At 33.5% G+C, this 144,179-nt stretch overlaps 2 protein-coding genes across 2 annotated transcripts; one reads left to right on the top strand and one right to left on the bottom strand.

The window, feature by feature from the left end:
* Positions 1-90,565: 90,565 nt before the first annotated feature.
* LOC139866424 (uncharacterized) lies at positions 90,566-132,610 on the top strand. The gene is made up of 11 exons (XM_071854686.1): positions 90,566-90,649; positions 113,445-113,513; positions 122,210-122,296; positions 123,427-123,480; positions 129,556-129,768; positions 129,914-130,012; positions 130,566-130,727; positions 130,810-130,905; positions 130,979-131,032; positions 131,780-131,862; positions 132,568-132,610. The coding sequence occupies exons 1-11, from the start codon at positions 90,566-90,568 to the stop codon at positions 132,608-132,610; spliced, it is 1,044 nt and encodes a 347-aa protein (XP_071710787.1).
* A 4,033-nt stretch (positions 132,611-136,643) lies between these two features.
* LOC139866340 (uncharacterized) lies at positions 136,644-139,276 on the bottom strand. The gene is made up of 2 exons (XM_071854595.1): positions 138,726-139,276; positions 136,644-137,124 (listed from the first exon to the last, which is right to left on the bottom strand). The coding sequence occupies exons 1-2, from the start codon at positions 139,274-139,276 to the stop codon at positions 136,644-136,646; spliced, it is 1,032 nt and encodes a 343-aa protein (XP_071710696.1).
* Positions 139,277-144,179: the final 4,903 nt, after the last annotated feature.

The following is a 144,179-nucleotide window of genomic DNA, read 5'->3' as shown; positions in this document are numbered from 1 at the left end:
CGGCCATTGACAAGTTCTCGAACCTATATGATATAAAAACATCATCACAAAATAACCATTAAATCATCTAATGACAATTAAGACATAGAGAAAAGGTAGAACCTTACTTTGCCAGTTTGGTTTGAAATCCATCAGCATTTTTCTGACTCTTGTTAATCTAGAACTACGAGGTTGTCGACTGGTTTCCGAATCTATAAGTTATAATAATATCATGAATTGGATTATTATTTGGTATGTTGGTAGAAGTGACCCGATTCATATAACTTCCATAGCTTGTAACTGCCAGCCTCGGTGACATGGACGTAGATGCGAAGCACACGTCATCGCCAGCCAAAAACTCACCGGACACACATTCCCTATTGCCATATTTATTTTGCATTTTTCGATCTGTTATTATGTTACTTACTAATAATTTAAAGCTCATTAAGGGGTTTCAAAATCTTTAAAAAAAACGTAGCTTTCAGAAACTGTATCAACTTAGCATTTGAGATACACTACATTAACATAAAAACAACCCAAAAAACTTAAATCATCACCATTTCAGAAAATATATATACAGTCTATCAAATTTTGTTTGAAGTTGTAATAGAAGAGACAATTTCTAATGCGAGTAGAAGTCATAAACTTAAGCTTAAGATCCAGTAACAGGGTATTCACACAATGATATCAATCATATATTATTAATCGGATTATATATATACCTTGAACATCAAATATCAGCATCAAAATCTATTTAACAAAATACTGAGAGCTGAATGTTGATCATTGTGACTAATATTATCACAATCAGGGTCGTCCCATTAAATTTGTGGGCCATGTTCAATTAGTATAAAGTATTCCTTTCTTATATGGAATTTTTATCATATATACAAGAAATAAATTCATACTGAAAGTATAAGTTCACAGTATTTGATCTATGAACACTAGACTCTCAATCTAACAATAAATAAGAATTATAAGTACAAGAATTGAGAGAACACGATATGAAATATATGTTTGATAATATTGATCGTGCAAAAAGAGATACATCGAATGAAAAGCACATGTCCCTATTTATACAGATCAAAACCAAATCTGGAGATTTGGTTTCCAAAACTACTTTGCTACAAATAAGGAAAAGATAAACTTAAAAACTTAACAAATATGCAAAATAATTCTGAAGTTAATCTTCTGGAGATAAAACCGAATCAAAACATATCTTCTTAATATTTAAACATATCTCCAGAATCTTCCTTAGCTTAGCCATCAAGACATCTTCAAATCGTTGACTTCAATAAGCACCAGAGTCTGCAACCTCAGACTCTAAAACTCCAGACTCTAAAACTGCAAAATACTTTGACTCATCAGATTATAATTCCCAACAATCTCCCCCTATCTGATGATGTCAAAACAACCTGTTCACCTACTTCTTCAACTTTGCATACTCCTTTTCAATCAGTTTACACTTGCTCTTCATAAAATGAATTTTCTTCAATATGGACAGTTTGCTATACAAGTGATCCAACAATTTGACTCTAAAAGGATAAGTCTGCTCTGTCACACATCTGGTTAACAAGCTGATCAACAACTCAATACTAGCTCCTTCAAACTGTTCAACCCTAATCAACATCCTTTAATTTCCATTTGTCTTGATCATCAAAGCATCCAAATACTCAACATACTTATCATCAAAAAATTCTAAATGTTCAGGAACAGCATACCTTTCTACATGTCCCTTAGCTCTCCTCTCCTTCATCTCTAGATCAAACATCCCACAAAATACTTCATAATCCTTGAAACTTATAAACCCTTCTTCAAACACCAAATGTACCAGCATATAAACTCTCTTCAATACTTCATCAACAACAGCTTGATCCCCTGCATATTCTCTGATATACACAGCTATGCCCTTCCACTCACAAAAACCCAAACGTACAATTTGATTCAACTTAACTCTTAACCTCCTATCTAGCAAATGAGTCATGGTAAGCAATAGAGTGACACCTTCAAATTCAGATTTATCAACCTCAACCTTGACAACATCACCTTCATATCTTCTGAACCTAAATCTTTTGTTCATATGGACCCTTAGATCACCTTGCCTAGCAGCAACCACAACAGTATTCTCCTGAACATCACCAACACCACCTATTTGAGTATCACCAGCAACAACCACCTGAGTATCAACACCAACCACCATTTGAGTATCACCAACACCTCTATCAGCAATATTCTCCCCCTCAGCCTGATGCTCCCTGTGATGACCCGGGAATTTTTGACTAAATTTAAACTTTAATCTTTATATGTTTCCGACACGATAAGCAAAATCTGTACTGTTGAGTCTCGAAAGTTTTGAAATTTATATTCATGTGATCAATTACCCTTTGACCATGCCTGATGATTCACGAACATTTATGTGTATATAGATATGTATATATAATATATACTCGTTAATTGAAAATGTTAACAATGTGTTAGATATGTAATACTTTACATGAACGTGATTTGCTCAATATAGTTATTGACGAAATTAGAAGATAATATCATATGATTGAATTATCAGATACATTGAATTATGATTACGAGTCTCTGTTACGAGGCCCACTTTGATTTGAGAAATCTTCCATTTTTTAACAATATTCAGAATAATTTATAAAGTGATCTACAAGTAACAACAATAATGTCAACTAACGATAACTGGATAAAAGTTAGTAGAGATTCCTGTTTAATTTTCAATGCATGCTTTACAATGATTGCCTCGTGTCTCTTGATAAATAAATTATTTAGTTTTAATTGTATTGAAAACTTGCTTATGAACATTGTATATATATATATATATATATATATATATATATATATATATATATATATATATATATATATATATATATATATATGATTTCTCTACATAATTAATATTATATGTATATTGTAATATATAACATATATAAATGATAAATATTCAAATATGTTATTATATAAATATAAATAAGTACTACATAATAAATGAAATGTAATGTTGGTATACTATATATAATTATAAGTTAAAGTATAAATGTTATACTAATATTATGGCCATTACTTCCATTATTATTATTAATATTATTTCTAATATAAAATATATACACATATATGAAATTTGATATGTATAAGTTGTTATATTATTATTACTAATATCATTATTATCATTAATAATATTAATATTATTATAACCGATATTATTGTTAATATCATTAATATTATTATAATCATTTCTATTACTATTGTTATTAGTATAAATTATTGTTAAATTTATTAAAATCATTATTCATGTTATTATTAATATCATTATATCATTATTATTACTCTTAATAGTATTATTATTAATTATTAATATTATTATTAACATTATGATTATTAACATTATCAATGTTATTAATATTATTATTATCATTATTATTATATATATAAATAATAAATAATAATACTATTACTAATATGATTATATTTATAAATTATAAATAGAAAATACACTTATAGATATATATAAAAACGCGTACGTTCAACTTCCTATCCCTATAAAATTTTATTTTTCTGTTCTTTTTCTTTCTACCCGTGAGAGTTGGTCGATTTAATCAACACTATAATACAAACTGCAATCAAATCTCGTTATTACTTCAATCATTCAGAATCATCTCTAAAACCACTACAGCATTTCGATTTTAATTATAGATGAAGAACAAAGAGAAACCATACCCTCTGTTATTAAGCTCAAACCGACATGTCTCGAAATCGAAGCAATCCTCACAATCTAATAATACAGAAGTGTTAGGAATCCTTCCCTTAACCTATCTGCAAACTTACAAGGATCAATTTTTCAAAACGAAACCGAATTCGCGAGTCAAAGTTTTGGTTTCTAAAAGTCAAACTTCGTTCAAAAATCAAATTGAAGGTTTTGAGGTAATTTTAGTTACAATTGATATTTTCAGAAGTTTCTATGAATGATTTATGATCGATTTCATGTTGTAACAATTGTTTGAAACGTTCTAAAAATCAAAATCAAATATAGATTTTTTTTTAAACCACGAACAGCAACAAGCTGTTTTATTTTTTTTCGTTTGCAAGAAATTCAAAAACCCCTGTAATTCGACTATACTTAGTATTAAAGTCCTAAAGCCAACATATAAAAAGATGGTTGATAGATTTAAACTCTGGTTATTTTGTTTGCGAAGAAGAAGAAGATGAACACGAATTAATATGGGTTATATATATACAAAGTGATTATAAAACAGAAAAGTGATAGACAGCTTGATGGTTAGCAGTGCATTTGTTGTATGAGAGGTTCTGGGTTCGAGACTATGCCAAGGCGTCTGATTATATTATTATTTTTTTAGCTGGGCTGTTGTGATTTCATGAGCTTGATGGGCCGTGTTTGTCTATTGGGCTGAGTTTAAGTTGGGCCAAGTGTTGTTCTCTATTGGACCGAAATCTTGGAGGAAGAATGAAATTCGATTACATAAATTTAGGTTATAAACAATTCAGGGGGGTTCATATCAGAAAAATAAACATGGAAGGATGGTTAAGGAGTGTTGGTAGGGAACGAGAAGTCCCGGGTTCGAACCCTGCTCGAGACATTTATTTTTAGAAAAGGCTTATATTATGAGGTAGTCATTTTTAATTTATCATTTTATTATTATTATTATATTTTTTTTCTTTTGCAAATACTAATTATTATTATTATTATAATTATTAGTATTAGAATTGTAATTGCTATCATATTTGTACTTGTAAGTATTATAATTATTATTATCACTATTATTAATAAGTATCACTAATATTATTATTATTAATTTTATCATCTTTAGTATTATTATCATTATTACGATTATGATTATTATTATTATAAATATGAAAATAATAAAATTTAATAATTAGTAGCATTTTATAATTATTAGTATTGTTAATATTAAATTTATTATCATTAGTAACATTAGTAATAAAAGTGTTATTTTTAGAATTATTATTATCATTACTATTATTAGTATCAATTTAGGAACATTATTATATTTTATCACTATTATTATTACTACCATTGTTATTATTATCAATATCACTATTAACATTATCATAATTGCTACAACAAATATTATTTAGAAAAGAATACATTATCTAGTATTACATTCTAAAATATTAAATAATACTAATTATATAATATTATGCATATAAATATTTTTATGAGAAACTTATTATATTAATAAACTTAATTATAATAACAAATGTAAGTACTTAAAACGTATGAAACAAATATATATAAACATATAAAGTATTTAAAATTATAACACTAGTAATAATATATATATTTGTTCGATTACGTGCTTTAATATATATACTTAATATAGGTTTGTGAATCCGAGGCCAACCTTACACTTGTTCAATGATGTTATATGTATTTTTACTACGAAATACAGTATGGTGAGTTTCATTTGCTCCCTTTTTACTCATTACATTTTTGGGCTGAGAATACATGCAAATGCTTTATTAACTGTTTTACAATATTTATATGCGTGAGTTTCATTTGCCTTTTTACCCTTTATATTTTTGGGCTGAGAATACATGCGCAACTTTTATAAATGTTTTACGAAATAAACACAAGTACGTGAAACTACATTCTATGGTTGAATTATCGAAATCGAATATGCCCCTTTTTATTAAGTCTGGTAATCTAAGAATTAGGAAACAGACACCCTAATTGACGTGAATCCTAAAGATAGATCTATCGGGCCCAACAAGCCCCATTCAAAGTACCGGATGCTTTAGTACTTCGAAATTTATATCATGTCCGAAGGAGGATCCCGGAATGATGGGGATATTCTTATATGCATATTGTGAAGGTCGGTTACCAGATGTTCAATCCATATGAATGATATTTTTGTCTCTATGCATGGGACGTATGTTTATGAGAAATGGAAATATGAAATCTTGTGGTCTATTAAAATTATGAAATGATATATTTATGTTAAACTAATGAACTCACCAACCTTTTGGTTGACACTTGAAAGCGTGTTTATTCTCAGGTATGAAAGAAATCTTCCGCTGTGCATTTGCTCATTTTAGAAACATTACTTGGAGTCATTCATGACATATTTCAAAAGACGTTGCATTCGAGTCGTCGAGTTCATCAAGATTATTATTAAGTCAATTATAGTTGGATATATTCTGAAATGGTATGCATTCCGTCAATTTTCGTTGTAAAGAAAGATTGTCTTTTAAAATTGAATGCAATGTTTGTAAAATGTATCATATAGAGGTCAAATACTTCGCGATGTAATCAACTGTTGTGAATCGTTTATAATCGATATGGACTTCGTTCGGATGGATTAGGACGGGTTGCTTCACTCCCCCTCAAGTTGAGCTCTCTTAGATTGCTCCCCCTCAATGCCATCACCATCTAATCTTTTCCTTTTCTCCCCCTTTTTGACATCATCCAAAGGGAGAGTAGACAAAAACTTCCAAATTTCAGTTTGTTGTTCTTGAAGAGACTGAACATTAGAATCAAAACCTATAAAACAGTCCTTAATTTCATCAACACCTGCCATCTTCTTTTCCAAAGCAGTCAATCTGTCAGTGATGTTATGCGAGGTGTATATAAAATAGTTATAATTTTTACAAGAAAATACTATTAAATATGATACAATTTTACACAAGATATTTATTTATTTATAGAATGGATATACCTAAACCTTGCTACAACACTTACAGGCAGTGTACCTAATCGTACAGTAGTGTAGTTTTTAGTAAGTCCGGTTCGTTCCACAGGGAAAATTAAACAAGCTTAACGCTATATTAGTTTTAAATTTATAAAAATACAAAAATATATATATATAAGTAATATTATTATTATAAAAGGGAGTTTTTACCGTTTAATGACTGGTTTGTCGATTTTAAAACTTTAGTCGCAGTTAAAACCTAATGTAAAATATTAAAAATAAATACAACTTAATTTAAAACGTAAAGTAAATAACGATAATAAAATTGCGATAAATAAAAGTGCGATAAAATAAAATTGCGATAATTAAAAGTGCAATTAAATATGATGACAGTAAATAAAAGTGCGATAATTAAAAGTGCAATTAAATATGAAATAAAAGAATTATGCTTTTTTAAACTTCCATAATCATGATGTTTGACGTATTGATTTTTAGTTTATTCCCATGGGTTAATTGTCCTTTGTCCTGGATTATTTAATATGTCCGTCTGGTTTTTGTCCATAACAGTCCATCAGTCATAAATATAAAGTGCGAGTGTCCTCGTCAAATTTTCCTTATATCCGAAGTCAAATATTCTAACTAATTGGGGACTTAAACTGTAACAAGGTCTTAATACTTTGTTTAATAATTACACCAGGATATCGACTGCGTGTAACCCAAGGTTTTAATACTTTGTTAACAATTACGCCAAGTGTCGTTGTACATAATTTCACCCCTGTTTTAATAAATCTATTAACTATTAATCCATTCTCGTGTCCGGTTAAATGAACGATTATTCGTACATATAAATATCCCGCCCATCGTGTTCGATCGAGTGTATATGGTTATTTATAGGTACGTCCAATTGTAAATCTTTATATTAAATTAACAAACTATCATTTAGTTAAACAAATATAAAGCCCATTAATAGCCCATAGTCTAATTTCCACAAGTGTCGTTCTTTTGTCCAAACCCCAATTATGGTACAAAGTCCAATTACCCAATCTTAATAATTTAGCCCAACATCATGATTACTTGGTCTTAAATAAGCATAATAATAACTTAGCTACGAGACATTAATTTAAAAATAACATTAACCATAACTTACAGTGATTAAAAATAGCGTAGCGTTACTGATGTCAAAGCTAAGGGGTATAAAATACTATTAAATTTTACAAGGAAATACTATTAAATACGATACAATTTTACACAAGATATTTATTTATTTAGAGAATGGATATACTTACACCTTGCTACAACACTTATAGGCAGTGTACCTAATCGTACAGTAGTGTAGTTTTTAGTAAGTCCGATTCGTTCCACAGGGAAAATCTTTTAATCAAAGCTTAACGCTATATTAGTTTAATTTATAAAAATACAAATATATATATATATATATATATATATATATATATATATATATATATATATATATATATAAGTAATATTATTATTATAAAGGGGGGTTTTTTACCGTTTAATGACCGGTTTGTCGATTTTAAAACTTTAGTCGCAGTTAAAACCAAATGTAAAATATTAAGTAAATAAAAGACTTAATTTAAAGCGTAAAGTAAATAACGATAATGAAATTGCGAATAATAAAAGTGCTATAAAATAAACTTGCGATAATTAAAAAGTACGATAATTAAAAGTTCAATTAAATACAATAACAATAAATAAAAATGCGATAATTAGAAGTGCAATTAAATATAAAATAAAAGAAATTAAATATGAAATAAAAGAATTATGCTTATTTAAACTTCCGTAATCATGATGTTTGACGTGTTGATTTTAGTTTTATGCCCATGGGTTAATTGTCCTTTATCCTGGATTATTTAATATGTCCATCTGGTTTTTGTCCATAACAGTCCATCAGTCATAAATATAAAGTGCGAGTGTCCTCGTCAAATTATCCTTATACCCGAAGTCAAATATTCCAACTAATTGGGGACTTAAACTTTAACAAGATTTTAATACTTTGTTTAATAATTACGCCAGGATGTCGACTGAGTGTAACCCAAGGTTTTAATACTTTGTTAACAATTATGCTAAGTGTCCTTGTACATAATTTCACCCCTGTTTTAATAATTCTAGTGGCTATTAATCCATTCCCGTATCCGGTTAAATGAACGATTATTCGTACATATAAATACCCCGCCCATCGTGTCCGATTGAGTGTATATGGTTATTTATAGGGACGTCCAATTGTAAATCTTTATATTAAAATTAACAAACTATCATTTAGTTAAACAAATATAAAGCCCATTAATAGCCCATAGTCTAATTTCCACAAGTGTCGTTCTTTTGTCCAAACCCCAATTATGGTACAAAAGCCCAATTACCCAATTTTAATATTTTTAGCCCAACAACATGATTACTTCGGATTAAATAAGCATAATAATAACTTAGCTACGAGACATTAATGTAAAAAGGTTGAACATAACTTACAATGATTAAAAATAGCGTAGCGTTACACGGACAGAATTTTGACTTACACCCTTACAACATTCGCTAACATACCCTTATTATTAGAATTAAAATTAAAATTAAAATATAAATATATATTACGTATATATTGAGAGAGAGATAGATTATATGATATTAAAACTCGTCAAACTGCGTTGGCTTTTATAGGAATTTGAGTCCAGGTGAACTCCGCGAGTCGCGTAATTTTTTGCCTTCAAACTCTGCAACTCGCGGAGTTTAAAATTACAGCTCACCCAGCTTTGGCTCTTTGTTTGCCGACGGATTTTTAATATAAATATAATATATAAATAATTTTAAGAATTATTTAAATATTATATTATATTTATGTGCATAGTTGACTTGTAATTTTTAGTCTGTTGCGTCGAGCGTTGAGAGTTTACTCATGTCCCGGTTCCGGATTTTCGAACGTCCTTGCGTACAATTTAATATCTTGTACTTTGCGTTTTGAATCTTGTACTCTTGTAATTTCGAGACGTTTCTTATCAATAATTGGAACCACTTTGATTGTATTTTGTACTTTTGAGCTTTTTGGACCTTTGCGTCTTTAATTCGTTGAATCTGTCTTTTGTCTTCACCTTTTATTATTTAAACGAATATCACTTTTAAATAGAACAATTGCAACTAAAAGCTTGTCTTTCTTGAGGAATAATGCTATGAAATATATGTTCATTTTTAGCATTATCAAATATTCCCACACTTGAGCGTTGCTTGTCCTCAAGCAATATAGTCTTGAAATACTAGAATCACTTCTTTATTCTTCACACTTTGTACATCAGTGATTTCTATACGGCGGTATAAACAATGGTAGTAACGATATGGTTTACAGTCCCACATGACTATAAAATTTAGATCCATTAAGGAAATTGGATCTTTATGAAAACATTTGATCTTTTGAAAATTTTAATCTAGCTTTTACCCTAGATAAGTTTTCCGGAATAACCCTTCACCGGTGTTTGCAAAATATTTTTGTGGGTTTGGTAGGTTTCAGATTTGAAAATTTTAGCTCAAAACTTGCGGTTTTGTGTCACCCACTTGCTAACCTTGTATTAGGAAAGCAACACGTCCAGTATACTTGCTCCGTATATTACCTTTCGGTAAACTACCGTCCGATTGTAAAGGAAAGCGTTGAACAAGCAACTGTTAAGGCAATGTCCCCTGACATGCTTTTAATTATGGTCTATAACATGTCGGACGCAATTACTATCCTTGGTAGGAGCAATAGTAAAGCTCACCCTTATGATTTTTCGGTCTGGCACAAGGTCCTGTCTTTGACCATGCTATGCAACCACCGTTCTTATGGTTGACACCCAATTTGGTTCAGGTGACCTAATGAATTCCAGGTGAATTCCTAGAATTTTACGTTCAATGGTAATGAACGCATTGAAAATGGGTTTTTAGAAAACAAATCGGTTTGTAATTTTGATCAAAATATTTTCTCGTTCAAGCTCGAGTTTAGATATCATTGAATTCCATGAGTTTGTAATTCTCAATCTTTAAGGTCAATCTCTAGGATTGAGTAATATCAGTCTTAAAAGCTGATTTTTAATCTTTAAGGAGATTATCCTTTCTGGGGATCTGATTCATTAGTCTTATCCAGCTAATTTGCACGGTGCTCCCCATTTTACGAGATAAATCCTTCTCATGGTTAGGATAAATCTGACCACTTGGCGACCCTGTTTTATGCTGAGGTCCGTGGATTTCCTGCTGATTTTAGTGATGACTTTTCTAGATTTTTCGTCAACCTACAGCTGGTCTGGACGACAACTTCCTGACCTAAATCAAGAAGCGCGTTTCTTTTTCAGAAGACTTTACTTCCTTTTAATGATGGAATTGATTCATCATGTAGATCCATCTCTTCTTTTCTTTCATCGGGTAAAACAGTTTAGTTTAGTCCAAAGCAAATGTATTTTCAGTTATTTGTTACAGAAATATATGACATATGTTTAAAATATCTTGGTAAATTTTCTCACACTTAGCTTTTATTTTCCTTTTTATTGTCCTCTATTCCATTTTAAATGAATTTTAACATTTTGGTTTGTTTCTCAATTTATGTCCTTTCCGAGGTAACAATAATTTCGGTGTTAAAACCTAGTTTTATCGTTCATAAATACGTATAAACATGATTTTGAGTTTATTTAATTGAAAATTTTGAAAAATTTTACTAGAATTGGGTAGTCAGTATATAAGACTAGGGCTGTTCTTTATTATCAGAGAGCACTAGATTCTAATACAACTACTACTTTACTAGTATTTCTAATGGTAACCAAGTGTATAAAGTAAAAATTTTAAAATCCGAAAGAATTTAACCCCTTCCCACACTTAAGATCTTGCAATGCCCTCATTTGCAAGAAATCAGTAACAATTTAAATTATAGTGATTTGTGTGAAAATGATTAAATTTTACCAAAGTTTCCAAACATATTGGCGTTTGTTTCCTGAATGATAAATGGTGCATATCATTTGTTCATTCTGTCTTGTTGTTATATCACATTTATTTTGCATCTTGTCGTCAAAATTAGTTACTTTTGCTGAACTTAATGCCAGTCTTTGAAAATGCGTTGTTTTACCCTGTTGTGTACATAAGATAAACTGCAAACGTATATACATATTTTTGAAGTTTGGTATATTACCCCACATTCAAACATTATTAAAATCTAAAAATAAAAATTTGTAAATTATAAAAACTAATACAATTCCAACATAAGTATTAAATGTATCAACATTACAAATTATAAAATAAATAAAACTAAATAAAATTAAGTAGACTAGGGATGATACTGATACCAGTAGGGGTTCCATGCATAACCATATGTGTTATAAAATGCTTCGGCTGGGTTATACGTAGGATACGGTGGTTGGATCTCTATAGACCAGGGAGGAAATACGGGCGATGGAGTAGGAATATAGTTTCTACCTACATGTTGGCAATGAGCTATGAAGACCTAGTCTTTAACTCACGACGAATTTTAAAAATCATATTTTTAACTTAGCGAAATAAAGTAAATTTTTGTTTTTAAATTTACACCAAACTTAAATTTAAAATGCATAAAATTAAGAATTCATATAATAAAAATTAAAAATTCACACCAAACTTATATTATATTTTTGTTTTTAAACATACAAACTTATATTAAAAAGATTAATTTTTCAAATATTTACAATTATAAATATATTAATTTTAAAAAGTTTACAGTATTATTTTAATTTTTATATATTAATTTTTTAAAACATGGTAAAATTAAAAATCTTTTTGGCTTTTATCCCACTTTAATCAATCAAATATTATCAAAAATATACGCCCCTCTTTTCGGTAAAGTAATTTCGGTTCCATGACCTAATTTAACTCATGACGAATTTCTGAAATATTTTGGGTTGATTGATTAAAGATATTTATACCTTAAGAATAAACGTTAAATTTCGCAGTGATGTAATAAATTTTTGAATGATATCAATAATTTCGGTCGCCAAACCTAATTTTATTCAATACCAATTTAATACTTTATAGCGAACAAATTAGCGTTTATTATCAAAAGGTTAAAAATAAAAATAAAAAAATAAAAACTGTACAGACTTACCTGTGAGATAGTATTCTTAGTTATATGATCTATCCCATTCATAAGATAGTCGGTTTAATTGGTTTTCCATGGCTACATAGGCGTAACCTCGAGCATTCAGTGTTTTTTCTTCTAAACATATGAGCGGTCCGTCTCTGCATAAAGTAACAAATTCGGTGTTTGAATAGGTTTGATTATTTGAACATTTACCTCCATGTGACCATTTTCCGCATTTGTGACATCTTTCTAGGTGTCGTGCTTTTCTTTTCGCTGCAGATTTTGATTTTCCTTTACCAAATTGTAACTTATTATCTTCGCATCTGGATTCTTTTCTTACTCCGTCCAATCTTTCTCTGATTACTGATACTATTTCACTCGGAAGTGTGTCATTATTACGTTTAGTGATCAAAGCGTGTAGCATTAGACCATGGTTTAGTTCGCAGGAAGTCTTCATTTCGTAAAAACCTAAAAAAATAAAAATTCAGAATGGGGGAAAAGACTAGTTCTTTAGGGTCTGCTAGGGAAAGACCATTCGGGTTCCATTTTCGAGAACTACACGAAAACAGACAATCTAACTCTAACAGAAATACATATTATCCTTTAAAGACTTAATTCTCCCCACACTTAGTTAGCTGTGGTATCGAAATTGTGATTAACTTCATTGTCAACTTCCATTGGACTATCTATGTACTGTTTAACTCTGTGACCATTAACCTTAAATTCAATCCCATTTGAATTTATTAATTCTATCGTTCCGTATGGGAAAACTCTTTTGACTATGAATGGTCCAGACCATCTTGATTTCAATTTTCCAGGAAATAGCTTGAATCGTGAATTGAAAAGAAGAACTCTGTCTCCTTCTTTAAATTCTTTTAAACTTCTGATTCTTTTATCATGCCATTTCTTCGTTCTTTCCTTATAGATTAACGAATTTTCGTATGCTTCATGTCTTAATTCTTCTAATTCATTTAGTTGACTTAATCGTAGACGTCCGGCTTCATGTAAATCAAGATTACATGTCTTCAAAGCCCAAAATGCTTTGTGTTCAATTTCTACTGGAAGATGACATGCTTTTCCGTAGATGAGTTTAAAAGGTGTGGTTCCAATTGGAGTTTTGTAGACTGTTCTAAAAGCCCAGAGTGCATCCTCCAATTTAATGGACCATTCCTTCGGATTTGATCCTACGGTTTTTTCTAGAATACGTTTTAAAGCTCGGTTGGTATTTTCAACTTGTCCACTTGTTTGTGGATGATATGCGGTGGAGATTTTATGAGTTACTCCATATCTTTGGAGAACTTTCTCAGGTTGATTATTACAAAAATGAGTTCCCCGATCACTTATTAAAGCTTTCGGTGTTCCAAACCTTGCAAAAAGACGTTTTAAAAAGTTGACTACAACTCGTGCATCGTTAGTTGGGAGAGCTTGTGCTTCCGCCCATTTAGATACATAATCAATGGCTACGAGAATATAGAGATTATTATGAGATTTTGGAAATGGACCCATAAAGTCAATACCCCAAATGTCAAATACTTCGCATACTTGAATGACATTTTGTGGCATTTCATCACGTTGACTTATTTTTCCGGCCCTTTGACAAGCATCACAGGATTTGCAAAGAAGGTGTGCGTCTTTGTAAATTGTAGGCCAATAGAATCCAGCATCATAAACTTTTCTTGCTGTTAGTTGAGGCCCATAATGCCCTCCTGTTGGTCCTGTGTGACAATGGTTTAAAATTTTACTAGCTTCATCTCCGAATACACATCGGCGTATTATTCCATCTGGACAACTTTTAAATAGATGTGGATCTTCCCAGAAATAGTGTTTTATATCACTGAAGAATTTCTTTCGTTTTTGGTACGATAATCCTTTTTCAAGGAATTCACATACTAAATAGTTTGCATAGTCTGCAAACCATGGAATTTCATTATAATCTATCTTCAATATATATTCATCAGGAAAGTTGTCTTGTATGGCCGATTCATTTAGAACTTCTAATTCGGGATTTTCAAGACGAGAAAGATGATCAGCGGCGAGATTTTCTGCTCCTCTTTTATCTCGGATTTCAATATCAAACTCTTGTAAGAGTAAGATCCAACAGATTAATCTTGGTTTGGCATCTTGTTTCAAAAATAGGTATCTAAGAGTAGAATGGTCGGTATAGACCACCGTTTTTGCTAGAACGAGATATGAACGAAATTTGTCAAAAGCAAAGACAATAACAAGGAGTTCTTTTTCAGTAGTTGTATAGTTCGTTTGTGCTCCTTGTAACGTCTTACTAGCATAATATATAGGTTGAAATAGTTTTTCAATCCTTTGTCCTAAAACGGCTCCCATTGCAAAATCACTTGCATCGCACATTAGTTCAAACGGTAGATTCCAATTTGTTATTATCATGATCTGCGCATTAGTAAGTTTCTCTTTAAGAATATTAAAAGATTTGATACATTCATCTGAAAAGATAAATGGAGCATCCTTTTCTAGGAGTTTATTCATAGGAGTGGCAATTTTAGAAAAATCTTTTATGAAACGTCGGTAAAAACCGGCATGCCCTAGAAAACTCCTAACTCCTCTAACATTGGTGGGATGTGGAAGTTTAGCAATTACATCTACTTTAGCTCTATCCACTTCAATTCATTCTTTTGAAATTTTATGTCCAAGAACGATGCCTTCTTTAACCATGAAATGGCATTTCTCCCAATTAAGTACTAGATTTGATTGTTCGCATCTAATCAGCATTCGTTCAAGATTAGCTAGACATGATTCAAATGTATCACCGAAGACTGAAAAGTCATCCATGAAAACTTCCATGCATTCTTCTATCATGTCGTGAAAAATCGCCATCATACACCTTTGAAAGGTTGCAGGGGCGTTGCAAAGTCCAAATGGCATGCGTTTGTAAGCAAAAGTACCATAAGGGCACGTGAACGTGGTTTTCTCTTGATCTTCGGGTGCTATTGGAATTTGAAAATATCCGGAAAATCCATCAAGAAAACAATAGTAACTATTTCCGGCTAGCCTTTCCAACATTTGATCAATGAAAGGTAAGGGAAAGTGATCTTTTCTGGTGGTGTCATTTAATTTTATATAATCAATACATACACGCCATCCTTTTACAGTCCTAGTAGGAATAAGCTCATTTTTTTCATTTGTAATGACAGTCATGCCACCCTTCTTAGGCACGCATTGAACTGGGCTTACCCATGGGCTATCAGAAATTGGATAAATTAAACCTGCATCTAGCAGTTTAATTATTTCTTTTTTTACAACATCTTGCATATTCGGATTTAGTCTTCGTTGGCGTTGCACATACGTTTTATGACCTTCTTCCATAAGGATTTTATGTGTGCAATACGAAGGACTTATTCCTTTAATATCATGAATCTTCCATGCAATGGCTGGTTTATGAGCTTTCAACACAGAAATGAGTTGTGATTTCTCATTTTCAGTAAGAGAAGACGATATTATTACAGGTAATTCAGATTCACCATGTAAATAAGCGTATTTCAAATGGTTTGGAAGTGGCTTTAACTCTAATTTCGGTGGTTCTTCTATCGATGATTTATATCGATATCTGTCTTCTTCTTTTAGTATTTGAATTTCTTCTGTTGTTGGTTCATATCCATTAGCTATAAGTGTAGCTAACATTTCAACTTCATCAATTGGTTCAGTTCCTTCTCCTAAAGAACATTCTCCCGTTCCTTGTAATTCTGGAAATTCTTCTAACAATTCTGCATGTGAATCTATTGTTTGAATATAATAACATGTATCATCTGCAGATTGCGGTTGTTGCATTGCTCTATCAACTGAAAAGGTAACACTCTCGTCCTCTATACTTAGGGTCAATTTTTTACCAAACACGTCTATCATTGCTTTAGCCGTGTTTAAGAATGGTCTTCCTAATATGAGAGGAACTTGAGAATCTTCTTCCATGTCCAGAACAACAAAATCTACTGGAAATACTAAAGTACCAACTTTAACTAGCAAGTTCTCCATTATCCCTCTAGGATATTTTATTGATCGATCGGCTAGTTGTATGCTTATTCTTATTGGTTTCAATTCTCCAAGGTCTAGTTTAGCGTATAGTGAATACGGCATTAAATTTATACTAGCACCTAAGTCTGCCAATGCTTCTATTGAACTAAGACTACCCAGAAAACATGGAATTGTGAAACTTCCTGGATCAGATAATTTTTCTGGTATCTTATTCAACAGCACTGCTGAACAATTAGCGTTCATAGTAACAGCCGAGAGTTCTTCCATTTTCTTTCTATTCGTGATCAGATCTTTCAAGAATTTAGCATATCTAGGCATTCCTGAAATCACATCAATGAAAGGAAGATTTACATTTATCTGTTTAAACATATCCAAGAATTTGGATTGCTCGGCTTCAAGTTTCTCTTTCTTCATTTTACTCGGGTAAGGAAGTGGTGGTTGGTATGGTTTAACATAAGGTTTAGCCTTAACTGTGTTATCTTCATTAACCTTTTCAACTACCGGTTCTTTTTCCTTATCTTGATCAGGTTGTGGTTCTTGTGGAGTAGGAATAGCTTCATCAGAAGTTACAGGTATTTCAGGTGGTTTAAGTGTTGTACCACTTCTTGTGGTAATGGCTTTAGCTGTTTCATTCTGGGGGTTTGCATTTGTATCACTAGGTAAACTTTTCAGTTTTTTTTCACCTATTAACCTTGCTAGGTTACTTACTTCTTGTTCCAAGTTTTGAATAGAAGCTTGTTGATTTCTAAATGCTTGAGCATTTTGTTCATTAGTTTGTTTTTGAGATGTGAAAAACTGCGTTTGAGTTTCAACTAGCTTCGTCATCATATCTTCTAAATTCGGCTTTTTATCATCGGTTTGTGGTGGTTTGTTTTGAAAATTAGGTCTTTGCTGGTTGTAAGTATTGTTAGATACTTGTTGATTGCTAGGACCTTGTTGGTTGTTGTATGGAATATTTCGATTATAATTCTGGTTTTGATTGTAGATCGGTCTTGGCGGTTGATAATTATTCTGATAATTATTTCCAGGCCTTTGGTTTATGTATGAAATATTCTCTCTTTGTTCCATTGTTAATTCAATACTGAGACAATCTTTTGTCAAATGTGGTCCTCCACACTGCTCACAACTAATTCGTATTGAGTGAATATTCTTAGTCATCTTTTCCATTCGTCTCTCGACAGCATCTATCTTTGCGGAAATGGAATCTAAGTCATGGCTAGAATCGGCTCTTGCTGCTTTAGATGATCTAACGATATCTTTTTCTTGGTGCCACTCATGTGAGTGGGAAGCAGTGTTATCAATAATTTTATAAGCATCAGTTTCGGTTTTCTTCATAATGGAACCACCAGCTGCTATATCGATGTCTTTTCTTGTAGTGATGTCGCATCCTTGGTAGAATATTTATACTATTTGACAGGTGTCTAAACCATGTTGCGGACATCCCCTTAATAACTTTCCAAATCTTGTCCACGCCTCATATAGAGTTTCATTCGGTTTCTGGGTGAACGTAACAATTTCTCCTTGAAGTCTTACGGCTTTAGATGCCGGAAAGAATTGTTTAAGAAATTTTTCAACTAAAACGTCCCATGTATCAATCGCCCCTTCAGGTAACGATTCCAACCAATCTTTGGCTTCTCTCTTTAAAGTCCAGGGAAATAACATGAGATATATCTGTTCATCCTCAACTTCTCTTATTTTAAATAGAGTGCAGATCCTATTAAAGGTACGAAGATGTTCATTTGGATCTTCCTTCGGCGCACCACTAAATTGGCATTGATTAGTCACCATGTGTAGAATTTGTCCTTTGATTTCATAATCTGGCGCATTAATGTCTGGATGAGTAATTGCGTGACCTTGGCCAGTACGTTTAGCTCTCATTCGGTTTTCCATACTTAAAGGTTCTAGATTCTCCATAATTGAATTTGTTGAATCAGAATCACTAGAGGATTCTGATTTAATGGTTCGTACCTCAACAATCTCTGTTTGAATGATTGGTGATTCCGGAGGAAAATTTAATGGTTCAGGATCTATGAATCGTCCCTGAATATTCTCCGGATTCTCAATTGTGAGGTCAGGTTCAAAAAATGGATTATCGGAAATTTGAATTGGAGTACTTGGTCGGCTGGATGACGATTCTAAAGAAAAATCAACGGCGGTAATATTTGCTAAATGTCTTGATCTAGTTACAGGTGGTGAACGTACAAAAGGTGGTGAACGTCTTGCTCGGTGCATTCACTGAATATCCTATTAGTTTTTAAAAAGGAAAGAAAAATTATATAAGTTATCCAATTAATAGACTTTTCTGATTTTGCCCACGTTTCGAATAGCCAAAAGATGCAGCAGAGGGGCAGGATTCGTTTGGTCTCAATATAATTGAGGACTGTTTGGCTCCAATAACCCGGTCCACGTACAAATCCAACTATTACTACGAACCAGAAAATTTTGATGTCTATCAATTTAACCACTTAAAATAAATTTTCGTAATTTTAAGAAATTTAGATAAGAAGTAGAAAAAAAAATCTATGTCCTAAAACTAGAATAGCGAGAAATAAGAAAGAAAAAGAGTGCGTCGAAAAAGAAAAAGAAAAGGGTTGAAAAATAAAAGGCGTCGGAAAATAAGAAATAAAAAGAAATGACTTATAGAACTTAAAAACACTCGACTAACCCAACCTTATTACTATCGCTAACTTAAAATTATAATCGCAAATTGAGATTACTAATTGGAATGATAATTGATACATAGGTAAAAGGTGTCTAAAAATATTAAAACTTACAAGTAAAACTATATCCCAAATGGCAATAACTTAAAAAAAAAGCACAAAATTTTAAAAAGGCGTCGCAAAATTCTAAAGCACCTAGATCTTAGTCTAAAGAAAAAGCACTTAAGGGATTTTACGACAAAGCCTAAAAATCTATAAATAAAAATAACTATGGCAAAAATTAAGTTTAAAACTAAAAACTAGCGAAAAACACAAATATTACGCTAAAACAATTAAAAAGAGACAAAATATAAAAATATACTAAAAGTTGTAAAAAGTACAATTTTTATAAAAATATTATTTTTATATTATTTATTTTATAAAATTATTAATTTTATAATTTAATTAAACTAAATAAAATTAAATAAAACAAAATAAACTAATTAAAACTAAATATTATAATAAAAATACCCTAATTAGGGTTTAGAATTAATAATAATAATAATTATCCCGTAATTAATGCTGTTAGGGTTTCTGTGTACCCGTGTGAGGGCTGCTCCGCGACTTGCGGTGCCCGAGGCTGGAAAACTCCGCGAGTAGCGGGGTTTTAAATTTCAGATCAGGTTGCTTCGTTTGACAGGTTCAACGTAATTTTATTTATATATTTTTTTTATTTTTCTGTTTTTAATTTAATTAAAATATTTATATAATTTAAATAAAACTTATATTTTAAAAACTAGAATAGAAATAAAAATATGTTACAATTTTATAAATAAAAATCTTAAAACTAGATTTATATATAAAAATTTTTTCGGTTTTTGATTTTATGTTTTAAATAAAAACAAAATATTTAAATAAAACTTATATTTTTATAAAATAAAAATAAAGAAACTTTATAAAACTTAAATATTTAACAAACTCTAAAAAATATTATATTTTTGTTTTTCTTTTTATGTTTTCGAATATTTAAAACGTATTTTTACAAAAGCGTCTTTTTATAAAAGTAAACTAAAAATAAATTTTTTTTTTTTAATATTTAGCGTTGCGCTTTCGGTGTTTAAGTTCCCCGGCAGCGGCGCCAAAAATACTTGATGTCAAAACTAAGGGGTATAAAATACTATTAAATTTTATAAGGAAATACTATTAAATACGATACAATTTTACACAAGATATTTATTTATTTAGAGAATGGATATACTTAAACCTTGCTACAACACTTATAGGCAGTGTACCTAATCGTACAGTAGTGTAGTTTTTAGTAAGTCCGGTTCGTTCCACAGGAAAAATCTTTTAATCAAAGCTTAACGCTATATTAGTTTAATTTATAAAAATACAAATATATATATAAGTAATATTATTCATATAAAGGGGGTTTTTACCGTTTAATGACCGGTTTGTCGATTTTAAAACTTTAGTCGCAGTTAAAACCAAATGTAAAATATTAAATAAATAAAAGACTTAATTTAAAGCGTAAAGTAAATAACGATAATGAAATTGCGAATAATAAAAGTGCGATAAAATAAACTTGCGATAATTAAAAAGTACGATAATTAAAAGTGCAATTAAATACAATAACAATAAATAAAAATGCGATAATTAGAAGTGCAATTAAATATAAAATAAAGGAAATTAAATATGAAATAAAAGAATTTTGCTTATTTAAACTTCCGTAATCATGATGTTTGACGTGTTGATTTTAGTTTTATGCTCATGGGTTAATTGTCCTTTGTCCTGGATTATTTAATATGTCCGTCTGGTTTTTGTCCATAACAGTCCATCAGTCATAAATATAAAGTGCGAGTGTCCTCGTCAAATTATCCTTATACCCGAAGTCAAATATTCCAACTAATTGGGAACTTAAACTGTAACAAGATTTTAATACTTTGTTTAATAATTACACCAGGATGTCGACTGAGTGTAACCCAAGGTTTTAATACTTTGTTAACAATTATGCCAAGTGTCCTTGTACATAATTTTACCCCTGTTTTAATAATTCTAGTGGCTATTAATCCATTCCCGTGTCCGGTTAAATGAACGATTATTCGTACATATAAATACCCCGCCCATCGTGTCAGATTGAGTGTATATGGTTATTTATAGGGATGTCCAATTGTAAATCTTTATATTAAAATTAACAAACTATCATTTAGTTAAACAAATATAAAGCCCATTAATAGCCCATAGTCTAATTTCCACAAGTGTCGTTCTTTTGTCCAAACCCCAATTATGGTACAAAAGCCCAATTACCCAATTTTAATATTTTTAGCCCAACATCATGATTACTTGGGATTAAATAAGCATAATAATAACTTAGCTACGAGACATTAATGTAAAAAGGTTGAACATAACTTACAATGATTAAAAATAGCGTAGCGTTACACGGACAGAATTTTGACTTACACCCTTACAACATTCGCTAACATACCCTTATTATTAGAATTAAAATTAAAATTAAAATTAAAATATAAATATATATATATATATATATATATATATATATATATATATATATATATATATATATATATATATTACGTATATATTGAGAGAGAGATAGATTATATGATATTAAAACTCGTCGAACTGCGTTGGCTTTTATAGGAATTTGAGTCCAGGTGAACTCCGCGAGTCGCGTAATTTTTTGCCTTCAAACTCCGCAACTCGCGGAGGTTGAAATTACAGCTCACCCAGCTTTGGCTCTTTGTTTGCCGACGGATTTTTAATATAAATATAATATATAAATAATTTTAAGAATTATTTAAATATTATATTATATTTATGTGCATAGTTGACTCGTAATTTTTAGTCCGTTGCGTCGAGCGTTGAGAGTTTACTCATGTCCCGGTTCCGAATTTTTGAACGTCCTTGCGTACAATTTAATATCTTGTACTTTGCATTTTGAATCTTGTACTCTTGTAATTTCGAGACGTTTCTTATCAATAATTGGAACCACTTTGATTGTATTTTGTACTTTTGAGCTTTTTGGACCTTTGCGTTTTCAATTCGTCGAATCTGTCTTTTGTCTTCACCTTTTATTATTTAAACGAATATCACTTTTAAATAGAACAATTGCAACTAAAAGCTTGTCTTTCTTGAGGAATAATGCTATGAAATATATGTTCGTTTTTAGCATTATCAGTTACACGGACATAATTTCGACTTACACCCTTACAACATTCGCTAACATACCCTTATTATTAGAATTTAAAATTAAAATTAAAATTATAATATATATACGAGTGATAGATAGAAAGGAAAGAAAAAGATGTGTAAAAGATCGCTCAAAACTGCGAAATTTATAGGACCAGACCTGTCATCTACTGCCATGCGATCGCATGGCTTTTTGCCTTCCAGGCCATGCGATCGCATGGCCCCTTTTTCCAGCTCACATGTTGTTGTTTGCATTCTGCCGACGGATTTAATAAATAAATATAATATATAAATAATTATTAGAATTATTTAAATATTATATTATATTTATGTGCATAGTTGACTTGTAATTTTTAGTCCGTTGCGTCGAGCGTTGAGAGTTGACTTTGGTCCCGGTTCCGGTTTTTCGAACGTCCTTACGTACAATTTAATATCTTGTATTTTGCGTTTCGTGTCTTGTACTCTTGTAATTTTAAGACGTTTCTTATCAATAATTGGAACCACTTTGATTGTACTTTGTACTTTTGAGCTTTTTGGTCGTTTGCGTCTTCAATTTGTCGAATCTGTCTTTTGTCTTCACCTTTTATTATTTAAACGAATATCACTTGTAAATAGAACAATTGCAACTAAAAGCTTGTCTTTCTTGAGGGATAATGCTATGAAATATATGTTCATTTTTATCATTATCAAATATTTCCACACTTGAGTGTTGCTTGTCCTCAAGCAATATAGTCTTGAAATACAAATACTAGAGTCACTTCTTTATTTTTCACACTTTGTACATCAGTGATTTCTATACGGCGGTATAAACAATGATAGTAACGATATGGTTTACAGTCCCACATGACTATAAAAATTTGGATCATTAAGGAAATTGGATCTTTATGAAAACATTTGATCTTTTGAAAATTATATCTGGCTTTTATCCTAGATAAATTTTCTGGAATAACCCTTCACTGGTGTTTGCAAATTGTTTTTGTGGGTTTGGTGGGTTTCCAAATTGAAAATTTTAGCTCAAAACTTGCAGTTTTGTGTCACCCACTTGCTAACCTTGTATTGGGAAAGCAACACGTCCAGTATACTTGCTTCGTATATTACCTTTCGGTAAACTACCGTCCGGTTGTAAAGGAAAGCGTTAAACAAGCAACTGTTAAGTCAATGTCCCCTGGCATGCTTTTAATTATGGTCTATAACGTGTCGGATGCAATTACTATCCTTGGTAGGAGCAATAGTAAAGCTCACCCTTATAATTTTCCGGTCTGGCACAAGGTCCTGTTTTTGACCATGCTATGCAACCACCGTTCTTACGATTGACACCCGATTTGGTTCAAGTGACCTAATGAATTCCAGGTGAATTCCTAGGATTTTACGTTCAATGGTAATGAACGCATTGAAAATAGGTTTTCAGAAAACAAATCGGTTTGTAATTTTGATCAAAATAGTTTCTCGTTCAAGCTCGAGTTTAGATATCATCGAATTCCATGAGTTTGTAATTCTCAATCTTTAAAAGTCAATCTCAAGGATTGAGTAATATCAGTCTTAAAAGCTGATTTTTGATCTTTTAAGGAGATTATCCTTTTCTGGGGGTCTGATTCATTAGTCTTATCAAGCTAATTTGCACGGCGTACTCCCCATTTTACAAGACAGATCCTCTCATGGTTAGGATAAGTCTGACCACTTGGCGACCCTGTTTGATGCTGAGGTCTGTGGATTTCTTGTTGATTTTAGAGATGACTTTTCTAAATTTTTCGTCAACCTACAGCTGGTCTGGACGACAACTTCATGACCTAAATCAAGAAGCGCGTTTCTTTTGCATAAGACTTTACTTCATTTTAATGATGGAATTGATTCATCGTGTAGATCCATCTTTCTTTCAAATATATTACAGTAAATTGGGTAGAACTGTTTAGATTAGTCCAAAGCAAAAGTATCTTCAGTTATTTGTACAAAAATATGTAATATATGTTCAAAATAACTTGGTAAATTTTTCCCACACTTGGCTTTTATTTTCCTTTTTATTGTCCTCTATTCCATTTTAAATGAATTCTTAACATTTTAGTTTGTTTCTCAATTTATGTCCTTTCCAAGGTAACAATAATTTCGGTGTTAACACCTAGTTTTATCGTTCATAAATATGTATAAACATTATTTTGAGTTCATTTAATTGAAAATTTTGAAAAATTTTACTAGAATTGGGTAGTCAGTATATAAGACTATGGCTGTTCTTTATTATCAGAGAGCACTAGATTCTAATACAACTACTGCTTTACTAGTATTTTTAATGGTAACCAAGTGTATAAGTCAAAAAATTTTAAAATTCCGAAAGAATTTAACCCTTTCCCACACTTAAGATCTTGCAATGCCCTCATTTGCAAGAAATCAGTAACAATTTAAATTATTGAGGGTAATTAGCGTAGAAAAATGATTAAATTTTACCAAAGTTTCCAAACATATTGGCGTTTGTTTGTTGAATGATAAATGATGCACATCATTTGTTCATTCCGTCTTGTTGTTACATCACATTTGTTTTTCGTTTTGTCGTCAAAAGTATTAGCTTTTGCTGAACTTAATGCCAGTCTTTGAAAATGCGCTGTTTTACCCTGTTTTGTACAATCGACAATATACATACAATACAAATATAAACATGCATGATAATTTGAAATGGGACTTAAAATCCCACTTTCAAATCAAATATGAAACATTAGTACAACATAATAAAAATATTAAATATTACAATAAAAGTATCATAATATAATGTGTTTAAACATAATGAAACAGAAATAATAAAAATTAAAAATCATATAAATTACCAACCGGAACTAAATCAATCTGGATAGGGGTTCCAGTTCATGTCATCGTCCGGGTTCCATGGTTGGTGATAGGTGTACTGGTATGCCTGGTTAGGGTCGTAGAGAGTAAATGGCGGTCTCATCTTGGGCTGGTGTGGAGGATAGTAAGCGGGTCGGGTCGGAACGTAGTGATCCTAAGGTGACAGCCGGCTCATAATCAGACGCTGATGATAGTCCCATCTATTATGCTGTCATTGCCTGGAATGCTCGTAATCATTCCGGGCTTGCCACTGCTCCATCCGACGAAATCTCTCCGCGTTTGTCATATCTACCTCCTCTACACGCTGGTAGACATCAGTCATAGCCTCCCAAATGACATCCCTAATGTCATCCGCTTCCTCCATTTCCTCGTCTGAGCCTCTCTCTACCTGAGGATGACTACCTTCATAGGGTATTGCCTGGTTGCGTCTACTCTTTAATACCTTAGCACCCGCATAAACCCTCAATCCTAAAAGCTCAACCTGTTCCCTACATTCCAAAAGTGGACCCCCTTGGTCCTTATCTACACCTAAATACTCTCCAATGAGAGTAACAAAAATACCTCCTCCAATTATCCCCCCTTCCTGTATTCTTTCAACCATCTTAGATAAATAAAAACCAACACAGTAGGGGATATTAACAAAGCCTCTTGGGTCTCGAATACACTTTAAGTAAAATAAATCATGTAAGGTCAATTTTTCCTTGTTGTGACCTCTCTGTGTAATCGAGTTAGCCAAAAATCTATGAATTATACGAAGCTCAGCTCTGTTAATATGTAAGTAGGTATGTGTTCCTCCCCGCCCAAAAACATTATAATCGGACATACGCCTCCAGACGGCGTTCGCATCAAAATTCCTATCTACCCTTTCACCACGATAAATCAAATTCATACAATCGGGTAGTAGTAATTTAGCGGGCGTATATATCTGCAAAGCCCTGGCCATGTTCAGCATGGACATTCTGTACATCCTACGACCAAGTATAAATCTAAGAAAACTTCTATCATCTAATCTATCTACATCTACATTTAATGCTATAGTACTCATCAGCTCAACACACCATTCCTTATATACAGGTCTACGAATGGTGAATAAGCATTCCCAATCAGTAAAAGAAGAACTGCCATACCTTTGGATCAAATGCTCCCTAATACGGTCAGCAAGTTGGACCCTTTCCAAAGGATTCCAATCAATTACCCTAGGCACCTCTACATCTTTCGTTACTAATTTGAATTTATTACTTTGATATGCCGGGTAATCTCTCCAGCTTCTATCGAATCTCAGATTAGGATGCAATGTATGTTCAGGAATCGTTGGGTATTCTAATGGCTGATGCATCGGAATTACTATGAATTCATTAGCAAACTGTAGCGGATCATAATAAGGTACATGTTGATCAGGCTGATGTTGTTATTCCTGTTGTGGTTCTTGTTCGGGTTCTGGCTCGTATTGCGGTTCATATTCTGGTTCAGGTTCTTGTTGTGGTTGTCTAGATAATGATGAAGCACCAGCAGTATCGGTTTTCTGCAAAACACATTAAACACAAAATTTGTGCATCCAAATATGCATTAATGTTAGCAAAATAACAACTTGAAACAATTACAATAACATGTTAAATCAAAATTAAACTTATACACATTCACAATTTTATTAATTCTACACTTTTTCAAATAAGCCTATATGAAAATGTATACAAAGTTCTTAAGCATTTAACTCAAATAACATGTCAAAATAGTCATAACTAGCAATTAAACAAGTCTCAAATGGCAATTATATCAAATTAATCAAGTTCATGAATTTTGTACCTAAAAAGTCTACTTTAATATCCAAAAATCATGTTTAGGATGAATGTTTGGATCATTTAGCTACCTAAATATGTTACACTACTTAATTTAGCAATAATTCATGACAAAAATCAGCCATAACCTGTTTATATCAAAAAGCCCCAAATTGCTCAAGAACACAAACCCTAGATTTCTAAAAATTTTGAAGTTTTTGGCTTCAAATCATGTTAAATAGCATCAATCTAGGTTATACATGCATAAAATACTAACAATTTAACACTAATTACACTAGAAATTAACAAAATTAAATTAGGTACAATATTGGTAATTATCACAAAAACTACAAAATTTATGAGTTTAGGGGTGTAATTTTTACCTTTTTGTTGAAGAATCCGAACCTAGGCATGATTAGAGCAAGAAATTTGACGAATTACGGTAAAATTTGGCGAATTTTTGAGAGGGTTTTGAGTGAGTTTCGTGTATGTGTGTGTTTGAAGTGAGAAAGACAGACTGCTCGATGCCTTTTGATCCTGGCCAAAATTCCAGGGCCATACGATCGCATGGCTGCAAAGGCCAAACTCCATGCGATCGCATGAAGTCCGGGTACAGTGACTTTTTCCTTTTTTTTTTTTTTTTTTTTTTTTTTTTTTTTTATAAAAACCTTATACTTAATAAAACATAAAATTAATATAATTTTAAAATTTTGTTTCTTTTTAGGATGAGGGCGTTTCGGATCGGTGTCCTAGTCCGTCCCTCGACAAAACTTTAAAATTTGTCATTTTTAAGCGCGGTTTTAAAAGCAAAGATTTTTGGGTTTTTTTTAAATGTTTTTGGCATACTTTAATTCAATAAGATTTAAAATAATGATCATAAAAGTTCTCGTCCCTCCCTTGGGTAAAGCAATTTCGGTTCAATGACCTAGTCTTCAACTTACGATGAATTTTAAAAATCATATTTTTAACTTAACGAAATAAAGTAAATTTTTGTTTTTAAATTCAAACCAAACTAAAATTTAAAATGCATTAAATTAAAAAATTCATATTAAAAATTTAAAAATTCATACCAAACTTTTATTATATTTTTGTTTTTATACATACAAACTTATATTAAAAGTATTAATTTTTCAAATAACAAATATTTACAAACTTAATTATATATTGATTTTAAAAAGTTTATATGAATAATTTAATATTATTTTTAAAAACAAAGTAAAAATAAAATTAAAAATCTTTTTGGTCTTTTATCCCACTTTAATCAATCAAATATTATCAAAAACATACGCCCCTCTTTTCGGTAAAGTAATTTCGGTTTCATAACCTAGTTTAACTCATGACGAATTTTTGAAATATTTTGGGTTGATTGATTAAAGATATTTATACATTAAGAATAAACGGTAAATTTCGCAGTGATGTAATAAATTTTTGTATGATATCAATAATTTCGGTCGCAAAATCTAATTTTATTGAATACCAATTTAATACTTTATAGCGAACAATTTAGCGTTTATTATCAAAAGGTTAAAAATAAAAATAAAAATAAAAACTGAAAACTGTACAAACTTACCTGTGAAATAGAATTCTTAGTGACCTGCTTTAGCCCACTCATAAGATAGTCGGACTAATTGGTTTTCCATAGCTACATAGGCGTAACCTCGAGCATTCAATATTTTTTCTTCGAAACATATGAACGGTCCATCTCTGCATAAAGTAACGAATTTGGTATTGGAATATGTCTGATTCGTCGAACATTTTCCTTCGTGTGACCATTTTTCGCATTTGTGACATCTTTCAAGGTGACGAGCTCTCCTTTTCGCTGCGGATTTTGATTTTCCTTTACCAAACTGTAACTTATTATTTTCGTTCCTAGATTCTTTTCTTACTCCGTCCAATTTACCTCTGATTAATGATACTATTTCACTTGGAAGGGTGTCATTATTACGTTTAGTGATCAAAGCGTGTAGCATTAGATCATGGTTTAGTTCACAGGAAGTCTTCATCTCGTAAAACCTAAAAAAAATAAAAATTCAGAATGGGGGGAGAAGACTAGTTCTTTAGGGTCTGCTAGGGAAAGACCATTCGGGTTCCATTTTCGAGAACTACACGAAAACAGAACATCTAACTCTAACAGAAATACATATTATCCTTTAAAGACTTGATTCTCCCCACACTTAGTTAGCTGTGGTGTCAAAATTGTGATTAACTTCGTTGTCAACTTCCATTGGACTATCTATGTAATGTTTAACTCTGTGACCATTAACCTTAAATTCAATCCCATTTGAATTTATTAATTCTACTGTTCCGTACGGGAAAACTCTTTTAACTATGAATGGTCCAGACCATCTTGATTTCAATTTTCCAGGAAATAGCTTGAATCGTGAATTGAAAAGAAGAACTCTGTCTCCTTCTTTAAATTCTTTTGAACTTCTGATTCTTTTATCATGCTATTTCTTCGTTCTTTCCTTATAGATTAACGAATTTTCGTATGCTTCATGTCTTAATTCTTCTAATTCGTTTAATTGACTTAACCGTAGACGTCCGGCTTCATGTAAATCAAGATTACATGTCTTCAAAGCCCAAAATGCTTTGTGTTCAATTTCTACTGGAAGATGACATGCTTTTCCGTAAACGAGTTTAAAAGGTGTGGTTCCAATTGGAGTTTTGTAGGCTGTTCTAAAAGCCCAGAGTGCATCCTCTAATTTCATGGACCATTCCTTCGGATTTGATCCTACGGTTTTCTCTAGAATACGTTTTAATGCTCGGTTGGTATTTTCAACTTGTCCACTTGTTTGTGGATGATAAGCAGTGGAGATTTTATGAATTACTCCATATATTTTGAGAACTTTTTCAAGTTGATTATTACAAAAATGAGTACCCCGATCACTTATTAAGGCTTTCGGTGTTCCAAACCTAGCAAAAAGACGTTTTAAAAAGTTGACTACAACTCGTGCATCATTAGTTGGGAGAGCTTGTGCTTCCGCCCATTTAGATACATAATCAATGGCAACGAGAATGTAGAGATTATTATGAGATTTTGAAAATGGACCCATAAAGTCAATACCCCAAATGTCAAATACTTCACATACTTGAATGACATTTTGTGGCATTTCATCACGTTGACTTATTTTTCCGGCCCTTTGACAAGCATCACAGGATTTGCAAAGAAGGTGTGCATCTTTGAAAATTGTAGGCCAATAGAATCCAGCATCGTAAACTTTTCTTACTATAAGTTGAGGCCCATAATGCCCTCCTGTTGGTCCTGTGTGGCAATGGTTTAAGATTTGACTAGCTTCATCTCCGAATACACATCGGCGTATTATTCTATCGGGACAACTTTTAAACAAATGTGGATCTTCCCAGAAATAGTGTTTTATATCACTAAAGAATTTCTTTCGTTTTTGGTACGACAATCCTTTTTCAAGGAATCCACATACTAAGTAGTTTGCATAGTCTGCAAACCATGGAATTTCATTATAATCTATCTTCAATAGATATTCATCAGGAAAGTTGTCTTGTATGGCCGATTCATTTAGAACTTCTAATTAAGGATTTTCAAGACGAGAAAGATGATCAGCGGCGAGATTTTCTGCTCCCTTTTTGTCTCGGATTTCAATATCAAACACTTGTAAGAGTAAGATCCAACGGATTAATCTTGGTTTGGCATCTTGTTTCGAAAATAGGTATCTAAGAGCAGAATGGTCGGTATAGACCACCGTTTTAGCTAGAACGAGATATGAACGAAATTTGTCAAAAGCAAAAACAATAGCAAGGAGTTCTTTTTCAGTAGTTTTGTAGTTCGTTTGTGCTCCTTGTAACGTCTTACTAGCATAATATATAGGTTGAAATCGTTTTTCAATCCTTTGTTCTAAAACGGCTCCCATTGCAAAATCACTTGCATCGCACATAAGTTCAAACGGTAAATTCCAATTTGGAGTTATCATGATCGACGCATTAGTGAGTTATTCTTTAAGAATATTAAAAGATTTGATACATTCATCTGAAAAGATGAATGGAGCATCCTTTACTAGGAGTTTATTCATAAGAGTGGCAATTTTAGAAAAATCTTTTATGAAACGTCGGTAAAAACCGGCATGCCCTAGAAAACTCCTAACTCCTCTAACATTGGTGGGATGTGGAAGTTTAGCAATTACATCTACTTTAGCTCTATCCACTTCAATTCCTTCCTTTGAAATTTTATGACCAAGAACGATGCCTTCTTTAACCATGAAATGGCATTTCTCCCAATTAAGAACTAGATTTGATTGTTCGCATCTAATAAGCATTCGTTCAAGATTAACTAGACATGATTCAAAAGTATCACCGAAGACTGAAAAGTCATCCATGAAAACTTCCATGCATTCTTCTATCATGTCGTGAAAGATCGCCATCATGCACCTTTGAGAGGTTGCAGGGGCGTTGCAAAGTCCAAATGGCATGCGTTTGTAAGCAAAAGTACCATAAGGGCACGTGAACGTGGTTTTCTCTTGATCCTCGAGTGCTATTGGAATTTGAAAATATCCGAAAAAATCATCAAGAAAACAATAGTACTATTTCCGGCTAATCTTTCCAACATTTGATCAATGAAAGGTAAGGGAAAGTGATCTTCTCTGGTGGCGTCATTTAATTTTCTATAATCAATACAAACACGCCATCCTGTTACAGTTCTAGTAGGAATAAGCTCATTTTTCTCATTTGTGATGACAGTCATGCCACCCTTCTTAGGCACGCATTGAACTGGGCTTACCCATGGACTATCAGAGATTGGATAAATTAAACCAGCATCAAGCAGTTTAATAATTTCTTTCTTAACAACATCTTGCATATTCGGATTTAGCCTTCGTTGGCGTTGCACATATGTTTTATGACCTTCTTCCATAAGGATTTTATGTGTGCAATACGAAGGACTTATTCCTTTAATGTCATGAATCTTCCATGCAATAGCTGGTTTATGAGCTTTTAACACAGAAATGAGTTGAGATTTTTCATTTTTAGTAAGAGAAGACGATATTATTACAGGTAATTCAGATTCACCATGTAAATAAGCATATTCCAAATGGTTTAGAAGTGGCTTTAACTCTAATGTCGGTGGTTCTTCTATCGATGATTTATATCGATATCTGTCTTCCTCTTTTAGCATTTGAATTTCTTCTATTGTTGATTCATATCCATTAGCCATAAGTGTAGCTATTATTTCAGTTTCATCAATTGGTTCAGTTCCTTCTCCTAAAGAACATTCTCCTGTTCCTTGTAATTCTGGAAATTCTTCTAACAATTCTGCATGTGATTCTATAGTTTGAATATAATAACATGTATCATCTGCATATTGCGGTTGTTGCATGGCTCTATCAACTGAAAAGGTAACACTCTCGTCCTCTATACTTAGGGTCAGTTTCTTACCGAACACGTCTATTATTGCTTTAGCCGTGTTTAAGAATGATCTTCCTAATATGAGAGGAACTCGAGAATCTTCTTCCATGTCCAGAATAACAAAATCTACTGGAAATACTAAAGTACCAACTTTAACTAGCATGTTCTCCATTATCCCTCTAGGATATTTTACTGATCTATCGGCTAGTTGTATGCTTATTCTTGTTGGTTTCAATTCTCCAAGGTCTAGTTTAGCGTATAGTGAATATGGCATTAAATTTATACTAGCACCTAAGTCTGCCAATGCTTCTATTGAACTAAGACTACCCAGAAAACATGGAATTGTGAAACTTCCTGGATCAGATAATTTTTCTGGTATCTTATTCAACAGCACTGCAGAACAATTAGCATTCATTGTAACAGGCGAGAGTTCTTCCATTTTCTTTCTATTCGTGATTAGATCTTTCAGAAATTTAGCATATCTAGGCATTCCTGAAATCACATCAATGAAAGGAAGATTTACATTTATTTGTTTAAACATATCCAAGAATTTGGATTGCTCGGCTTCAAGTCTCTCTTTTCTCATTTTACTCGGGTAAGGAAGTGGTGGTTGGTATGGTTTAACATAAGGTTTAGCCTTAACTGTGTTATCTTCATTAACCTTTTCAACTACCGGTTCTTTTTCCTTATCTTGCTCAGGTTGTGGTTCTTGCGGAGTAGGAATAGCTTCATCAGAAATTACAGGTATTTCAGGTGGTTTAAGTGTAATACCACTTCTTGTGGTAATGGCTTTAGCTGTTTCATTCTGGGGGTAAGCATTTGTATTACTAGGTAGACTTCCCGGTTTTCTTTCACCTATCAACCTTGCTAGGTTGCTCACTTCTTGTTACAAATTTTGAATAGAAGCTTGTTGATTTCTAAATGCTTGAGCATTTTGTTCATTGGTTTGTTTCTGAGATGTGAAAAATTGTGTTTGAGAATCAACTAGCATCGACATCATATCTTCTAAATTTGGCTTTTTATCATCGGTTTGTGGTGGTTTATTTTAAAAAATAGGTCTTTGCTGGTTGTAAGTATTGTTGGATACTTGTTGATTGCTAGGACCTTGTTGGTTGTTGTATGGAACATTTCGGTTATAATTCTGATTTTGATTATAGATCGGTCTTGGCGGTTGATAATTATTCTGATAATTATTTTCAGGCCTTTGGTTTATGTATGAAACATTCTCTCTTTGTTCCATTGTTAGTTCAATACTGAGACAATCTTTTGTTAAATGTGGTCCTCCACACTGCTCACAACTAATTCGTATTGAGTGAATATCTTTAATCATCTTTTCCATTCGTCTCTCGGCAGCATCTATCTTTGAGGAAATGGAATCAAAGTCATGGCTAAAATCGGCTCTAGCTGCTTTAGATGATCTAACGATATCTTTTTCTTGGTGCCACTCATGTGAGTGGGAAGCAGTGTTATCAATAATTTTGTAAGCGTCGGTTGCGGTTTTCTTCATAATTGAACCACCAGCCGCTATATCGATGTCTTTTTGTGTAGTGATGTCGCATCTTTGGTAGAATATTTGTACTATTTGACAGGTGTCTAAACCATGTTGCGGACATCCTCTTAATAACTTTCCAAATCTTGTCCAAGCCTCATATAGAGTTTCATTTGGCTTCTGTGTGAACGTAACAATTTCTCCTTGAAGTCTCACGGCTTTAGATGCCGGAAAGAATTGTTTGAGAAAATTTTCAACTAAAACGTCCCATGTATCAATCGCCCCTTCAGGTAATGATTCTAACCAATCTTTGGCTTCTCCCTTTAAAGTTCAGGGAAATAACATGAGATATATCTGTTCATCCTCCACTTCTCTTATTTTAAATAGAGTACAGATCCTATTAAAGGTACGAAGATGTTCATTTGGATCTTCCTTCTGTGCACCACTAAATTGGCATTGATTAGTTACCATATGTAGGATTTGTCCCTTGATTTCATAATCTGGCGCATTAATGTCAGGTTGAGTAATTGCGTGACCTTTTCCAGTGCGTTTAGCTCGCATTCGGTCTTCCATACTTAGAGGTTCCAGATTCTCCATGATTGAATTTGTTGAATCTGAATCACTAGAGGATTCTGATTTAATGGTTGGTTCCTCTATAATCTCTGTTTGAATGATTGGTGGTTCCGGGGGAAAGATTAATGGTTCAGGATCTATGAATTGTCCCTGAATATTCTCCGAATTCTCAATTGTGAGGTCGGGTTCAAAAAAATGGATTATCGGAAATTTGAATTGGAGTACTTGGTCGACTAGATGACGATTCTAAAGAAAATTCAACGGCGACAATATTTGCTAGATGTCTTGATCGAGTTACAGGTGGTGAACGTACAAAAGGTGGTGAACGTTTTGCTCGGTGCATTCACTGAATATCCTATTAGTTATAAAAATAAGAAAAATTATATAAGTTATCAAATTAATAGACTTTTTTGATTTTGCTCACGTTTCGAATAGCCAAAAGATGCAGCAGAGGGGCAGGATTCGTTTGGTCTCAATATAATTGAGTACTGTTTGGCTCCAATAACCCGGTCCACGTACAAATCCAACTATTACTACGAACCAGAAAATGGATGTCTATCAATTTAACCACTTAAAATAATTTTTCGTTTTGAAATTTTAGAGAAGAAATAGAAAAAAAATTCTATGTCCTATAAACTAGAGCGTCGAGAAATAAGAAAGAAAAAGATTGCGCGTCGAAAAATATCGAAAAATAAAAGGCGTCAAAAAATAATAAACGTTGAAAAATAAAAATAAGAAAGTAGCGCGTCGAAACTTAAAAAGGAACTAAAAACTAAGAATTAAAAGTTGCGTCTAAAAATATTAAAGCTTAAAAGAAAAACTATATCCCAAATGGCAATAACTTAAAAAGGTACTAAAATATAAAAACGGCGTCGCAAAATTCTAAAGCACCTAAATCTTAGTCTAAAGAAAAAGCACTTAAGGGATTTTACGGCAAAGCCTAAAAATCTAGAAGTAAAAATAAATATGGCAAAAACTATATCTTAAAACTAAAAACGAGCGAAAAATACAAATATTACGCTAAAACAAATAAAAAGATACAAAATATAAAAATATACTTAAAGTTGTAAAAAGTACAATTTTTATAAAAATATTATTTTTATATTATTTATTTAATAAAACTATTAATTTCGTAATTTAATTAAACTAATTAAACTTAAAATACAAATTAAATAAAAACTAAATTAACTAATTAATTAATCTAACCCTAATTAGGGTTTAAATTAAATAATAATAATAATTATTAACCCTAAACTGGCGGCTGAGGTTACCAGACCTGTCAACTCACCTCACGCGATCGCATGAGGTGTTAGTTGGTTTTCCATGCGATCGCATGGACTCGGGTACCAGGCCTGGATATGGGCTGCTACAGTGATCGGGCCGAATGTTTTTTTTTATTCTGATTTATATATTTATATAATATATTTATATAAATTAAATAAAACTTATATTTTTACAAAATAAAATTAAAGAAACTTTATAGTTTTATATTTAACAAACTCTTAAAAATATTTATATTTTTGTTTTTCTTTTTATATTTTCGTATATTTAAAACGTATTTTTTACAAAAGCGTATTTTTATAAAAGTAAAAAAAATCCTTTTTTTATATATAGCGTTGCGCTTCCGGCGTTTAAGCAAGAATGTCCCCGGCAGCGGCGCCAAAAATACTTGATTTTATCCGAGGTGTATATAAAATAGTTATAATTTTTATAAGAAAATACTATTAAATATGATAAAATATTACACAAGATATTTATTTATTTATAGAATGGATATGCCTAAACCTTGCTACAACACTTATAGGCAGTGTACCTAATCGTACAGTAGTGTAGTTTTTAGGAAGTCCGGTTCGTTCCACAGGGAAAATTAAACAAGCTTAACGCTATATTTGTTTTAAATTTATAAAAATACAAATATATATATATAAGTAATATTATTATTATAAAAGGGGGTTTTTACCGTTTAATGACCGGTTTGTCGAGGAGAACAAAATGTTAGAATTCATTTAAAATGGAATAGAGGAGAACAAAAAGGAAAAATAAAAGCCAAGTGTGGGAAAATTCACCAAGTTATTTTAAACATATGTCACATATTTCTGTAACAAATAATTAAAGATACTTTTGCTTTGGACTAAACTAAACAGTTTTACCCGATTTACTGTAAGAAAGATGGATCTACACGATGAATCAATTCCATCATTAAAAGGAAGCAAAGTCTTCCGAAAAAGAAACGCGCTTCTTGATTTAGGTCATGAAGTTGTCGTTCAGACCAGCTGTAGGTTGACGAAAAATCTAGAAAAGTCATCACTAAAATCAGCAGGAAATCCACGGACCTTAGCATAAAACAGGGTCGCCAAGTGGTCAGACTTATCCAAACCATGAGAGGATCTGTCTTGTAAAATGGGGAGGACGCCGTGCAAATTAGCTGGATAAGACTAATAAATCAGATCCCCATAAAGGATAATCTCCTTAAAGATCAAAAATCAGCTTTTAAGACTGATATTACTCAATCCTTGAGATTGACCTTAAAGATTGAGAATTCAAACTCATGGAATTCAATGATATCTAAACTCGAGCTTGAACGAGAAAATATTTTGATCAAAATTACAAACCGATTTGTTTTCTGAAAACCCATTTTCAATGCGTTCATTACCATTGAACGTAAAATCCTAGGAATTCACCTGGAATTCATTAGGTCACCTGAACCAAATCGGGTGTCAACCGTAAGAACGGTGGTTGCATAGCATGGTCAAAGACAGGACCTTGTGCCAGACCGAAAAATTATAAGGGTGAGCTTTACTATTGCTCCTACCAAGGGTAGTAATTGCGTCCGACACGTTATAGACCATAATTAAAAGCATGTCAGGGGACATTGCCTTAACAGTTGCTTGTTCAACGCTTCACTTTACAACCGGACGGTAGTTTATCGAAAGGTAATATACAAAGCAAGTATACTGGACGTGTTGCTTTCCTAATACAAGGTTAGCAAGTGGGTGACACAAAACCGCAAGTTATGAGCTAAAATTTTCAAATCTAAAACCCACCAAACCCACAAAAAGAATTTGCAAACACCGGTGAATGGTTATTCCGGAAAACTTATCTAGGGTAAAAGCTAGATTTAATTTTCAAAAAGATCAAATGTTTTCATAAAGATCCAATTTCCTTAATGGATCTAAATTTTTATAGTCATGTGAGACTATAAACCACACCGTTACTACCATTGTTTATACCACCGTAAAGAAATCACTGATGTACAAAGTGTGAAGAATAAAAGTGATTCTAGTATTTCAAGACTATATTGCTTGAGGACAAGCAACGCTCAAGTGTGGGAATATTTGATAATGCTAAAAACGAACATATATTTCATAGCATTATTCCTCAAGAAAGACAAGCTTTTAGTTGCAATTGTTCTATTTACAAGTGATATTCGTTTAAATAATAAAAGGTGAAGACAAAAGACAGATTCGACGAATTGAAGACGCAAACGACCAAAAAGCTCAAAAGTACAAAATACAATCAAAAAGGTTCCAATTATTGATGAGAAACGTCTCAAAATTACAAGAGTACAAGATTCAAAACGCAAAGTACAAGATATTAAATTGTACGCAAGGACGTTCGAAAATCCGGAACTGGGACTAGAGTCAACTCTCAACGCTCGACGCAACGGACTAAAAATTACAAGTTAACTATGTATATAAATATAATATAATATATAATTAATTATATAAATTATATATATTATATTTATATAATAAACCGTCGGCAGACTAAGATCCAAATTGGAGTGAGCTGGAATTTCAAACTCCGCGACTCGCGGAGTTTGAAGATCAAAAATGCCGCGAGTTGCGGAGCAGCCAAATTCGAAAATCCCTATAAAACCCAACGAATTCTGATCGTTTTTAATATCCATAATCTATCTCTCTCTCAATATATACGTAAATATATATATATAATTTATATTTTAATTTTAATTTTAATTTTAATTCTAATAATAAGGGTATGTTAGCAAATGTTGTAAGGGTGTAAGTCGAATTTCTATCCGTGTAATGCTACGCTTTTTTTAATCATTGTAAGTTATGTTCAACCTTTTTAATTTAATGTCTCGTAGCTAAGTTATTATTATGCTTATTTAAAATGAAGTAATCATGATGTTGGGCTAATTACTAAAATTGGGTAATTGGGCTTTGTACCATAATTGGGGTTTGGACAAAAGAACGACACTTGTGGAAATTAGACTATGGGCTATTAATGGGCTTTATATTTGTTTAACTAAATGATAGTTTGTTAATTTTAATATAAAGATTTACAATTGGACGTCCCTATAAATAACCATATACACTCAATCGGACACGATGGGCGGGATATTTATATGTACGAATAATCATTCATTTAACCGGACACGGGAATGGATTAATAGTCACTAGAATTATTAAAACAGGGGTGAAATTATGTACAAGGACACTTGGCATAATTGATAACAAAGTATTAAAACCTTGGGTTACACGCAGTCGATATCCTGGTGTAATTATTAAACAAAGTAATAAAACCTTGTTATAGTTTAAGTCCCCAATTAGTTGGAATATTTAACTTCGGGTATAAGGATAATTTGACGAGGACACTCGCACTTTATATTTATGACTGATGGACTGTTATGGACAAAAACCAGACGGACATATTAAATAATCCAGGACAAAGGACAATTAACCCATGGGCATAAAACTAAAATCAACACGTCAAACATCATGATTACGGAAGTTTAAATAAGCATAATTCTTTTATTTCATATTTAATTTCCTTTATTTTATATTTAATTGCACTTCTAATTATCGTACTTTTATTTATTGTTATTGTATTTAATTACACTTTTAATTATCGTACTTTTTAATTATCGCAATTTTATTTTATCGCACTTTTATTTATCGCAATTTCATTATCATTATTTATTTTGCGCTTTAAATTAAGTTGTATTTATTTTTACATTAGGTTTTAACTGCAACTAAAGTTTTAAAATCGACAAACCAGTCATTAAACGGTAAAAACTCCCCTTTATAATAATAATATTACTTATATATATTTGTATTTTTATAAATTAAAACTAATATAGCGTTAAGCTTTATTTAAAGATTTTCCCTATGGAACGAACTGGACTTACTAAAAACTACACTACTGTACGATTAGGTACACTGCCTATAAGTGTTGTAGCAACGTTTAGTTATATCCGTTCTATAAATAAATAAATATCTTGTGTAAAATTGTATCGTATTTAATAGTATTTCCTTGTAAAATTTAATAGTATTTTATACCCCTTAGCTTTAACTATCAAGTATTTTTGGCGCCGCTGCCGGGGAAAATCTAGCTTAAAAGCCGGAAGCGCAACGCTAAATATAAAAAAAAGGATTTTTATTTTTAGTTTACTTTTATAAAAATACGTTTTTATAAAAATACGTTTTAATTATTCGAAAACATAAAAAGAAAACAAAAATATAAATATTTTTAAGAGTTTGTTAAATATTTAAATTTTATAAAGTTTCTTTATTTTTATTTTATAAAAAATATAAGTTTTATTTAAATATTTTGTGTTTATTTAAAACATATATTAAAAAATATAAAAAATTTTAAAAACCGAAAAAAATATAAATATATATAAATCTATTTTTTTAGATTGTTATAAAGTATTTTATTTCTATCTTAGTTTTTAAAGATAAGTCTTATTTAAATTATATAAATATTTTAATTAAATTAAAAACAGAAAAATAAAAAATATATATATATATAAAATATAAATAAAAAATAGAAACCGAACGATTTTAGCCTGGTACACGTTTGAAAATACAAACCCAGCGACTTGCGGGGTTTTTAACTGGAAACACCGCGACTCGCGGAGCCGTCTGACACGGGCACACAGAAGCCCTAATCAGGCATTAATTACGGTGTAATTATTATTATTATTATTATTATTTAATTAAAAACCCTAAATAGGTTTTATTTATTTATTAATTAGTTTAGTTTATTTATTTAATTTATTTTATTTAGTTTTAATTAGTTTAATTAATTTATAAAATTAATAGTTTTATAAAATAAATAATAAATATTAAAATTGTACTTTTTACAACTTTTAGTTTATTTTTATATTTTGTCCCTTTTTATTTGTTTTTAGCGTAATTTTTATATTTTTTCGTTCGTATTTAGTTTTAAATATAATTTTTGGCATAGTTATTTTTATTTCCAGATTTTTAGGCTTTGCCGTAAAATCCCTTAAGTGCTTTTTCTTTAGACTAAAATTTAGGTGCTTTAGAATTTTGCGACGCCTTTTTAAGTTTTAGTACCTTTTTAAGTAATTTCTATTTGGGATATAGTTTTACTTGTAAGCTTTAACATTTTTATACGCAACTTTTAATTTTTAGTTTTTAGTTCCTTTTTAAGTTTAGACGCGCTACTTTCTTACTTTCATTTTTCGACGCCCTTTTACCTATGTATCAATTATCACTCCAATTAGTAATCTCAATTTGCAATTTTAATTTTAAGTTAGTGATAGTAATAAGGTTGGGTTAGTCGAGTGTTTTAAAGTTTCTTAAGTCATTTTTTTTTATTTCTTATTTTTCGACGCCTTTTATTTTTTTTCCAACCCTTTTCTTTTTCGACCTTTTTCGACGCGCTCTTTTTCTTTCTTATTTCTCGCAATTCTAGTTTTAGGACATAGATTTTTATTCTACTTCTTATCTAAATTTCTTAAAATTGCGAAAATTTATTTTAAGTGGTTAAATTGATAGACATCAAAATTTTCTGGTTCGTAGTAATAGTTGGATTTGTACGTGGACCGGGTTATTGGAGCCAAACAGTACTCAATTATATTGAGACCAAAGGAATCCTGCCCCTCTGCTGCATCTTTTGGCTATTCGAAACGTGGGCAAAATCAGAAAAGTCTATTAATTGGATAACTTATATAATTTTTCTTTCCTTTTAAAAACTAATAGGATATTCAGTGAATGCACCGAGCAAGACGGTCACCACCTTTTGTACGTTCACCACCTGTAACTCGATCAAGACATCTAGCTAATATTATCGCCGTTGATTTTTCTTTAGAATCGTCATCCAGTCGACCAAGTACTCCAATTCAAATTTCCGATAATCCATTTTTGAACCCGACCTCACAATTGAGAATCCGGAGAATATTCAGGGACGATTCATAGATCCTGAACCATTAATTTTTCCTCCGGAACCACCAATTATTTAAACAGAGATTGTTGAGGAACGAACCATTAAATCAGAATCCTCTAGTGATTCAGATTCAACAAATTCAATCATGGAAAATCTGGAACCTTTAAGCATGGAAGACCGAATGAGAGCTAAACGCACTGGCCAAGGTCACGCAATTACTCATCCTGACATTAATGCGCCAGATTATGAAATCAAAGGACAAATTCTACACATGGTGACTAATCAATGCCAATTTAGTGGTGCGCCGAAGGAAGATCCAAATGAACATCTTCGTACCTTTAATAGGATCTGCACACTATTTAAAATAAGAGAAGTGGAGGATGAACAGATATATCTCATGTTATTTCCCTGGACTTTAAAGGGAGAAGCCAAAGATTGGTTGGAATCGTTACCTGAAGGGGCGATCGATACATGGGATGTTTTAGTTGAAAATTTTCTTAAACAATTCTTTCCGGCATCTAAAGCCGTAAGACTTCAAGGAGAAATTGTTACGTTCACACAGAAACCGAATGAAACTCTATATGAGGCGTGGACAAGATTTGGAAAGTTATTGAGAGGATGTTCGCAACATGGTTTAGACACCTGTCAAATAGTACAAATATTCTACCAAGGATGCGACATCACTACAAGAAAAGACATAGATATAGCAGCTGGTGGTTCTATTATGAAGAAAACCGAAACTGATGCTTATAAAATTATTGATAACACTGCTTCCCACTCACATAAGTGGCACCAAGAAAAAGATATCATTAGATCATCTAAAGCAGCTAGAGCCGATTCTAGCCATGACTTAGATTCCATTTCAGCAAAGATAGATGCTGTCGAGAGACGAATGGAAAAGATGACTAAAGATATCCACTCAATACGAATTAGTTGTGAGCAGTGTGGAGGACCACATTTGACAAAAGATTGTCTTAGTATTGAGCTAACAATGGAACAAAGAGAGAATTTTTCATACAAAACCAAAGGCCTGGAAATAATTATCAGAATAATTATCAACCGCCAAGACCAATTTACAATCAAAACCAGAATTATAATCGAAATATTCCATACAACAATCAACAAGGTCCTAGCAATCAACAAGTATCCAATAATACTTACAATCAGCAAAGACCTAATTTTCAAAACAAACCACCACAAACCGATGATAAAAAGCCGAATTTAGAAGATATGATGACGAAGCTAGTTGAAACTCAAACGCAGTTTTTCACATCTCAGAAACAAACTAATGAACAAAATGCTCAAGCATTTAGAAATCAACAAGCTTCTATTCAAAATTTGGAACAAGAAGTAAGTAACCTAGCAAGGTTAATAGGTGAAAGAAAACCGAGAAGTTTACCTAGTGATACAAATGCAAACCCTCGGAATGAAACAGCTAAAGCCATTACCAAGAAGTGGTACAACACTTAAACTACCTGAAATACCTAGAACTTCTGATGAAACTATTCCTACTCCACAAGAACCACAACCTGATCAAGATAAGGAAAAAGAACCGGTAGTTGAAAAGGTTATTGAAGATAACACAGTTAAGGCTAAACCTTATGTTAAACCATACCAACCACCACTTCCTTACCCGAGTAAATTGAAAAAAGAGAGACTTGAAGCCGAGCAATCCAAATTCTTGGATATGTTTAAACAGATAAATGTCAATCTTCCTTTCATTGATGTGATTTCAGGAATGCCTAGATATGCTAAATTTCTGAAAGATCTGATCACAAATAGAAAGAAAATGGAAGAACTCTCGGCCATTACTATGAATGCTAATTGTTCTGCAGTGCTGTTGAATAAGATACCAGAAAAACTATCTAATCCAGGAAGTTTCACAATTCTATGTTTTCTGGGTAGTCTTAGTTCAATAGAAGCATTGGCAGACTTAGGTGCTAGTATAAATCTAATGCCGTATTCACTATACACTAAACTAGACCTTGGAGAATTGAAACCAACAAGAATAAGTATACAACTAGCCGATCGATCAATAAAATATCCTAGAGGGATAATGGAGAACATGCTAGTTAAAGTTGGTACTTTAGTATTTTCAGTAGATTTTGTTGTTCTGGACATGGAAAAAGATTCTCAAGTTCCTCTCATATTAGGAAGACCATTCTTAAACACGTCTAAAGCAATGATAGACGTGTTTGGTAAGAAACTGACCTTAAGTATAGAGGACGAGAGTGTTACCTTTTCAGTTGATAGAGCTATGCAACAACCGCAATCTGCAGATGATACATGCTATTATATTCAAACTATAGATTCACATGCAGAATTGTTAGAAGAATTTCCAGAATTACAAGGAACAGGAGAATGTTCTTTAGGAGAAGGAACTGAACAAATTGATGAAACTGAAATGTTAGCTACACTAATAGCTAATGGATATGAACCAACAACAGAAGAAATTCAAATGCTAAAAGAAGAAGACAGATATCGATATAAATCATCGATAGAAGAACCTCCGAAATTAGAGTTAAAGCCACTTCCAAACCATTTGGAATACGCTTATTTACATGGTGAATCTGAATTACCTGTAATAATATCGTCTTCTCTTACTGAAAATGAGAAATCACAACTCATTTCTGTGTTGAAAGCTCATAAACCAGCCATTGCATGGAAGATTCATGATATTAAAGGAATAAGTCCTTCGTATTGCACACATAAAATCCTTATGGAAGAAGGTCATAAAACGTATGTGCAACGCCAATGAAGACTAAATCCTAATATGTAAGATGTAGTTAAGAAAGAAATTATTAAACTGCTAGATACAGGTTTAATTTATCCAATCTCTGATAGTCCATGGGTAAGCCCAGTTCAATGCGTGCCTAAGAAGGGTGGCATGACTGTCATTACAAATGAGAAAAATGAGCTTATTCCTACTAGGACTGTAACAGGATGGCGTGTATGTATTGATTATAGAAAATTAAATGACGCCACTAGAAAAGATCACTTTCCCTTACCTTTTATTGATCAAATGTTGGAAAGATTAGCCGGAAATAGTTACTATTGTTTTCTTGATGGATTTTCCGGATATTTTCAAATTCCAATAGCACCCGAAGACCAAGAGAAAACCACATTCACGTGCCCTTATGGTACTTTTGCTTACAAACGCATGCCATTTGGACTTTGCAACGCCCCTGCAACCTTTCAAAGGTGCATGATGGCGATTTTTCACGACATGATAGAAGAATGCATGGAAGTTTTCATGGATGACTTTTCAGTCTTCGGTGATACTTTTGAATCATGTCTAGTTAATCTGGAACGAATGCTTATTAGATGTGAACAATCAAATCTAGTACTTAATTGGGAGAAATGCCATTTCATGGTTAAAGAAGGCATCGTTCTTGGTCATAAAATTTCAAAAGAAGGAATTGAAGTGGGTAGAGCTAAAGTAGATGTAATTGCTAAACTTCCACATCCCACCAATGTTAGAGGAGTTAGGAGTTTTCTAGGGCATGCCGGTTTTTACCGACGTTTCATAAAAGATTTTTCTAAAATTGCCACTCCTATGAATAAACTCCTAGAAAAGGATGCTCCATTCATCTTTTCAGATGAATGTATCAAATCTTTTAATATTCTTAAAGAGAAACTCACTAATGCGCCGATCATGATAACACCAAATTGGAATCTACCGTTTGAACTAATGTGCGATGCAAGTGATTTTGCAATGGGAGCTGTTTTAGGACAAAGGATTGAAAAACGATTTCAACCTATATATTATGCTAGTAAGACGTTACAAGGAGCACAAACGAACTACACAACTACTGAAAAAGAACTCCTTACTATTCTTTGCTTTTGACAAATTTCGTTCATATCTCGTTCTAGCAAAAACGGTGGTCTATACCGACCATTCTGCTCTTAGATACCTATTTTTGAAACAAGATGCCAAACCACGATTAATCCGTTGGATCTTACTCTTACAAGAGTTCAATATTGAAATTCGAGATAAAAGAGGAGCAGAAAATCTTGCCGCTGATCATCTTTCTCGTCTTGAAAATCCCGAATTAGAAGTTCTAAATGAATCGGCCATACAAGACAACTTTTCTGATGAATATCTATTGAAGATAGATTATAATGAAATTCCATGGTTTGCAGACTATGCAAACTACTTAGTATGTGGATTCCTTGAAAAAGGATTATCGTACCAAAAACGAAAGAAATTCTTCAGTGATATAAAACACTATTTCTGGGAAGACCCACATTTGTTTAAAAGTTGTCCAGATGGAATAATACGCCGATGTGTATTCGGAGATGAAGCTAGTAAAATTTTAAACCATTGTCACACAGGACCAACAGGAGGGCATTATGGGCCTCAACTAACAGCAAGAAAAGTTTATGATGCTGGATTCTATTGGCCTACAATTTACAAAGATGCACACCTTCTTTGCAAATCCTGTGATGCTTGTCAAAGGGCCAGAAAAATAAGTCAACGTGATGAAATGCCACAAAATGTCATTCAAGTATGTGAAGTATTTGACATTTGGGGTATTGACTTTATGGGTCCATTTCCAAAATCTCATAATAATCTATACATTCTCGTTGCCATTGATTATGTATCTAAATGGGCGGAAGCACAAGCTCTCCCAACTAATGATGCACGAGTTGTAGTCAACTTTTTAAAACGTCTTTTTGCTAGGTTTGGAACACCGAAAGCCTTAATAAGTGATCGGGGTACTCATTTTTGTAATAATCAACTTGAAAAAGTTCTCAAAAGATATGGAGTAACTCATAAAATCTCCACTGCTTATCATCCACAAACAAGTGGACAAGTTGAAAATACCAACCGAGCATTAAAACATATTCTTGAGAAAACCGTAGGATCAAATCCGAAGGAATGGTCCATGAAATTGGAGGATGCACTCTGGGCTTTTAGAACAGCCTACAAAACTCCAATTGAAACCACACCTTTTAAACTCGTTTACGGAAAAGCATGTCATCTTCCAGTAGAAATTGAACACAAAGCATTTTGGGCTTTGAAGACATGTAATCTTGATTTACATGAAGCCGGACGTCTACGATTAAGTCAACTAAATGAATTAGAAGAATTAAGACATGAAGCATACGAAAATTCGTTAATCTATAAGGAAAGAACAAAGAAATGGCATGATAAAAGAATCTGAAGTTCAAAAGAATTTAAAGAAGGAGATAGAGTTTTTCTTTTCAATTCACGATTCAAGCTATTTCCTGAAAAATTGAAATCAAGATGGTCTGGACCATTCATAGTCAAAAGAGTTTTCCCATACGGAACGATAGAATTAATAAATTCAAATGGGATTGAATTTAAGGTTAATTGTCACAGAGTTAAACATTACATAGATAGTCCAATAGAAGTTGACAACGAAGTTAATCACAATTTCGATACCACAACTAACTAAGTGTGGGGAGAATCAAGTCTTTAAAGGATTTTATGTATTTCTGTTAGAGTTAGATTTTCTGTTTTCGTGTAGTTCTCGAAAATGGAACCCGAATGGTCTTTCCCTAGCAGACCCTAAAGAACTAGTCTTCTCCCCCCATTTTGAATTTTTATTTTTTTAGGTTTTACGAAATGAAGACTTCCTATGAACTAAACCATGGTCTAATGCTACACGCTTTGATCACTAAACGTAATAATGACACACTACCGAGTGAACTGGTATCAGTAATCAGAGAAAGATTGGACGGAGTAAGAAAAGAATCCAGATGCGAAGATAAAAAGTTACAATTTGGTAAAGAAAAATCAAAATCAGCAGCGAAAAGAAGAGCACGACACCTTGAAAAATGTCACAAATGCGGAAAATGGTCACATGGAGGTAAATGTTCAAATAATCAAACCTATTCAAACACCGAATTTGTTACTTTATGCAGAGACGGACCGTTCATATGTTTAGAAGAAAAAACATTAAATGCTCGAGGTTACACCTATGTAGCCATGGAAAATCAATTAGTCCGATTATCTTATGAGTGGGCTATAGCATATCACTAAGAAATATATTTCACAGGTAAGTCTGTACAGTTTTTATTTTTATTTTTATTTTTAACCTTTTGATAATAAACGCTAATTTGTTCGCTATAAAGTATTAAATTGGTATTGGATGAAATTAGGTCTTGCGACCGAAATTATTGATATCATACAAAAATTTATTACATCACTGCGAAATTTAACGTTTATTCTTAAGGTATAAATATCTTTAATCAATCAACACAAAATATTTTAAAAATTCGTCATGAGTTAAATTAGGTCATGGAACCGAAATTACTTTACCGAAAAGAGGGGCGCATATTTTTGATAATATTTGATTGATTAAAGTGGGATAAAAGCCAAAAAGATTTTTAATTTTATTTTTACCATGTTTTTAAAATTAATATATAAATATTAAATTGATATTGTAAACTTATTTAAAATTGTAAATATTTGAAAAATTAATATTTTTAATATAAGTTTGTATGTATAAAAACAAAATTTAATTTAAGTTTGTGTGAATTTAAAAACAAAAATTTACTTTATTTCGCTAAGTTAAAAATATGATTTTTAAAATTCGTCGTGAGTTGAAGACTAGGTCGTTGAACCGAAATTGCTTTACCCGAGGGAGGGACGAGAACTTTTATTATCATTATTTTTAATCTTATTGAATTAAAGTATGCCAAAAATATTAAAAACAAAAAAAAATCTAAGCTTTTAAAACAATCGCTTGAAAAATACAAATTTTAAAATTTTGTCGAGGGACGGACTAGGACATCGATCCGAAATGACCTCGTCCTAAATAACAAGGAAAACGAAATTTTAAAATTAATTACTTAATTGTTTTATAAGTTAAAGATTATTTAAAAAGAAAAAAAAACCGCGACTCGCGGAGTTTGAAGTGTAAATATGCCGCGACTCGCGGAGAATGTAAAATCCAAAAAAAAATATAAGGGACGAACTGATCAGTCCCCAACCCAACACCCACAAAATACTGCGAAAATACACGAAAAAACACTCCCAAATTCACAATTTTTCACCGTTTTTCATCAAATTTTTTACTAAAATCATGTTGAGAAGGATGCTATCAAGGAATTACTCAAGAAAAACGGTAAATTTCTACACGTAAACACCATTTAATCCGAAAATTAGTGTTCTTGAGCAATTTTATACCCAATTCAATTTTGATGCTTTTTAGTGTAATTATGCTTAAATTGTTTATGCATTATGCTTGTATAACCTAGATTGATGCTATTTAACATGATTAGAAGCCTTAAACTTCAAATTTTGAGTAATCTAGGGTTTGTGTTCTTGAGCAAATTTGGGGCTTTTTGATATAAACAGGTTATGGCCGATTTTTGTCATGAATTATTGCTAAATTAAGTTGTGTAACATGTTTAGGTACTTAAATGATCCAAACTTTGAGCCTAAACATGATTTTTGAGAATTAAAGTGGACTTTTTCAAGTCTAAAATTCATGAACTTGATTTTTGAGAGATAATGCCATTTGAAACTTGTTTAATTGCTAATAATGATTATTTTGACATGTTATTTGAGTTGAATGCTTATGAACTTGGCAAACATTTTCGTATATGCTTATTTGAAAAAGTATAGATTTGATAAAAATATGAAAATAAGCATAAGTTTGATATAAATTGAACATGTCATTGTAATTATTTTGATTGATGATTTTGCTGACACTAATGCATATTTGGATGCACAAAAATTGTGTTTGATGTGTTTTGCAGACTGAAAGGGGTGAATCTTCATCCCAAGCTCGCAATGCTCCTCCTGAGAATGCGGAACAGCAGGAGGTTGATAACTATTACAAACAAGATATACCTCATCCAGTTATGACATTTTCAGATATGCATGTAGAAAATTTGCACCCGAACTTGAGATTAGACAGACGTTGGATAGATTATCCAAAATACCAAAGGGGCTTGCATACTCTTCATTCTAAAGCTGTTGAAGTACCTAAGGTAATAAGATGGGAACCGTTAGAAGCTGTAGAATTGGCCGAGCCAATTAGAGAATTACTTACACAGAGGTATGGTAATTCTACTTTTAACGACTGGGTACGTTTATTCAACATGCGTAGACATGTATATAAAGTATGGTGTGAAGAATTATTGTGTAGTATAGAAATAAATGATCGGGTAGCTAGTTTAACCGATCGATATTTTATTAGATTTTTGTTAGGAGGTTCGATGCGCCACATGTCTCTACTAGACATGGCTCAGGCCTTACGTATATATACGCCTGAGGAGCTAGCATCTGCCGATTGTCGAGGGTTGATATTAAATGGTAAGAAAATTGATGAAAATTTTGATACGCATGGTGTATGGAGTCAAATGACTAGCCATCACCGATTTAAAGGGGAAAATTACTCTTATTTGGATATAGATAGAGCTGAATTAAGAGTAATTCACAGGTTTTTCTCCAATTCGATTACACAAAGAGGTAAGAATAAGGAAAAGGTAAATGAACGGGATTTGTTTTACCACATGTGTATTCGAGACCCATAAAGCACTGTAAGTATACCTTATTGTGTGGGTTATTATTTATCAGTTATGGTTAAGGGGATGAGACAGCACAGTATAATAGGATGTGGTATATTTATTACACTAATTGCTGAGTATCTCAATGTGGATATAAGTCGGGGGGGATTATTAGTCGAAGAACCAGAACCCCACGATACAATTGGTTTAAATGTATATCATGGTGCTAAAGTTTTGAAGAGGCAAAATAACGCCGCAGTAGTCTATAATGGAAGACATCCACAGGTTGAGAGAAATCAACAGCCAGGTAATGTGGGAGGGGGAAATGAAATGACAGAAATGCAAAGGTTTATAGCTTCACAAGAGTATGAAAATGCTAGACATCGAGCATTTGAAGATTGGCAAGTTCATCAAAACCAAATCATAGCTCATTGCCAACATATAGGTAGAAACTATATTCCTACTCCAACGTCCGTATTCCCTCCCTGGTCTATAGAGATGCAACCACCGTATCCTACTTATAACCCTGCCGAAGCATTCTATAACACATACGGTTATGCATGGAACCCCTACTGGTATCAATAACAACCCTAGTTTATTTAGTTTTATTTTTGTAATGTTACTACATTTAATACTTATGTTGATATTATAATAGTTTTTATAATTTTCTAACTTTTATTATTAGATTTTAATAATTTTTGAATGTGGGGTAATATACCAAACTTCAAAAATATGTATATATGTTTGCAGTTTATCTTATGTACACAACAGGGTAAAACAACGCATTTTCAAAGACTGGCATTAAGTTCAGCAAAAGCTACTAATTTTGACGACAAGATGTAAAATATATGTGAAATAACAACAAGACAGAATGAACAAATGATGTGCACCATTTATCATTCAACACAAACAACAATATGTTTAGAAACTTTGGTAAAATTTAATCATTTTTCTGCGCTAATCATGAAATGTCCCGTTCTTATTGATTAAAAACGTTCCATATTAATTGATTTCGTTGCGAGGTTTTGACCTCTATATGAGACGTTTTTCAAAGACTGCATTCATTTTTAAACAAACCATAACCTTTATTTCATCAATAAAGGTTTAAAAAGCTTTACGTAGATTATCAAATAATGATAATCTAAAATATCCTGTTTACACACGACCATTACATAATGGTTTACAATACAAATATGTTACAACAAAATAAGTTTCTTGAATGCAGTTTTTACACAATATCATACAAGCATGGACTCCAAATCTTGTCCTTATTTAAGTATGCGACAGCGGAAGCTCTTAATAATCACCTGAGAATAAACATGCTTAAAACGTCAACAAAAATGTTGGTGAGTTATAGGTTTAACCTATATATATCAAATCGTAACAATAGACCACAAGATTTCATATTCCAATACACATCCCATACATAGAGATAAAAATCATTCATATGGTGAACACCTGGTAACCGACAATAACAAGATGCATATATAAGAATATCCCCATCATTCCGGGACACCCTTCGGATATGATATAAATTTCGAAGTACTAAAGCATCCGGTACTTTGGATGGGGTTTGTTAGGCCCAATAGATCTATCTTTAGGATTCGCGTCAATTAGGGTGTCTGTTCCCTAATTCTTAGATTACCAGACTTAATAAAAAGGGGCATATTCGATTTCGATAATTCAACCATAGAATGTAGTTTCACGTACTTGTGTCTATTTTGTAAATCATTTATAAAACCTGCATGTATTCTCATCCCAAAAATATTAGATTTTAAAAGTGGGACTATAACTCACTTTCACAGATTTTTACTTCGTCGGGAAGTAAGACTTGGCCACTGGTTGATTCACGAACCTATAATAATATATACATATATATCAAAGTATGTTCAAAATATATTTACAACACTTTTAATATATTTTGATGTTTTAAGTTTATTAAGTCAGCTGTCCTCGTTAGTAACCTACAACTAGTTGTCCACAGTTAGATGTACAGAAATAAATCGATAAATATTATCTTGAATCAATCCACGACCCAGTGTATACGTATCTCAGTATTGATCACAACTCAAACTATATATATTTTGGAATCAACCTCAACCCTGTATAGCTAACTCCAACATTCACATATAGAGTGTCTATGGTTGTTCCGAAATATATATAGATGTGTCGACATGATAGGTCGAAACATTGTATACGTGTCTATGGTATCTCAAGATTACATAATATATAATACAAGTTGATTAAGTTATGGTTGGAATAGATTTGTTACCAATTTTCACGTAGCTAAAATGAGAAAAATTATCCAATCTTGTTTTACCCATAACTTCTTCATTTTAAATCCGTTTTGAGTGAATCAAATTGCTATGGTTTCATATTGAACTCTATTTTATGAATCTAAACAAAAAAAGTATAGGTTTCTAGTCGGAAAAATAAGTTACAAGTCGTTTTTGTAAAGGTAGTCATTTCAGTCGAAAGAACGACGTCTAGATGACCATTTTAGAAAACATACTTCCACTTTGAGTTTAACCATAATTTTTGGATATAGTTTCATGTTCATAATAAAAATCATTTTCTCAGAATAACAACTTTTAAATCAAAGTTTATCATAGTTTTTAATTAACTAACCCAAAACAGCCCGCGGTGTTACTACGACGGCGTAAATCCGGTTTTACGGTGTTTTTCGTGTTTCCAGGTTTTAAATCATTAAGTTAGCATATCATATAGATATAGAACATGTGTTTAGTTGATTTTAAAAGTCAAGTTAGAAGGATTAACTTTTGTTTGCGAACAAGTTTAGAATTAACTAAACTATGTTCTAGTGATTACAAGTTTAAACCTTCGAATAAGATAGCTTTATATGTATGAATCGAATGATGTTATGAACATCATTACTACCTTAAGTTCCTTGGATGAACCTACTGGAAAAGAGAAAAATGGATCTAGCTTCAATGGATCCTTGGATGGCTCAAAGTTCTTGAAGCAAAATCATGACACGAAAACAAGTTCAAGTAAGATCATCACTTGAAATAAGATTGTTATAGTTATAGAAATTGAACCAAAGTTTGAATATGATTATTACCTTGTATTAGAATGATAACCTACTGTAAGAAACAAAGATTTCTTGAGGTTGGATGATCACCTTACAAGATTGGAAGTGAGCTAGCAAACTTGAAAGTATTCTTGATTTTATGAAACTAGAACTTTTGGAATTTATGAAGAACACTTAGAAATTGAAGATAGAACTTGAGAGAGATCAATTAGATGAATAAAATTGAAGAATGAAAGTGTTTGTAGGTGTTTTTGGTCGTTGGTGTATGGATTAGATATAAAGGATATGTAATTTTGTTTTCATGTAAATAAGTCATGAATGATTACTCATATTTTTGTAATTTTATGAGATATTTCATGCTAGTTGCCAAATGATGGTTCCCACATGTGTTAGGTGACTCACATGGGCTGCTAAGAGCTGATCATTGGAGTGTATATACCAATAGTACATACATCTAAAAGCTGTGTATTGTACGAGTACGAATACGGGTGCATACGAGTAGAATTGTTGATGAAACTGAACGAGAATGTAATTGTAAGCATTTTTGTTAAGTAGAAGTATTTTGATAAGTGTATTGAAGTCTTTCAAAAGTGTATAAATACATATTAAAACACTACATGTATATACATTTTAACTGAGTCGTTAAGTCATCGTTAGTCGTTACATGTAAGTGTTGTTTTGAAACCTTTAGGTTAACGATCTTGTTAAATGTTGTTAACCCAATGTTTATAATATCAAAAGAGATTTTAAATTATTATATTATCAAGATATTATGATGTACGAATATCTCTTAATATGATATATATACATTAAATGTCGTTACAACGATAATCGTTACATATATGTCTCGTTTCAAAATCATTAAGTTAGTAGTCTTGTTTTTACATATGTAGTTCATTGTTAATATACTTAATGATATGTTTAATTATCATAATATAATGTTAACTATATATATAACCATATATATGTCATCATATAGTTTTTACAAGTTTTAACGTTCGTGAATCACCGGTCAACTTGGGTGGTCAATTGTCTATATGAAACCTATTTCAATTAATCAAGTCTTAACAAGTTTGATTGCTTAACATGTTGGAAACATTTAATCATGTAAACATCAATCTCAATTAATATATATAAACATGGAAAAGTTCGGGTCACTACAGTACCTACCCGTTAAATAAATTTCGTCCCGAAATTTTAAGCTGTTGAAGGTGTTGACGAATCTTCTGGAAATAGATGCGGGTATTTCTTCTTCATCTGATCTTCACGCTCCCAGGTGAACTCGGGTCCTCTACGAGCATTCCATCGAACCTTAACAATTGGTATCTTGTTTTGCTTAAGTCTTTTAACCTCACGATCCATTATTTCGACGGGTTCTTCGATGAATTGGAGTTTTTCGTTGATTTGGATTTCATCTAACGGAATAGTGAGATCTTCTTTAGCAAAACATTTCTTCAAATTCGAGACGTGGAAAGTGTTATGTACAGCCGCGAGTTGTTGAGGTAACTCAAGTCGGTAAGCTACTGGTCCGACACGATCAATAATCTTGAATGGTCCAATATACCTTGGATTTAATTTCCCTCGTTTACCAAATCGAACAACGCCTTTCCAAGGTGAAACTTTAAGCATGACCATCTCTCCAATTTCAAATTCTATATCTTTTCTTTTAATGTCAGCGTAGCTCTTTTGTCGACTTTGGGCGGTTTTCAACCGTTGTTGAATTTGGATGATCTTCTCGGTAGTTTCTTGTATAATCTCCGGACCCGTAATCTGTCTATCCCCCACCTCACTCCAACAAATCGGAGACCTGCACTTTCTACCATAAAGTGCTTCAAACGGCGCCATCTCAATGCTTGAATGGTAGCTGTTGTTGTAGGAAAATTCTGCTAACGGTAGATGTCGATCCCAACTGTTTCCGAAATCAATAACACATGCTCGTAGCATGTCTTCAAGCGTTTGTATCGTCCTTTCGCTCTGCCCATCAGTTTGTGGATGATAGGCAGTACTCATGTCTAGACGAGTTCCTAATGCTTGCTGTAATGTCTGCCAGAATCTTGAAATAAATCTGCCATCCCTATCAGAGATAATAGAGATTGGTATTCCATGTCTAGAGACGACTTCCTTCAAATACAGTCGTGCTAACTTCTCCATCTTGTCATCTTCTCTTATTGGTAGGAAGTGTGCTGATTTGGTGAGACGATCAACTATTACCCAAATAGTATCAAAACCACTTGCAGTCCTTGGCAATTTAGTGATGAAATCCATGGTAATGTTTTCCCATTTCCATTCCGGGATTTCGGGTTGTTGAAGTAGACCTGATGGTTTCTGATGCTCAGCTTTGACCTTAGAACACGTCAAACATTCTCCTACGTATTTAGCAACATCGGCTTTCATACCCGGCCACCAAAAATGTTTCTTGAGATCCTTGTACATCTTCCCCGTTCCAGGATGTATTGAGTATCTGGTTTTATGAGCTTCTCTAAGTACCATTTCTCTCATATCTCCAAATTTTGGTACCCAAATCCTTTCAGCCCTATACCGGGTTCCGTCTTCCCGAATATTAAGATGCTTCTCCGATCCTTTGGGTATTTCATCCTTTAAATTTCCCTCTTTTAAAACTCCTTGTTGCGCCTCCTTTATTTGAGTAGTAATGTTATTATGAATCATTATATTCATAGATTTTACTCGAATGGGTTCTCTGTCCTTCCTGCTCAAGGCATCGGCTACCACATTTGCCTTCCCCGGGTGGTAACGAATCTCAAAGTCGTAATCATTCAACAATTCAATCCACCTACGCTGCCTCATATTCAGTTGTTTCTGATTAAATATGTGTTGAAGACTTTTGTGGTCGGTATATATAATACTTTTGACCCCATATAAGTAGTGTCTCCAAGTCTTTAATGCAAAAACAACCGCGCCTAATTCCAAATCATGCGTCGTATAATTTTGTTCGTGAATCTTCAATTGTCTAGACGCATAAGCAATCACCTTCGTTCGTTGCATTAATACACAACCGAGACCTTGCTTTGATGCATCACAATAAATCACAAAATCATCATTCCCTTCAGGCAATGACAATATAGGAGCCGTAGTTAGCTTTTTCTTCAATAACTGAAACGCTTTCTCTTGTTCATCATTCCATTCAAATTTCTTCCCTTTATGCGTTAATGCAGTCAAGGGTTTTGCTATTCTGGAAAAGTCTTGGATGAACCTTCTGTAGTAACCAGCTAGTCCTAAAAACTGGCGTATGTGTTTCGGAGTTTTCGGGGTTTCCCACTTTTCAACAGTTTCTATCTTTGCCGGATCCACCTTAATACCTTCTTTGTTCACTATGTGACCGAGGAATTGAACTTCTTCCAACCAAAATGCACACTTTGAAAACTTAGCGTACAATTCTTCCTTCCTCAATACTTCTAACACCTTTCTCAAATGTTCACCGTGTTCTTGGTCATTCTTTGAGTAAATAAGTATGTCATCAATGAAAACAATGACAAACTTGTCAAGGTATGGTCCACACACTCGGTTCATAAGGTCCATGAACACAGCTGGTGCATTAGTTAAACCAAACGGCATGACCATAAACTCGTAATGACCGTAACGTGTTCTGAAAGCAGTCTTTGGAATATCATCTTCTTTCACCCGCATTTGATGATACCCGGAACGTAAGTCAATCTTTGAATAAACAGACGAGCCTTGTAGTTGATCAAATAAGTCGTCGATTCTCGGTAGTGGGTAGCGGTTCTTGATGGTAAGTTTGTTCAACTCTCGGTAGTCGATACACAACCTGAATGTACCATCTTTCTTCTTGACAAACAAAACAGGAGCTCCCCACGGTGATGTGCTTGGTCGAATGAAACCACGCTCTAAAAGTTCTTGTAATTGGCTTTGCAGTTCTTTCATCTCGCTGGGTGCGAGTCTGTAAGGAGCACGAGCTATTGGTGCAGCTCCTGGTACAAGATCTATTTGAAATTCAACGGATCGATGTGGGGGTAATCCCGGTAATTCTTTCGGAAATACATCGGGAAATTCTTTTGCAATGGGAACATCATTGATGCTCTTTTCTTCAGTTTGTACTTTCTCGACGTGTGCTAGAACAGCATAGCAACCTTTTCTTATTAGTTTTTGTGCCTTCAAATTACTAATAAGATGTAGCTTCGTGTTGCCCTTTTCTCCGTACACCATTAAGGGTTTTCCTTTTTCTCGTATAATGCGAATTGCATTTTTGTAACAAACAATCTCTGCTTTCACTTCTTTCAACCAGTCCATACCGATTATCACATCAAAACTCCCTAACTCTACTGGTATCAAATCAATCTTAAATGTTTTGCTAACCAGTTTAATTTCTCGATTCCGACATATATTATCTGCTGAAATTAATTTACCATTTGCTAATTCGAGTAAAAATTTACTATCCAAAGGCGTCAATGGACAACTTAATTTAGCACAAAAATCTCTACTCATATAGCTTCTATCCGCACCCGAATCAAATAAAACGTAAGCAGATTTATTGTCAATAAGAAACGTACCCGTAACAAGCTCCGGGTCTTCCTGTGCCTCTACCGCATTAATATTGAAAACTCTTCCACGGCCTTGTCCATTCGTGTTCTCCTGGTTCGGGCAATTTCTAATAATGTGGCCTGGTTTTCCACATTTATAACAAACTACATTGGCATAACTTGCTCCGACACTACTTGCTCCGCCATTACTCGTTCCGACACCATTTGTTCCTTTCGTTCTATTAACCCCTGGTCCGTAGACCTCACACTTCGCCGCGCTATGACCATTTCTTTTACACTTGTTGCAAAATTTGGTGCAGAACCCCGAGTGATTCTTTTCACACCTTTGGCATAGTTGCTTCTGATTGTTGTTGTTGTTGCGGTTATTATTGTTGTTGGGATGATTGTTGTAGTTGCTGTTGTTGTTGTTGTTGTTGTTGTTGTTGTTGGGCCGTTTGTTGTAGTTGCGATTGATGTTGCGATTGTTGTTGTTGTTGTATTGGTGATTCTTATCACCATTTTCCTCCCACTTTCTTTTGACTTGCTTCACATTGGCCTCTTCAGCAGTCTGTTCTTTAATTCTTTCTTCAATCTGGTTCACTAGTTTGTGAGCCATTCTACATGCCTGTTGTATGGAGGCGGGCTCGTGTGAACTTATATCTTCTTGGATTCTTTCTGGTAATCCTTTCACAAATGCGTCGATCTTCTCTTCCTCATCTTCGAATGCTCCTGGACACAATAGGCACAATTCTGTGAATCGTCTTTCGTACGTGGTAATATCAAATCCTTGGGTTCGTAACCCTCTAAGTTCTGTCTTGAGCTTATTGACCTCGGTTCTGGGACGGTACTTCTCGTTCATCAAGTGCTTGAATGCTGACCACGGTAGTGCGTACGCATCATCTTGTCCCACTTGCTCTAGATAGGTATTCCACCATGTTAACGCAGAACCTGTGAAGGTATGCGTAGCGTACTTCACTTTGTCCTCTTCAGTACACTTACTTATGGCAAACACCGATTCAACCTTCTCGGTCCACCGTTTCAATCCGATCGGTCCTTCGGTTCCATCAAATTCCAAAGGTTTGCAGGCAGTGAATTCTTTGTAGGTGCATCCTACACGATTTCCTGTACTGCTAGATCCAAGGTTATTGTTGGTATGTAGCGCAGCCTGTACTGCGGCTATGTTTGAAGCTAGAAAAGTACGGAATTCCTCTTCATTCATATTCACGGTGTGTCGAGTAGTCGGTGCCATTTCCTTCAAAATAGTTAAATGGAACAAGTTAATCATACAGAATATTAAGAGTAGTTAATAGTATTTCGTAGCATAATATGAACTCATTTATAAAAGCTTTTTCTTCATATTAGCGTTTTATAAGTTTAAATTCGGGTAGTACCTACCCGTTAAGTTCATACTTAGTAGCTAATATACAATTCAACTACTACAATTCTATATGAAAAACTGATTATAATAATATTTCGCGTTCAAACTTTTATACAATATTTTACAAACTTACAATACCGCTTATTTTACATAAAGCATGAAATATAGCACACAATAACTTTGATACAAGATAGTTGTGAAGACAATTCTAGCTAGTACACAAGTCGTTCAGCAAAGGCAATAAAGACACGTAATTCATACGTCCAGAAACAAGTCATGCATTCTGGTTTTACTAGGACTACTTCCCATCCTTGGTCTTGTGCAACATAACCGTTATGGCCGTTGATAAGACAGCGTGTTGTAACGTCATCAAAGGGACGAGGGTTACGTAATGTCCAACAGTCCCGTAATAATCTAAAAACCTCATTTCTTACCCCAATTACCGACTCCGTTACTTGTGGAAACGTTTTGTTTAATAGTTGTAGCCCGATGTTCTTGTTCTCACTTTGGTGAGAAGCGAACATTACTAATCCGTAAGCATAACATGCTTCTTTATGTTGCATGTTAGCCGCTTTTTCTAAATCACGAAGTCCAATATTCGGATATATTGAGTCAAAATAATTTCTTAACCCGTTGCGTAAAATAGCATTTGGGTTCCCCGCAATATATGCGTCAAAGTAAACACATCGTAACTTATGGGTTTCCCAATGTGATATCCCCCATCTTTCAAACGAAAGTCTCTTATAAACCAAGACATTCTTGGAACGTTCTTCGAATGTCTTACAAACTGATCTCGCCTTAAATAGTTGTACCGAAGAATTCTGGCCGACTCTAGACAAGATTTCATCAATCATGTCTCCGGGTAGGTCTCTTAAAATATTGGGTTGTCTATCCATTTTGTGTTTTTAAACTGTAAAATAGACAAGAGTTAGATTCATAAAAAAAATACTTATTAATACAAGCAATTTTTACATATATCATAAAGCATAAGAACACTATATTCCATATATTACACCACACGAATACAACTATCTTATTCCGACTCGCTCGTTTCTTCTTCTTCGGTTTTGGTTCGTTTTGCCAAGTTTCTAGGGATATATGATGTTCCCCTAATACGAGCCGTCGTTGTCCACATTGGTTTAGAAAAACCTGGTGGTTTAGAGGTTCCCGGGTCATTGTTACAACTTAAGGACTTCGGGGGTTGACGATACATATACAGTTCATCGGGGTTGGAATTAGATTTCTCTATTTTTATGCCCTTTCCCTTATTATTTTCTTTTGCCTTTTTAAATTCAGTTGGGGTAATTTCTATAACATCATCGGAATTCTCGTCGGAATCTGATTCATCGGAGAATTGGTAATCCTCCCAATATTTTGCTTCCTTGGCGGAAACACCATTGACCATAATTAACCTTGGTCGGTTGGTTGAGGATTTTCTTTTACTTAACCGTTTTATTATTTCCCCCACCGGTTCTATTTCTTCATCCGGTTCCGATTCTTCTTCCGGTTCCGATTCTTCTTCCGGTTCCGACTCTTCTTCCGGTTCCTCTTCGGGAACTTGTGAATCAGTCCACGAATCATTCCAATTTACATTTGACTCTTCATTATTATTAGGTGAGTCAATGGGACTTGTTCTAGAGGTAGACATCTATCACATAATATCAAACGCGTTAAGAGATTAATATATCACATAATATTCACATGTTAAAAATATATAGTTTCCAACAAAATTTGTTAAGCAATCATTTTTCAAGTAAACACGGTCGAAGTCCAGACTCACTAATGCATCCTAACAAACTAGATAAGACACACTAATGCAAAATTCTGGTTCTCTAAGACCATCGCTCTGATACCAACTGAAATGTCCCGTTCTTATTGATTAAAAACGTTCCATATTAATTGATTTCGTTGCGAGGTTTTGACCTCTATATGAGACGTTTTTCAAAGACTGCATTCATTTTTAAACAAACCATAACCTTTATTTCATCAATAAAGGTTTAAAAAGCTTTACGTAGATTATCAAATAATGATAATCTAAAATATCCTGTTTACACACGACCATTACATAATGGTTTACAATACAAATATGTTACAACAAAATAAGTTTCTTGAATGCAGTTTTTACACAATATCATACAAGCATGGACTCCAAATCTTGTCCTTATTTAAGTATGCGACAGCGGAAGCTCTTAATAATCACCTGAGAATAAACATGCTTAAAACGTCAACAAAAATGTTGGTGAGTTATAGGTTTAACCTATATATATCAAATCGTAACAATAGACCACAAGATTTCATATTCCAATACACATCCCATACATAGAGATAAAAATCATTCATATGGTGAACACCTGGTAACCGACAATAACAAGATGCATATATAAGAATATCCCCATCATTCCGGGACACCCTTCGGATATGATATAAATTTCGAAGTACTAAAGCATCCGGTACTTTGGATGGGGTTTGTTAGGCCCAATAGATCTATCTTTAGGATTCGCGTCAATTAGGGTGTCTGTTCCCTAATTCTTAGATTACCAGACTTAATAAAAAGGGGCATATTCGATTTCGATAATTCAACCATAGAATGTAGTTTCACGTACTTGTGTCTATTTTGTAAATCATTTATAAAACCTGCATGTATTCTCATCCCAAAAATATTAGATTTTAAAAGTGGGACTATAACTCACTTTCACAGATTTTTACTTCGTCGGGAAGTAAGACTTGGCCACTGGTTGATTCACGAACCTATAATAATATATACATATATATCAAAGTATGTTCAAAATATATTTACAACACTTTTAATATATTTTGATGTTTTAAGTTTATTAAGTCAGCTGTCCTCGTTAGTAACCTACAACTAGTTGTCCACAGTTAGATGTACAGAAATAAATCGATAAATATTATCTTGAATCAATCCACGACCCAGTGTATACGTATCTCAGTATTGATCACAACTCAAACTATATATATTTTGGAATCAACCTCAACCCTGTATAGCTAACTCCAACATTCACATATAGAGTGTCTATGGTTGTTCCGAAATATATATAGATGTGTCGACATGATAGGTCGAAACATTGTATACGTGTCTATGGTATCTCAAGATTACATAATATATAATACAAGTTGATTAAGTTATGGTTGGAATAGATTTGTTACCAATTTTCACGTAGCTAAAATGAGAAAAATTATCCAATCTTGTTTTACCCATAACTTCTTCATTTTAAATCCGTTTTGAGTGAATCAAATTGCTATGGTTTCATATTGAACTCTATTTTATGAATCTAAACAAAAAAAGTATAGGTTTCTAGTCGGAAAAATAAGTTACAAGTCGTTTTTGTAAAGGTAGTCATTTCAGTCGAAAGAACGACGTCTAGATGACCATTTTAGAAAACATACTTCCACTTTGAGTTTAACCATAATTTTTGGATATAGTTTCATGTTCATAATAAAAATCATTTTCTCAGAATAACAACTTTTAAATCAAAGTTTATCATAGTTTTTAATTAACTAACCCAAAACAGCCCGCGGTGTTACTACGACGGCGTAAATCCGGTTTTACGGTGTTTTTCGTGTTTCCAGGTTTTAAATCATTAAGTTAGCATATCATATAGATATAGAACATGTGTTTAGTTGATTTTAAAAGTCAAGTTAGAAGGATTAACTTTTGTTTGCGAACAAGTTTAGAATTAACTAAACTATGTTCTAGTGATTACAAGTTTAAACCTTCGAATAAGATAGCTTTATATGTATGAATCGAATGATGTTATGAACATCATTACTACCTTAAGTTCCTTGGATGAACCTACTGGAAAAGAGAAAAATGGATCTAGCTTCAATGGATCCTTGGATGGCTCAAAGTTCTTGAAGCAAAATCATGACACGAAAACAAGTTCAAGTAAGATCATCACTTGAAATAAGATTGTTATAGTTATAGAAATTGAACCAAAGTTTGAATATGATTATTACCTTGTATTAGAATGATAACCTACTGTAAGAAACAAAGATTTCTTGAGGTTGGATGATCACCTTACAAGATTGGAAGTGAGCTAGCAAACTTGAAAGTATTCTTGATTTTATGAAACTAGAACTTTTGGAATTTATGAAGAACACTTAGAAATTGAAGATAGAACTTGAGAGAGATCAATTAGATGAATAAAATTGAAGAATGAAAGTGTTTGTAGGTGTTTTTGGTCGTTGGTGTATGGATTAGATATAAAGGATATGTAATTTTGTTTTCATGTAAATAAGTCATGAATGATTACTCATATTTTTGTAATTTTATGAGATATTTCATGCTAGTTGCCAAATGATGGTTCCCACATGTGTTAGGTGACTCACATGGGCTGCTAAGAGCTGATCATTGGAGTGTATATACCAATAGTACATACATCTAAAAGCTGTGTATTGTACGAGTACGAATACGGGTGCATACGAGTAGAATTGTTGATGAAACTGAACGAGAATGTAATTGTAAGCATTTTTGTTAAGTAGAAGTATTTTGATAAGTGTATTGAAGTCTTTCAAAAGTGTATAAATACATATTAAAACACTACATGTATATACATTTTAACTGAGTCGTTAAGTCATCGTTAGTCGTTACATGTAAGTGTTGTTTTGAAACCTTTAGGTTAACGATCTTGTTAAATGTTGTTAACCCAATGTTTATAATATCAAAAGAGATTTTAAATTATTATATTATCAAGATATTATGATGTACGAATATCTCTTAATATGATATATATACATTAAATGTCGTTACAACGATAATCGTTACATATATGTCTCGTTTCAAAATCATTAAGTTAGTAGTCTTGTTTTTACATATGTAGTTCATTGTTAATATACTTAATGATATGTTTAATTATCATAATATAATGTTAACTATATATATAACCATATATATGTCATCATATAGTTTTTACAAGTTTTAACGTTCGTGAATCACCGGTCAACTTGGGTGGTCAATTGTCTATATGAAACCTATTTCAATTAATCAAGTCTTAACAAGTTTGATTGCTTAACATGTTGGAAACATTTAATCATGTAAACATCAATCTCAATTAATATATATAAACATGGAAAAGTTCGGGTCACTACAAATCACCCTCAATAATTTAAATTGTTACTGATTTCTTGCAAATGAGGGCATTGCAAGATCTTAAGTGAGGGAAGGGGTTAAATTCTTTCGGATTTTTAAAATTTTTACTTTATACACTTGGTTACCATTAAAAATACTAGTAAAGCAGTAGTTGTATTAGAATCTAGTGCTCTCTGATAACAAAGAACAGCCCTAGTCTTATATACTGACTACTCAATTCTAGTAAATTTTTTCAAAATTTTCAATTAAATGAACTCAAAATCATGTTTATACATATTTATGAACAATAAAACTAGGTGTTAACACCGAAATTATTGTTACCTCGGAAAGGACATAAATTGAGAAACAAACCAAAATGTTAGAATTCATTTAAAATGGAATAGAGGAGAACAAAAAGGAAAAATAAAAGCCAAGTGTGGGAAAATTCACCAAGTTATTTTAAACATATGTCACATATTTCTGTAACAAATAATTAAAGATACTTTTGCTTTGGACTAAACTAAACAGTTTTACCCAATTTACTGTAAGAAAGATGGATCTACACGATGAATCAATTCCATCATTAAAAGGAAGTAAAGTCTTCCGAAAAAGAAACGCGCTTCTTGATTTAGGTCATGAAGTTGTCGTTCAGACCAGCTGTAGGTTGACGAAAAATCTAGAAAAGTCATCACTAAAATCAGCAGGAAATCCACGGACCTCAGCATAAAACAGGGTCGCCAAGTGGTCAGACTTATCCTAACCATGAGAGGATCTGTCTTGTAAAACGAGGAGGACGCCGTGAAAATTAGCTGGATAAGACTAATGAATCAGATTCCCAGAAAGGATAATCTCCTTAAAGATCAAAAATCAGCTTTTAAGACTGATATTACTCAATCCTTGAGATTGACCTTAAAGATTGAGAATTCAAACTCATGAAATTCAATGATATCTAAACTCGAGCTTGAACGAGAAAATATTTTGATCAAAATTACAAACCGATTTGTTTTCTGAAAACCCATTTTCAATGCGTTCATTACCATTGAACGTAAAATCCTAGGAATTCACCTGGAATTCATTAGGTCACCTGAACCAAATCGGGTATCAACCGTAAGAACGGTGGTTGCATAGCATGGTCAAAGACAGGACCTTGTGCCAGACCGAAAAATTATAAGGGTGAGCTTTACTATTGCTCCTACCAAGGGTAGTAATTGTGTCCGACACGTTATAGACCATAATTAAAAGCATGTCAGGGGACATTGCCTTAACAGTTGCTTGTTCAACGCTTCCCTTTACAACCGGATGGTAGTTTATCGAAAGGTAATATACGGAGCAAGTATACTGGACGTGTTGCTTTCCTAATACAAGGTTAGCAAGTAGGTGACACAAAACCGCAAGTTATGAGCTAAAATTTTCAAATCTGAAACCCACCAAACCCACAAAAAGAATTTGCAAACACCGGTGAATGGTTATTCCGGAAAACTTATCTAGGGTAAAAGCTAGATTTAATTTTCAAAAAGATCAAATGTTTTCATAAAGATCCAATTTCCTTAATGGATCTAAATTTTTATAGTCATGTGAGACTGTAAACCACACCGTTACTACCATTGTTTATACCGCCGTAAAGAAATCACTGATGTATAAAGTGTGAAGAATAAAAGTGATTCTAGTATTTCAAGACTATATTGCTTGAGGACAAGCAATGCTCAAGTGTGGGAATATTTGATAATGCTAAAAACGAACATATATTTCATAGCATTATTCCTCAAGAAAGACAAGCTTTTAGTTGCAATTGTTCTATTTACAAGTGATATTCGTTTAAATAATAAAAGGTGAAGACAAAAGACAGATTCGACGAATTGAAGACGCAAACGACCAAAAAGCTCAAAAGTACAAAATATAATCAAAAAGGTTCCAATTATTGATGAGAAACGTCTCAAAATTACAAGAGTACAAGATTCAAAACGCAAAGTACAAGATATTAAATTGTACACAAGGACGTTCGAAAATCCGGAACTGGGACTAGAGTCAACTCTCAACGCTCGACGCAACGGACTAAAAATTACAAGTTAACTATGTATATAAATATAATATAATATATAATTAATTATATAAATTATATATATATTATATTTATATAATAAACCGTCGGCAGACTAAGATCCAAATTGGAGTGAGCTGGAATTTCAAACTCCGCGACTCGCGGAGTTTGAAGATCAAAAATGCCGCGAGTTGCGGAGCAGCCAAATTCGAAAATCCCTATAAAACCCAACGAATTCTGATCGTTTTTAATATCCATAATCTATCTCTCTCTCTCAATATATACGTAAATATATATATATAATTTATATTTTAATTTTAATTTTAATTTTAATTCTAATAATAAGGGTATGTTAGCAAATGTTGTAAGGGTGTAAGTCGAATTTCTGTCCGTGTAACGCTACGCTATTTTTAATCATTGTAAGTTATGTTCAACCTTTTTAATTTAATGTCTCGTAGCTAAGTTATTATTATGCTTATTTAAAACGAAGTAATCATGATGTTGGGCTAATTACTAAAATTGGGTAATTGGGCTTTGTACCATAATTGGGGTTTGGACAAAAGAACAACACTTGTGGAAATTAGACTATGGGCTATTAATGGGCTTTATATTTGTTTAACTAAATGATAGTTTGTTAATTTTAATATAAAGATTTACAATTGGACATCCCTATAAATAACCATATACACTCAATCGGACACGATGGGCGGGATATTTATATGTACGAATAATCGTTCATTTAACCGGACACGGGAATGGATTAATAGTCACTAGAATTATTAAAATAGGGGTGAAATTATGTACAAGGACACTTGGCATAATTGATAACAAAGTATTAAAACCTTGGGTTACACGCAGTCGATATCCTGGTGTAATTATTAAACAAAGTAATCAAACCTTGTTACAGTTTAAGTCCCCAATTAGTTGGAATATTTAACTTCGGGTATAAGGATAATTTGACGAGGACACTCGCACTTTATATTTATGACTGATGGACTGTTATGGACAAAAACCAGACGGACATATTAAATAATCCAGGACAAAGGACAATTAACCCATGGGCATAAAACTAAAATCAACACGTCAAACATCATGATTACGGAAGTTTAAATAAGCATAATTCTTTTATTTCATATTTAATTTCCTTTATTTTATATTTAATTGCACTTCTAATTATCGTACTTTATTTATTGTTATTGTATTTAATTGCACTTTTAATTATCGTACTTTTTAATTATCGCAATTTTATTTTATCGCACTTTTATTTATCGCAATTTCATTATCATTATTTATTTTACGCTTTAAATTAAGTTGTATTTATTTTTACATTAGGTTTTAACTGCAACTAAAGTTTTAAAATCGACAAACCCGTCATTAAACGGTAAAAACCCCCCTTTATAATAATAATATTACTTATATATATTTGTATTTTTATAAATTAAAACTAATATAGCGTTAAGCTTTATTTAAAGATTTTCCCTGTGGAACGAATCGGACTTACTAAAAACTACACTACTGTACGATTAGGTACACTGCCTATAAGTGTTGTAGCAAGGTTTAGTTATATCCATTCTATAAATAAATAAATATCTTGTGTAAAATTGTATCGTATTTAATAGTATTTCCTTGTAAAATTTAATAGTATTTTATACCCCTTAGCTTTAACTATCAGAATTATTTAAATATTATATTATATTTATGTGCATAGTTGACTTGTAATTTTTAGTCTGTTGCGTCGAGCGTTGAGAGTTGACTTTGGTCCCGGTTCCGGTTTTTCGAACGTCCTTACGTACAATTTAATATCTTGTATTTTGCGTTTCGCGTCTTGTACTCTTGTAATTTTAAGACGTTTCTTATCAATAATTGGAACCACTTTGATTGTACTTTGTACTTTTGAGCTTTTTGGTCGTTTGCATCTTCAATTTGTCGAATCTGTCTTTTGTCTTCACCTTTTATTATTTAAACGAATATCACTTGTAAATAGAACAATTGCAACTAAAAGCTTGTCTTTCTTGAGGGATAATGCTATGAAATATATGTTCGTTTTTATCATTATCAGTCTGCAATATTTGTCACACCCCCTGCACCACTTGTACCAGCCACACCTTGTACATCTCCAACCATCCTCCTTACCTCCATCAACTCATTTTTAGAAACAAAATTATTATTCAAGTGGAGATTAATTTTATCAAATTGAGACTGCACACCCAAAAGCTTGGCATCAAACTTCTTAGTCAAAATAGTGAAAGCCTGGTTCAGGCCAACCATATTGACTGGTGCCTCAGTCTGTGAAGTGTTACCAATGGTTAGAGGTAAGGTTGGCATGTCCTCACAACCTTCCTGTTGAAAAGTAGGGCGATCCTTGGACATAGAAGAACTGAAGGCCTGTATTACACCTTGTGACATAAGTGTAACATTGGCAGCCTGTGCAAGTAAGTGTAAGGATGGAATATTTGGAGTGAGTAGTGGCAGACTTGAGTCTGGGGTAGCAGTTGGCTTGGTCATTGTAGTAGGTTATTGGATTTGTTTATTTGAGTCCAGGATCGGGACTTCTTCATATAAGTTAACTGAGTGGGATTCATCAGCAACTGTAACATGGGTATCCAAGTTGACTATCCTATCAGGTTTAGGTTGGGTCAAAGTACTCCCCTCACCAACCTCTAGTAGAGGTGATGGAGAAGCACTAGTAGCACCTTGCCTAATGGATTGTTGATGTGAATCCATGAGTGCTGAATCATCTAGGTTTTCAAGTATGGAGATATTCTCAATATGAATCGGTGAGTCCATAAGGTTGGTTGAATGGAGATTTTGTTCATTAGCAGTGGGAGAAAGTGGGTTAGAATGAAGTGGGTTGTCCTCATTCATACCTTCAACCTGCTCTATTTGTGGAAAATCATGGGGTGGAGTTTGTGGGGGGGGGGGGGGGGGTAGAATCTGATTGCTCAGACTCTATAATGGGTTGACCATTGTTGTGATCTTCTGCAGACCCTGATTGCTCAGACCCTAAAGAAGATGCCCCTGCAGATCCTGATTGCTCAGGAACTATAGGTTAGTCATCATGGCCAATATTGACCCATTGCATCATCGCTGGTGTGAGAGCAACTTCTTCATCATTGACAATATGCCAGTGAAACATTCGTGTACTACACTCTGGAAAAGCTGTATACTCATACACACGAAACACCTTAAGCCCATCATATAAAGCTGGAGTCATGGCTTGTTCAATCATAAGACTCAAAATTCTGATAAATGGCACATTATGATCCCTAGGAGTCTTTTCAGTAAGAGCCAACAATTCATTAAAGTACAAACGAGCAAAATTAATATTTCTTCCTGTTACTATAGCATGAAACAAATAAGCCTCAAAATCATTAATCTCATTCAAGCTCCCACACTTAAAACTCAAGCTTCTAAGTACATTAGACAACACAAACATCCACCTGGGTGAAAACATACTTATCTTAACAGATGAGTCAGTCAAAGGTTGACCAACCAAAGTAAAACAAGATCTCACAGCAGACCTTGATACGGTTCTAACAAAATCATCACGCATAGGAAGATTCAAAGCCAATATTAAATGATTTTCAGTAAGAACTAAAGTATTGTTACCATTGCGATAAGTGCCAGTGATTGTTCGAGCTTCCCTGTTTCCAACACAAGTATACCAGAATTCAGCTAACAACTCTGAAAACATAGTCATTATTTTAAAGAAAGCATCCTTCAGAGGATGATTTCACATGAACTGAACCAACTCTTCATAACCTTCGTTAGCAAAGTTTTCAGGAATAGAATCACATGCAACTCTGTTGTTAGCCGAAACCATCACATCCTTGTTTCCTTTGATTTCTGTAGCTCGAACCATGTTAGCAGTATGTACAAGAACGAATGGAATGAACTTTAATCTTGCCATTTAGCTTTAAGAAAGAGAGAATTTTGAAGATTGAGGGAATTTTTGAAGATGATGATCGAAAAGAGGGATTAGGGTTTTATAATTTGATATTGATTTAAAGAAGAGGAGGGATTAAATACTCCTGACACAATTTCAAAAAGTTACTTTTAACCCCCAAAAGAAATTACCTTTTACCCCCTTTAAAAATAACCCTTTTCACTTTAGACAAACGTAAGTAAAAACCAAATAAGGAAACAAATATTTCACAAACTTACACCAGTAGAGTAAATCTTTCCAGACTCTGAATAACATGATGTCACCCAGACTCTGATTTTTTTATTTTTTTTACAACAACAGTTTAGAAAGTATCATCACTAGACAACATTTCAGCTGATGGATTTAACATTTCAAGTTGCCCAAGAAGAGAAAAATGCCTTTCTTCAGGAAGTGTTTTAGTGAAAATATCTGCCAATTGATCTTTAGTACCAATATGCTTTAAAAAACACTTTGCCTTTCTCAACACAATTTCTTATAAAATGATGCCTGATTTCAATATGCTTGGTCCTGGAGTGAAACACTGGATTCTCAGTAATAGCAATTGCACTTTCATTATCACACATTATTGGAGTTTTGGTCAATGATAACCCAAAATCCAAAAGTTGATGTTGCATCCAAAGTAACTGAGCACAACAACTTCCTGCAGCAATATATTCAGCTTCTGCTGCGGAAGTGGCCACAGAATTCTGCTTTTTACTAGACCAGCTGACCAATTTTCCACCTAGCAATTGACATCCACCAGAAGTGTTTTTTCTGTTTAATTTGCAACCTGCATAGTCTGCATCTGTGTAACCAATTAGATCAAACCCTGAGTCTTTAGAGTACCAAAGACCCAGGTTAGGGTTACCTTTTAAGTACCTAAAAATTCTTTTCACAGCTTTATAATGAGACTCCCTAGGATCTGATTGGTAACGTGCACAAAGACATGTAGCAAACATTATATCAGGTCTACTAGCAGTTAAGTATAGCAAAAATCCAATCATACCTCTATAGGTTGATTGACAAGTGAGTTTCCCAGATTCATCTTTATCAAGCTTTTCAGAAACACTCATTGGAGTTCTTAAAGTAGAACAATTTTTAAAATCAAATTTAGTTAACATGTCAGAAATGTAGTTACTTTGGTTAATAAAAATGCCTTCAGAACTCTGTTTAATTTGCAACCCAAGAAAATAGTTTAAAGTACATAAATTGCTCATTCTATACTCTTCAGACATAATGTCAGAAAACCATTTTCTTAAGTGTGGATTAGTAGACCCAAAAATAATGTCATCAACATAAATTTGAACAAGTAACACATCACCTTTGTTCTTTTTGATAAATAAAGTTTTGTCAATGGCTCCTCTAGAAAAATTCTTTTCTATAAGAAATGTTGAAAAGGTATCATACCAGGCTCTGGGAGCTTGCTTCAGACCATACAATGCTTTCTTCAATCTGTAAACATGCTTAGAAAATTTCTTACTTACAAAACCAGGAGGTTGTTTCACATACACCTCTTCTTGCAATTTACCATTCAGGAAAGCACTCTTCACATTCATTTGAAACAATTTGAAATCTTTGTGTGTAGCATATGCCAGAAACAGTCTAATAGCTTCAATTCTAGCAACAGGAGCAAAAGTCTCATCATAATCGATTCCTTCTTCTTGTCTATACCCTTGAGCAACCAATCTTGCTTTATTTCTGATCACAACACCATCTTTATCAATCTTGTTTCTGTAAACCCATTTTGTGCCAATAGCAGTTTTACCAGTAGGCTTTGGAACCAATTTCCATACATCATTTATTTCAAATTCTGTCAATTCTTCAGTCATAGCCTCAACCCAGTCATTATCAACCAATGCCTCATCTACTTCTTTAGGCTCAATCAGTGAGAGAAAACTTGAAAAGAAGCAAAAATTCGCTGTAGCAAAGTTAGACACAGGTGTCTGAGAAGAAGAACTAGGCTTAGGCAAACCTGTAGGATCCACAACATAGTCCTTAAGATGCTTTAGAGGAACTATATTTCTAGATGATTTTCTAGTAGGAACAGCAGGATCCAAGGTGGTATTTGATGATTGATCACCCTCTTGAATAACAACAGACTCATCTTCTTGTGGAACTTCTTCTGTATGAGAATTATCTGCAGAATCATTTTTCAACCCAAACAAATTAGGTTCATCTGACTCAGACTCTGAATCCAGAGTCTGAACACTGTTTCCAGAAATTAAATTTGACAATTCACCAAGTGCAGATTACTCAGTGCTGGATGACTGATCCATTTCTATAGAACTTTCATCAAAAGAAACATTAATGGATTCTTCAATCTTCATTCTCCTCTGATTATATACTCTATAAGCTTTAGATACAGAAGAATATCCCATGAACATACCTTCATCATATTTTGGCCTCATCTTTTCAAGCTGATCTCTTTGATTTAAAATATAGCATTTACACCCAAATACATGAAAGTAATGAATAGTAGGCACCTTTTTATGGTATAACTCATAGGGAGTTTTGCCATGTTTCTTCACAATCAAGGACCTATTTTGAGTATAACATGCTGTATTAACTGCCTCTGCCCAGAACCTTAGAGCAATATTTGATTGACATAACATGGTTCTGGCTGCTTCAATAAGGGTTCTGTTTCTTCTTTCAGCAACTCCATTTTGTTGTGGAGTTCTAACAGCAGAGAAATTTTGACCAATTCCAGACTCTTCACAAAAGTCAATTAATGTAATATTTTTGAACTCAGTACCATGATCACTTCTCAACTGTTTAACAAGAACACCTTTTTGAACATGCTCTCTCTTGATCAAATTGATGATTTCTTCAGGAGCATCACTTTTTGCATTTAAGAAAATAACCCATGTAAATCTAGAATACTCATCAACAATCACTAGAGTATATCTTTTTCCACCCAAACTACTAGTGTTCATTGGACCAAATAGATCCATGTGAAGCATGTGAAGTGGATCACTGATAGTAGCCAGGGTTTTTGAGGGAAACTTTGTTTTGGTCTGTTTACCCATAATACAGGCAGAACAAGGTTTATCTTTCTTAAAAGGCTGTTGAGGCAGACCTCTTACAAGCTTCTTTTTGGAAAGCTCATTAATGTTTTTGAAATTGAGATGAGAAAGCCTTTTGTGCCAAAGCCAATTAAGTTCAGGGACAGTCTGAGAGTACAGACATGTTTCAATTCCAGCATCAACAGAATCTAGATCCAGCATATACACATTTTGAAATCTCCAGGCTACAAGTGTTGGTCTTCCTTTAGGATCATAAATAATACCAGCTTTCTTTCTTATTCTGATTTCACAATCTTCATCAGCAATTTGGCTTACACTTAGCAGATTATGCTTCAACCCTTCAACTAAAGCAACCTTTTTAAATGAAACACTTCCAGCTATAACAGTACCATAACCAATAGTCTTTGCAACTGAATTATCACCATATCTTACAGAAGGACCTTTTTCTTCAACAAACCCTACAAGATGCTCTTTGCATCTAGTCATGTGTCTTGAGCAACCACTTTCCAAATACCACATGTTACCATGTTACACAAGACACAAAATAAAAGAAAATGGTTAGTTTTTAAGGGGAACCCACTTTTCAGTGGGTTCAGTTGGAGTGCTCTTCACTCTCCAAACAAAAGCCTTGTTTCCAATCCAAATCAACTTGTCCTTAACAGATTGTAAGACACTTTTATTTTCACAAACTTTGGGTTTCCATATCTTCTTAATTTCCTTAGGAAAACAAGATGTTCTTTTAACTGAAGGTTTTTCTTGACTCTTGATTTTTTCATTGAGCTTAGAAATTTTCTTTTTGAGTTTTTGAATTGTCTTAGCTTGTTTTGACTTTGACCTTCTTTTAGTTAACACTTTTGGATCTGGACAAGTGTCAGTTTCAGAGGATGATTCAGAGTTGTTATTGCTACTTGACTCTTGGGTGTCAAACTCTAGGTCAGAACATACACTATTTTCTTGAGAGACTAAAATGCTAGAGTCTGAAAGTTTCAAAAGTTCAGACTCTAATGGATTTTTGCTTTCAAGTATTATAGTCTCAGAAGGTTCAACTGGATCTAATGACCTTACAAAAGCATTGGTTAATATCTTTTTGTCACCATCAAATTTTACTAATGTGTTTGGTAGAATGTCAGGTTTGAATATACTTGGATCAACTTCCACATTATTATCTAATATGTAGTTTTCACCTAGTATAGCTTTGACATCATTTGAAATTTGTTTGGCAATATCATCAGAATTCTTTTTGGAAGATACACACCAAGATTTACAAATTGATTCATAGTGTTTTGACCTTTTCATCGATCTTCCTAATTCAGTATTTATTCTTTTAGTTTCTTCTGTGTATGCCATTTTATATGTGTCAAGTTCTACCTTACATTTTTTCAAGATTTTAATTTCAGCTTCTTTGTCTTTGATAGTGTTTTTAAGATCAAAAATTTGTGTTCTTAACCTATCAATATCATCTAAACACCATTGAAAGTCAAGCAGCAAGTACTGAAACATTCTCACTTTTTCATTATCAAGATAGTTCACAAAGTTTTGTACCTTATAAGCAGAAACTTTATTACAAGTAGAGTCTTTATCCATCTTCTCAATAGCTTTCAGATCTTCCTCAAACTTGCTAGAACTACCATCAATTAAAGCCATAAGACACTTATCTTCCTCCTCATCAGATGATGAGTCTTCATCTTCCCATGCTTCTGTGTACAAAGCCTTTTCCTGTTCTTTGATTTTTCTGCTTCACTCTTTAACTTCATGTACTTGAGCTTATACTTTCTTGCTTTGTCAACAGACTTGTTGCTATTTGAACCTCCTTCACCCTTAGACCAGCAATCAGCAGCTATGTGTCCTATCTTGCCACACTTAAAGCATTTAGCTTTCTTTGGATCAAAAGTACCCTTGCCTTTACCCTTCTTATAACCAAACTTTTTCTGCTCAATCCTTTGAGTCAAAAGAGCCATCTGAACTTCCAAATCTTTGATCTCCTCATCTTCATCAGATTCACTATCATCATCAGAAGTTTCATCACTTTCAGATTCAACTTTGCTAGAGTAACTAGAGAACAATTGCTTATTCTTCTTTGTGGTAGCCACCAATGCAGCTTCTGGATCGCTAGCAGTTTTCTTAGCATTGATCTTGTTCTTTAATTGAGTTTCCTCAAATTTTGACAGTATGCCAAACAATTCACTTAACTCATAGTTATCTATCTTTTCACTGATTACCATAGATGTAATCACATATTCAAAGTTTGAGGGTAACAGTTCAATGAACTTTTGACACAACACTTGTTGTGTTTTCTCTACCCTAATACTTTCAAGATCATTTATCAGAACCTGAAATCTTGAATGAAGATCACTCAAAGATTCTTTAGGCTGAGCAGCAAAATTTTCATAACATCTAATCAGATTATTTTTCTTCTGAGTCTTAACAACGGTGACTCCTTCATAGTCATTAAGCTACAGATCCCACATAGCTTTAGCAGTCTTGGCATGACTGATCTTTCTGAGAATTGGAACAGTAACAACATTCTCAATAATACTCCTTATTTTGCTATCTAGTTTGTACTTGATAGCTTCTGCTTCAGTCCACCTTTCTCTTGGTGTTTCACGAAAATAGGCAGGTTGAGCAGCAACAGTATCTGTGGCAGGAACAGCAGCTATCATAGAACCAGGAATAATAGGTCCTGTTGTAAGAACATGCTCAACTTCTTCATGAATGGATCCTAAAAACCATAGGACTTTCAATTTCCAAGTTGCAAAGTCTGTGCCATCGAATATTGGCACACTTTTTCCAGCCATAACTGGGGTAGGAATGATACTGGTAGACATATTGATAAAAATATGGATCGTTTGTAAAGATCACCGTAATAGAATTTACACCTTACCCGCTCTGATACCAGTTATAAGTTCACAGTATTTGATCTATGAACACCAGACTCTCAATCTAACAATAAATAAGAATTATAAGTACAAGAATTGAGAGAACACGATATGAAATATATGTTTGATAATATTGATCGTGCAAAAAGAGATACATCGAATGAAAAGCACACGTCCCTATTTATACAGATCAAAACCAAATCTGGAGATTTGGTTTCCAAAACTACTTTGCTACAAATAAGGAAAAGATAAACTTAAAAACTTAACAAATATGCAAAATAATTCTGAAGTTAATCTTCTGGAGATAAAACCGAATCAAAACATATCTTCTTAATATTTAAACATATCTCCAGAATCTTCCTTAGCTTAGCCATCAAGACATCTTCAAATCGTTGACTTCAATAAGCACCAGAGTCTGCAACCTCAGACTCTAAAACTCCAGACTCTAAAACTGCAAAATACTTTGACTCATCAGATTATAATTCCCAACAGAAAGACGATTCATATATACATAGGAGGCACAAATAATGAACGATGATGTAGACAAACAATATTGATACATACCGGATGCACAACTAATAATTTAAACAAGGTTTACGTTGTTAAAATAATCGTATTATTCTTCATTATTAATATTAATATTTACATTTACATATTAATTAATATTAATATTTAATATACTAAATAAAATAAAATAACAATTATACATACCTGTTGCATCTATGAATTTATGAACGTTGATATTGAAATTTAAGGCACAATAGACGAAGTTAAGAAAACGTATGTGCTGGTGTCTAATGGAGTATTAATAAGGTTTTAAATTTTTACGGAGTAAAACCCTGCGAAACAAATGGATCTGGGCCCTTTGATAAATAAATTAACCTTGGAGCCATATAAATGGACTAGTATAATATTGTTGGGTTTTTGATTTTTGAGCTCCTATGAATGATGGGTCATGTGTAAGCGCACACCTAGCACAACCCATAATCCCGCCCCGATCACAATATAAAACAATAAAATTATAAAGGAAAGTAAGGTGTATAATAACTAACGAATCGTTAGGCCTAAATTGTAGCAAAGAATGAAATTATCAAAAAGGATAAAAACGCAAACTTGTGTATTCTTTTATTCCTAAATCAAATAATATCAAAAAGTGAACGAATAATAAAATCCAAGGTCATTCTTTACATAGAGGACTAATACTTGACTTGAAAAACAAGATTAACATAAAAAAGGAAACAAATATTGGATAAAATTCTTATTCAAAAATAAAACAAACTAATTATAATTAAAATCAAACTTTGTTGCAGATTACTTGTTCTCCATGCCGATCTCATCCTACACCCTTCTTGAATCTTCTTGAACCATCCATCGTATATGCATCAGTGTCGACCTTTAGAGAAGTCTTTGTTGAACGCTAACCATTCGGGTAGTTTAACATTTTCCGTCCAATCGTTCATGAATGAACGCAATGGTCGTTGAGCTCGAAAAGTCATTTTTGGTCGTGGTAAATGACCTGATTGTTTGCACAAATGAAACAGGAACGTAACTCAAGCTGACATCCCCAAAACTATATTCATGCAAAACACAAATGATATCTTTTTTTTTTGAACAGCGGTACGGGATCATCCAGATGGACTTAACCACCTATGCATTCATCTCCTTGCAGTTGCAAAACTCCCCCAACTGCTACCAGGAGAAATCCGGCCTCATCCGAGGGCGTGGGCGGTAAAACCTCCCCTCCCCCACTGCCACCACAACGATATGTACGAAAGGCACCCTTGAGTAAAAATCAAGGGTAAAGGGGCAACCTAGTGTGCAATGCTGCACCCCACGGTAGTCGAACTCCTGATCTCTTGCTAAGAGAGACAAGCCAGTAGCACAAGAGCTACAACACAAGGTTAAAATACAAATTACATTTGAAAGATCCTTCTCCATCGATCTCCAAGTTAAATAAACAAGTGGTTTCATCTTTAATACTTTGATCAACAGTGATTTCATCTTTAATACTAAATTTCATTTTTTATCTTTAAAACCCCAACGTTGGCATTTTATATACACCAATTAATTGCCTTACATGTTTTTTTTTTGTTGGCAAATAACGAAAAATCATATCGTAACAAGGTCGTTTTTCAAAAGAAAACGCCTTCAACGAAGAATACAAATAAACGGGGGCATCGGGGAGCTCGCACCTAGAATACAACCAACCAAATGAAAACTATCTATAAACGAGCATCCCCTAACAGCCCAATAAACAATAAAACGAACTAAATAATACTACCCGAAAAAGACAGAAACTAACCAAACGATCTAAGAGAAATCAATCTCTAGATCCCTCCATTTTCAACTTGCCGTTAACCGTCTCTTTAAAATGTTCTTCCCGGACTGATTCTCTATCTTCTAAGATAACACATTGGCGGATCCATCACCCAGTTCGCTCTTCCCGACCATGAAAGGACCCGTCCTAATCCATCCGGACGAAGTCCATATCGATTATAAACGATTCATAACAGTTGATTACATCACGAGGTACTTGACCTCTATATGATACATTTTACAAACATTGCATTCATTTTTGAAAAGACAATCTTTCATTACATCGAAAGTTGACAGGCATGCATACCATTTCATAATACATCTAACTATAATTGGCTTAATATTAATCTTGATGAACTCAATGACTCGAATGCAACGTCTTTTGAAATATGCCTTGAATGATTCCAAGTAATGTCTCTAATATGAGCTAATACACAGCGGAAGATTTCTTTCATACCTGAGAATAAACATGCTTTCAAGTGTCAACCAAAAGGTTGGTGAGTTCATTAGTTTAACATAAATAATCATTTCATAATTTTTAATAGACCACAAGATTTCATATTTCCATTTCTCGTAAACATATGTCCCATGCATAGAGACAAAAATATCATTCATATGGATTGAACACCTGGTAACCGACATTCACAATATACATATAAGAATATCCCCATCATTCCGGGATCCTCCTTCGGACATGATATAAATTTCGAAGTACTAAAGCATCCGGTACTTTGGATGGGGCTTGTTGGGCCCGATAGATCTATCTTTAGAGTTCGCGTCAATTATGGTGTCTGCTCCCTAATTCTTAGATTACCAGACTTAATATAAAGGGCATATTCGATTTCGATAATTCAACCATAGAATGTAGTTTCACGTACTTGTGTCTATTTCGTAAAACATTTATAAAAGCAGCGCATGTATTCCCAGTCTCAAAAATATATATTGCAAAAGCATTTAAAAAGTGAGCAAATGAAACTCACGCATGTAAATATGGTAAAACAATTAATAAAGCATTTGCATGTATTCTCAGCCCAAAAATGTAAACAGAGAAAAAGGGCAAATAAAACTCACGCATATAATTATTGTAAAACAGTTAATAAAACATTTGCATGTATTCTCAGCCCAAAAATGTAAAGAGAGAAAAAGGGCAAATGAAACGCACAATACTGTATTTTGTTGTAAAAATACATATGACGATATTGAACAATGCAGGGTTGGCCTCGGATTCACGAACCTATATCATTTGTATTTATATCAACACGTAATTTTGATTAACTAAGTTTATAATGTATTAAGATTAATTTTTACATATATAATCATATTCATAATAATAATAATAATCATAATAATAGTAATACTAATAATAATACTTATAACAATGACCATAATAATAATAATAATAATAATAATAATAATAATAATAATAATAATAATAATAATAATAATAATAATAATAATAATAATAATAATAATAATAATAATAATAATAATAATAATAATAATAATAAATATAACATAACTACCTCAAAGGAGTAGCCCTTAAAATAATGTCCAAGCCCGAGTTTGAACCCGCGACATCCCGCTAACCCAATAACACTCCTAAACCACTACTCCATTCATGCTTTTCTATTTTAATCTTTAATCTAATTTTATTTAATCTGTTTTCTGTTTCACTCTTCTTCATGCTTCACCAATTCATCATCGATATCATCCATAAATAAGAAAAATGCGGCTGTATTTAACACCTCAATGTCACCAGCTTGTTTCGGTCCAGATTACATCGGCCTAATAGTTATGAATCCCAATTTGCAAACTATCACTTAAAAGCCCAACTCAAAAATCTGCCCAACATTTCAAACGGCCCAAAAATAAAAGAACAAAATTGGCCCGACTTCAAAATAACGGAGTATATATCGGGTTTTATGGTTGTCATCCACCTCAACACATGTCATATTCCACTAACTTCATTAAATGTCCACATCTCAGTTTAAACTAATATTACTTGCATAAATGATAAATAGATTGTAGGTATCGATTTTTGTAAACTCACCATACTACAACTATTCTTCGTTACCAATACATCGTACATCATCACTATCAAGGTGACCATCATCTTTGCCGTTACATGCATGAAACAGAAGCAATATACGTAGTAGTAACAGCAGCGAATAGCGAAGCAATTTAGTTGCAGGTTCACTGTAAGTGGGTTTCGTTTATAAATAAGTAACTTCAGCGGCAACAGAAGGTCTAGGTCGGACTGCACCATTGAACAACCAGTTGTGGGTTTGACATTTGAGAAGAAAGAAAGAAAACATAGTAGCTGCAATTCAATGGTTTAGTTCTGTGTACAATGACTAGAAACAGCAACTTAGCATTTTGTAGTAGTAGCAATGGGTGGTTGTTAATGTGAAGGATGGTGGATGTTTATTGGTCATAGGTAACCAGTGGTTGTTTGATGACGGGTTTGTGTTGGTTTAAATCTAAACAGAGAAAGGAAATGAAGGTGGTGATGGGTTTTAGATAGGGATCACGATAGGTGATGACCCAGGGTAGTGGCGGATGGTAGTTGTCGATGAGTGATGGTGGTTGATAATAGAAACCGATCTCCCTCTCGCATATATATAGATTTATAGATATATATATATATATATATATATATATATATATATATATATATATATATATATATATATATATATATATATATATATATATATATATATATATATATATATATTGATATAAAATATAGATATATAATTATATAATAATGTATGATATAATAATAAATATAGTATAATAATACTAATGATGATGGAATGATTTGAAAAGGAATCAAAAAAAAAGTATCCGATGGTGTTTTGAATTGGTGATGTTTACATGTGAATATAATATATTTATATATATCAATCAATGGAAAGAAGAAAGGAAAGCCTACAAACACAGTAATTAAATCATTCAATTTAGTACAATAATTGTAATGGTAATATATCATAAAGTTATTCAGATTCGATATTTTCTGTCATGGTTCAAATTAGAGAATAGTATTATATATAATAATAATTATAAAAACGTGTGGATATATTACCCGTCGTTATTCACGGACTAAATTTCATACCCCGTTGTTTAATCAGTGGCGGATAAAATTCCTCTGAAAAATTCCATATTTTTAAATTAAATATATTTATTTATTTTGGCCATTATGGTATAAAATTCGATCATAATTTATTAAACAAAAATTAACTCACTGCCCACTCCCGATCCTGGGTAAAATATAAAAAGTGTTAAAATTTAATAACTAGATCCTAAATACATTTTTAGTAAGCCTAAAATTTATAGAACTCATTTTTGGATCACCATTTATTTTAAAATCATATAAGTTTGTTTAAATAACCATTTGAATGATAAACGAGTGTTACTATTGTTTCCCAAATTAATTCAAAACCATTTATTTTCGAATTACATTATATTTACATAAATATATATTAACTAACAATTTAATTATTAATTCAAATCATAAAATCATATAATGCTTTATTTAATATCTCTAATTATTATTTATATACCTATATATATATACACATATTTATTTACAACAATCGTTCATGAATCGCTGGGAATAGTCTAAGGTTAACTGAATATATGAACATCGTTCCAAAATTTTTAAGACCCAACATTACAGATTTTGCTTATCGTGTCAGAAACATATAAAGATTAAGTTTAAATTTGGTCGGAAATCTCGGGGTCGTCACAGTACCTACCCGTTAAAGAAATTTCATCCCGAAATTTGAGTGAGGTGGTCATGGCTAACAATAAAAATGTTTTCATGACGAATATGAGTTGATAAATAGAGTTTTATCATCGTTGAGTAATATGGATAAAACAATTCGATTATGTGAATAGTACGAGTGAAGCTATCACAAAAGAGTGAAATGATTAAATAGAGATTCGTCATAACTTTTGACGGAGTCATGGTTGAATTTAAAAAATAAGATGTATCTTAACTTTTGACGTTGTCTTGGTTGAATTCCGAAATTCAAGGGATTTAAAGAAAATCTTCGAAATCTAAAAGATCTGATTCTTCGGCGAATAAGGAAAGTAATATTTCTATAATTAAATACGGTGATCTGTCTCGATTACTCCGTCTGATATTCCTATTATAAATCCAACTCTTCCGTTCCATTATTCTCACCATTCCTATACTTTCTTTCTTAGTTCATACACCCAAAGATTTTGAAAATGCTTAATTCATTTCTAATCCTTGATATTTTCCTAATTATTATTCATGTTATCCTTCTTTTCAATCTTCCACCAGAAGAATCTGTTTACTTCTACTATTACTTTGAGGTGATTCTATTCTTAATTCTACCGTGTATTTATATTGTTATTCGTATTAATATCTACGGTTTGTAATCTCCGTGTTGTTATTGGGTTTTATATCTTCCCTTATATTTCGATGTCCCTGCTTCTGTTTCCTATAATCATTGTCATCCACAGTTAATGCTCTCTCCTATTTGCTGCGATTTATACCCCCATTTCTATTTTGGAGCTTCATGCTTTTGTTTTCTTTTCCCGACTTTAAGTCAAGCGAATAATGGTCCAAAATTCGTAGATATAAATTTCAGAATGAACATAGTTAATGTTCTAAGAAAGAAATGGTAATAGCACAATCTGACTTGTCAAATTACCAGAATTCAAGGGAAAGATAGAACTATCAAGAAAATATGTTCTCGATACGTTTGAGGTTAAAATAGGATGTAAGAGTCGTGTAACATGGCACATGATGATGTTATAGTCTGTGAATCATCACGTTCCATTAGAAACTCAGCATGACTTACTGTAATATAATCACGTTGATCAAGTATCATTATATTATACTAACTCATGCATCAGTTCCCAACATTACTTCAATAACATTCATATATATAAGCTTAAAAGTTTACAGAATATAGAAACTAACAGTTTCTATATGATGTAATACTGATAGCACGAAGCGATTAATAATTTCAGATAAGAATAGTTATGGAAATATCTTCGGAAATATGGAGGATATTTATAATGAAAGATACGATGATATCTTGGAATTTCTAATATCGATGGTTGATGAAGAAATATTTTCCGCAAGATTTTAACATGAGTACGGAGCAAGATATACGTTGAACGTTTCATTGAATCCAGAATTACCTAGATTCTTTGAATATAGGGTATGGTTCTTGTATTTGTCCTTGGTCTCCTTCGTGGTTAGCTCAATCCATTTTCCAGTTCTAACTTTTCTGAGCTTTTCCAACATACTATTCTTTATCATCAACTTCTGATGATTAAGGTCGTTTACTGTTGTCTATGGTTTCTGCTGCTTCATTCAGCTTTTTCAACATTCAGAGTATTGATTTATAGACTGAGTACTTTTCAGAATTTCAAAATGAAAGATCATAATTCTAAGAGATAAATGTGATACATATAACTATTGATGTAGATATGCTGTGAGTTTTTCAAAGTACTGATTGCTGATTCCCGGTAATTGTTATGGCAGTTCTCGTTATAAGATGCGGATGAGTATATGATAGGGTTTCAATGAATAAATATAATGATTTGTCAGAGAGATTTGAGCCAAGGAGCAACGAGGTTGCTGATACGTCTGCTGGTAATATAGTGGAATATAAAAGAATTCTCCGGTATTAAAAGGGTAATCGTATATATATCAGGATTATAGTAAGGTTACTTCGAATGAAAAGTCGAAGTTGACTTGCTGGAGCTGTGACAAAATTGGCTACTTTGAAAAGGGATTGCAAAAATTATTTTTGCTAATAAATGTCAAAGGATCTGACGCGGCTATGTGTTAAACTTTTACTCAGTTGCCGAGATTTTTCTCAGGTGCATAACTATATGCATAAATCTTTCCTTCCGTTAATGAAGTGCGGTTGATTCATCCTAACGTTTGAGGTGTGTTCAAGAATCATGAAAAGTTTGAACGCAGATTGTAATCGTCAAGATACAAATGAGGTTTAAGATGAAATCAAGTGGCAAACTTGAAGAATTATTTAGTTTCATATATTATAATTAATATTTTAATTCATTTTAATTGTCCAACATTATTAATCCACAGTCGATAGTCCACAGTTAACAATTCAATAATTCATATATATATATATATATATATATATATATATATATATATATATATATATATATATATATATATATATATATATATATATATATATTCGAATTAATTAATATGTATCGTGACCCGTATACGTCTCAGACTCGATCACAACTCAAACTATATACATATATATATAGATGGGTCGATATGATATGTCAAAACATTGTATACGTGTCCCGATATTTAAAATACGTAAATAACATAACGACAATAAATAAAGTGCGTAAAATAAATAACAGAAATTAAATGACAATAAATAAAATTGCAAGGATGTAAATTGCAAGAATTTAAATTACGATAATTAAATGTAATCAGTGAGCTAGGAACAATTAGCTAGGATTTTGTTAGCGTGGATTCTTAACAAAATTTCTCATAGTTAATTTGTCTGTTTCTAGTAAATTTTATTTTGTCATATGTTTTCTTCATTATGCCACTTGTTGGATTCTGATAGGTCAAAATCCAAATATGAAATTGAATGAAAATGGTTATTTCGTGGTGAACGGATTTGTATATCGGTGGATGTAAGTAGGATAGTAAATAATTGTTGAATCAAATTCGAAGAACGTACAATGTAACTTATTAATGTGAAATCTAAATATTCCTCGGGTATTACCTACCCGTTAAAATATTTTCACCATTAACAGTTTGTACAAAAGAATTTTTAATTACAATCTTTATGAAAACATATATACATATATATTTTCTTCAGATGTAATCATGGATTTAATGAGTTAATATAATATTAAACTCATTTGGTTTTCGGTTGGAAGTAGAATAAATAATCTCTAAAACTTTAGAGATTACATATTCGCAATGTCGAACAAAGATAAATGAGGTAGAACGATACGTAGAACGAAGATCATACTCGAAGTAAAGATAGTGATATTGAAGCATGGATTGTTGATGGTACTGGTGCTGTTACTGATGGTACTGTTGGTGTCGGTGATGTTGCTGAAGCTGGTACATTTTGCACCATATTCTCCGAATTGATTATTCAAGCGTGAAGTTCGATGACTTATTACTCCAGGATGATTGTCGGTCGGAACGAGTGGATGAATAAGGTTCAGAATTGTGGATATAATATAATCTTGCCGAGTTACCCTGGAAATGAGTTGAAAATGGTGTCTCGAACAGGTTCGCCGGTAAACGCTTCAGGTTCATTGTCAAGAGGTGAATTCGGTTGGTGGAAGAGATTGCCTTTTGCGCGTCTCCATTGATTAGTTCGACTACGAACCCATCAGATGAATTGATAATGGCTGATTGGTTGATTCATGCCAGTGATGCTGCTTTCGAAGCTTAGGTGGACATCTATGTCGGAATAGCTATCAGAATAACTATCGGAATAGCTATCAGAATATGAGAGACTCGAACTGGTTGAGGAATTCATCTCGTACAATCAGATGAAGGATTTTCGATAAGAGATAGATTATAGGATGTAGATTAGTATCCTACAATACATAATTTACATATGCATATTTAATACTAAAATCCCATAAGTTACGGAAGAATCTACGGAAGTTGTCAGACAAAGTTACAGTAACAGATATGCTAAGATATGAAATAGTAGATACGCTAAGATATGAATTTTGTCTATACACTATTCATGCTGTCAATGCAGTAAAACGTGTCTAGACTAAGAATGATAAGCAAATGATTCTTTAAGAATGATAAACAGGAAATTTTCGACACGAAATGATAAGCAAAACTTTTGACATGCAGACACGGTCGAAGTCCAGACTCACTAATGCATCCTAACGACTTATCAGTTATACACACTAATGCAGACCTGGTTCTCTAAGACCACCGCTCTGATACCAACTGAAAAGACCCGTCCTAATCCATTCGGACGAAGTCCATATCGATTATAAACGATTCATAACAGTTGATTACATCACGAGGTACTTGACCTCTATATGATACATTTTACAAACATTGCATTCATTTTTGAAAAGACAATCTTTCATTACATCGAAAGTTGACAGGCATGCATACCATTTCATAATACATCTAACTATAATTGGCTTAATATTAATCTTGATGAACTTAATGACTCGAATGCAACGTCTTTTGAAATATGCCATGAATGATTCCAAGTAATGTCTCTAATATGAGCTAATACACAGCGGAAGATTTCTTTCATACCTGAGAATAAACATGCTTTCAAGTGTCAACCAAAAGGTTGGTGAGTTCATTAGTTTAACATAAATAATCATTTCATAATTTTTAATAGACCACAAGATTTCATATTTCCATTTCTCGTAAACATATGTCCCATGCATAGAGACAAAAATATCATTCATATGGATTGAACACCTGGTAACCGACATTCACAATATACATATAAGAATATCCCCATCATTCCGGGATCCTCCTTCGAACATGATATAAATTTCGAAGTACTAAAGCATCCGGTACTTTGGATGGGGCTTGTTGGGCCCGATAGATCTATCTTTAGAGTTCGCGTCAATTAGGGTGTCTGTTCCCTAATTCTTAGATTACCAGACTTAATATAAAGGGCATATTCGATTTCGATAATTCAACCATAGAATGTAGTTTCACGTACTTGTGTCTATTTCGTAAAACATTTATAAAAGCAGCGCATGTATTCCCAGTCCCAAAAATATATATTGCAAAAGCATTTAAAAAGGGAGAAAATGAAACTCACGCATGTAAATATGGTAAAACAGTTAATAAAGCATTTGCATGTATTCTCAGCCCAAAAATGTAAAGAGAGAAAAAGGGCAAATGAAACTCACGCATATAATTATTGTAAAACAGTTAATAAAACATTTGCATGTATTCTCAGCCCAAAAATGTAAAGAGAGAAAAAGGGAAAATGAAACTCACAATAGTGTATTTTGTTGTAAAAATACATATAACGATATTGAACAATGCAGGGTTGGCCTCGGATTCACGAACCTATATCATTTGTATTTATATCAACACGTAATTTTGATTAACTAAGTTTATAATGTATTAAGATTAATTTTTACATATATAATCATATTCATAATAATAATAATAATAATAATAATAGTAATACTAATAATAATACTTATAACAATGACCATAATAATAATAATAATAATAATAATAATAATAATAATAATAATAATAATAATAATAATAATAATAATAATAATAATAATAATAAATATAACATAACTACCTCAAAGGAGTAGCCCTTAAAATAATGCCTAAGCCCGAGTTTGAACCCGCGACATCCCGCTAACCCAATAACACTCCTAAACCACTACTTCATTCATGCTTTTCTATTTTAATCTTTAATCTAATTTTATTTAATCTGTTTTCTGTTTCACTCTTCTTCATGCTTCACCAATTCATCATCGATATCATCCATAAATAAGAAAAATGCGGCTGTATTTAACACCTCAATGTCACCAGCTTGTTTCGGTCCAGATTACATCGGCCTAATAGTTATGAATCCCAATTTTCAAACTATCACTTAAAAGCCCAACTTAAAAATCTGCCCAACATTTCAAACGGCCCAAAAATAAAAGAACAAAATTGGCCCGACTTCAAAATAACGGAGTATATATCGGGTTTTATGGTTGTCATCCACCTCAACACATGTCATATTCCACTAACTTCATTAAATGTCCACATCTCAGTTCAAACTAATATTACTTGCATAAATGATAAATAGATTGTAGGTATCGATTTTTGTAAACTCACCATACTACAACTATTCTTCGTTACCAATACATCGTACATCATCACTATCAAGGTGACCATCATCTTTGCCGTTACATGCATGAAACAGAAGCAATATACGTAGTAGTAACAGCAGCGAATAGCGAAGCAATTTAGTTGCAGGTTCACTGTAAGTGGGTTTCGTTTATAAATAAGTAACTTCAGCGGCAACAGATGGTCTAGGTCGGACTTCACCATTGAACAACCAGTTGTGGGTTTGACGTTCGAGAAGAAAGAAAGAAAACATAGTAGCTGCAATTCAATGGTTTAGTTCTGTGTACAACGACTAGAAACAGCAACTTAGCATTTTGTAGTAGTAGCAATGGGTGGTTGTTAATGTGAAGGATGGTGGATGTTTATTGGTCATAGGTAACCGGTGGTTGTTTGATGACGGGTTTGTGTTGGTTTAAATCTAAACAGAGAAAGGAAATGAAGGTGGTGATGGGTTTTAGATAGGGATCACGATAGGTGATGACCCAGGGTAGTGGCGGATGGTAGTTGTCGATGAGTGATGGTGGTTGATAATAGAAACCGATCTCCCTCTCGCATATATATATATATATATATATATATATATATATATATATATATATATATATATATAATAATGTATGATATAATAATAAATATAGTATAATAATACTAATGATGATGGAATGATTTGAAAAGGAATAAAAAAAAAAAGTATCCGATGGTGTTTTGAATTGGTGATGGTTACATGTGAATATAATATATTTATATATATCAATCAATGGAAATAAAAAAGGAAAGCCTACAAATACAGTAATTAAATCATTCAATTTAGTACAGTAATTGTAATGGTAATATATCATAAAGTTATTCAGATTCGATAGTTTCTGTCATGGTTCAAATTAGAGAATAGTATTATATATAATAATAATTATAAAAACGTGTGAATATATTACCCGTCGTTATTCACGGACTAAATTTCATACCCCGTTGTTTAATCAGTGGCAGATAAAAGTCCTCTAAAAAATTCCATATTTTTAAATTAAATATATTTATTTATTTTGGCCATTATGGTATAAAATTCGATCATAATTTATTAAACAAAAATTAACTCACTGCCCACTCCCGATCCTGGGTAAAATATAAAAAGTGTTAAAATTTAATAACTAGATCCTAAATACATTTTTAGTAAGCTTAAAATTTATAGAACTCATTTTTGGATCACCATTTATTTTAAAATCATATAAGTTTGTTTAAATAACCATTTGAATGATAAATGAGTGTTACTATTGTTTCCCAAATTAATTCAAAACCATTTATTTTCGAATTACATTATATTTACATAAATATATATTAACTAACAATTTAATTATTAATTCAAATCATAAAATCATATAATGCTTTATTTAATATCTCTAATTATTATTTATATACCTATATATATATATACACATATTTATTTACAACAATCGTTCGTGAATCGCTGGGAATAGTCTAAGGTTAACTGAATATATGAACATCGTTCCAAAATTTTTAAGACCCAACATTACAGATTTTGCTTATCGTGTCAGAAACATATAAAGATTAAGTTTAAATTTGGTCGGAAATCTCGGGGTCGTCACCGGCCAAACGTGTCATCAGTTCACCAAAGTTTGAACTGCCATTCCCATTCCCGTTTACCCATGAGTCGATGTCTCTACCATCTTGAATCCCCATAAACAAGGTTTGAACTGCGTCCCCGTAATTCAAGTAATCAAAGTTATCTTTAAGCTTATAAGTATCCGACGTGGAAGCCTTATTTGCTTTCTTTCTTGACCTCATATTGGCTTCACCAAGTAAACCTCTTAGAACTTCTCTTGAATTACCATACGTGTTGTTGTATATAAATAAATTTTTATATCATAAATACAATAAAAGTTGCTATTTTGCTTGTAAAAAAAATTCCGTATTTAAAATCGATTTTTTCGTACGGAACCAGTATCGATCCCGACTGTACCGAAACCGAATTTATCCAATATCAAGAACCGAAACTGAAACCAAATCTCTATCGGTATCAATACGGTACCGGTTCATTTTTGTTTTTCAAAATTTATGCTCATCCCTAATTATGAACACATCGATGTAAACACGCGTTCGTTAACTACATATATATTCCCTTCCGTTTAAACCAAAACCGCCCAATCTATTCACTTTTACAGAAAACCAAAATCCCCATTCACCAATTTTCTTTCCCAATCACATTTATTTCCAAGATTAAAGAAATGAACAACAAAAAGATGAACTGTGACGATGTTTATTCGTCAAATGGAGAAAACAAAAGCTACCCACTTCAATTCCGTCATCAAGTACGTATCTTTTTTGTTCTCGTATGATCCGTCTTCAATTTTTCTGATTTCTTGTTAGTTTTTTCTATTTCTTGTTTTGATAATTGACAATCCTACACAAAATCAGCGATTTTAATAACAAAAACAAGAAACTGTAGAATTTCATGAACATACGAACAGTTGAGATTTGATTATATTGAAAAATGTTGTTCAAAATTATCTGAATTAAATCTTGACCCTAGATTATAGTAAGGAAAAAGTGAAAGTTTACAGCCTACAATCTAGAAGCTCACCTTCTAGATGTTCTGTGACGACCCGGGAATTTCCGACCAAATTTAAACTTAAATCTTTAAATGAATTCGACACGATAAGCAAAGTCTGTAATATTGAAGTCTCAAAAACTTTGAACTATGTTCATGTAATCATTGACCGATGACCATTCCCGACGATTCACGAACAATTATATGGAAATTGATGTATATATATATAATGTATATTAAAAATAAATATTAAATAATTGTAATAATCGTTGATGTTTCGATTGATATTAAGAAGGTTAAAATCAACTTATGTGATTTTAAAATAAACGGTGACTCGAAAATAGATTAAAGGAATGATAAACTTATTAATTATGTATACTTTAAATTTATTTGTTTCAATATATATATAATTAATATACCTACCTATGTTATAAAATTTGATAAAACATAATATATAGAATTGTTGTGATAATATTGTTATTACCTTTAATATTAATATTGATATCAATACTAGTGTTTTAATATATATATATTTTTTATATATAAAAAAAAAATAATAAATAAATAAATATGAGTTTGATATCTATGAAGTGTTATAGTTACTAATATTATTAAAAATATTAGTATCATTATTATCATAATGATAGTTGTAATAAATTTTATAATTATTATTATCAATATCATGAATAATGATATTATTATTACTATATATTATTATAAATTTTTGTTATTTAGATTTGTAATATTAAGAGTATTATTATTACTACGTTATAAATACTTATTAATTAATTATTATATATAAATACAGGTACATACATAAGCTATATATATATATATATATATATATATATATATATATATATATATATATATATATATATATATATATATATATATATATATATATATATATATATATATAATCAGTATTAATATTGTTTTAGTAATTAATAATAAAAGTATACGTAATTTTTTTACAGCTAATGAATCAATTTCAACTTTACATCCTTATCACCTTTTTAAAATTTTGTTTTATGTATTTAATCTGTTCCCAGTCGGTATCATTTAGGGAATCAAACAAACTCAGATTAAAAAAAATCGTACCCACTTGTTCTTCTATTTTTCTTTTTTTTCTGATATTAAACATTGTTGATCAAAGGCACTATGAATCAGTCGAATAAGTTTTGGGCTTTCAGTTAATTCACTCAGCTACCTCTTTATCATTATCAAATATCAAATAATATTCCTTGCATCAATTTGATTTTAAAAATTAAAAAGGGAAGAACAGACGTCTCCCTGTTCTTAATTTATTTTCACAAAAACCTTGATTTCGAATTTAATTTCAAAATGTATCAATGTAGTCTTGTTAGGAATATTATGAATGATCTTTCTGCAAAATTTAAGGTTTCAATTCTTCTTATTAATCGAGAATTTACGAGTCAAAGATCGATTGTCAAAAGTCAACAGGTTTGTTCATCACTAAAATTCAGTTTCAATTAGATGTTTTAAGATAAATTAAGGATACAGAAAGTTTCTAATAACAATTTGAAACATCTTTCATGTTATGGCCGTAGCCTAAAACAGCTTCAAATTCAAAATTGATGATTGAGTTAGAAAGGTGTTCTTCGTGTCTGTGTTATTTTTTTTTTCATTTCTATTAATGTATATGAATCATTACAATTATTGTTAATCAATTACAAATCCTAAACAAATTAATTAAACTCTGTTAAGATTGATACTTGGTCGATCTAATTTTGAAATTGAAGGAGAAAATTTAAACAAAAAAATAAGCCGGGTTATTTACAATTAGAATGGGACATATTCAGAAAAACATACTTGGTCGATTGGTTAAGAGTGTTGCGGGCGAGCGGGAGGTCAAGGGTTCAAGTCCGGGCGATGGCACCTATTTTTTTTAAATCCTATTCTAGTGAGGTAGTTTTCCTACTCATTATTATTATTATTATTATTATTATTGCTATTATTATTATTATTATTATTATTATTATTATTATTGTTATAATTATTATTATTGTTATCATAATTAAGTGTTATTATCCCTAATACTAATAACATGCCTTTTATTATCAGTAGTATTAGGATTACTATCATTTTTTTTATAAATATTAGTATCATTATTATTATTATCACGAATAACATAATTATTATTGTCGATAATATCATTACTATTATCTATATGATTATCATTAATAAGTAATGCAACTTATTATTATTTTTGTAAATATTAGTAATTGTACCATTCTTAGTACTACTATTATTAATATCATGAATATGTTTAGGATTACTATTATTGTTATAAAACGATACAGGTTATTATTACTCTCACTAATATTAGTATAAATATCATTTTTGTAATTATTAGTTTTATTATTATTATTATCAACATATGTATTAATTTTAACAATATCGTTATTTATATTAGTATTATCAATATTTAGAAAGTTATTATTATTAGTAAATCATTACTATCAAAACTATCATTTCCGTTACAAATAAATATTTTGTACCTAAAATATACTTAATACATATATTATAATCATATTAATAGTTTATATATCACCTACCAATTATAATAACGTTATTTGTATAAATAATTATATATAACTAATTAAGAATATTTTCATATAATACTAACCATATATATATATATATATATATATATATATATATATATATATATATATATATATATATATATATATATATATATATTAATATAACCAAATATATAGATATTAAACATTTAAAATATATACACAAACTAAATAAGTATAATATATAATTCAAATTATAATATATAAACTTGTTCGAATACGATTATACATTTTAATATATATACAAATGATATAGGTTCGTGAATCGAGGCCAACCCTGCATTGTTCAGTTTGTCTAACGTTGTCATATGTATTTTTACTACAAAATACATTAGGTGAGTTTCATTTGCCTGTTTTACTCATTACATTTTTGGGCTGAGAATACATGCAAATGCTTTATTAACTGTTTTATAATAATTATATTGCGTGAGTTTCATTTGCTCCCTTTTACTCTTTACATTTTTGGGCTGAGAATACATGCAAATGCTTTATTAACTGTTTTACAATATTTATATGCGTGAGTTTCATTAATCCCTTTTTAAATGCTTTCGCAATATATATTTTTGGGATTGAGAATACATGCGCTGTTTTATAACTGTTTTACGAAATAGACACAAGTAATCGAAATTACGTTCTATGGTTGAATGATCAAAACTGAATATGCCCCTTTATAGTCTGGTAATCTAAGAATTAGGGAACAGACACCCTAATTGACGCGAATTCTAAAGATAGATCTATCGGGCCCAACAAGCCCCATCCAAAGTACCGGATGCTTTAGTACTTCGAAATTTATATCATGTCCGAAGGAGGATCCCGGAATGATGGGGATATTCTTATATGTATATTGTGAATGTCGGTTACCAGGTGTTCAATCCATATGAATGATATTTTTGTCTCTATGTATGGGACGTATGTTTATGAGAAATGGAAATATGAAATCTTGTGGTCTATTAAAATTATGAAATGATTATTTATGTTAAACTAATGAACTCACCAACCTTTTGGTTGACACTTTAAGGCATGTTTATTCTCAGGTACGAAAGAAATCTTCCGCTGTGCATTTGCTCATTTTAGAGACATTACTTGGAGTCATACATGACATATTTCAAAAGACGTTGCATTCGAGTCATCGAGTTCATCAAGATTATTATTAAGTCAATTATAGTTAGATATATTATGAAATGGTATGCACGCCGTCAACTTTCGATGTAATGAAAGATTGTCTTTTCAAAAATGAATGCAATGTTTGTAAAATGTATCATATAGAGGTCAAGTACCTCGCGATGTAATCAACTATTGTGAATCGTTTATAATCGATATGGACTTCGTCCGGATGGATTAGGACGGGTCCTTTCAGTTGGTATCAGAGCGGTAGTCTTAGCGAACCATGTCTGCATTAGTGTGTCTAACTGATAAGTCGTTAGGATGCATTATTGAGTCTGGACTTCGACTGTGTCTGCATATCAAAAGTTTTGCTTATCATTTGTGTCAAAAATTACCTGCTTATCATTCTTAGAGAATCACTTACTTATCATTCTTAGTCTAGACACGTTTTACTGCAATGATTGCATGAATAGTGTATAGACAAAATTCGTATCTTAGCGTATCTGTTAATTCATATCTTACCATATCTGTTACTGTAGACTTTGCCTGACAGCTTCCGTAGATTCCTCCGTAACTTATGGGATTTTAGTATTATATATGCATATGTAACTTATGTATTGCAGGGTACTAATCTGTATCCTATAATCTATTTCTTATCAAAAATCCTTCATCTGATCGTACGAGATGAATCCCTCAACCAGTTCGAGTCCCTCAGATTCCGATAACTATTCCGATAGTTATTCCGACAGCTATTCCGACATAGTTGTTCACCTAAGCTCCAAAAACAACGTCATCGGCATGAAACAATCAATCAGCCATTATCAATTCATCTGATGGTTTCGTAGTCGACTTAATTAATGGAAACGCGCAGAAGGTAATCCCTTCCACTAATCGAATTCACCTCTTGACAATGAACCTGAAGCGTTTACCGGCGAACCTGTGCGAGACACCATTTTCAGTCTCATTTTCAGGGTAACTCGACAAGATTATATTCTATCCACAATTCTGAACCTTATTCACCCGCTTGTTCTGACCGCCAATCATCTTGGAGTAATAAGTCAACGAACTTCACGCTTGAATAATCAATTCGGAGAATATGGTGCAAAATATACCAGCTTCAGCAACATCACCGGCACCAACAGTACAATCAATAACAGCACCAGTACCATCAACAATCCATGCTTCAATATCATCATATGTACTTTGAGTATGATCTTCGTTCTACGCATCATTCTACCTCATTTATCTTCGTTCGACATGGCGAATATGTAATCTCTAAAGTTTTAGAGATTATTTATTCTAGTTCCAACCGAAAAGCAAATGAGTTTAATATCATATTAACTCATTAAATCCATAAATACATCTGAAGAAAATATATATGTATACATGTTTTCATAAAGATTGTAATTAAAAATTCTCTTGTACAAACTGTTAATGGTGAAAATATTTTAACGGGTAGGTAATACCTGAGGACTATTTAAATTTCACATTAATAAGTTACATTGTACGTTCTTCGAATCTGTTTCAACAAGTCATATACTATCCTACTTACATCCACCGATATACAAATCCGTTCACTACAGAATAACCATATTCATCCAATTACATATTTGGATTTTGATCTATCAGAATCCATCAAGTGGCATAACGAAGAAATAATCGACACAATAAAAATTGATTAGAAACAGATTAATTAACAATATAAAATTCTATTAAGAATCCACGCTAACAAAATCCTAGCTAACTGTTCCTAGCTGACTGTTAATTCCGTATTACCATTTAATTATCGCAGTTTATTTATCGCAATTTATATTCTCGCAATTTTATTTATCGTCATTTAAATTTCTGTTATTTACTTTACGCACTTTATTTATCGTTATTTAATTTTCTGTTATTTATTTTACGCATTTTAAATATCGGGACATGTATACAAGGTTTTGACATATCATATCGACGCATCTATATATATTATGTGGAATCACCATAGACACTCTATATGCAGTAATGATCGAGTTCTCTATACAGGGTTGAGGTTGATTCTACAATAATATATATAGTTTGAGTTGTGATCGAGTCTGAGACGTATACGGGTCACGACACGTATTAATTAATTCGAGTATTATATATTAAACTATATATGAATTATTGGACTGTCAACTGTGGACTATCGACTATGGACTAATAACATTGGAAAATTACAATGAATTAAAATATTGATTATAACATATGAAACTAAACAATTCTTCAAGTTGCCACTTGATTTCATCTTAAACCTCATTTGTATCTTGACGATTACAATCTGCGTTCAAACCTTTCATGATTCTTGAAAACACCTCAAACGATAGGATGAATCAACCGCACTTCATTAACGGAAGGAAAGATTTATGCATATAGTTATGCACCTGAAAAACTCTCGGCAACTGAGTAAAAGTTCAACACGTAGCTGCGTCAGATCCTTTGACATTTATTAGCAAAAAAAATAAAAATAAATAACTTTGCGATTCCTTTTCAAATTATACAATTTTGTCACAGCTCCAGCAAGTCAACTTCGACGTTTCATTCGAAACAACTCTATTATAACCTTGATATATATGCGTACTCTTTTATTGTTACCGGAGAACCTTTTATATTCCACCATAGTACCAACAGACGTACCATCAAACTCGTTACTTCTTGACTTAAATCTCTCTGATAAATCATTATATTTATTCATTGAAACCCTATCATATACTCATCCGCATCTTGTAACGAGAACTGACATACCAATTACCGGGAATCAGCAATCAGTACTTTAAAAACTCACAGCATATCTACATCAACAGTTATATATATGACATTTATCTATTAGAATTATGATCTCTCATTCTGAAAAGCACTCAGTCTACAAATCAATACTCTGAATGTTGAAAAAGCTGAATGAAGCAGCAAAAAAAAAAAAAAAAAAAACGTAAACGACCTTAATCATCAAAAGTTTGATGATAAAGAATAGTATGTTGGAAAAGCTCAGAAAATTTGGAACTGGAAAACGGATTGAGCGAACCACTAAGGAGACCAAGGACAAATACAAGGACCATACACTATATTCAAAGAATCCAGGTAATTCTGAATCTGTTGAAATCTTTAGAGAATATATTGCTCCGAAGTCATGTTAAAATCTTGCGAAAAATCTTTCTCCATCAACCATCGAACTTAGAAATTCCAAAATATCATCATCAATATCTTCGATATTTCTGAGGATATTTTCATAAATATTCTCGTCCAAAATTATATACCTCTTCGTACTTCCTGTGCATCATTATATTAGAAACATTCAATAGAAAATTTAGTACTAAAAAGCGGATTATGCGAAACTATGAAGAAAGCCGTGGACAAATCACAAAGAATAAGTTTGACTTCAAAGAATCCAAATGATTCAATGTCTGCTAAAGTCTTTAGTGAATATCTTGCTCCTTACTCTAAACCCTTGCAGACAATAGTTTCTATCATCCTCTGATCTTAGATATTCCGAGATATTATCATATCTTTCATTATAAATATCCTCCATATTTTTGAAGATATTTTTATAACTATTCTTATCTGAAATCATTAATCTCTTCGTGCTACCAGTATTACATCATATAGAAACTGTTAGTTTCTATATTTTATAAACTTTCGAGCTTAAAATATGAATGTTATTGAAGTAATGTTGGGAACTGATGCATGAGTTAGTATAATATAATGACACTTGATCAACGTGATTATATTACAGTAAGTCATGCTGAGTTTCTAATGGAACGTGATGATTCACAGATCATAACATCATCATGTGCCATGTTACATAACTCGTTCATCCTACTTCACCTCCGAACATATCAAGAAAAATATATTCTTGATAGTTCTATTCTCAGTGATTCTGGTAATTTGACAAATCAAATCGTGCCATTACGATTTCCTTCTTAGAACATTAACAATGTTCATTCTGAAGTTTATATCTGCGAATTCTGAACCATTACAAGCGGTGTTTGATCGCAAGAAGAAGAAACGAAGGGACAAAGCTCCAAAATATAAGAGAAAATATAAAGCCCAATAACAACACGGAGGTTACAAACCGTGGATATTAATACGAATAACAATATAAAGATATGGTATAATTAAGAATAGTATTACCCCAAGGTAATAATAGGAGTAAACAGATTCTTCTGGTAGAAGATTGAAAAGAAGGATGACAGAAATGATAATTAAGAAAACATCAAGGATTAGAACGGGATTAAGCATCTCACAATCTTTTGGATGTATGGACTAAGAAAGAAAGTATAGGAATGGTGAGAATAATGAAATGAAAGAGTTCGATTTATAATGGAAATATCAGACAGAGTAATCGAGGCAGATCACGGTATTTAATTATAGAGATCTTAATTTCATTATTCACCGAAGAATCAAATCTTTTCGATTTCGAAAATTCTAAAAATCCCTCGAATTCCGGAATTCAACCAATACAACTTCAAAAGTTAAGACGCATCTTATTTTTCTAAATTTAACCCTGACTCTGTCAAAAGTTAAGATGAATCTTCACTTTCCTATTCCACTCTTTGGTGATAACTTCATTCGTACTCTTCGAATAATCGAATTGTTTTATCCATAACACTCCATGATGATAAAACACTATTTTATCAGCTCATATTCATCATGGAAAACATTTTTATTATTAGCCATGACCACCTCACTCAAATTTCGGGATGAAATTTCTTTAACGGGTAGGTACTGTGACGACCCGGGAATTTTCGACCAAATTTAAACTTGAATCTTTAAATGAATTCGACACGATAAGCAAAGTCTGTAATATTGAAGTCTCAAAAACTTTGAACTATGTTCATGTAATCATTGACCGATGACCATTCCCGACGATTCACGAACAATTATATGGAAATTGATGTATATATATATAATGTATATTAAAAATAAATATTAAATAATTGTAATAATCGTTGATGTTTCGATTGATATTAAGAAGGTTAAAATCAACTTATGTGATTTTAAAATAAACGGTGACTCGAAAATAGATTAAAGGAATGATAAACTTATTAATTATGTATACTTTAAATTTATTTGTTTCAATATATATATAATTAATATACCTACCTATGTTATAAAATTTGATAAAACATAATATATAGAATTGTTGTGATAATATTGTTATTACCTTTAATATTAATATTGATATCAATACTAGTGTTTTAATATATATATATTTTTTATATATAAAAAAAATAATAAATAAATAAATATGAGTTTGATATCTATGAAGTGTTATAGTTACTAATATTATTAAAAATATTAGTATCATTATTATCATAATGATAGTTGTAATAAATTTTATAATTATTATTATCAATATCATGAATAATGATATTATTATTACTATATATTATTATAAATTTTTGTTATTTAGATTTGTAATATTAAGAGTATTATTATTACTACTATAGTTATAAATACTTATTAATTAATTATTATATATAATATATAAATACAGGTACATACATAAGCTATATAAATACTAATATATATATATATATATATATATATATATATATATATATATATATATATATATATATATATATATATATATATATATATATATATATAATCAGTATTAATATTGTTTTAGTAATTAATAATAAAAGTATACGTAATTTTTTTACAGTTAATGAATCAATTTCAACTTCACATCCTTATCACCTTTTTAAAATTTTGTTTTATGTATTTAATCTGTTCCCAGTCGGTATCATTTAGGGAATCAAACAAACTCAGATTAAAAAAAAATCGTACCCACTTGTTCTTCTATTTTTCTTTATTTTTTTCTGATATTAAACATTGTTGATCAAAGGCACTATAAATCAGTCGAATAAGTTTTGGGCTTTCAGTTAATTCACTCAGCTACCTCTTTATCATTATCAAATATCAAATAATATTCCTTGCATCAATTTGATTTTAAAAAAAAAAAAATTAAAAAGGGAAGAACAGACGTCTCCCTGTTCTTAATTTATTTTCACAAAAACCTTGATTTCGAATCTAATTTCAAAATGTATCAATGTAGTCTTGTTAGGAATATTATGAATGATCTTTCTGCAAAATTTAAGGTTTCAATTCTTCTTACTAATCGAGAATTTACGAGTCAAAGATCGATTGTCAAAAGTCAACAGGTTTGTTCATCACTAAAATTCAGTTTCAATTTGATGTTTTAAGATAAATTAAGGATACAGAAAGTTTCTAATAACAATTTGAAACATCTTTCATGTTATGGCCGTAGCCTAAAACAGCTTCAAATTCAAAATTGATGATTGAGTTAGAAAGGTGTTCTTCGTGTCTGTGTTATTTTTTTTTAATTTTTTTTTTCGTTTCTATTAATGTATATGAATCATTACGATTATTGTTAATCAATTACAAGTCCTAAACAAATTAATTAAACTCTGTTAAGATTGATACTTGGTCGATCCAATTTTGAAATTGAAGGAGAAAATTTAAACAGAAAAATAAGCCGGGTTATTTACAATTAGAATGGGACATATTCAGAAAAACATACTTGGTCGATTGGTTAAGAGTGTTGCGGGCGAGCGGGAGGTCAAGGGTTCAAGTCCGGGCGATGGCACCTATTTTTTTTAAATCCTATTCTAGTGAGGTAGTTTTCCTACTCATTATTATTATCATTATTATTATTATTATTGCTATTATTATTATTATTATTATTATTATTATTATTATTATTATTATTATTATTATTATTATTATTATTATTATTATTATTATTGTTATAATTATTATTATTGTTATCATAATTAAGTGTTATTATCCCTAATACTAATAACATGCCTTTTATTATCAATAGTATTAGGATTACTATCATTTTTTTTATAAATATTAGTATCATTATTATTATTATCACGAATAACATAATTATTATTGTCGATAATATCATTACTATTATCTATATGATTATCATTAATAAGTAATGCAACTTATTATTATTTTTGTAAATATTAGTAATTGTACCATTCTTAGTACTACTATTATTAATATCATGAATATGTTTAGGATTACTATTATTGTTATAAAACGATACAGGTTATTATTACTCTCACTAATATTAGTATAAATATCATTTTCATAATTATTAGTTTTACTATTATTATTATTAACATATATATTAATTTTAACAATATCGCTATTTATATTAGTATTATCAATATTTAGAAAGTTATTATTATTAGTAAATCATTATTATCAAAACTATAATTTCCGTTACAAATAAATATTTTGTACCTAAAATATACTTAATACATATATTATAATCATATTAATAGTTTATATATCACCTACCAATTATAATAACGTTATTTGTATAAATAATTATATATAACTAATTAAGAATATTTTCATATAATACTAACCATATATATATATATATATATATATATATATATATATATATATATATATACATATATATATTAATATAACCAAATATATAGATCTTAAACATTTAAAATATATACACAAACTAAATAAGTATAATATATAATTCAAATTATAATATATAAACTTGTTCGAATACGATTATACATTTTAATATATATACAAATGATATAGGTTCGTGAATCCGAGGCCAACCCTGCATTGTTCAGTTTGTCTAACGTTGTCATATGTATTTTTACTACAAAATACATTAGGTAAGTTTCATTTGCCCTTTTTACTCATTACATTTTTGGGCTGAGAATACATGCAAATGCTTTATTAACTGTTTTATAATAATTATATGCGTGAGTTTCATTTGCTCCCTTTTACTCTTTACATTTTTGGGCTGAGAATACATGCAAATGCTTTATTAACTATTTTACAATATTTATATGCGTGAGTTTCATTAATCCCTTTTTAAATGCTTTCGCAATATATATTTTTGGGACTGAGAATACATGCGCTGTTTTATAACTGTTTTACAAAATAGACACAAGTAATCGAAATTACGTTCTATGGTTGAATGATCAAAACTGAATATGCCCCTTTATAGTTTGGTAATCTAAGAATTAGGGAACACACATCCTAATTGACGCGAACTCTAAAGATAGATCTATCGGGCCCAACAAGCCCCATCCAAAGTACCGGATGCTTTAGTACTTCGAAATTTATATCATGTCCGAAGAAGGATCCCGGAATGATGGGGATATTCTTATATGTATATTGTGAATGTCGGTTACCAGGTGTTCAATCCATATGAATGATATTTTTGTCTCTATGTATGGGACGTATGTTTATGAGAAATGGAAATATGAAATCTTGTGGTCTATTAAAATTATGAAATGATTATTTATGTTAAACTAATGAACTCACCAACCTTTTAGTTGACACTTTAAGGCATGTTTATTCTCAGGTACGAAAGAAATCTTCCGCTGTGCATTTGCTCATTTTAGAGACATTACTTGGAGTCATACATGACATATTTCAAAAGACGTTGCATTCGAGTCGTCGAGTTCATCAAGATTATTATTAAGTCAATTATAGTTAGATATATTATGAAATGGTATGCACGCCGTCAACTTTCGATGTAATGAAAGATTGTCTTTTCAAAAACGAATGCAATGTTTGTAAAATGTATCATATAGAGGTCAAGTACCTCGCGATGTAATCAACTGTTGTGAATCGTTTATAATCGATATGGACTTCGTCCGGATGGATTAGGACGGGTCCTTTCATGTTCAAAGTAGCCTTCTTTGAACACCATGTAGAAGAAGCAAAGATGAACACGATGACGGCCGCCCACCATCTCCGTTCACACGACACCTTCCTCGTTCACACCATTCCACCGCCACAAAAGTTTTAGTATAAATAGAGGTCGAAACTTCAATTGTAAATCATCCCAAAATCACTCAGAGAAGTGTAATCACAACCTAGATAGTGTGTGTGAGTTTGAGAGTTTTTTTAAGAGTTTTGTAATACTCTGTAAATCTATTCTTGTGAGTAATAGAGTTATTTTTCTCTCAAATTTGTATCTCCCAACGTCCAGGCGATCATCTCTTCCATCAGTGAGTTCCAGAGCTTGGTCAACCAGTTATCGTCTGTAGAGATGCCGCTTGGCGATGAAGTTCAGGCACTACTGCTACTTAGTTCCCTTCCCGATAGTTGGGAAACGCTGGTAGTAACACTCAGCAACTCAGACCCGAATGACAAACTTACCATGTCACAGAGAACAGAGGCAGAGAATCGGGGGAGACATCGAATGAGTAGCAAAAATAAATGGAGAGGCAGAAGCAAGAGCAGAGGCAGGTCAGCTGATGGTAGAAAACCAACATATAAATGTCATCATTGTGGATTAGAGGGACATATGAAGAAGAACTGCTATAGATTGAAAGAGGAACAAGGTCAAAGCAGTTCACAGCCGAAGAATAAGGGTGGAGAAACATTAGTGATTATCTCTGGTGATGTAGCTTATTGTTCAACCCATGATGAGACATGCCTTCACGTCTCACGAGAAGAAACAGAATGGGTGGTAGATACTGCAGCTTCCTACCACGTGACTCCATATAAGGAATACTTCACAACATACAAAGCTAGTGACTTTGGAGCTGTAAAGATGGGAAATTCCAGTTTCGCTGAGATTGTCGGAATTGGTGATGTCAAGATAAAGACAAGTTCCGAGAGCACAATCACTCTGAAGGATGTCCGCCATGTGCCAGATCTTCGGCTGAATCTACTTTCTGGGGTAGCTCTCGATAAACAGGGCTATGATAGTCATTTCAGTAGAGGCACATGGATGTTGTCAAGAGGCGCTATGATAGTCGCTCGAGGACATATTTGTGGGACACTGTACAAGACTCATGTGAAGATCTGCACAGACAGCATTAATGTTGCATAAAAGGAGGCTTCACAAAATTTATGGCACCAGAGACTCGGTCACATGAGTGAGAAAGGGTTGTCTACCCTAATAATGAAGAAGCTTATCAATGTAGACAAGGACGCTGCACTAGATCCTTGCAATCATTGTCTGTTTGGTAAGCAGCATAGAGTCTCGTTTAATTCATCTTTAACGAGAAGATCAAAGTTACTCAGTCTGGTACACTCTGATGTTTGCGGTCCCTTGGAGGTTGAATCAATTGGCGGCAACCGATACTTTCTGACATTTATCGATGATACTTCTCGAAAAGTGTGGGTACATTTCTTGCGGATGAAGGACCAGGTTTTCGATTACTTCAAACAGTTCCATGTCATGGTAGAACGTGAGACAGGAAAGAAGTTAAAGTGTCTTCGATCCGACAATGGAGGTGAATACTCTTCCAGGCAGTTCGATGCCTATTGCAGATCATATGGCCTCCGACATGAGAAGACAGTTCCACGTACCCCTCAACATAAAGGTATAGCAGAAAGAATGAACCAAACAATCATGGAACGTGTTCAGAGCATGCTCAGTATGGCTAAGCTGCTAAAGCCATTCTGGGGAGAAGCGGTCAGAGCTGTTTGTTATTTAATCAATCGATCTCCATCAGTACCACTGAATTTTGAAGTTCCAGAGAAACTTTGGTCTGGAAAGGATCCATCATACTCTCACTTAAGAGTATTTGGATATTTGGCGTACGCATATGTATCCAAGGAGCTCAGGCAGAAGCTGGATGTAAAATCTACTCCATGCATATTCATAGGCTATGGAGATGAAGAATTTGGATACAGATTATGGGATCTAAAGGAGAAAAAGGTGATCAGAAGTAGGGACGTGGTGTTCCATGAAAGCCAGACAATAGAAGATATTGAAAAGCCCACAATATCTCAGAAGACAAATGTTGCTGCTCAGGTGCCAGAGGCAACGACGGAATCATTCATGAGAAATGAATTTTCAGTGCAGGAAGAAATGCCAGAAGTAGAAGATAATGAGGAAAATGACTGTGCTAAGCAGGGAGAGCCACAACCCCATCTGTCAGACGTTCCAGCACCATCACAAGGTCAAGATGATGGTGGATCTCCTCAGAATGTTCCAGAAGTTCGTAGATCTGAACGAGGTCGGATTCCATCGAGTAGATATCCAGAATCCGAGTACCTTCTACTTACTGAAGATGGAGAACCAGAGAGTTTTCATGATGCAGTAACTCATAAGGATAAAGAAAAATGGTTGCTCGCAATGTAAGATGAGATGGATTCTCTGCAGAAAAATTAAACTTATGAGATTGTAGAACTTCCACGCGGGAAGAAGGCACTGAAAAACAAATGGGTGTTCAAGCTAAAAAAGGATAGTAGTGGAAAAGTGGTGAAATACAAAGCACAGCTTGTAGTCAAAGGATTCCAACAGAAGAAAGGGATTGATTTTGACGAGATATTTTCACCAGTAGTCAAGATGACTTTAATTAGAGTCATACTTGGATTGGTCGCAAGTATGAACTTGGAGCTTGAACAGATGGATGTAAAGACAGCTTTTTTTCATGGAGATTTACATGCAGAAATTTACATGGAGCAGCAGGAAGGTTTTGAGGTTTCAGGAGATAACCTCGTATGCAAGCTGAAGAAAAGTTTGTATGGTTTGAAGCAGGCACCTAGGCAGTGGTACAAGAAGTTTGACTCGTGCATGGTGAGTCAAGGGTATAAGAAAACTACAACAGATGAGTGTGTCTACATTCAGAAGTTTTCTGGAGGAGATTTCGTTGCTCTTCTACTATATGTAGACGATATTTTGATCGTAGGGAAAGACGCAACGAAGATCAATCAGCTGAAGAAGGAACTCTTGAAGTCTTTTGACATGAAAGACTTAGGACAGCCTCAACAGATTTTGGGAATGCAAATAACCCGAGACAGAAAGAATAAAAGGTTATGGCTATCTCAAGAGAAGTATATTGAACGAGTGCTTTCACGTTTCAATATGAACAATGCCAAACCTGATAGCATTCCATTAGCCAACCATTTCAAGTTAAGCAAGAGTTCTTGTCCCTCATCCAAGGAAGAGATCGGGGAGATGTCTTCAGTACCATATTCTTCAGCAGTTGGAAGTTTGATGTATGCGATGGTGTGTACAAGGCCCGATATTGCTCACGCAGTGGGAACAGTGAGTCATTTTCTCTCCTACCCCGGTAAAGAGCATTGGAATGTGGTAAAATGGATTCTCAGATATCTTAAGGGTACAACGAATCTATGTCTTTGTTACGGGGGAGCTGATCCAATCTTGGAAGGCTATACAGATGCGGATATGGCCGGAGATCCTGATAGTAGGAAATCTACTTCAGGATTCATTTACACTTTTGTAGGAGGAGCTGTTTCATGGCAGTCAAGACTACAAAAGTGTGTTGCATTATCCACAACTGAAGCAGAGTATATTGCTGCCGCAGAAGCTGGAAAAGAAATGTTGTGGTTAAAGCGTTATCTCCAAGAATTTGGAATCAAGCAAAAGGAGTACAGGGTACATTGTGACAGTCAGAGTGCTCTAGATTTGAGCAAGAACTCCATGTACCATTCCCGTACAAAACATATTGATATTCGCTATCATTGGATACGCGAGGTAATTGATCGACAACTGTTGAGACTAGTGAAGATCCATATAAAGGAGAATCATGCGGATATGTTAACAAAGGTGGTGACTCGAGAGAAGTTGGAGTTATGCAGAGACATAACTGGAATGTTCGTGGATTCGGCTGGAGGGGGAGAATTGAAAGTTTCCAGCCTACAATCTAGAAGCTCACCTTCTAGATGTTCAAAGTAGCCTTCTTTGAACACCATGTAGAAGAAGCAAAGATGAACACGATGACGGCCACCCACCATCTCCGTTCACACGACACCTTCCTCGTTCACACCATTCCACCGCCACCAAAGTTTTAGTATAAATAGAGGTTGAAACTTCAATTGTAAATCATCCCAAAATCACTCAGAGAAGTGTAATCACAACCTAGATAGTGTGTGTGAGTTTGAGAATTTTTTTAAGAGTTTTGTAATACTCTATAAATCTATTCTTGTGATTAATAGAGTTATTTTTCTCTCAAATTTGTATCTCCCAACGTCCAGACGATCCTCTCTTCCTAACAAAAAGTAGGTTTGATCAATCTGATAAAATTGAAAATGGTAAAATGGGTGAGTTGGGTGGGTTTGATCAGTGGCTAAAACACACACTTTGAAAACTTTAGATTTTTTATTTTTTATGATGAGTTGGAGTAGTGATTCGGGCAGTGTGGGTTGACACTGAGACAACTTTTTTGCGATCTATGTAGAAGTTTCAATTTAATTAATTAATCATGAATGATGATGTTAAAAATAATACTACTACTATTTGATTAAATGGGAGTATAATTTTCTTGAATTGGTAAAGAGTAAGATTTACGGAGTACTTTATTTCTACATAATATGCCTATCCCTAATCCCTATATAATACATTTTTTTTACGTTTTTGTTAATTTTAAAACTTGTAGATTTGCGAACCTGCCCATGTAGCTTCCTGGTCTGTGGACGAAGTGGTAATGCTGGGTAATAGATTCTACCCAATGAAATTTACTGTTGGAGATATGGAGAACTTTAAACAATTAGAGGGAAGATTCCAGGAAACTCACATGTAGCTTCCACGAAGTTGTTAGGAAACTCACATGTAGCTTCTACGAAGTTGTGAGGAAATTCACATGTAGCTTCCACGAAGCTGTCAGGAAACTCACATGTATCCTCCATGAAGTTTCAGGAAACTCACATGAAGCTTCAAGGAATTATTTTTAGCTTACTCCTTAAACCATTCTATAAATAGACCATCTTGTAACTCATTGTAAACACACCACAAATATTCAGTAAATACATTCTCTAGTTGGTCCGTGGACTAAAGCAATCACAACGATTGCATATAACCACGTTATCTCTTGTGTAGATTTACAATTTTTGCACTTATAATCTTTCGTTCATTAAGTGGGTTAGTAATCCTGTAGAATTACTATCGGTGAGTATTCTTGTTGAATCACTTGCGTTGTTTTGGGTCCTAATATCCTTACAACTGGTATCAGAGCAAAAGGTTTCATTAAGGGAACGATGGCGGAAGACGGGAAGTTTAGAATCGACCGATTCGATGGGAGAGACTTTGGCTTTTGGAAGATGCAAATTGAAGATTACTTGTATCAAAAGAAGCTACATCAACCTCTGTTAGAGACCAAACCCGAAAGCATGAGCGATGCCGATTGGACGCTTTTGGATCGTCAAGCTTTGGGTGCGATTCGTCTTTCACTTGCTAAGAACGTTGCATACAACGTTGTGAATGAGAAGACGACGTTTGCTTGCTTGAAAGCTCTCTCTAACATGTATGAAAAACCTACCGCTTCTAATAAGGTTTTTCTCATGCGACAATTGTTCAATACGAAGATGAAGGAAGGTACGAGTGGAACGGATCATATCAATGAGTTCAACAACATCATATTGAGGTTAGCATCGGTAGATATTGTGTTTGATGATGAGTTAAAGGAACTAATCTTACTTTCATCATTACCGGAAAGTTGGTCGGGTACGGTTACCGCAGTTAGTAGCTCTACGGGAACTACTAAGCTAGCGTTTGAAGGAATAAGGGATTTGATTCTTGGTGAAGATACTCATAGGAGAAACTCGGGGGAATCGATATCCGGTTCTTTGTTAAGTACCGACAACCGTGGTAGAAAATTTGATCGTGGTGAGAAGAAGGGTAGAAAGAAGTCTAAGAAGAGGTATCCATCGAAAGATAAAAGTGAAGCTGTTTGTTGGGGTTGCAATCAAAAAGGACACTTTCAAAGGAATTGTAAAAATGGTCCGGCGAAAGGTGTGAACTTGACCGAGGAAGAAAGTGATGATGCACTTTTATGTAGTGTTGAAAATTCTATGGAGTCTTGGATTTTGGATTCGGGAGCTTCGTTTCATGCTACTCGTGTCAAAAGCATGATGAAGAATTTTCGTTCATATCAAGGCAAGGTGAGATTAGCGGACGACAAACAACTCAATATAGAGGGCATTGGAGATGTTGTATTGAAGACTACTCTTGGCTCTAATTGGACCTTGAAAAACGTAAGGTACATTCCTAAATTAAAAAGAAAACTTATTTCGGTTGGTCAATTAGATGATGAAGGTAACGCGGTTACTTTTGAAAACCACCAATGAAAGGTGGTTAAGGGTAGTTGTGTCGTGGCTCGTAGACATAAAAGGGGAACTCTTTATATGGTTGAAGTGTTTGATGAAGACACGGTGGTTGCTACGGTTAATGTTGAGTCCGAATCAACTCTATGGCACCGAAGACTCGGGCATATGAGTGAGAAGGGTATGAAGATGCTTGTTTCGAGTGGGAGAATTCCGGATTTGAAAAAGGTAGAACTTGGGTTTTGCGAACCATGTGTATATGAGAAGCAAAAGAAGGTGACTTTTGGGAAATCGGGAAATGCTCCTAAGTTGGAGAAATTGGAGCTTGTTCATACGGATGTGTTTGATCCAACCAATGTAGAATCACATGGAGGTTCTCGCTATTATGTCACCTTCATTGACGACTCCACTCGAAAGGTATGGGTTTATTTTCTTAAAGCTAAATCCGATGTATTTAATACTTTTGTGAAGTGGAAAGCTATGGTAGAAAATGAGACGAATTTGAAAGTTAAGTGCTTGAAGTCGGATAATGGAGGGGAATATGGTAGTCTTGAGTTTAAAGACCATTGTGCAAAGTTTGGTATTAGAATGTTGAAAACGGTACCGGAGACACCGCAACATAATGGGGTTGCCGAACGTATGAATCGTACGTTAAATGAAAGGGCTAAGAGTATGAGACTACATGCCAGTTTGCCTAAGATATTTTGGGCGGATGTGGTAAATACGGCGGCTTATTTGATAAATAGGGGACCCTCAACACCGTTGGGTTTTCGAATTCCCGAGGAAGAATGGCAAGGTAAGAAGGTGAGTTATGGTCACCTTAGGATCTTTGGGTGTAATGCATATGTAAAGACCAAAGATGCAGATAGAGACAAGCTTGAAGCTAAGTCAAAGAAGTGTATTTTCGTAGGCTACGAGTCGGATGAAATGGGCTATCGTTGTTGGGATAACGAGGCTAGAAAAGTAATTCGTTCTAGCGATGTTACTTTTGATGAAGATTCGGTTTATGGCAAACCGGAAACGGGGAGTCCTAAACCGGGTCATGTTACTTTTGACGATGTTTCTATTGATGATCTTGCAGGTTCTAGTGGGAGTACGGGAAACAATGAATTGCCAATGAACGGTGAGGCATCGAAAAATGCTAACGATGGGGATGGTTCGGAAAGCGGTGATGATTTCGAACATAGTGCGAGTTCTAGTGATGAGGAGGATACAAATGAAACCGGTCCAACCATTTCGGTTACTCCTACACTAAGACGCTCGACTAGAGTGCCCAAACCTAATCCTAGGTATTCTCCATCAGCAAACTACTTGCTCTATACCGAGAATGGTGAACCCAAAAGTTACTTTGAGGCAAGGAAGACAAAAGAATCCATACAATGGGAGCTTGCCATGAAAGAAGAGATGGGGTCACTTGAGAAGAATAAAACTTGATCACTAGTGAAGTTACCTCATGATAAAAGGGCGTTGCAAAGTAAATGGGTGTATCGAATCAAGAATGAGTTGGATGGCAAGAAAAGGTACAAGGCTCGCTTGGTGGTTAAAGGCTTTCAACAAAAGAAAGGGGTTGACTACCAAGAGATATTTTCACCGGTGGTGAAGATGACTACTATCCATTTGGTACTTTCTATGGTTGCATCCGAAGACTTACATATAGAGCAACTAGGTGTGAAGACTGCATTCTTGCATGGTGATCTTGTTGAAGAGATCTACATGAGGCAACCCGAGGGCTTTGAGGTAAAGGGTAAAGAGAAGTGGGTTTGTAAGCTAAAGAAAAGTTTGTATGGACTGAAGCAAGCACCTCGGCAATGGTACTTGAAGTTTGATGATTTTATGAAGAAGATTGGTTTCTTAAGATGTGAAGCGGATCACTGTTGCTACTTGAAGAAACTCAAGTCTTCTTATATAATCTTATTGTTGTATGTTGATGACATGTTACTTGCAGGTTCCAACATGTCCGAAATTAACAAGTTAAAGGGATTACTTTCCCGTGAATTCGAGATGAAAGATCTTGGTGGTGCTAGGCAAATACTTGGCATGAGTATTGTGCGTGATCGTGTGAAAGGTACTCTATACTTGTCTCAATCCAAATATATTGAGAAAGTAGTAGAGAGGTTTAATATGGAGAATTCAAAAGCTCGTTCTATGCCTTTGGGTAGCACGATTAAGTTATCAAAAAGTCAATCACCAAAGACGGTAAAAGACAAAACGGATATAGAAAAGGTTCCATATGCATCGGCTGTGGGTAGTATTATGTATGCCATGGTTTGTACAAGACCCGATATTGCTCAAGCAGTGGGAGTTGTAAGTCGTTATATGTCTAATCCGGGGAAAGAGCATTGGGAAGCGGTTAAATGGTTGCTTCGTTATTTGAAAGGTACTTCTAATATGGGATTGTGTTTCTCCAAAAACAATCTTATACTTAGGGGTTATGCGGATGCTGATTTGGGTGGATGTGATGATTCGGGGAAAAGCACTACGGGTTATGTTTTCACAATAGGGAAGACGGCGGTTAGTTGGATCTCTCGACTACAAAAGAGTGTTGCTTTGTCAACTGCCGAGGCCGAATATATGGCTATTGCAGAAGCTTCTAAAGAGCTTGTTTGGTTGAAGAACTTCTTAGGTGAGTTGGGTAAAAGACAAGACTATTGCGTCTTGTATTGTGATAATCAAAGTGCAATACATCTTGGGAAGAATCCGGTGTTTCATAGTCGTACGAAACACATCAAGATAAGGTATCATTTTATTCGACAACATATAAATGATAGTACTTTATTATTGGAGAAAATTCTTGGTACGAAGAATCCTGCTGATATGTTTACTAAGGTTGTTATGACAGAGAAATTGAGGTTTTGCATTACCTCAATTGGTCTTCTAATGAATTGATGAGAGAAGACCCCAACTAGAGAATTAGAGAGTTAATGTTTCAATTCTAACAAGTAGTGTTGAAGACCTTGTATCGAAAGTCTGCTCATCCGAAGTATGTGTTGAGTGTGCGTGTCCCAAATGGAGTTTGGCGGTATAATGGTGGTTTAACGTTCTTGGTTAGATCGTTGATATTTTGGGTTGACGAAGGTTGGGTTTGTTCAAAGTCTCCAAGTGGGAGATTGTTGGAGATATGGAGAACTTTAAACAATTAGAGGGAAGATTTCAGGAAACTCACATGTAGCTTCCACGAAGTTGTTAGGAAACTCACATGTAGCTTCTACGAAGTTGTGAGAAAATTCACATGTAGCTTCCACGAAGCTGTCAGGAAACTCACATGTATCCTCCATGAAGTTTCAGGAAACTCACATGAAGCTTCAAGGAATTGTTTTTAGCTTACTCCTTAAACCATTCTATAAATAGACCATCTTGTAACTCATTGTAAACACACCACAAATATTCAGTAAATACATTCTCTAGTTGGTCCGTGGACTAAAGCAATCACAACGATTGCATATAACCACGTTATCTCTTGTGTAGATTTACAATTTTTGCACTTATAATCTTTCGTTCATTAAGTGGGTTAGTAATCTTGTAGAATTACTATCGGTGAGTGATCTTGTTGAATCACTTGCGTTGTTTTGGGTCCTAATATCCTTACATTTACAGTATGATTTCCCATCTTTGTTTTGTCTTTTTTTATTTTATTTTTTAGTTTTTGCAATTAACTGTAGTTTTGGTCATACTTAATTGTTACAGAAGAATGAAGCTTATGCATTTTACTATATTAGTCCTACATTATTATGACAATACACATATTTCTCATGAAAGTTGTATGTACAGAATCATTGTGTTCCAGCTAAACATGGTTTAAAAGATACTAATCAAATTCCCTCAGAGCAGTTTGTGAATGTAAGTAAGATTTTTGTAACACCCGTTTTCAGTTACTTGTTATTTCGAACGACATTCGAAATACGAGGCATGTAAGCGTATATTTGGATCCCAAATAAAGTTAGATTTGATGTTCTAAAACCTTACCATTGGATAGGAAATCTCATTACGTTTCCAACGATATTTGGTTCATCGAAAACGGAGTTACGGTCAAAAAGTTATGGCCAAAACAAGTTTGCTGAAGTTCAGATGAAACAGGCAAATGCCGCGGCGCGACCAGAAGGGCCACGGCGCGACAAATGCCTATTTTGAGGGTCAGAAAGCTTAAAAAAAGTGATCTAAAACCACCCTTTGGGCCACGGCGCGACAAACTGCTCCGCGGCGCGACAATAGGCACGTTCTGGTACTTTTCAGCCTTTTAATGAGTTAAATGAGGGGCAAAGTTGGTATTTCACTTATGGACGGATTTGTGGCTGTAATATCAGTTTTAGATCCACTTTTGGATCATTTTGACATCCATTCAAACACTCCCAATCTTAGAGAGAGAGAGATGAGTTTCTAGAGAGAGGAAGCTTGAGTTATGATGAAGATGGTGATTTTTGCCCAAATTGGAAGCGGGTTTTGGTTCTCCTTGGTGTTTCTAGCTACTAGAGCTCGTTTTGGTGCTTGAGGTAAACTCTAATCCGAATTGTAGTGTTTGATTTCTTGTTTGAGTTAGGGTTTGTGTTAGTTAGAGTTATAAACCCATTTTATTGTGAAATTTGGGGGTTTTGGGTTGATTGACATTTTGACCATGATTAGGCTTTGGTTTTGGGTGTAATCACTTAGTTTAGTGATTTTGGAAGCATTGGAACCCTTTTGGGTGTATTCGAGTTGACTAATTTTGAAATGGGTCAAAATTAGGGTTTATGTGTCAAAGTGGGTTTCGAGTGATGAAATTATGAGTTTGGGTCTTGCGTATGTTGGTTAAACCTTAGAACACTTGTATTGACTTGATTTTTGGGTGTAAACCCTAATCTAGGTCAAAATGGGTCGAATGGGTATTTTGGGTCAAGTGAGCTTGATTCGGTGTCAAACTAAGTTATGGGTCAAGATTTGATGAACCAAGTATATAAATGTTTGATTCAAGTGTTAAATGGTATTTTGGAAAGTTAGTCACTAGCCGTTAGTGATTAAAGATGTTTTTAGGACTTATGTCAAAATGGGTTGACTTAGATGGGTCAAATTTGGTAATGACTGTAATTTTGGATTAATTGGATGATAAGCAATTTTGGTTAAATTGTACTTGTTGGATGGGTCGGAATTACCACCCGTAGTGGTAATTGGTGAAGTCCACTTTATGTGTCTAAATGGGCGGTTTGTGGTGATAGGTGTAAACCCTTGGTTAAGGGTGTTGAAGTCGAATTCTCTCATAGAGAATGTATGTTGATTGTTTGTATATCTATATGCGTATTATAGGTAAAAGGTTTGCTCGGTTGCTTTTGGAGGCGATTTACGTTTATGACTTGTGCGGGCAATTCGAGGTGAGTGGAATAATTATGCGTGAACGTATATAATGTATTTATTTGTGTGGTATGAATGTGGAAGTGTCGCGGTGTTCAAGACACCACATTCTAGGTAACGAGTAGTATTGTCGCGGTGCTTAAGACACTACTCCTTGTGTAATTGACTTGTGGGATTGTCGCGGTGTTTAAGACACCACAATGTCGTGAGAGTGGAAGTGTCGCGGTGTTCAAGACACCACTCATTGTATTGAATGAAGTGTGGATTCGTCGCGGTGTTTAAGACGCCACATTGTTGTAAGGGTGAGTTAGTCGCGGTGTTTAAGACATCACCCGGGGGACTAGTGATTACGCGGTGTATAAGTAACACTAGTGGATGTTATGAACTCCAACGGACTTACATGTACCGTTCTCTTGTATACTTGGTTAACCATGGTTATTGTGTTGTAGTGTAGCATATGATAATGTTCGAGTTATATATATGCTATTGTTGTGCTAGCTTGTGGTATTGGAGGTTAATGGCTTTGTACTTGTGATGATAAGCTAATTGTGTTGCTAGCATGTATGCGGTATGTGAGTAAGTGTTTGCAAGTAGGTATATTATATATGTATGTGTATAATTATTGCATTCACTAGGCTTTATGCTTACCCCTCTCGTTGTTTACCTTTTTACAGGTATTTTGTAATGAAGCTAGCTAGTTGTTAGACTAGATGCATAGGAGCGCTTGGGCTCGACGGGGTAGCTTTTGGTTATATGGACGCGGATTGGGGATTTGGTAGTCTCCGGGATTATGCTCTTGGTATTGGGTTGGGTTATTGAGTCTTAACCCGTATTTCTTGTGATCGGGTCATTATTACAAATGATTTTGTAAAGTGTAATTTGTGTGCCAAGGGTCATGATAGATTGTTAAACGTATCCTTATGATGTTATGTTTCGATTAAAACAGAGTTGAAAATGTATTATATTAATGGGACCTAACTAAATAAAAAAAAAATGTACTCTGTTTTTGGTTAAATGGATTTGGGTTGTTACAAGTGGTATCAGAGCATAGTCTAAGGGAATTAGGTGACCTTGGAATAGGTGCCTAGTCTTAGACTTATTGATAGTGGTGCGTTAATTGCGGGACTTGTAGGATTACGGGTCAGATTGAGATTTGTTAGTGCCTTAGAGTAGGTGACTAACTAGGACTTGTGCTGGTCCAATGTGGAATTTTGTGGGGCCCTATTTCATGTGTAAATTAGTGCCTTAGATCGCTAGTGCCTAATGTAAGTAGGCAAACTTGGACGTTGTTTTAGTGATAGTCACCTAGGTTGTAGGTTGACTTGTTGTTGTGGTATACTTGTGTATGTTTATTATTATTGTATATTGGTGTATATATACAGGTATCTTTTGGTGCGGTGTCCTAGGGACGAATCTATTGGAGAGATTCGCATGTTTGGCTGTTTGAGTGATCAAGTTCACGGTAAGGACTTAGGTCATTCGGGTACTAGGAGTTATCGCATGTTATTTTATGTGAATGTTGCGTCAGTCCGGGAAAGTACCTTGCATGACCATGTGAAAATGGTAAGGTACGCATTTGTAATAGTGACCGATCACCATTATTACGAAAGTGTATTTTGACACCAAGCATGACATGACAAGTACCGAACGGAGGAAACGTGGCATGGTTGGGGTAGAACGGGACGTGTTAGGAATCTTTTATTGGTTCCTAGGATATAGTGGTCTCGAGTGATGTGCTTGTTGTCACGTCGAGTTCTTTACGAGTCGGGAAGTGTTACGCTGGATTCGGTTAGCTAAGGTGGGTGAGCAACTCACGAGTTTGGTGCGTGCTTAGCCACCCTAAGTAGTGGGTGCATTATTGAGATTGTAATTGGTTTTAGTTACCCATCGTAACTAGGATGACCGATTTACGCTTGCGTGTGTGCGACGAGGACTTGAATTCCGTAATGGAATGCAATAAGTCTAATGATTGTAGTTTTGAGTTACACTCGGTAGAGTGTGTGGTTATAGAATCGTGTTGGGATTCTTGTTGTGAGTCGCCTTGGAATTGGCGAATCGTGGAGTCGTTGGGTCGTTAAACTCATGGGAGTGGGACCCGTATGATGGTGATTGCGTTAGTGCGTTATGGATTGTAGGGTAACATTCCTAACGGAATATCCCTTGTAGTAGTGGTGTTATCGAGATGTAGAAGGGTGTAAGACTTGGTGTTCCCGAGCATCTCTTTAGTGTTAGATGAAGGGTTCGTGAGGCTATATCGTTTGGCCTTGTGGACTATTGTGGGTAGCGTGTGATCGCTAGGAATTTTCGATAAGACGATAAACCGTAAGGTTTGTCGGGTATGTATGACTCCAGGTCATTATTATAGAGAGACGGGTGACATCGGGCGTATGGAACCTAAAGGTCGAGTTTCTAAAATTCGGTTGATTGTGGTGGGAGTCTGCATGACACGGCGTCAGGTGCCTTCTTATACCTGCTAGTGTAATGTTCAACTCCGGTGATGGTGTGATCACTTTGTGCTTAGGGTGCTTGTGAGATACCCTTTGGAAGCATCGAAGATTTTAAATAGTGATCGACGGGTGATAGTAATTCGACGGTTGCAAAAGTCGAAGTTTAGGAGCATTGCAGTAAATACTTCTTATGAAGTGGCAGATGAGCGAATCTTGTTGCTCTTATGTGATGGACGAGTAAGGATGACCGGTGATCCGGTGATGGGCTTAATGGTCGATTAGGTCGAAGGTTATGATGAAGCGTTGATATTGCGGTCGATGCAATTATTGTGTCGGATTGGTCACTCTTCCCCATGAGAGTGAGTAATTGTTGATAATGGTTCGTTGCGTAGAAGGTCGGGTGATCTCGACTGAGATGCACGAATGATTTATCGGAGTGGCATATGCCTAGTCATAGAGGCGTGTGTGGGACTTTGGTGGAGTTCGCTTTGCGAACGATGAAGAGCTATAAATTATGATTTGTGGTATGACGGTGCGATGTCGTCGCGTGTACGACGTCTCAAGTGATAGTACATGTCGGCTCTAAGAGCCTAAAGTGAATTTGCAGTGATTTGATGTTTATGACCAACGGTGAGAATGGTCAGGTATGACGTGAAATTACAATTCCGCGGGATGTTATCATCTTGGCGGTGAGAATGGAGAGATAAATCCTAAGTGGGGGAGTTTTTACTGCCGCCCGAGGAATATCCGGTGGTGTTAGATCAAGTGAAGCGTAAGTCTTCTTGTATAAGGTGGTCGTGTAGTACCAAGTGCGGTATGAGACCAAGTGTGAAGTTTGATATCACGGAAGTGAGAGAATGTAACTGTTATTGCAGGTGCTCTCGTGATATAAATTTGGGTTGGTGTGAAACTCGAATAGTACTGTCGAGTGAGTACGAGTTCGAGATGGTGGCGAATACTGTATTTTCCCTGTCGGGAAACGTGATCGTGAGGATTTTCGGTGGATTATTCCACTTTGTGGATGGTTATGAGGCGGGGAGTGCCAGTTCTCATTGTCTCACGTCGAGACACGCGGTTGTTGTTTATTTACGAGAGTGTGTTCCCTAGTGATGTGACCTGTTGGTTGTATCGAAATGGCGAAGCCATCCTCAATGGACGGTCTATGTAGGAGGATTCACCCGGCGTTGGTGAATATTTTGTGGGTCGTGTGGCGAATTGCGAATTGTTATGTTGATAATTCGCTGCTGACGGGATTCTAGTACACGAATAGTTTCCATGATAGTACTAGGAAGCCATTGTGTATGGTTGTGTTGTAGGGTCTAAGGGAGAAACCTTGTGTCGAGTGTTGATATTTTGTCTAAATCGTGGTGTATTATTGTCGTCCTGGATTAATCCAGTGACGGATGGTCATGCGTGGATCGATTGGTGGGAAAGTGGTGCTCCTAAGTGATTATTTTGGGGTTACCGAAATTTATTCGTTGAAGGAATGACCCAGTTGTGGAGCCGGAGGAATTTGGTACTCGGTCCAGAGAGTGTTCATGAATGACCGGTTGACTAGTACGTTTATGAACCGATGGAGCACGGAGTTTCAAGGAAGCATGAATCCTTCTCGATTGGGAATAATGCAAGACATGGTTCACGACGTGGTGGATTTAGTAGATCGCTTTGGGTGATATAGTTATGGATACAGCTTATTACGTGTTGTAGCCGAGAAAACTTGAAGGGATATGTGGTGTTGTACGTATTTTCCTAAATAGAAATTATGGACATTGAGTGTATGAAATATCGCATGTTGCGGTAGTGCACGCTAGTGATTATTAGCGTGTGGTGAGATCTTAAAATTCACAGTAGATGTTATGGATGTCGGGCTTGGTTGTGTTCCGTAGGATCGTGAGGCGTGATGACGAAGGTTATCGGTGATATGCTCTACTTTTAAGACGATTGTGAAGTGTATGGTACGAGGATACTCGGCGTAGGAGCAAACGGTTGCAGTTGTTTTGACTCGAGGGTTGATTACCCGATATTGTTGTTAAATGTTGAGTCAGTGCACGAAGCGAGAATTCGGGTGCGTGATTACTACATGTGTGACTTCGCGTTGGAAGCGAAAATGTTCGAGGGAGAAGTTCTTATCTTCTAGTGTTGGTGCGGATCACGAGGACGTGATCCAATTTAAGTGGGGGAGAGTTGTAACACCCGTTTTCAGTTACTTGTTATTTCGAACGACATTCGAAATACGAGGCATGTAAGCGTATATTTGGATCCCAAATAAAGTTAGATTTGATGTTCTAAAACCTTACCATTGGATAGGAAATCTCATTACGTTTCCAACGATATTTGGTTCATCGAAAACGGAGTTACGGTCAAAAAGTTATGGCCAAAACAAGTTTGCTGAAGTTCAGATGAAACAGGCAAATGCCGCGGCGCGACCAGAAGGGCCACGGCGCGACAAATGCCTATTTTGAGGGTCAGAAAGCTTAAAAAAAGTGATCTAAAACCACCCTTTGGGCCACGGCGCGACAAACTGCTCCGCGGCGCGACAATAGGCACGTTCTGGTACTTTTCAGCCTTTTAATGAGTTAAATGAGGGGCAAAGTTGATATTTCACTTATGGACGGATTTGTGGCTGTAATATCAGTTTTAGATCCACTTTTGGATCATTTTGACATCCATTCAAACACTCCCAATCTTAGAGAGAGAGAGATGAGTTTCTAGAGAGAGGAAGCTTGAGTTATGATGAAGATGGTGATTTTTGCCCAAATTGGAAGCGGGTTTTGGTTCTCCTTGGTGTTTCTAGCTACTAGAGCTCGTTTTGATGCTTGAGGTAAACTCTAATCCGAATTGTAGTGTTTGATTTCTTGTTTGAGTTAGGGTTTGTGTTAGTTAGAGTTATAAACCCATTTTATTGTGAAATTTGGGGGTTTTGGGTTGATTGACATTTTGACCATGATTAGGCTTTGGTTTTGGGTGTAATCACTTAGTTTAGTGATTTTGGAAGCATTGGAACCCTTTTGGGTGTATTCGAGTTGACTAATTTTGAAATGGGTCAAAATTAGGGTTTATGTGTCAAAGTGGGTTTCGAGTGATGAAATTATGAGTTTGGGTCTTGCGTATGTTGGTTAAACCTTAGAACACTTGTATTGACTTGATTTTTGGGTGTAAACCCTAATCTAGGTCAAAATGGGTCGAATGGGTATTTTGGGTCAAGTGAGCTTGATTCGGTGTCAAACTAAGTTATGGGTCAAGATTTGATGAACCAAGTATATAAATGTTTGATTCAAGTGTTAAATGGTATTTTGGAAAGTTAGTCACTAGCCGTTAGTGATTAAAGATGTTTTTAGGACTTATGTCAAAATGGGTTGACTTAGATGGGTCAAATTTGGTAATGACTGTAATTTTGGATTAATTGGATGATAAGCAATTTTGGTTAAATTGTACTTGTTGGATGGGTCGGAATTACCACCCGTAGTGGTAATTGGTGAAGTCCACTTTATGTGTCTAAATGGGCGGTTTGTGGTGATAGGTGTAAACCCTTGGTTAAGGGTGTTGAAGTCGAATTCTCTCATAGAGAATGTATGTTGATTGTTTGTATATCTATATGCGTATTATAGGTAAAAGGTTTGCTCGGTTGCTTTTGGAGGCGATTTACGTTTATGACTTGTGCGGGCAATTCGAGGTGAGTGGAATAATTATGCGTGAACGTATATAATGTATTTATTTGTGTGGTATGAATGTGGAAGTGTCGCGGTGTTCAAGACACCACATTCTAGGTAACGAGTAGTATTGTCGCGGTGCTTAAGACACTACTCCTTGTGTAATTGACTTGTGGGATTGTCGCGGTGTTTAAGACACCACAATGTCGTGAGAGTGGAAGTGTCGCGGTGTTCAAGACACCACTCATTGTATTGAATGAAGTGTGGATTCGTCGCGGTGTTTAAGACGCCACATTGTTGTAAGGGTGAGTTAGTCGCGGTGTTTAAGACATCACCCGGGGGACTAGTGATTACGCGGTGTATAAGTAACACTAGTGGATGTTATGAACTCCAACGGACTTACATGTACCGTTCTCTTGTATACTTGGTTAACCATGGTTATTGTGTTGTAGTGTAGCATATGATAATGTTCGAGTTATATATATGCTATTGTTGTGCTAGCTTGTGGTATTGGAGGTTAATGGCTTTGTACTTGTGATGATAAGCTAATTGTGTTGCTAGCATGTATGCGGTATGTGAGTAAGTGTTTGCAAGTAGGTATATTATATATGTATGTGTATAATAATTGCATTCACTAGGCTTTATGCTTACCCCTCTCGTTGTTTACCTTTTTACAGGTATTTTGTTATGAAGCTAGCTAGTTGTTAGACTAGATGCATAGGAGCGCTTGGGCTCGAAGGGGTAGCTTTTGGTTATATGGACGCGGATTGGGGATTTGGTAGTCTCCGGGATTATGCTCTTGGTATTGGGTTGGGTTATTGAGTCTTAACCCGTATTTCTTGTGATCGGGTCATTATTACAAATGATTTTGTAAAGTGTAATTTGTGTGCCAAGGGTCATGATAGATTGTTAAACGTATCCTTATGATGTTATGTTTCGATTAAAACAGAGTTGAAAATGTATTATATTAATGGGACCTAACTAAATAAAAAAAAAATGTACTCTGTTTTTGGTTAAATGGATTTGGGTTGTTACAATTTTATTCAGTTGTACCTGTCATAATATCTTATATACATGTCTATTTATAGTGTCTTGTGATTTAATATCATATATATAGATACATCCACAAGTTCCGAACCCTTCAGATCTACCGAAACACGAGTTACCTCACACTTATCATATCTTCCCATCGTTGTTTGAGAGTGTAAGTGACATTTACTTAATTTTAATGTAACACCCTAGGTAAAACGTTCCCCGTAGCATGATATTGTCCGCTTTGCAGAGATAGGGACGTAACCTTGTCTCCCCCGTAGGTTGCTCACGGATTTTTCTTGGCGACCAAACACGGCGAGCACTTTCCCAGGAGGTCATCCATCCTGGTAGTGCTCTCGCCTGAGCACGCTTAACTGCAGAGTTCTCATGGGATCTGCTGCGCTTGTGGTCCCAAAACGCGTCATGCTAGGAAAGGTCTCCACACCCTTATAAGGCATGTTTCGTTCCCCTCTCCAACCGATGTGGGACGGATGTAACACGGATGTTACAATCCTCCCCCCTAATGGGACACAGCGTCCTCGCTGTGCACGTTTGGTCCGGGGCCTGGCTCTGATACCAATCTGTAACGTCCTCCCAATAGGGTCTGGAAGGAACGTCACTAATATCAAAACATACCAACATATTATAATAAACGAGAACAATACTAAATGATGAATTTAACTTTAATGAGTACGCAGCGGAAAATGAAATATCGTTACAATGACAGGAATAACAATATCGTAAATGTTCACATGCAGAAGTAATAAATGCGATATCTCTTGATCTTATGTCCAAGTAGCATCACATAAGCAGTAAGTATAAGAGCTTGAATCAAACAGTACCTGAGACAAAACATGCTAAAGTGTCAACCAAAAAGGTTGAGTGAAGTTCATAGGTTTAACAAAAAATTTGTCGTTGTTTTAGACCACAAGATTTAGTTTGTAAAGTTGATCTCCCGCAGGATCAAAAAGTTATGCCAATGCGTGATATTTAGACTAAACGTTCAAGTTTATATACTTAGTTAAATTATTTCAAATTATATAAATTAATAATATATTATTTATTTAAGCGTACATTGTTGACTAAAAATTACTATTCGGTCAATATTTAATTGTATATAACAACCCTTAATACATATAGTCAGCCATATAACTCTAGGGTTAATTCAGTAATTTAGAAGTCGAAAAGTAAAAGTTGTTACATTTAATGTCTTTCCCCTATACCTTTTTGACATATCTGAGCAAATTCAAAAAACTTCTAGGGTCTAAGACGATAAGATACATATTGGTCAACCAAATATAGGTACGGAAGCTAGCCGATATTAATATTAATGGAACTTCAAAGGCGCTAGATGAAGTAAGATCCTTTCTTTTCTATTTATGTGTTTGTTAGATGATTTAATAAATAACTGTATTTGAGACTTCATGTTATAAGTTTTGTGGATAAGTAATTTTTAGATGAACTATATAATTTACCTTACACAAATAATCAATTTCTGTTTTTTATACTTGTGTTCCAAATTAAGTTCGACACTATTTCATACTTTCACCACGGTCACAAATCAGCTTATTGGTATAACCCGTGTTTTTTCATCGTTTCGTCTTTGTTGTTGGCGATTGTTGTTGTACTCTTAGGGTTTCACTACGTTGCTGCTTTTTACTTGGAATTCTGCTTATTTTTGAACGCTGTTTAGTTGATGTTGGGGTTTTGGTACTCTGCATTTGTGCTTCTTCACGTAGAAAGGTATTTGTGCCTAGATCCGATTCATAGCTATCAAAAATCCCAAAACAAATCATGATCAACTCCAACATCAGATGCTCTAGATCCGATTCATAGCTAGATCCGATTCATAGCTAGATCCTCTCACGACTACATCGGCTCAGCAACATATCAAATCAGGTTTGTTTCTTCCCCAATTCTGTTCTGCCGGTAACCGAAAACCACCACCGGCTACCACCATCTCGATATCATTTATCTGGTTCCAGACGATTTCCATGTGGTCTTTGGCTTAATCAGATAACGCCACCCTTTTTCTCACCAATGCCCACCAACTGTTCGACCAATTGCCCAGCTGGCCTGAAACTTTGCAACGATGGTTCAGATTGGGGTTTTGGCTTGAATTAGAAGGATGGTGTAACTAGAGATCATTTCAGGTTACTTGATACACTCACGTTTGCCCCGGAATATTACTATTCAAAGATGCAGTTTAGAGTTTAGTACGTTTCTTTCTCCGATCATCATGCCTACCAAAGACGATCACATCAACACAGCTAAGCTTGCCACTACGTTGTTTATTTCGAATTTTCCTCCTGAATTCGGAATTCATGATCTACGCAACCTGTGTAAGCAATACGGAACATTACTTGACGTTTACATCGCTGGAAAGCGTACTAAACAAGGTTGCAGGTTCGCTTTTGTTCGTTTCTTAAGAGTGGAAAACATTCGTTCACTTGAACTAAAACTATCGTCGATCTGGATTGGTAATTTTCATCTCTTTGCGGCTAAAGCAAGACACAGTCGTGATGAGATTATCAAACGTAAGGTTCAATCGACAACAAAAGCAGATCAACCAATTAAATTCCTCTCTAGGGTTCCGACTTCCAATGATTTCCCTCCGCTCACCGGTCATTCGTACGCATCGAAACTTTCTGGTAACCCCAAACCCTTGCAAAATACTACTATCGCAAAAACCATTGAAATTTTGGATGACGAATTGGTCCATTCAAAAGATACCCCGATTTTGCTATTTGCGAAGATTGCTAATCCAAGTCTAATTCCTCATTTGAAACGGATCTGGAACATTGAAGGTTTTATTAATCTTGACATCCATCATATGGGTGGCTCCTGGGTAGAGGTAATTTTTCCTTGTTTAGAAGCTAAGAAAGCTTTCACACTAAATGCTACCATTCTGTCTTACATAGATGAATGGAATGACTTCGACGAACTTTTTACTATCTCTGAACGTGCCATATGCTTAGACATCATTGGCTTACCTGCATGTGCTTGGACAGAAGGGGCATTTAAAAAAATCGCTCTCCTCTTCGACTATAACTCTTTCACCCTGAATCAAAATGAGGTTGATAAGATTTGTCTTATAACCAAGAAATTAGAGTTTATACATGAAGTTGTTTCAATCAAAATTAAGAAAAAGTGGTACAAAGTTCTTGTCACTGAATCATGCACTTGGAATCCCAATATCATAGATCTCGAAAAAGAGGAGTCTACAGATAATTCCTTCATTGTGTCCGATGAGGAAAATGTTAATGAAGATGATGTTTCTGAATCAAGCTTTTTTGAGGATACACCACCGCCACCTCCCCCAGTTCACCCGGTTGAAACATATATGGTTGAAAAAGAGCAAGTAGCTGATCAATCCAAATCTCATGTATCAGAAAGCCCCATTCATACCCAGCCTTTAAACGATAAAAAAGATTCTGATGCTGCCTCAAGTAATGCGGAATCGAAGAAAAATGAGACATTTTCTGAATCATTGTCAAATCCTCCCGGATTTACCGGTACTCGACCCCATTCTTCACTAAATAGCTCTGCTTCATATGCTGCAAAAAACAAAGTATACGAGGATTTCATGACTATGGGAAAAGCTTTGGGTTATGATGTTCACAAAACTTCTAGCAATCTCACTAAAGTTCTTTTGAGTATGCGCGGTTTCAACACAATTTAATGAATTTCATGTCAATAAACATTGGAGGCGGTATTACTTTTAGCAATAAACAAAGCTGGATAAGTAATCTCTGTAAAACTCATAAAATTACGGTGTTAGGAATTCAGGAAACAAAACACCTCTCTCCCAATCACATGGCCATTAAATCTCTATGGGGTAATTTTCATTTCAAGTTTGCTTCGTCTAGTGCATCGGGCCGATCGGGTGGTATCATTACCTTATGGGATCCTCATATCTTCCTTAGTAAGAGGGTATTATCTTTTGCTAATGTCCTTATTGTGGAAGGATCTTTTCATGCTGCTCCAGATCCTTGTTTCCTCATTAATATATATGCTCCCCAATCCAAATCTGGTAAAAAACGAATCTGGGATTATCTTCATAACTTCATCGCCGCAAATCAAGGCGACTTTATCCTTTTTGGCGACTTCAATGCAGTTAGATACCCACACGAAAGATATGGGTCTCGTTTCAGTGTATCTGTAGCTGATGATCTTAACAGTTTCATTAACGACTCTGGGTTAATCGATGTTCCTCTTGGCGGCCGAGATTTCACCAGATTCAACAAATCTTGTACTCAACGTGCCAAACTTGATCGCTTCTTGATTTCAAGTGGTTTCCTTAACCGATTCCCTGACATGGTAGGCACGATTCATTCCAATCTTTGGTCAGACCATTGTCCAATCACTTTAACTAAAGACTCTTCGGACTATGGTCCCATTCCTTTTAAATTGTTTCATTCCTGGTTTAATCATGATGGGTTCGACGATATTGTCAAAACGGTCTGGAACGATGGTAATCACACTTTTCATTCGAACCATCAAATCAATTTTAAGAACAAGTTAAAGCATGTTAAAGATTCATTGAAAGTTTGGACCAAGGATCAAAGATTGAAAGCAGAAGGGGAAAAGAAGTCTATCCTCGAAAAAATTTCAGCCATCGATGCTCAGATCGATCACGGCATGTCGTCTTCGACTTTGGCTCAAGACAGATCCAACGCTATCTTTAATCTTCATCGCATTGAGCAAGACGAAAAGGCGAATATAGCTCAAAAAAACCGCAAAATTTACCACAGTCTCGGGGATGAAAACTCTTCCTTCTTTCATTCGGCCATAAATAGAAAACGAAAGAAAATGCAAGTTACGGGCATTATGAATCACGGTACATGGACGACTGACTCGATGCAAGTTAAGTCAATTTTTCTCGATTCATTTGTTAATAAATTTAAGAAACAGGAGTGTTTTACTATTAATTCTCCGAGTCACCACTTTAAGAAAATATCTGGAGAGGATGCAAACTTTCTGATTTCTGATTTTACGGATAATGAAATTAAAGATGCTGTGTGGTCTTGTGGTTGTGAGAAATCTCCGGGTCCGGACGGATTTTCTTTTAAATTTGTCAAGCACTTTTGGGATCTCATTAATAGAGACGTACACGATATGGTGAGTAGTTTCCACTCCTCTTGCGCAATCCCTGTTGGTTGCAATGCATCATTTTTTTCGCTTATCCCTAAGAAGACTAATCCAATTCACACAAACGACTATCGTCCTATTAGTCTCATTGGAATTCAATACAAGATCATAGCCAAGATTTTGGCTAATCGATTAGCCTCGGTTATTAACGGTGTCATCAGCCCTGAACAAACTGCTTATGTAAAAGGTAGACAAATTCTTGACGGTCCTTTAATCATTAATGAGCTTGTTGATTGGTGTAAGAAAAAAAAGAAGAAAACATTGCTCTTTAAAGTGGACTTTGAAAAAGCTTTTGACTCAATTAATTGGGAGTACATTTTCTCTATGATGTACTTTATGGGCTTTCACCCAAAATGGGTTGCTTGGATTCGTGCTTGTCTTGTCTCTTCAAGGGCATCCATTCTCGTTAACGGCAGCCCCACTTGTGAATTTCCAATTGAAAGGGGTCTTCGTCAAGGAGACCCTCTATCTCCTTTCCTTTTCATCATCGGTATGGAAGGTCTCCAAGCAGCTATTAGGGATGCTTCGAGTGCAACTCTATATTCGGGTATCAGTGTGGGTAACTCTCTGAATCAGGTTACTATTTATAACTGCCTTTTCGCCGATGACGTTCTCTTTGTAGGCGAATGGACAGATTCTAATGCTCATAACTTGTTATCCATCCTTGCTTGCTTTTTTACCGTCTCAGGTTTAAAGATTAATCTTCAAAAATGTTCTCTATTTGGTTTGGGTGTTAGTTCAAATGAGATTACCAGGATGGCAAATATTATGGGTTGCTCGACTTCTACCATTCCTTTTACTTTCCTTGGCATCCCCATCGGCAAAAACATGAACCGAATTGAAAGCTGGAATCCTATTATTGACAAAGTGAAAAACCGCTTATCTTCTTGGAAAGTCAACCTTCTATCATTTGGAGGAAGACTTACATTGATTAAGTCGGTTCTGGGATCTCTCGGAACATACTACATGTCTTTGTTTAAAGCCCCTACAACAGTGATCAAACAAACTTGAATCTCTTCGGGCTTCCTTTTTTTGGGGTGGAAAAGATCAATCACACAAGATTCATTGGGTAAGTTGGAATCTCATTCTTAATCCAAAAGATAAAGGGGGTCTATCGGTGGCGAGTCTTAAATCTTTGAACCTAGCTTTAATCTACAAATGGCGATGGCGATTGGTTAATAATAGTGATGCTTGTTGGGCCAAAATCATCGACGCCATTCATGGTCAAAGTCACGGAGGCAATCTCATCCGCGCATATAATGCTTCTGGTACTTGGAGCAACATCGTTAAATGCATTGCATTAATCCACGAGAATAACTATTTTACTGCTGATCGTTTATCTCTCAAAGTGGGTAACGGCTTTAAAGCATCCTTCTGGCTTGGCCCGTGGCTTTCTAATATCACGCTTGCTACTAGTTACCCTCGTCTCTTTGCTTTAGAAACTGATCGTTACTGCTCAGTCGCTTCCAGGTTCACAAATGGCAATTGGTGTTGGTCTTGGCGACGTCCTCCGAGAGGAGGTGTGGAAGCTAGTCAACTGACAGATTTGTGTAATGCTCTTCAACCCACCTCTCTCTCTTCCATGTCCGACTATTGGGTTTGGGAAAATCCGCCTTTCAACGAATACACCGTATCAAAAGCAAGACGATTAATCGAAAATCAAATCTCTTTCTCAAGCCAAGTATCCTCCATGTGGTGCAAAACAGTCCCTATAAAAACTAATATCTTCATTTGGCGCCTTAATATCGATCGTCTTCCTACAATCAGTAACCTTAATCAAAGAGACATATTCGTTGAAAGAGATTGTTGCCCTCTTTGTGACGTTTCTGAAGAATCGCGAAACCACCTCTTCATCAGATGCGACACTAGCCACCAAATTTGGTGCAAGATTGGCACCTGGCTTGACATCTCTATTCCCCTCATGGATTCTGTCGAAGACTTATGGTCATGGATCCACTCAATTCCGCATACTGTAACAAACGCTTCATTGTTAATGTGGTGGCAATCTCGACCCTTTGGCACATTTGGAAGCTCAGGAACGGAATCATCTTCAAAGACCATAACACAAGGAAATCTTACGTTTTTGATTATATTGTTTTGTCGTCTTTTAATTGGATTTATTCGAGGTACCATAAGTCCTCACTTAACTGGACTACGTGGTTACACTCGCCTTTGTATTCCTTGTAACTTTTCCTTAGCTTCTAGCTAAGTTTTTTTTTATATATATTGCCGTTCCAAAAAAAAATTTCTGTTTTTTATCTTTCTTTTTTTTTTTGTCAGAATGTTGCATGTAACCCAAATAAGGAAACTCAGATGCAAAGAATGGGTAATCAGCAGCAAGCTATGCAAACGGGTCATGCAGCTTATCATAATGCAACGGGTCGTCCAGCTGGCAAGCAAGTACTGATGTTTGCTCTTCTGCTCCATGTTATAGAACCACAACTTGATAAAGACAGGGCTATGCAACTTCAGGGTCTCTACGCTCGTTTAAGGGTATAATTTATATATGCAAACTCTTTATCATTATTATTAATATAATTATTATTCTTGTTTATGTCTTCATTGTGTTATTTATTACTCGTATTTACTTTGTCTGTCAACCCATCAATGATGCTGAATGATTTTATGTTATATGCAGAACAATAATATTAACAGAGAAGAATTTGTTCGCCACATGAGAACTCTTGTTGGAGATCATATGCTTAAGATGGCAGTTTTGAAGTTACAATATGGGCAGGTAAATTTGCTTTTAGGTGTTCATTTTGGTATATTTCTTTTTTTAAACCTCAAAGTAGGCTCAATAACCACGGCAGTCTTTAAGTTACACATATATTTTTTTTCAAACAAGTTGTGTGTGTGTGTGTGTGTGTGTGTGTGTGTGAACTAACTAACCTTCAAGAATAATGATCTTCCATGATATTATTAATGAAGAATATGAGTTCTAGTTCTACTTTAGTACACATATTTCTCATGTAAGTTGAATATACAGAACCATGTTTAAGTTTGATTATTTCTGATAAAATTATTAATCAAGATTGGAGGTGGCAAAATGATCGGGTCGGATAAAGGCCAAGACATGTCATCGTCAAAACTTGTAAATTTCTTTTCTTCGATTCAAAATGTATTAGGTCGGGTGGGTTCACAATAAATGTATTTTTTTTTTTTATCTTTTTATTTGCAGCTATAAAAATCATAAAAATAATATTGTTTCAGATAGTGGTAATCAAATTTTCTTGAATAAGTTAAGACGTTGTATGCATTAGTGATTTTTAACTGAGTTTTGCGCACAGTTGGAAGTTGTGAAGCTGCCATCTCCAAGTGTTGGTTCAAGCATAGCTAAAAGACCGAAATCGGCATATAATATGCCTTTTTCAATGCTGTTTGAAGCTGTTTCTAATAAAGTAGCTCCAAATGATATGAAATTACTCCGTACTTTTTATGAATCATTTAGGGTAAGTAACCATTGATAAATAACCTATACCTACTATATGTATATGTATGCACAATAAGTGCTCACATTATAGTTGTACTTAGGCAAATAAAATGCTCCGGGAAGACTTTATAAAGAAGTTGAGATCCGTCGTTGGGGATCAGCTACTAAGGTCTACATTATCCGTTCCCCAGAACAAGGTTTGATTCAATTGGCTTTTTTGATCTTTTTTTGTCTTGTTAGTTTTGTTAAGAGTTGCTCTTTATTAAATAGGCAGGCTTTGTAATGGTTCAAAATGGGCAGGTCTTGGTACCGGCAGATCTGCCTGTAATAGTTGCCTCAATACATTTAATGTTAGAGTGTAATTAATAGTTGCAACGTCTACTTTTTAGTAACGGTTCTTCAATTTTGAATAAAACCAAATAGGAGATATATCTTTTCAAATTATGCTTGAACCAATTTATTTCAAACTTGCTCGCATAAAGGCCAAGACATGTCAGTGTCAAAACTTGTAAATTTCTTTTCTCCGATTAAAAATGGATTAGGTCGGGTGGGTTGACAATAAATGTATTTTTTTTTTATTCTTTTTATTTGCAAGTATAAAATCATAAAAATAATATTGTTTTAGATAGTGGTAGTCAAATTTTCTTGAATAAAGTAAAATGGTTTTGAGACGTTGTAAGCAATAGAAGTCATTCAGGGTGATTTTAAAGCTTAATTTCAACCAATCTGAATTTTTTGCTTTTGCTACCCCATCTGACCCATTAAAGATGTAATAGAACTTAACCTGATAGGACCCATAAATAGATAGGTCAAAATCGGCATTGCTAATCATGATCATCTTCCGCTACATACAAAACAGTTAATGTTGGACGAAACAATGGTTAGTTGGTGGCTATTGGAGAATATGACTGAACTTAATTATGCAGGATATGTGACTTTATTGTATTATGAAATACGTAGTCATAAACACACATAATTATCTTTATCTATTATGATCATTATATATTCATAAGCAAGTAAACATTCATTAATTATCTTTATCTATTATGAATTTATGATTATATCATGCAGAGAAAGAAATCAGTTGTCGAGCGTTCTGTCCGAGCTAAACCAGTCGACAGACAGTTGATGGAAGTTCAAACTAATTTGACAAAGTAAGATTCTTTGTTTATTAGATGAATTTTATGATATACTTTATATAAATATTCAATGCTGAAGTAATTATTATGTTGTTTTTGATTAAATCTTGACCCTATGTCAAATTAAGAAAAAATGTGGATATGATTAATCTGATAATAAAAATCAGACATATTAGGAGATGGCAGAATGAGCGGACCGGGAAGATCTTTCAAAACCCAAAGATGTCTCTGTCACAAAACAGTTAGATATTTTCATCGTATCAAAACGGATTGGATCAAGTGGGTTGACAAAGAACACCTCTTTTCTGTTTCTTTTCTTTTTTTTTTTTTTAAAATGAAGTAATAATATCAAATATTATTAAAGGTTGTCACATTGAAAGTTAATTAGGGTGATTTTCATATAGTTTAGCCCATTTGATTATTCTTTTCACCTATTAGGCCCATTTAAGATATACTGAACCGGGAATAACCCATACCTAAGTGGATCAAAATTGACATCAGCAACCATGATCTTCAATTTGTGCTCTACTAATTTACTGCTACAGATAGTTAATGTTTAGATGGAGCAATTATAAAGCGATTTGAGGAAAACATGACTGACCTTATAAACCAATTTTTGCATTAAGTAGTTAACAAAATATCTTTTAGGTTTCTAAGTTTGAAACCTTATACGCTTTTTAATTGGACCTTCATTAATGATCTTTTATGTTATACTTATAGGTATGGAAACCAGTTTACAGCCTTGCGCAGGAGTCAACAATAAGTCAAAAACTGATTTCAAAGCAAGTTGATGAAGACTCTTTCTTTTCTGTGTGTGTCCGTTCACTTACCGGCTTAGTGGTTACGATTTATTTGCTGATTGAGGTATACAAGTATATATATTATGTGGTAGATTGGAGGATTAGTGTTGATATATTCTGTATGGTTAATGTTTGCTTACTTTGACTTTTAAAAGTTTTAAAAAATGAAAAACTGCAGTTCATGATTACTACTTGAATTGGCATACAAATTTGGGCCCAATGGTTCAGATTATAGTAAGATGCAGTGTCAATTACAATATGTTATAAAAATATATGATTTCTTACACATTAATAATAATTCAAATCAACAAGCATTTTATTTGATTCAATGATACCATCAGAAGAATAAAGATTGAACACAAACTCATCACCATTAATTTTGTTTAATTATACACAAATATACATCCAACTAGTTAAATGACCCGTGAAATCACGGGCCGTTCTAGAAAAATATATAAAAATACATCTTTATACAATGTATATTAAGGGAAAATGTGTTTCATCTAGAAATTTAGTATGAAGTATAATAAGGTTTATATATATATATAGATTAATCTATATGTATACTAATAACCAACAAAAACTTTGGTAGAGACCCGCCCATTTTGCCTCATTGATTCATAGCTTTCCTTCCTGCAACAATTAGAAACACAATTTTGTTAGTATGACACACAAAGTATAGCCATAATAAGTTTTCTACTGCAAAATATACATGAACTTATATAAGTTTATCTTAATATACCTCATTCTCAACCTCTCTTTATGTATATAAATCGGCTTTATTGGCCACTAAAATCATAACCAAATATGGGTTACCCTGTCTTTTTGTAGTTATTGTTTCCATTTATTTCATGATGGTTTGAAAAATATTGAACATATATACATTTAGGTCAACACAACCTGGGGTAATAATGACCCATTTTGAATGGCTTGTTTGCCATGCACTTGAGAATTTAAAATCCCATTAATAGTATAACTCGAGAAAGAGCATGCAGTGAATCATTCCAAGTGAGCATGACCCATTTTGAAATTCTAACTATATCCTTTGAACCATGAAGTCTTTTGAACAGTCAACCCCTACTCACTCAGCATTTTACCATTATATTACTTCTCCTTGCACAAAATCAATCTTAAAAGTACTTTGGATCTACTGACATATTAGACTCATCTTTTTCTTAGCTATTTTATTTTCTAATAGAATAAATATGTGTACGCTAAGAAACACTAAACACCTGAAGTGACCCAGATTGGCTGTCACAAAGAATTGGATATATCGACAACCTCCATCCAAGTAAATTTTTATCATTATAAACTTACTAATCATATTGTTGACAACTAAGTCGAAATCAAAGAGTAGGTTTCATACCTTAATCAGCTCTTACATAACCATCTAATTTGGCAAAATTTCACCACCTCGCTTAATATTAGAGACAATCCATGACAGCCACAGAACTCCAATCTGAATATGTTAAGGGCTACTGAACGTTGGAGAAATCAGAACATTGTTAAGTGTTAAGTTAATAATAACAATCTCTAAATATTTACATCATTAAATTAATCTTAGAATAACACATGACAAAATAACTAACATCATGATATTAAGCTTAGAATGGCAATTAAGCATTCTTATAGCTCACCTTCCCAAGATTTTCTTACTTTACAGTTTGTTCATCTTCTACATTCTTTCCACGAGACCTGAAAATCAGATGATCATCATTTTATATAAAAATATTGACATATAATAACTTGACTAAAAGTGATTCTTACTGTCAAGTCCTTCCCCATTATTCTCCTATGATCTTTCAGTGGATCTGTTAAAACAATCAACAATTCAACAATCTAAAAAAATATAACAATCTGACATAAGCAATCGATGATAAGCTCCATTATTCTTTGTAACATTCTTAACAACCCATTACCAACCTGCCTTTTCTTCTACTTTTTAAACCAGTAAACGTAGGTTCAAGAGCGTCAGAAACTGTCATAAAACCCTGAATATAAATACAACTGATAAAGAAACAAAGGAAATATTTAATATGTACCTGTAAGTGAACACACATTGATGTAACTCTAGGTTTGCTTTTGAATGATCACCTGATATTCAATCTGCTCAAAGTCTGCACGTAGAAAATAAGAAATCATCTCTAAACTCATAAACCCTATAATACATATACTCCAAATATCTTTTATATCTTTTCTGATTACACATGGTGTGCGTCAAATAATGTCATTAAAGTTTAAATAGTCACAAAACTTAGCCTTTTCAATTAACATCAGAAGATTACATCATCATAAGCATAAGTAACATGACAAAATACATAGATAAGACCACTTGGAGTGCAATCAGACCAAATCATCAAAGATCACAAAAACAACCACATATTTCTTGCACCAAATATACATAGATACAACAATGGCAATGATTAATTCAGTTTGCAGATACACCAAAAGGATCTCTAAATGGCAACGATTAAACAAAAATAGTATTGTGCCTAAATCAAGATAAATGTTTTAGAACCGTCTATTTTCAATTATAACTCTTGTGAATAAACTATTCACATAAAGCAATAAAGCATAATAAGGATTTGGTCTTTTTTTCATTTAGGCATTTCATCAAATACATGGTGATGATGAAAACCCATACAACTGAAAGTTCCTCTTCATTTAAGCATTCATCAAACATCATGATAAGTTGTACAACTGAATGTATTAAACTCGCCCCAATGTAAGTAAGACGTTGATCCCATATTTTTGTTAATAGAAGTAAAGAATCATAAATGAAGAAAACTTACTAAACCAATGAAGAAAACTCACTAAACCATCAAATTTTATCTTCATTCGGTTGTACAAACAGCGTCTGCTTATAGCAAAAATAGAAACAGGTTATAACTTCATATATTATATAAGAAGAAACAAATTTAAACCTGATTCCAATAATGGATCACGAATAGTCGAACGCAGCGCCTGCAACTCTAGTTCTAAAATGATCAAGTTTCATTACACTTAAGACCATTCAAGTGGAAGCAGATCACGCTACTACTGTCGAGAGTTCAGCCACCCGCATTAGAATACTTTCTTTGAAATTAAATGGGTTGCCTTTCAAATGCATTAGGGGTCAAATAATTTATATATGTGGAACACAACCTCTTTCAAATGGATTGAGTATTAACATTTGGTTTTTGAATTCAAATTCAAATTCAAATTGTGTAGAGTGAAGTTGACGATAGAAGCTTCAGTTGGAGGAGAAAGGCGGTACAATGGTGCACAGCTTGATGCTATCAAGCTATATGATGTTTTCTAGGTAAATTAATTGAGTATTAATTAAATATAAATTAATTAAAAAATCAAATGTGCAGCTCAAGGAAATTGTGAAGCTCAAGGAAATTGTGCAGCTCAATTAAATTAAAACATCCATTGCCCTTCAAACAAAACAAAGATGAACACAAAACAAACAGATACCAACAAAATAAAAATAAAAAGGAGATTGAATTTCAAATATTAACTTGAATAAGCGAGAATCGGTAAAGCCCCAAACATACCCATACGAAGAACGGAACTTGGAAGATCAATTTTGAGAAAAAAGATGAAAAAATCAAAGGATATATGGATTTAGTGTAGTGTAAAGAAGATGCTGAAGCTTTAGAGATTTGAAAGAGAAAATTTTGATCCAGAGAAACAATTTAAGGCGTGCATCAGAGGTGGAATTGAATACGGCTGTTTAGGGTTTTTTATGTTTAAAATTATTTAAAGGTGGTTATTTTTTTAGGAGCTTTATTTTAAGTTAATAATTATTATATTTATATTAGTATTAGTGACGTCATCAAAGATGTCTAAGATTTTTTCTTTATTATTTTGAATTTTTTATAAGCTTTAAAAATGCATATTAATGACATTATCAAGTTAGCATTTTAATAGATAGTATAGATAGATATGTAAACACACATATTACATATTTACATTACATAAACAAGAAACAAAACCATAATTATACTTTTATTATTCTGACCATGTGATGTCCAAATCTCCCCAGTTATTTTGGGATACCCCTAATGCTTTCCATACAGCTTTAGAAGCATCAACAATGTTATTAGGACACGGTGGTTGATAATCGTGATCCGAATCGCAACCCTTTTTGGAGTCACACTCATCCACAACCATCGCTTTCACACTCCTCCCGTTACCATTTATCGTGATATACTTATGACACCTATATCCTCCCTTGTACCATCCAGTTGATAGTGCCACAACTGGCGTGTCATCATCATGGTATTTCTTGTCACACTCCGATGGGCCCCCACCATCACCTCCCTTTTCGAAACTATTTAATGTGAGTGTCGCCTTAGTGTCACTTGTAACCAAAGGCGAACATGTATATGTTGTGTATAGCTTACCTTGCACACAACAATCTGAGTCATTCTCAGTGTTGCATTGTCCAGGTGGTGGCTTTATCCCGCGGATACTTCCACTTGGTTTGCAAGTTTCAGCATATATTTCAAAAGAAAAAGTTGCTATGAGAGCCAACAAAACAAGGAAACAAAAGCTCTTCATTTTACACTCTGATTTTATTAGTATCTTTCAGAATTGTGTGTTGAATGCATTTTGTTATGTAAAAAGATGTCTCTTTTATAGGCTTTAGCTTAGCAACAATCTTTAATTACAGTATAATTTCATGTGGCCTTGCCGTTCATTCTCCTTTTTCATACAATAGAAGACTTCAAGATTGTCCTGTTTATAGTTGAGTTTATTTTTGTCTTGTCTATTTAGGAGATTGTCATTCAAGCATGATAAAAATTTAAGTTTGACAGCAAAGAATGATAGTTTAACTCTTATTGGTAACAATGTTGTTTGTAGTGGTGATGGAAATATTATTATTTAACTTACATCGTCATAAAGTTAACGGGGAAGAAATGCCGCCTAAATACATAAGATTAATACATATTACATTCGTATATCTGCCTGATTTTCTAATTCGTTAATAATCACTAACTGATCGACAAATTGTCCCATTATCTCATCTATAACAATGAAACTTATAGTAGTTGGTATAGTACTCTTTGAAATGTGTTTTAAGTTACATTAATTAATCAACTATGTACAACAGTAAAAGGAGGCATAGGAGTCAATATTACCTGAATGTAAGGTGTGAGCAATGAAGCAATGACAAAGGGGCTGAATTTAGATGCATAGCAGAGTCTCAAATTTACTACTCCGTAGTGTTTATGGTTAGCCTAACCCGGACCAGCCAACTTGACCCACATAGAAGGAAATAAGTTATTCCTTTCAAAGCATTTTTAAACATATACCTGCGTCTTAAATTATATGCAAAGTATGCGTTCGCACATGACCCGAAATTTTAAGGGCCCAAAATTTTCTAAGTCCTTTATAATTATATACCTTTAACCTAAAAAATTAGTGTTGGGCCGAATTATTGTTGGTTCACAAAGAGAATCAGATCAGCTTAACCCAAAAGTAAGTACTACCATTTAAGGGCTCCTTTTTTATATCTGCACATGACCCTCATAATCAATGAGGCAGCCCTGACTTGATCACTCATGCTGATGTAATTTTTCAAATGATTCATTCCGGATCCTAGTACCATACATGAAATTCTAAGATTTTCCGGTATTTCGATCCCACATAGAGAATTTGTGCTTTGGGGAGGATTAAACTGAATGGTTTTATTAAACTGAATTGTTTTGTTTGATTAAAATCATCAACAAGAGTCTTTTGTTAGCATTAACCTGTTTTGACCTAATTAATTTATGTATGACTTTCGTATATACTTTTTTGTCGTCGCACTACACCTTCAAAGAATACAAATTTTTTTAGTATTGTGACAACTCATGGCTATACACAACATGTCTATGTCCATGTCCACAATGATAAAGTAGAAAAATTAAATTAACCAAAAACTCATTACCGGATATTTTTTTTAAATAATATTCCGTTATACACATTATATTATATGTCGAATATAAACACGTACATATACATATATATAACTCAAGATAAACACATATACGGAGTATATAACTTTACATATTACACATTCACAAGAAACAAAAACACAATACGTATCATTCCGACCAAGTAATATCCAAATTTCCCCAATTATTTTCGGATACCCCTAATGCTTTCCACACAGCTTTAGAAGCATCAACGATGTTGTTAGGACACGGTGGTTGATAGTCATGATCCGAATCACATCCCATCGTAGAATCACACTCATCTACAACCATCGCTTTCACGCTCCTCCCATTACCATTTATCGTGATATGCTTATGACACCTATCCCCTCCCTTGTACCATCCGGTTGATAGTGCCACAACTGGAGTGTTATCATCGTGGTATTGGTTGTCGCACTCCGATGGGCCACCACCATCACCTCCTTTTTGGAAACTATTTATTGTGAGTGTAGCCTTAGTGTCACTTGTGACACGAGGCGAGCATGTATACGTGGTGTATAGCTTACCTTGTTTACAACAATCTGAGTCGTTCTCACTGTTGCATTTTCCGGGTGGTGGCTTTATTCCGCGGATACTTCCACTTGGTTTACAAGTTTGAGCATTGATTTCAAGAGAAGAAGTTGCTATGATTGCTAAGAAAACAAGGAAACAAATGCACTTCATTTTTCACCTTGATATTGTTAGTATCTTTAAACTTTTAGCTTAGAGTTGTGTGTTGAATGCAATACAAGATGGAGGGTAATCTCTTTTATAGGGCTAAGATTTCTTTATGTAGCCTAGCTTGACGTGCGCTTATTTCGTTTTATTGTAAATTATATATAAAAAAATATACAATTGTCATTAGAATAGTTGAGTGTATGTTTGTCTTAAATGGTTGATTAGGAGAGTGTTCATAATAAAAAGTTAAAATTTTAGTCTTAATATCAAGAATGCTAGTTTGATTCTTCTCGCCACCAATAGGAAGTTTGAATCTTCTTGAATCTTCTCGCCACCAATAGGAAGTTTGATTCTTGTTGCCACCGATGTGAATTATACCACTTTTAACCGTGAGGTAGAGATAAATTGTTTAAAGAAAAAAAAAAATTCTATGTCAGGGAGGAATAACAATAGATCGGATATTGAGTGAATTATGTCACATCCACATTTATATACATTAACCAAAGTTTCATCCATATCTATATAATTTTAATTCATCCACTGATATTCATATCCGATTAATTATTCGGGTTAATAAATATCCATTAGATAATTCTACGGTTTTTTTCAACTTAATACTATTAAAACGTTATGGGAGGTGATCCTCACGCACCACTTTTTGATCCATCTACATCTAATTTACTATTATACCCTTAATGATACTTAGAATAATAATATAAGTTCAACTCTCTAAGGGTATAACTGTGATTTTATGAGACAAAAGTGTAGATGGATCAAAAAGTGATGTGTGAGAATCACCACTCAAAAGTTATAGCTTGTTATAAAATTATATAAATTATATAAATAATTAAAAATAAGTCCTAATGTATACAACCTATATGCTCTAAATCATCTGAGTCTCTCGTAGTAACTTGTGTATATGTGTATATATATATATATATATATATATATATATATATATATATATATATATATATATATATATATATATATATATATATAATCATATCACAAATACACCATACATATTACTAGAATATGATCATTTTCTAGGAGTGCGCTAATCAAACTGTCAGTTAAATATGAAAAGAAATATTAGGACACTGTGTGTATATGTACCACTTCACTCTGCTGATACAATAATAAAACCATCCTTTAAATTAAGTGATTTCGGAGGTCAACTTTGTAAACTGTAAACATTAGGTGGTTGTCGACCAGTTAGATCCCTTTGCCTCATAAACATCTCTCGAATATTAGTAAAATTAGTTGAACTTGCCACTCATGTACTACACGAATTTGTTTTATCCTCTCATATAGTTATATACTCATATATATATAATAGATTCCTACCTTCATCCAAATAAATCAATGTGTAAGTTGCTTACATGCCCATGAGTAAAATATATCGTATGATTTATTCATTCAGTCCTTGTCGAGTCTCACTCAAACAATTTAGATCATTTTTTATCTACTTTTATTCAATCAATTCCTGTATTTTAGCCAAAAAAAATACCCATGGGTAAAAGGAGGGGCGAAAATCTTTCTCTCCATGATAGTTACTATAGTTTCGTACAGTTTGTTCTTAATTTGATAGGTTTGTAAATGTAAATGAACTGTATGAATACTCAAACAAAAATAAGGCGGTTATAGAACCATGACATATGGTCCTCATGATGTGTTCCTATGCATTCTTATTTTGATAGGTTTGTAAATGAATTGTATGAATATTCAAACAAATATAAGGCGGGTATGCCATCAAGAACCATGACATTTGGTCCTCATGATGTGTCCCTATTCTTCATGATGTGTCCCTATTCTTCATGATATGAATAACTTGATATAATATTTTTCTGTCACATACATATATCTGTGTTGTAAATTTTAAAAGAAACTGAATTTATGGGTGTTTCTTCTTCACTTGTCGAATTCCTTCGGCCATGCAACACTATGCAGAATTGAAGTTTGGCTTACTCTTACACCTTCATTTCAAAATCCAGCTCGCTCCCGGCCTGTGTCCGGTTAATGATACGCGCACATTGAAATTTATGTATCATATGTGTTACGGTAACATAATTGTCTTTTTGTATAACATTGATGTTTGGTGTAGCGTTTTCTTCTTTTAATTTCTCAGTCTCTAACTTTAGCATCTTTCTCCAAAACTTTATGTATAACATTGTATAACATAATTGTCTGTTACTCATTAAAATTTTATACTTATCCGTTTGATAATGAGAACTTTTTTTTTTCTGCATAATTCTAAATTTTTCAAAATTTTGGTTGATAATTGACACTACCGCAAAATATGCACATTATATTTATTCTATAATTTATTACTTTTTTTTAGCTGATCATCTATGTAAAAAGGCTTTAACGAATCTCTAAAATATTGTGACGACAAGCAATGACGTTATTTACAATTCACGACTACCTTACAAGATTAATTGCATTAAATATTATGTGGGAAACTAAACCTAACAAGTGACAATCACATCAACATGAGCGACATTATCGAATTGAAATTTATATATCGAACAGTTTATCATAGATGAACCGATGTTTAGCGATGCTTAGTACTACAGTTGACTTATATATTTTATTTTGTCTTGAACAAAAATATTTATTTATATTTTTACAAATTTGTACTTGTGGGCTTTTCTATATATATATATATATATATATATATATATATATATATATATATATATATATATATGAAAGGCATTCAAATGAGAACATTCTCATTTATAACTTTTGTGAGAACGCTTTTGGGCCATAGATTTTTTAATCTGACGGTTACAAAATTTGAAGGGATTAAAAACTAAAAACAAATTATAAAGGACAAATTTGGAATTCTGAACATTTAATTTGAAAAAAGAATCCCATAACTTCCGTATCATCTCTAACTAGAACAAATACTGATGGTCGATTAAAAAAATTTAAAATACGAGTTCATTTGCTTCTCAGAATGTATCCCTAATTTGAACCCATATGCATAAAAGAAACAACAGTTAAGAATTTTCATTAATTATTGTTGATGCATCAGATTATATACATGCATCATTTCCTAGAGATGCTTGCATCCATAGTCTCAACACATAAATCCATAATATTTAACGATGTAGTTATGCGGCTCAATAGCGGCTAGTCAGCAACATATAAATTTAGGGGATGCAGCAACCTGCAACTACATATCAAGAATATAGATGCATCAATTAAATATGAAACGGTTTGCGGTACTTTATAGTTGTGAAAGACGATGCATCGCAACTCGTTAGTTTGTGTGGATGCATTTATTAATTTTACGTATGCTCACAAAGTAATTCCACTATTATCCATTTAATTTATTTTAGTCATCGAATTGATAGAAGGATTAAGGTGAGTGAAGAAATGTGCAGCAGGATGCGTACACGACCATTTTGATTCGCTTCATGATATTATAATATAGATGTATCTCAAATTAAAGAGGACTACAAAATATATTCAGTGATATAATTTGGTCGATTAAAATGAAGAGTATTGTAGTGATTATGAGTTTGAGGGTAAAGCCAAACTATAAATTAGGAGATTCTAAACTAATGAATACGTACAAGTTTCCGTTTTTACCCCTGTTCTCATTTTGTTAAATAGGTGAGAATGTTCTCATGGGATTACAACTATATATATATATATATATATATATATATATATATATATATATATATATATATATATATATATATATATATATATAGTGAAAGGATCCATAAAAAATTTAGGTAGGGAGAGAACCCATAGCACCAAAGGGTTTAGTAGAAAGGTTTAGAAATTGGAGTTTAGAAATTGGGGTTTGGAAATTGGGGTTTAGAAGTTAGGGTTTAGATTGAGTTTTTAACACGAACGGTTTAGAGTTTAGGGTTTACGGGTTTTGGGTTTAGGGACTAAACCCAAAACCCTAAACCCTAAACTCTAAATCGGGCTAAATTTAAAAAAAAAAAAAGAATTCAAAAAAAAAAAATTTCGAAAATTTTTTCCCAGAATTTTTTTTTTTAAAGTTTTCCACGTCAGCAGACTGACTGCCACATCAGCACAGACTGACACGTGGCTCAGTCTGCGATGATGTGGCAGTCAGACCGCTGACGTCAGCATGCTGACGTGGAAAACTTCTAAAAAAAAAAAATTTCAATAAAAAACTTTTTTTTCGAATTTTTTTTTTTTGAATTTTTTTGTTCAAAGAATAGGTGCATATAGTAGGTGCATGTACATTAATATGTGAGTTCTCTAGGTTCTCTCCTTACATAAGTTCTCCATGGATCCTCACCCTATATGAAATGTTCCGTTCATATTGATTATAAACGTTCCATATTAATTGATTTCGTTGCGAGGTTTTGACCTCTATATGAGACGTTTTTCAAAGACTGCATTCGATTTTTAAAACAACCATAACCTTTATTTTATCAATGAAGGTTTAAAATATTACGACGATTATCAAATAATGATAATCAAAATATAGCGTTCTCACACGACAATTACATAATGGTTTACAATAATATTACACAACAATATATGTCTTCGAATGCAGTTTTCAAACAATATTATACAAGCATTGACTCCAAATCTTGTCCTTAATTTAGTATGCAACAGCGGAAGCTCTTAATAATCACCTGAGAATAAACATGCTTTAAACGTCAACAAAAATGTTGGAGAGTTATAGGTTTAACCTATATATTTATCAAATTGTAATAATAGACCACAAGATTTCATATTTCAATATACATCCCATACATAGAGATAAAAATCATTCATATGGTGAACACCTGGTAACCGACATTAACAAGATGCATATAAGAATATCCCCATCATTCCGGGACATCCATCGGACATGATATAAAAACTCGAAGTACTAAAGCATCCGCTACGACAGATGGGGTTT

This window comes from Rutidosis leptorrhynchoides, chromosome 1 (genome assembly GCF_046630445.1).
Source record: "Rutidosis leptorrhynchoides isolate AG116_Rl617_1_P2 chromosome 1, CSIRO_AGI_Rlap_v1, whole genome shotgun sequence".
Lineage (NCBI taxonomy): Eukaryota > Viridiplantae > Streptophyta > Magnoliopsida > Asterales > Asteraceae > Rutidosis > Rutidosis leptorrhynchoides.
This window is presented reverse-complemented; position numbering and strand designations above follow the sequence as displayed.

Coding starts and splice junctions, on each gene's coding strand:
- LOC139866424 (XM_071854686.1), top strand. CDS start 90,566: ATGAACAACAAAAAGATGAACTGTGACGATGTTTATTCGTCAAATGGA. Junction 130,013..130,565: donor TGAAGTTACAATATGGGCAG/GTAAATTTGCTT, acceptor TTTTGCGCACAG/TTGGAAGTTGTGAAGCTGCC. Junction 131,863..132,567: donor GTTCAAACTAATTTGACAAA/GTAAGATTCTTT, acceptor TTATACTTATAG/GTATGGAAACCAGTTTACAG.
- LOC139866340 (XM_071854595.1), bottom strand. CDS start 139,276: ATGAAGTGCATTTGTTTCCTTGTTTTCTTAGCAATCATAGCAACTTCT. Junction 137,125..138,725: donor GATATTACTTGGTCGGAATG/ATACGTATTGTG, acceptor ATATGCTGAAAC/TTGCAAACCAAGTGGAAGTA.